We start from the raw sequence: 141,578 nt of genomic DNA, 5'->3' as shown, positions 1-141,578 counted from the left end.
CGGATTGTGCAATGCACCAGCAACATTTCAACGGTGTATGCAAGCAATTTTTTCTGACTTGATCGAGAAATGCATCGAAGTGTTCATGGATGATTTCTCCGTGTTCGGTCCGTCATTCCAACATTGCTTGAAGAATTTGGACACCGTACTGAAGCGGTGTGTTGAAACGAATCTGGTTCTTAATTGGGAGAAGTGTCATTTCATGGTGACCGAAGGTATTGTTCTTGGTCACAAAATCTCTTCCAAGGGTATTGAAGTGGATAAAGCAAAGGTGGAGGTCATTGAAAAGCTCCCTCCTCCGGTAAATGTCAAAGGAATCAGAAGTTTTCTAGGTCATGCCGGTTTCTACCGAAGATTCATCAAGGATTTCTCCAAAATTGCCAAACCATTAAGCAATTTACTTAACAAAGGTACGTCTTTTAAATTTGATGATGAATGTTTAATTGCTTTTGATGAATTGATAGAAAGATTGGTGACTGCACCCATAATCATAGCACCCGATTGGAAACTCGAATTTGAATTGATGTGTGATGCTAGTGATTATGCAGTTGGTGCAGTCCTTGGACAAAGAAAGAACAAAATCTTTCATGCTATACACTATGCAAGCAAAGTATTAAATGATGCACAAGTTAACTATGCAACAACCGAGAAAGAATTGCTTGCTATAGTGTATGCACTTGAGAAATTTCGTTCTTATTTAATTGGTTCAAAGATTGTTGTGTACACTGACCATGCAGCTATCAAGTATTTGATTACAAAAGCTGATTCTAAGCCGAGACTCATTCGGTGGATGCTCTTACTACAAGAGTTTGATCTTGAGATAAAAGATAAAAAGGGAACAGAAAACTTGGTAGCTGATCACTTATCAAGACTTGTAAACAATGAGGTGACCAAACATGAACGTGAGGTTCTTGAAGAATTCCCCGATGAAAAACTGCTTATGGTGCAAGAAAGGCCATGGTTTGCTGATATGGCTAATTTCAAAGCATCTGGATTAATACCGGATGATTTCAATTGGCACCAAAAGAAAAAGTTCCTCCGTGAAGCAAATCAATATGTTTGGGATGATCCTTATTTGTTTAAGATTGGAGCAGATAACCTGTTGAGGAGATGTGTTACCAAAGAGGAAGCCACAAGCATCATGTGGCATTGTCATAACTCACCATATGGAGGTCACTATAATGGAGAGAGAACAGCAGCAAAAATTTTGCAGTCAGGATTCTTTTGGCCGAGTTTGTTCAAAGACACTTATGAACATGCTCGGAGATGTGATAACTGTCAAAGAATTGGTGGAATTTCAAGGCGCAATGAAATGCCACTTCAAAACATGCATGTTGTTGAAGTATTTGATTGCTGGGGTATTGATTTCGTTGGCCCTTTTCCATCATCATTTTCAAATGAATACATTCTTGTGGCAGTAGATTATGTGTCTAAGTGGGTGGAAGCAATTGCGTCACCAAAAGCCGATGGCAAAACGGTGATAAAATTTCTAAAAAGAAACATTTTCACTCGTTTTGGAACTCCTCGTGTGCTTATCAGTGATGGAGGATCACATTTTTGCAATTCTCCACTAGCCAAAGCACTTGAGCATTATGGAGTCAAGCACAAAGTAGCATCACCATACCATCCTCAGACCAACGGACAAGCAGAAGTTTCGAATCGTGAAATAAAGAAAATTCTGGAAAAAACTGTATCCGCATCAAGAAAAGATTGGTCATTGAAGTTAGACGAGGCATTATGGGCATATCGAACTGCTTTCAAAGCACCAATAGGCCTTACGCCTTTTCAGATGGTATATGGTAAGGCATGTCATCTTCCGGTCGAACTTGAACATAAAGCCTATTGGGCTTTGAAATTTTTGAATTTTGATGAAAGCCAAGCCGGAGAGCAAAGAAAAGTTCAGCTTCAACAGTTGGATGAATTGAGATGTCAAGCTTATGAATCTTCTAAGCTGTACAAAGAGAAGGTCAAAAGCTATCATGATAAACGGCTTGTCAACAAAGAATTCAGGCCAGGCCAAATGGTTTTGCTTTTCAACTCAAGATTGAAGTTATTTCCGGGAAAGCTTAAATCCAAATGGTCCGGTCCTTTCAAAATCCGTGAAGTGAAACCATATGGTGCAGTTGTGTTGGAAGATCCAGCTACCAATGACACATGGACTGTGAATGGTCAAAGATTGAAGCTCTATTTTGGTGGTGAATTTGATCGTGGCACTACCAAAATCCCACTTTCCGATCCTTGAAGCTCCAAAAAGAACGTCGAGCTAATGACGTAAAACAAGCGCTTGTTGGGAGGCAACCCAATTTTGTAAGTATTTATGAGTTTTAGCATGCATTAAACACTTTTGTTATGAAGGAAGCAAGTTGGCCAGACACAGCAGGCTAATTATGCAGAAAATTTTTTTCTGGTGTGTGTTCGCTAAGCGAATAATCCATTCGCTAAGCGAACAGTGCGAAATCTGCAGTTTTTTTAATTAAGTGACAGCTGGCCATTTTTGGCCACCTCACATGCCACCTCACATCCCACTTCCACAAAATCAGAGGGGAGTACGAATCTCCCCCTTTTCAACCCTAATTCCACTTTTCTAACTCCCTCTTCTCACAAAATTCTCAAAACCACCATCTCCATCCTTCACCATCTCAAATCTAAGACAACACCCACTACCCCATTCATTTCTACTTTCAGTTTGTGCATCTCCATCACTCAGGTATGCAGAAGTTTAACTTCAATTTTCAATTTTTATCATTTTTGTTCATAGTGAAAGATGCATGATATTATGGGTAGAAAGATGCATAATTGTATAGATAGTTTGAAAATTTTGATGAAATTGTGGGTAGCCATGTATGTTCTTCAATGAATTAGGGTACACAAATTTAAATCTCTTCATGTTGAAATTCTTCTTGACAAAATTGTGAACAATTGTGAATAAATAAGTTGCTTTTGAATTTCTTTTGTGTAAATTTGTTCACACATGCTACAAATTTGTTTCAAGAAATTGAAATTTTAAACCCTAAATTTAAACTCTCTGTGTGTGTTTAGTTGTTGTCTGCTAAAGTGCATCTTGCAAAACCCTTGTGTTAATTGTTACTTCATAACCGGAAATTTAGACTTATGTGGTTTTTCGAAGTAATTTCAGGAATGGCACCAAAAAGACCCGCAGCTAGCACCGGAAAGAAGCAAAAGACTGGGGCAAGTTCATCGCACCCAGCCTTTGACCCCAGCAGGTTTCGTGGACCGGAGCAATTTGAGCGGTACCAAATACTTGAAAAGAAAAAGATTTGGAATGAAAGGAAATTCGAGATTTTTGAGCATGGCAGCTATGAGAGGTTTGCAACAATCATCAATGATAGGCGTTGGGGTAGAATTATTGACCCACCAAAATATTTCAATTCTACCTTTGTGAGAGAATTTTATGCAAATGCTTACCCATCTGAGGGTGAGCCATTCTCTTTTACCACTATGGTACGCGGAAAAACCATCCGTTTTGACCGCAATGCCATCAATGAGTATCTTGGCAACCCTTTCACCCTACCCGCCCATGAAACCTTGTGTGATTTTCAGAAGCAAAGAGCCCGCAAGACTTGAGACATTGACACCATGCGAAGAAAACTTCTTAGGCCTAACCATGACTTCGTATATGGCACAACCAACAGACCTTTGAGGGCCCTTCGAGATGATATGCGCACCTTCACCCTACTCCTTTTCCTACTTGTTTTATATAACATCCAACCTAATTCTCACACTTCTGATGCTGTCATGAATATACTTGGCCTCATTCATTACATAAATGAAGGCCTTGAAGTGGATTTGGCTGGTATCATCTCTGGTTGGATGAAAGAGATTACCTTGTGTGGCCACCCTGACAAAAACCTTAAGTCCACTGCTGTGCGATCCGACAGTCCTTTGGGTTTCCCGTGCTTAATTATGGGATTGTGTACAGCTAATAGGATACACATTCCTGAAATTGGACGTGAGGAGATTGGGAAGATTGATGATGATTATGTGGATCGGTACTGCAAACCGAAGAGGAGAAGAGCTGCACAACAACCACCACCACCCCCACCACCCCAGGCCTCCACCTCTGCTGTTCATGATCAGAATTTTTATAACCATTTTACTTATTTGTATGATCAGAATGATGCAGGGTATAGAGCCATGAGTGCAATGCAGCAATCTTTCTATAATCAGCACACCGGGCAGTCGGTGATGACACCACAAGATTTCGAAGCCTATGTTGCATGGCCTGAGGTCAGGCCTACTTTTCTCGGAGGGGGTAATGCAGCAGATGCTGAAGCTGCTAATGAAGGAGACAATGCAAGTGAAGGAGAAGCTGGTTCTGATGCATCTATGCAAGAAGGAGATGAAAGTGATGATGGCTCCGAATCTGGTTCGGAGGCCGGTTCTGAATCCGAGTGAAGAAAGCAAGGAGATGGCTGAAAAGCACGCCAAAATGAGTGAACTTTAAAAGCTTTCAGTCATTTAATGTTTAAGTTTTAGTAGTTTATCTTTTGTATTGACTATGTGGAACATGTGGAAGCATGAATGTGTGTCACTTGTTTTGTGTTTTGTTGTGAACATATGATGAATGTTTGAAGTTTAATGCATGATAATTAGTAATTTAATATAGTAGTATGATAGTCTAGTAATGTGAAATATTGTGAATAGCATTTTGAAGAACAAGCTCACATATGTTTGAAATCAAAAGATAGGTTTGTGATAAATCAATGTGTTGAGCATGATAGTCAATTTGTAGAGATATTTGTCAATCTTCTTTGATTAGTGTTCAAAATAGGCTTAGAAACTTAACATGTTTTTGAAATGTGTTACTTGTCCTAAGATGATTCTCACTATTTTTGTTGAACATGATTGAAACTTGTGTTATCCAATCTAGCCAGGTGAGAATGTGTGAACTTTCCATTGTTTACATAAATATGAGAGTGCCGGCAATTGTGTATGCTCATTTGATTTTAGCTTAATCTTGCTGTCACTAATGTGTTTGATGTTGTGGATATGATCAAGGCCTTGTTTCTTTTTGAGTGATAACCACTTAGCCAAATTTAACCTACCCTGTGAGATAGTGATCTTTTGTGTCCCCATTTGAGCCTTAAATTTTGAAAATTGTTTGTTTTATAAACCCTGAAACCAGAAGAAAAGAAAAACAACTACTCTACCCTTGTCTTAGGATAGGAGAGCAAGTGTATTTTTATAAGGGTTATATGATAAAGTTGGGGAGAAGTAGGTTGAAAAATAGATAAATAAATTGGTTGAAAAAAAAAAGTAGTGTTATGGTGATTGAAAAAGAAAAAAAAAAAAATGTATATATGTGAAAAAAATAAAAGAGTTGCTTGACACAATTGAAAGTCAAAAGGAAATGAGAAAAGAAAACAGAATTTTGTGAAAAGTGTCAAAACAAAAGAATCACCACAAATGGAAATAGGGGGAAGAAGAAAGGGAGTGAATGAATCATGAGATGAATTTTGCAGATTTTGTGCTCTCTTATCCTTGAGGCTTTTTGAATCCATAGAAAAACAATGAATTTTTGTAGCCCAGCCCCATTACAAGCTTGATGAAGTCCTTAGTGATCCACAACTGATAGCATGTTTTGTGATTTTGCTTGGATAAATGTTTGAATTGAATTGTTGCATGCACATTGCTTGGATTGAGTTAAACACTTACCCTTGAGAGAAATAATTGTGAGAAATTTGAGATAACACTTGAGTCTTGATTGTTTGATAAGAATGTTGAGAATTTTGCTTAGGCATAGGAATCATTTCATGATCATGCTTTATTTTCTTTGAATGATTTGAGAACTAGTCTTTGAGATGACATTGCTTTACTTGTGCTCTGAGATTTTGAAAACTTTGATTGATTACAAACCCACTCTTTTGAATGAATATTGAGCTTGTTAAAATACCTTTTGTTTGAGGACAAACAAAGTCCTAAGTTGGGGAGATTTGATAAGTGCTAAATATTGGTTAAAATGCATGTTTAAAAAGCACTTATTGAATACAAATCCTTGGAATATAAATCACTTTTGATGTAAATATAGTGTGTACTAAGAAATTGTGCAAGAATTATCAAATCCAACCATTTTGTTAGGTTCATGCTGATATGAGAGAAAAGAAACAAAATTTTGAAGCATTCGCTGCAGCGAGCATGCAGCGAACGAAGGCAGAGAGTTCATAGTACTTGGCGAACACCCAGCGAACCTGCAGCGAACAAACTCGCTACAGCGAAGCCACAGCGAACACAAAGCGAACGAAGGCAGGGAGTCCAAGGTACTTGGCGAACACCCAGCGAGCATGCAGCGAATAAGCTCGCTGCAGCGAACACCTAGCGAGCATAGGATGAGTCACAGCTAAATACACGTGTCAGCAAACCTCTTCAACTAAGCAACTTCTTCGCGTAGCGAACAAGGATTCGCGTAGCGAATAGGCTTTTTTCAGAAGTTTATAAATAGCATTTCAGATCATTTTGTAAAACATCAAGTTAGATAATATCAGATAGAAAAACACTATTTTCATAGATATATCCTGTTAGTGAGGCTTTGAAGGTGAATTCCACACAACTTGAGAAATCAAGCCCAATGGTTTTTCAATCCTTCTCATCTTCACTCTTTTGTAAGTTTATCATGGCTATTCATAGCTAAATCTCTTTTGTTGGGATTGGATGTAATTGAATTATGATCATGAATCTAGTTTAACCTTGCTATATGTGTTTTATTTATCAATCATTATTAGTGATGTCCTTGTTTTCATGCTTTTATTAAAAGATTTAAATGATATAGACATATGTTATTTGAATCAAAGATAGGATAATCACTTGTTAAAATTCAAAGTTTAGACATAGATTTTGAGATTTAATAGTCACTTAAAGTAGTAGAGCTTAATGCTATTTTATCGATTAATGATTCGAGACATCGGAAAGTTAATAGATACAATAGATTTCAAGACATATTCCGGACACGGATATGATCAACGAGTAATACGTGACGATATTGATTGGTAAATGAAATATATATATCAATAGTTAACTGATACATGTGAATGATTTGATGAAAACCAATTCCAACAACTTTTTATCTTAAAAGTTTATCACGCACTTTTATCGCAATTTTATGTTACGAAACCAAATCAACACAAACCCGCACTTAGAATCATGGAATTTGTGTATGTACAATTGATATCGCACTAGTCCCTGTGGATACGATATAACGAAAATACTTACTTTTGTATTTCATCAGTACTGTTGTCAACACCGCTATAAGGTATGTTTGGATTGGTGGTACAAAACGGAATGAAGCGAAATGAAACATAATGAAATGGAGTGGAACGAAGTAAAGATACAATTCCATTGTTTGAATATATTTTATAAATATTCATTCCATTGCATACACTCTAATTTGGAGGGGAAAGAAAATTAGAAGATTGAATGGTATGGGATGGAATGAGTTCCATTGTGTTTCATTCCACTCCATTCATTTTTTGCAAATCCAAACAATGTAACTTAGTTAGTTACCACTTCATTCCATTTCATTCCATCCTTTACCACTAATCCAAACATAGCCATAGAGATTGAGCATATTGAGATGGTTGTTATGGATTCAAAGGTAACCACTTAATTTTTCATATGCACTGCTGTTTTTTGTGTTTAAATGTTCATCTGCAATACTATATTCCTTTTTAAAATGTTCATATGTCATTTGCACTAATGATTTCCTTCTTTAAAGATTATTGATTCAAATGTAAACACTTAACTTTTCATCTGCACTACTATTTTCATATGCACTATGTTGTATCATCTCCACTAACTTACCACGTTCATTAGTGTTTCCTTATTTAGTTGTTCATTTGCGCTAATTTTATTTTTAAAATAATTTAGGATTAAATTATATTTTTATTTTTTACAAAAGGATTAAAATTGTTATGTACAAAAAAAAAAAACTAAAATTCTTAAATTAAAATTTATTATTACACGAATGAAAAAGCATAAAACACCGCCCTCAGATTTTGATAAAGACACCGCCCTTATTTGTAGTCCCTTTTTTCGGCCTTTACAAGATTTCTTCATTGACAAGTCATTCTTTTTCAAGTAAAAAAATACAACAAATAAATAAAGAAATTCCTCTAAAAAATAAATAAATAAAATAATAGCAATGATTAACCACAATAATAATAACCCAAACCCAATCACCGAAAAGAAAAAGTGCATAAATCCCCAAAGCCACGCCAAAATTCATTCTCTTTCTTCAAAATTCACAAACACCTTTCCCTTCATTGATCGCGTTATTCCTCGCAAATTCAAAGGAGGATCTCTCTTGCGTTTTCTCTAGGTAATTGATCGTCATCATCATCTACTTGATCTGTTTTTTCATCTCGCGTTTTCGATCTATTCATGTTTTACGTTTTGATTTTTAGCTGATTATGGATTTGGATCTGATTTTTGTTAGGTTTCCGCCATGGCTTCAAAGCGGATCTTGAAAGAACTCAAGGATTTGCAGAAGGATCCTCCAACTTCTTGCAGTGCTGGTATTTTTTATTTTTATTTTTTTTATATATTTTTACGTTTTTTTTCTTGTTACTTTGATTTTTTGTTGATAAAATAAAATATTAGGTGCTTGTTGTAATTATTTCAATTTTAAGTTTGGTTCTGATTAGTTACATATTGTAAATGCATGTTGAGAATTTTATGTCTTTCGTTTTTGTTTTTGATTGGTTGCAATTTGTTGTATGTATGTCATTTGTCTCACCGTTGTTTAATTTTTCTTCCTTGAAAAACTCGGTATCCGGCTCTGAGAAGGGGGATCAATCCTGCCGTCCACCCGTATAGATTGAACCAATACAGAAAGTGTTTTGTTTGGTTTTGTGATATTGCTGAAAATTTGATTTGTTGGACTTCTATTGGTTTTCATAGTTGGGGGTTTATGTGGGCTTTTGGATTATTTGTATAGTTCTGCTCGATTTCCATTTCATGTGTCTGAAGGTAGGTAGAATGCATATTCTGTAACATCTCTTTGTGCATGTATGAGTTATATTCATTTTTTTGTCATCTGATAGTGATATTGCCTAGATCATGCATTTGTTGTTGGTCCTGCTGTGTGTTTTATGACTAGATTATGCATAAATGGAAGTTGGAGTTGCTGTTGTTGGAACTAATTAATTGTTACCTTACCTGAATCGGAAAAATATTTGATCATTGATATTTTTAAGTGCTGAACATTCTTACTCTTAATTCTTCTTTTGGATTTTCTACAATATATTAATTGCGGCAACCGTGTAGCATGTTTTTGTGTTATTGGCCAAGGAGGATGAAACTATTTTATCAGATAATTAAGTCGCTTAAGAACGCCTTATTTATAAGCATCCAATAATACAATTATAGTCTTTGACAATATCAGTTAACTCTCCAATTTTCATTATCTTTCAATTACACTCCGTAATTTTCTCAGCAATATAAGCTCTAACAACTATAAAGCAGGGAAGTCGACAATAATATTAAATTTCTTTCATGAAATAAGAAACAAAATAAATCTTAAAAGCTGAAAATTCAAAACAATCAGGCGTAGCGACAATAACCTGAAAAGTGAAAAATAGAAAACGCAGTTGCTGAAAAAATCTGTAAAATAGACCCGATATATAATGGAGCATATTCAAGTCTTTTGTGGACCAGGTGAAGACGGGGAAAGGGACGGTGAAGGTGGCTCCGAGAATCGGAATATCATCCCTTAAGCCGTAATTGAAAATCCAATTGGTGTTTTTTAGAAACCCATTCTGCCAGTGTCCCTGAATATTTGGGATTTTAATGCACGAACAGTCAATTTTTTTTTCCTAGGAAAGGAACAGTCAGTGGGAGCTGCTTGCACTACTGGGAGTTCAGAAATGAAAGAAGGGGGTGAAAACGAAAGATAAAGGACAATAATTCTCGAGAGATTAGGTTTTGTTGTTTGTTAGTTTAATGGCAAAATTGCTAGGGAGATGGGATTGAAAGATGGGGGTGATGATGTTTTGGATTTGTGGATAGTAAACTGGACATGAATTTTCAATTGTTTCAGAAAATTGGATAACCCGCATTGTGGTTGAGGAGATACAGGGCAAATCATAATTTGGTAATAAATTATACAGATTCTTTTAACCTTAGGCCAAGTAACCGATTGTTTTGAACAGGCCTAACTGTCAGTATACTAATTGACAATGGGTAATTAATGGGATATTATGTATTAATGTGATATTTGGTACATCATCTGTGCTGGTACTCAGAAAAAAAGCTGTGCTTATATCTTGTTTTGACTTTGTTTTAAAACATTGCAGGTCCTGTTGCCGAAGATATGTTTCATTGGCAAGCAACAATTATGGGTCCTCCAGACAGTCCTTATACTGGAGGTGTTTTCCTAGTTACCATTCATTTTCCTCCAGATTATCCCTTTAAGCCGCCTAAGGTTTGTATGTTAACCGCATGTCTGTTTGTATATTGTCAATCTTAGCTTTCGTCAATTCATTGGTAGTTTATTTTAAAGAATGCTGCCGTGCTTTTCCCTTGTTTTATTGGATTGCTGTATCGTTTAAACATTCTTATCTCGACAGTGATTGAGATCTTATGCATGCCCAATTTTTTTTTTATTTCTTGAAAGGAAAGAGGTCATAAGTTCGCGGTTCTGTTGAAATTATAATTAGGAGTTAGGAATGTATTTTTTGTGTATGAACATATCTATATCTATGTAGCATGCAGACATGAGCACCATATAAGTATGTCTGATCTCTTGAGTCTTGACATCCTTATTCATGGTGATGGATCTTTCAGGTTGCATTCAGGACGAAGGTATTTCACCCAAACATTAATAGCAATGGAAGCATTTGCCTTGATATATTGAAGGAGCAGTGGAGCCCTGCTCTAACCATTTCCAAGGTTTGTTTATCAATTTCTTAGATAGTTAAATAAACCTTCAATCCTTAAAGCATGTTTCCTATTCTCCCAATGCAATCCATATCTAAACCAAGACGCGACTGTTCCATACACTCGATGACAAACGGTGTTTACTGAACAAGGGATTCATCCCAGTGTACTAGTCCCTATTTAATACATTTAATATTCTTTTGTCTTGAATCTTCATGTTTGAATGGTATCTCTTTGAGTGTCAAGCATGGTTATTGTTGTCCTGGAAGTTGAGAGAATAATGTGATTGGGTTGGATTACTCCCATACAAAATATGTTCCTAACTGTATGCTTCCTATTCTACCAATGTATATCCATTTTCCCCTATTCTTACTGTCAACTCAACATTATTTACTGAACAAGGGGCTCATCACAAAATATAATCCTTATTTAATAATTTTATGCTGTGATTTTTGAACTTATGTAAGTAGGTTTTACAGACGTCTAATTATGTTTTATCATCTTGCCACATTATAACGGTACTTCTTAAAATTTGTTTACACTGTGACAAGATAGAAAACCATGTAATACCTACTTTATAAACACTTAGGTTGTTAAACTCTACCTAGTTATTAATCTCTTGAAGTTTAGAGTTGGTTTTCATGAAGTTAGCGTCTAGTTTTAAACAGCACCCGTGCAAGGAGTTTCATAATACAATAACTAAAAAAAATCTTAAAGGATGTTCCTTAGTCTTGATGTCCACCAGTATCTACCGAATTGTGGAATTCACCGAAATGTATTTGTCCCTACTTTATAATTTATATGCAAAGAATCTTGAATGGCTGTTTTGCTTGAAGTTTGGCATAATGTTGTTTAGTAGAGAGTAGTCTTTGATGTTCAGTTGAGAGTTGAAGTTTGGCATAATGTTGTTCAGTAGAGAGAGAGTAGTCTTTGATGTTCCGTTGAGAGTCTTGATGTCCACCAGTATCCGCCGAACTCCGGGATTCACCAAAATCCACTTATCCCTACTAATGTAATTTTTATGGAAAGAATCTCGAATGACTGTTTTGCGCTAAGTTTGTCATAATGTTATTCAGTACAGAGTACACCAATAACTCTACACGTATCCTCCTGATATGTTGTGGAGTTAAATCTAATCATTATTTACATTATTTTTATTTCTTTGACATCTATAGGTGTTGCTCTCTATTTGTTCCTTGTTGACGGACCCAAATCCCGATGATCCTTTGGTTCCTGAAATTGCTCATATGTACAAGACAGATAGGAACAAATATGAGTCAACTGCAAGAAGCTGGACCCAGAAATATGCCATGGGCTAATATGGTATGTGTGAGGGAGAGCCACTTTTAAGTGTCTTGGCCTAACAGCCTTTGTATGAAAAATTGTCGTCTTCAATAGTTCAATTAAGGCCCCTCTAGTTGAGAATGAATTGGGGGAGCCATTTCTTATGTTGTTGCAAAGCTACTTCTAGAACAATGGAATGTAACCTAATTAAAAGTTTGTCCAATGTGTTAACCAATGTATTAACAGTATCATGATGCACCTAGATATTGTTTGGCTTGTTTACTATTAGCTTATATTTTGATTTTGATTAATAATTAATTAATTTGTAAGAAAAACATTAATTTTTGTTGTTTATCAATCCCTGTTCTATGCAATGACGCCAAAAACTTGTTGAACATGGCAAGTCTGCCAGTATCGTTCACATTAGATCAAATATAAGTTATCGTAGCTTAATCTAATCTATATCTTTTTCTTTAATCAATAACGCCAAAAATACCTTTTTCTTTAAGCTATATCCAAACTTCGAACTTAGATATATGTCTCACAATTCTGTCATCACACACTCATCTTTTTCTAATGGGTGGGATGAGTAGTTCAACTAGTTGAACTAGTTAATGGTTAACAGAGTTGGAGGTACAAAATTCAAGGTCTGACAAAGTGTAAACAACTAATGTAACAATTAATATACTAATAATTTGCAATTTGTTTTTAAAAAAACTCAACTCTTTCTATTGTATTTTTTTCATTCATTTGCCTTCGGAGCTACTGAAAAGATCGTCATAGTTTTGAGAGTCTCCACCTCCTTTACAATACCGTAATCCATCATATCCAACCTTAAAGTGGTTTGGTTAGTCTTATGTAGACCATCTCTTTTACCTAAGGATTGTGATGTGGCGGTTGAATAGAACAACAATCACTTATATTGTCTCATTTACTAGTTATACAAATAGATTTTTAACTTTTTTTTACTTATCCACATGACATAGAGAATAGAGTGGGTGTGCTTATACAAGGATGCGATCTAATAACAATATATTTCTCAAGTTAGGATCCTCTATATTTTTCAAAAAAATGAAAAACTCCATTAGAGAGACATACACATAAAAATTAAAAAACAGGTAGTGAGTTTCATTATCAAGTGAATTCCGTCATCATTTAATATTTTTAAAATAATTTAAACTTATTTGTGGCTATCTTTAAATAGAACTTTCTATTTCCATTGAAAAATAGAAAGAATCCTAATAGGTCATGAGTTCGATCTCAAACTCATTGTAAATCAAAAAAAAAAAATTAAAAAATTTACTTTTATATAAAAAAAATAATATACTTATTAATTTAAGAAATATTTGACCTATACTATTTCCAAATAAAATTTTATAAATTTTTAAACAATATCTTTAATAATTAATACTACATATTTTAGCATTTTTCTTGCTAAATTGGAAGTTTGGAACCTAGATTCAATGCATCAATCATCACAAAATAGAACAAAGAGCAAGAACCAATATTACCCTCGATTCGTTTCTTCTGTTCTGACCCCCTTCCGCGTGGACAAAACAAAAGTAAAAGATTCCTTCAATAACGAGTCATCGTTTGGAATCTAATTTAATCTAATCTAAATCTAAATAAATACAATTATCACAATCATTAACACCAATTAATAATATCTCATTCCCAAAATTTCAAAAAAGCACCAACACCATTTATTTATATCCAACAACTCCTTTTCATTCGTTCTTCAATTCCTTGCAAATTCAAAGGAGGATCTCTCTTGCGTTATCTCTAGGTAATCAATCATAATCATCATCATCATCTACGATTTTCTGTTTTCGATCTATTCGTTTTGATTTTTAAGCTGGTTTTTGTTTTCGATCTGTTTTTGTTAGGTTTTTGCTATGGCTTCAAAACGGATATTGAAAGAACTCAAGGATTTGCAGAAGGATCCTCCAACTTCGTGCAGTGCTGGTATATATATTTCTTTTTTTTATTTTATTTTTTTAATTTTGATTGATATTTTTATGTATATTTTTTTTGCTCTTTTTCAATTGGAATCATATATTTGCTGCTTATTTTTTGTTATTAGATCAATTTTAAGTTCGATTCAGGTGTGTTTATAGTTTGTGATTTGTTGATAAATTAAAATATTGTAACTTCATGTTGAGAATTTTATGTTTTTCGTTTTTGTTTGAGATTGTTAATTGTTTTAATTGGTTGTAGTAGATGTTATTTGAGATTGGTTTTACTTTCATCTTTGGATTCGGGCCTTTTCAGATAAACAACTTAATTTGCCACCTATAGCATATACGCTAGTTATGATAAGTGCTTATGTATAAGCCATTTTTACTATTAGAGATAAGATAAAATTATTTTTTCATATAAGCTGTTTTCACAAGCTATTTTGGAGAACTTATGAAAATAAGTTGAAAACAACATACGAACATGTTATAAGCTGCTTTCATAAGTTCTCTCAAGCAGTCTCACAGGTGCTTATGTCGGGAGATAAGCTCAAATAAGCTGATTCAAATAGTCCCTAGGACAGTGTTTGTTTTGTTCTGTGTGGGGGCGGTTATCGGATTCCACGATGTTGCTGAAGAGTGGATTTCTTTGACTTTTATATGTTTTCATAGATTGTTGTCGATTGTGTAGGCTTTTGATTATAGAAGTATCAACCTATATTCATCTCTTTTTACTTGGCAATGCTATTGCTTAAATTATGAATCTGTTGGTGCTGTTGTGTGTTATGTGACCAGATTCTGCAGAAATGGAAGTTGTAGTTGCTGTAGTTGTGTACTGATTGATGTTTTGAATTTACATATTGTATTTGGACTATGGTCCAGTCATTACCTGAATCAGGAAAATATTTAATCATGGATATTTTTCAGTGCCAAATATTCTTAAACTTATTTCCTATTGTGTATATAGCAATTGCAATTTTTTTTTAGAAGTGGCCATGTATGATGAAACTACTTTATCTGATAAGTTAATTTATCTGTATGCCAATTTACATGATGAGTAGTGGGATATTATGTAGCGCCATGTCATTTTAGGTACACTATTTGTGCTGGCATGAAGAACAATTTATGCTTATATTGTTGTTTTGACTTTGTTTCATACTCAATACATTGCAGGCCCGGTTGCTGAAGATATGTTTCATTGGCAAGCAACAATTATGGGTCCTTCAGACAGTCCGTATTCTGGAGGTGTTTTCCTAGTTTCTATTCATTTCCCTCCAGATTATCCCTTTAAGCCACCCAAGGTTTCTATTTCTATCCCATGTCTGTTTCTGTATTGTCGATTAAAGCTGTTTTCATTTCTTGCTAGTTTATTTTATAGAATACTGCTTTGCATTTTCCCTTATTATTTTGGATTGCTTCTTTGTCATTTAAGCATTCATTTATTGACAAATTCAGTATGAATGAACATATCTATGCATGGTGATTGATCTTTCAGGTTGCATTCAGGACGAAGGTATTTCACCCAAACATTAACAGCAATGGAAGTATTTGCCTTGATATATTGAAGGAGCAGTGGAGCCCTGCTCTAACCATTTCCAAGGTCTGTTTTATCAATTTATTAGATAGTGAAATAAACCTTCATTCCTTAAAGTATGTACCCTATTCTTCCAATACAATCCATATCTAAACCAAGCCGTGATTGTTCCGTACACTTGATGACAAATGGTGTTTACCAAACAAGGGATTCTTCGCAGTGTACTAGTCCCTATTTATTACATTCAATATTCTTTTTGCCTTGATATTTGAAGGGCATCTCTTTTTGCATGTCAAGGGATTCATCGCACCATACTAGTCCCTATTTATTACATCTAATATTCTTTTGAATGGCATCTCCTTATACATTTAATATGTATAATATGTAGTATAAGAATATATGCTTACTAATGCAATCCATTTTCCCCTATTCTTACTGTCAACATTATTTACTGAATAGGGGGGAATCGTCACAACATATAATCCCTATTTAATAATTTTATGCTGTGAATTTTGAACTTATGCAAGCAGGTTTTACACAGACGTCTAATTATATTTTGTCATCTTGCCACATTATATCGTTACTTCTTAAAATTAGTTTACACTGTGACAAGATAGAAAACCATGTAACACCTAATTTATAAACACCTGAAGTTGTTAAACTCTACCCTGTTATTAAACACTTGAAGTTTAGAGGATGGCTTTCATGAAGTTTGGCTAGTTTTACACAACACCGTGCAGGGAGTTTCATAATACAATAACTAAAAAAATTCTTAAAGGATCCCTACTTTATAATTGTGGAATTCATTGAAATCTACTTGTCCGTACTTTATAATCTATATGCAAAGAATCTTGAATGGCTGTTTTGCTTGAAGTTTGGCATGATATTGTTTAGTAGAGAGTAGTCTTTGATGTTCAGTTGAGAGTTGAAGTTTGGCATAATGTTGTTCAGTAAAGGGAGTAGTCTTTGATGTTCAGTTGAGAGTTGAAGTTTGGCATAACGTTCCTTAGTCTTGATGTTCACCAGTATCTTTCGAACTCTGGGATTGACCAAAATGCACTTATCCCTACTATGTAATTTTTATGCAACTAATCTTGAATGGCTGTTTTGCTTGAAGTTTGGCATCATGTTATTCAGTACAGAGTACAACAAAAACTTTTCATGTATCCTGATATAGTTGTGGAGTTGCATCTAATTATTATTTTTATTTCTTTGACATCTACAGGTGTTGCTCTCTATTTGTTCCTTGTTGACAGACCCAAATCCCGATGATCCTTTGGTTCCTGAAATTGCTCATATGTACAAGACAGATAGGAACAAATACGAGTCAACTGCAAGAAGCTGGACCCAGAAATATGCCATGGGCTAATATGGTATTTGTGAGGGAATGCCACTTTTATAGTGTCTTGGCCTAACAGCCTTTGTATGAAAAATTGTCTGTCTTCAATAGTTCAATTAAGGCCCCTCTAGTTGAGAATGAATTGGGGGAAACCATTTCTTATGTTGTTTGTATTGCAAAATGCAAAAGCTACTTCCAGAACAATGAAATGTAGCCTAATTAAAAATTTGTTCAATGTGTTAACCAATGTATTAAAACTTAAAAGTATCATGATTCACCTAGATATTGTTTGGCTTGGCTTATTTACTATCAGCTTTGGTTTTTGATTGATAATTAATTTGTAAGAAAAACATTCATTTTTATTGTTTATCAATCAATCCTTGTTCTATGCAATGGCGTGACAAACTTGTTGAACATGGGAAGTCTACCAGTATCATACAGATTAGATCAAATCTATAATTCATCCTAGCTTAATCTAAAGTTCTTAGCTCATCATGGCTGGAACTTTGCAAACGATTTGTTGACATTAACTATCATACCCATTTTATAAGACCTCATTTGATTAAATGTACTATTCATATGTTTTGTTTTGGCCGTATTTTTCTAAATGTATATAAATGTAAATATTATCATATAAGAACTTTTTTGATTTGTTTCGATGAATATTTTTACAATATCAAATTTCTATAATTTTTACTAATAGAGAATTGATATTATTCGCAATCAAAATTATGTATTGACATACGTACAGTTGTCAATGAGTTCTTATATTTTGGGACGGGGGAGTAACTTGGAACGAGTACTTTACATGCCAATTCAATGAATATGGATCCATTGTAGTCAAAAAAACTAGAATGGCGTGCACCATTTGAAAAAGGATTTACATATGCAGATTGAGATGGATGTTCTACGGTCAATCTCTTGTTATTATATTATTATTATTATTATTATTATTATTATTATTATTATTATTATTATTATTATTGACGGTGTCAACCTCTGGTTATTGTGTTCTTATTGGAGGAAATTTTATTTCTTGGAAAAGTAAAAAACAAATTGTTGTTGCTAGATCTAGTGCAGAAGTTGAATATTGAGCCATGGCTCTCAACTACATGTGAACTAATTTGGTTGAAATAACTTCTCGATGAGTTAAAGTTTCGAAAGTCTGAATCAATGTGTCTAATTTGTGATAATCAGATAGCTTTACATATTGCATCTAATCCAGTCTTCCATGAATGTACAAAGTATAGAGTTTAATAGTGAGAAAATTCTTTTAGGTCTTATAGTTACTTCCTTTTTGAACTTAAATCCTTTAGGGGTCCGAGGGGGTAAAGCTTTATGCACCATACATAAATACCCCAGATTGCTTAGTGCACCCCGCAAATTGCTTTGCGCCCCCCAGATTTCTAGTGCGCCCCCCAGTTTTTTTTTTTTAAATGATTAATTTTGATTAATTGAATTTTAGTTTATTGATTAAGGATAATTTTCAGAGTATTATGTATGGTTAAATGTTTTAGTAGTTAGTTTTAAACTAAAATCATTGCAAAACCATTTTGCCGTGGAATGGTTTCAGAGATATGTACACCAAAATCATTAGATGTACTTAATAGTTTTTATGTTAATTGTGATAAATTAAACCATAATTACAGTACATCTTTTAGTATGTAATTTTAAATTAGAATATGGCTATATAATCATCCAACACAATTAATTTAAAAATGGGTTCTTATAGTATGTACTTCAAAGGAACAAAAGTAATTATTTAATTGGAAATGGGGGGCGCGCTAGAAATCCGTGGGAGGAAAAAAAATTGGGGGGCGCACTAGGAAAAAAATGGGACGAAAAAAAACTGGGGGTGCGCAAGAAAATTTGGGGGGCGCGCTAAGCAATCTGGGCGGCACGTTAGACAATTTTCATTATTTATGCATGGTGGTGCATAAGGAAAAAACTTATGCACCATAACCACTCCCGATCCGAGTATAGCTTGATGCATATAATATATATGCACCAACTTGAGGGGGTTAACATCTGCAGGAATTTAAGATATATTTTGGTGAGAATATCTCTCTAAGATTAGGCTTGTTAGTTTATTCATCCCCATATTTAAAGGATTTGATTTATGTTAAATGTATTCACTTGCTTATAAATAACAATAGACCGATAGTATTTAAAGCGATTCAAACTATCTAACTTAGTTGTAGTAGATTGATTGTTGTGAATAAATTGTCATGTGATTGTTTGAGTAAGAAAAATAATTATAATAATATTATTTTATTACTTCACCTGGAACATTCAAAGTCGCAAGATTACAAGTTTGTATGTTGATGAGGAGTGTGGAATATACTCTATCTTTGTATTTCTAATTTAGTTGTATTTCACCCTTTTTGTTGTTCATTTAGTTCTTCTATCATTTATTCTCTCGTATATAAGGTATTGAACTATTTGAAGAATATGAATTTCTGGATCGATGGAGTTTTTGATCTAACAACAAGATTTAAATCTAATCCATATTAGTGTTGAACTTGGTAGGAAGGACCACGGTTCGATCGCTCGCAACTGTGATCGGGATGAGGCTAAAACCAGAACTGACCCGAATCAGATTAAACTAAATAGTTTTATTTTTTAATAGTTTGACGATTTTCAAACAAAAACCCACCGATTCTCAACCCTAATATCGAATACCAAATTAAAAATAAAATAAAAATGAACACAAAATAATACAATGAACAAGCACCGTATAATGCATTGGGTTCGTTTCTTCCGCGTGGACCTACGTAACGTTAGATTCCTTCAATAACGAGTCATTAAAAACAATTAATATTATCTCCCAATCACAAAATTTCTAAGCACCAACAACACCATTTATATTCAACAACTCGTTTTCTTTCTTTCTTCGATTCTTTGCAAATTCCTTGCAAATTCAAAAGGAGGATCTCTCTTGCGTTTTCTCCTGGTAACCAATCATATCTACGATTATCTGTTTTCGATCTATTTGTTTTGATTTTTAGCTGATTTTTGTTTTCGATCTGTTTTTGTTAGGTTTTTGCTATGGCTTCAAAGCGGATCTTGAAAGAACTCAAGGATTTGCAGAAGGATCCTCCAACTTCATGCAGTGCTGGTATACTTTTTTCATTTTTGTGTATATTTTTTGCGTTTTTTTTATAACTGGAATTGAATATTTGGTGGCTGTTTTTTGTTGCTGGATTCAATATAGTTTGTGATTTGTTGATAAATTACTTCATGTTGAGAATTTTATGTTTTTCGTTATTGATAAGTGCTTATGTATAAGCCATTTTTATAATTGATGATAAAATAAAATTATTTTTTTGTATAAGCTATAAGCTGTTTTCACAAGCTATCTTGGAGAACTTATGAAAATAAGTTGAAAAGAACTTGTGAACATAAGTTCTCTCAAAGTTTCATAGGTGCTTATGTCAGGAGATAAGCTCAAATAAGCTAGTTCAAATAGGCCCTAGGACAGTGTTTGTTTGGTTCCATGCGGGTGCAAAGTTATAGGATTCCACGATGTTGCTGAAGAATGGATTAATCGGACTTTGACATGTTTTAATAAAATTGGTGTCTATGTAGGCTTTTGATTATAGAAATATCAAGCTATATTCATCATTTCATCTCTTTTTACTTGCCTATGCTATTGCTTAAATTATGCATCTGTTGGTGCGGTTATGTGTTATGCATCTGTTTTAAATTTTTATATTATATCTGGACTGTGGTCTAGTCATTGCCTGAATCAGGAAAATATTTAATCATGTATATTTTTCACTTCAGTGCCAAATATTCTTAAACTTATTTCCTAATTTGTATAATAGCAATTACAATTTTTTTGTAGAAGTAGCTATGTATGATGAAACTACTTTTACAGATAAAGTTAATTTATCTGTATGCCAATTGACATGAATAGTAATGGGACATTATGTAGCGCCCTGTCATTTTAGATACAATATTTGTGGTGGCACGAAGAAAAATTTGTGCTTATATTCTTGTTTTGACTTTGTTTCATAATCAATACATTGCAGGCCCGGTTGCTGAAGATATGTTCCATTGGCAAGCAACAATTATGGGTCCTGCAGACAGTCCATATGCTGGAGGTGTTTTCCTAGTTACTATTCATTTCCCTCCCGATTATCCCTTTAAGCCACCCAAGGTTTGTATTTATATATCATGTCTGTTTCTGTATTGTCGATTATAACTGTATTCAATTCTTGCTAGTTTATTTTAAAGAATGCTGCTTTGCATTTTCCCTTATTTTGTTGGATTACTTCTTTGTCATTTAAGCATTCATTTATTGACAATAATTATGATCTTACACATTCAGTATGTATGAACTTATCTATGCATGGTGATTGGTCTTTCAGGTTGCGTTCAGGACGAAGGTATTTCACCCGAACATTAATAGCAATGGAAGCATTTGCCTTGATATATTGAAGGAGCAGTGGAGCCCTGCTCTTACCATTTCCAAGGTTTGTTTTATCAATTTATTAGGTAGTGAAATAAACGTTCATTTCTTAAATTGTGTTTCCTATTCTCCCAATACAATCCATATCTAAACCCAGATGTTATTGTTCCATGCACTTGATGACAAATGGTGTTTATCAAACAAGGGATTCATGGCAGTGTAGTAGTCCCTATTTATTACATTTAATATTCTTTTGTCTTGATGCTTGCTTGGCATCTCTTTATGCATGTCAAGGGCGCAGTGTACTAGTCTCTATTTATTACATCTAATATTCTATTGAATAGCATCTCTTTATACATTTAATATGTTCCTAAATGTATGCTTACCAATGCAATTGATTTTCCCCTATTCTTACTGTCAACATTATTTACTGAACAGGGGGCTCACCACAACATATAATCCCAATTTAATAATTTTATGCTATGAATTTTGAACTTATGTAAGCAGGTTTTACGCAGACATCTAATTAAATTTTATCATCTTGCCAAATTATAACGTTACTTCTTAAAATTTGTTTACACTGACAAAATAGAAAACAAATATAACACCTACTTTATAAACACTTGAATTTGTTAAACTCTACCTAGTTATTGAACTCTTGAAGTTTAGAGGTTGGTTTTCATGACGTTTGGCATAATATTTCTTACTATCATTCCTTAGTCTTGATATCCACCAGTATCTGCCGAACTGTGGGATTCACCAAAATGTACTTATCCCTACTTTGTAATTTATATGCAAAGAATCTCTAATGGCTGTTCTGCTTGAAGTTTGGGCATAATGTTGTGCAGTATAGAGTTCAGACTTATACTGAATGCAGTTAATATAAATCGCGTAACTTTTTCTGATATTTTTTATAATCGCCAATTAAAAGGAAATCTTTTTTCAATTTTTGTTATTTATAGCTATTCACATGTATCCTGATATGGTTGTGGAGTTACATTACATCTAATCATTATTTACATTGTTTATTATTTTGGTGACATCTATAGGTGTTACTCTCTATTTGTTCCTTGTTGACGGATCCAAATCCCGATGATCCTTTGGTTCCTGAAATTGCCCACATGTACAAGACAGATAGGAACAAATATGAGTCAACTGCAAGAAGCTGGACCCAGAAATATGCCATGGGCTAATATGGTATGTGTGAGGGAGAGCCACTTTTACTTAAAGTGTCTTGGCCTAACAGCCTTTGTACGAAAAATTGTCGTCTTCAATATTTCAATTAAGGCCCTTGGAGTTGAGAATGAATTTGGGGAACCATTTCTTATGTTTGTATTGCAAAATGCAAAAGCTACTTTTTGCACAATGAAATGTAGCCTAATTTAAAGTTTGTTCAATGTGTTAACCAATGTATTAACAGTACCATGATGCACCTAGATATTGTTTGGCTTGTTTACTATCATCTTATATTTGGTTTTTGATTGATAATTAATTTGTAAGAAAAACATTAATTTTTTAGTATCGTTTATCAATCAATCCCTGTTCTATGCAATGGCGTGAAAAACTTGTTGAACATGGGAAGTCTACCAGTATAGTACAGATTAGATCAAATCGAATTCTTCCTAGCTTAATCTAAAGTTCTTAGCTCATCATGGCTGGAACTTTGTAAAGGATTTGTTGACATAAACTATCATGACTCGGTACGAGTACTTTACATGCTGTGCTTTGAAAATTGGTCCACTGTAGTTAAAAAAATGTGTGCAGTTACAGTCAGAATGATGTGGACCGTTTGGTATCACAATAGGTGTGCTAGAATTTCGGCGATCTACCGTGATTTTTCAATAACTGCATAATGTAGCTTCTGTAAAATTACGGTGGATCATCGTGATTCTGATACATTTCCTATTATATTAAACATAAGCCTAGACATAGAAATCCAACAACTCAAATTGAGTGTCAAATGGATTTCGAGGATCCTGAAATAATTACTGTCAAAACATAAACCATACTCCTATATACACAATTGTTTATGTTGGAAAAAATGTGTCATTGTAACATTGCATCTTCCAAGGCAATTTAATTCGTTGTTGCAACAACTCGAATTGAGTATGCATTGACATTAGTGGGTCTTATATTTCTCCCTGACAGGACAAAGAAATAGGAAGGGATGGTTCTTTCATTGCATTGATAGAAGTCTAATCGGAAAAACTCTATAACTTTGAGAAGAGAATCGTTGGTTTGACCGAACTATGTGGGAAAATGGACCTTCTTTTCTTTCTTTGATTTTCAACAAGCATTTTTTGAAAGTAACAATTCTATTTATTATGTTTGGTTTAGGAAAACTTGCTTAGTCTACATATATTTCTAGTGGATGTTACATGTTAACTTAACCGACACATCATCATACAAGTGTATGTCAATCTTGGTCTCATTGCATTACTCAAGACTTAGCCCTGGAAGCAACCTTTGCTATTATTTTTTTATAAGCAACCTTTGTTAATGCATTGACAAACTCTATTTGCTTGTCCCAACAAAAACTCAACTTTATATAGTTTGTGTTGCTTGATAATAGTTGTCAAACTCTTGAATAATACTCCTCCGGTCCTTTTTATAAGCAACACTTAGGGCAAAAAATTTGGTTCTTTTTATAAGAAACTTTAATTAATTTTTAAATATTTTAAATGTTCAATTTCACTTATGCCCTTATTTATTATGAGAGAGAATTTAAAAATAAGTAAGATAGTTGAATAAAGAGTAATTACATAAGGGTATTGTTGGACATAAATTTGGTATTTATCAATTAAATATAATTGGTGGGTCCAATATTTATTTGAAGGTTATTGTTAAAATAAAACTTTCAAATGAAAATGTCGAAGTTCCTATCATGTCGAAACGGAAGAGAGTCTCGAAGGCTTTGGAAGGCGCGCTTGTGGTTGGTTTGTCAAGAACCTGTCGAAGTCGCAGAACGAGTCAAAGGGCAAGTTGGGCCAGGCCCAAAAGAAGCAACAACGGCCCAATAAATATTGGAGCTCGCTGAAGAAATGAGGATCGAAAGTGGAGAACGTGGGTCGACGTGGCAGATCGAAGAACGTCCAGATGATCAAGAAGCAGTTACCACTTTGTTTTAGAATTTATAGCAGTTTTTCATTCAGAACTGGGGTCACAAAATTTATACAAAACACTCTCTCTAAAATTCTAATTACTCAGCGATCGAACGAAAGGAATTGCGAGGAGAAATGTATGTTTTGTGAACCATCTTTATTTGTAATTGCTTTTCATTCAATGCAATTTACTTTTTAGCAATGTTCTTTAGTTTTCATTGATGTTTACTCTTGAAACTGCTGTTTCGAGGCGATTCGAAGTAGCTATTTCAATAACTGTTTGCAAAAGATTTTATTCTTGATTGTTTGTTTTCCTTGTAAACGAACAATCAAACATTTTCTTAAATAAACCAAACACAAAATTGTCCCGAGATTTACTAGTTGATCTCGCGAGTTTAAATACTTAACCTAGCGGTTGTTTATCAAATTTCCACGTAAACAAATTGGTACGCCCAGTGGGACTGGTTTTGTGTTTGTTTAAAATATTTTGTGTATTGTGGAATGAGAAACTTATTGTCTGTTTATAACTTTCGATAGGTTATGGTTAGAACTACTCAAAGATATAACTCTAGTAAAAATCAAAGTTCTAGTGCAATGAGTAGTGATGCAAGTTCTAGTGGTGGAGTCGATCCCCCCCACAGAGTATTAAATAAAAATAACTATGTTAAATGTGCTTCATTGGTCTGTGTGATTTTTTCAAAGTGTTTCTTATTTTTTTTGAACAGGTCAAAGTGTTCCTTATAAAAAGGACTGGAGGGAGTAATAGAACTTTGAACCCTGCAGTGTACGGAATTAACCTAATATGTAATAAAAAAAAATAATAATTGTAACATGAAAAATTAGTTCAAATTTATTGAAAAATAGGGTTAACATATTAGGATTCCTAGCTTTTATTACGATTGAACTACACACTCTAGTGGTTGAAAGACTTTATTGTAAGTAAGATATGCAAGTTCCATTATCATTATAGACAAATTTGTATTTTTTTAATAGGGTTAAATATGTTTTTGGTCCCTATAGTTTCACAAAATTTTCGTTTTAGTCCCTAAAGTTTCACAATTTTAATTTTTTTTCTTCTGCGGTCATGTTTAGTACATTATATGAATCTCTATTACAAAAGTTTAATTTTTTTTTTTTAACAAGAGATGAATTAAATATGATTTTTTTTTGTTTTTTCACATAAAAAATCATAAATAATTCATCTTATGTTAAAAAAATCTAAATTTTTATCGAAAATGTTCTTATAATATTATAAACATGAATATAAAAGATCATTCACATTGTGAAAGTATACAACATCTTACGCAAGGATAGTTTAGACTTATTCGGAACAATCGATTTTGTGATATTTTTATGGGTCCAATTATTTTTCAAAACTATTATTATATTCCCATATAAAAGAAATTAATATATTATCTCCCAATCACAAAATTTCAAAAAAGCACCAAATACCATTTATTTATATTCAACAACTCGTTTCCATTCGTTCTTCGATTCTTTTGCAAATTCAAAGGAGGATCTCGCTTGCGTTTTCTCTTGGTAATCAATCAATCATATCAACGATGATCTGTTTTCGATCTATTCATATATTTAGCTGTTTTTTGATTTCGATCTGATTTTGTTAGGTTTTTGCTATGGCTTCAAAGCGGATCTTGAAAGAACTCAAGGATTTGCAGAAGGATCCTCCAACTTCATGCAGTGCTGGTATATTTATTTTATTTTGATTGTTATTTTTTGTATATTTTTTGCTCTTTTTTAACTGGTATTGAATATTTGGTGCTTGTTTTTTTTGTTACTGCTTTCAATTTTAAGTTCGGTTTGGGTGTGTTTATAGTTTGTGATTTGATGATAAATTACAAGATTGTAACTTCATTTGAGAATTTTATGTTTTTGTTTGAGATTGCTTTTAATTTGTTGTAGTAGATGTTGTTTGAGATTGGTTTTACTTTCATTTGTGGATTAGGGGACTGTTTGGATAAGCAACATAATTTGCAGCATATCCTATGGATTGCATTCGTAGGTACTAGGTAGTGGGTGGTTTTTTTTTCTCGCTTTAGACTATCGGGCCAAGTATTGTACTTAATCCCGAGTTTTGGGTGTAGTACCATTTGTACTTTCTCCGTTGTATCTTTGCATTATATTTATATATATACAATATTCTCTTGCTGTTCAAAAGGAAAAACTTAATTTGCAGCATAAGTTCTTGTCATGATAAGAGCTATGTATAAGCAATTTTTTTTGTGTTAACCCTCGGGCTGGTAATCCAGAGTTCGGCCACGAGGTATGTAAAGTCTGGCCAAAAAAGAAAGTGTTTATGTATAACTTATAAGCTATTTCTATAACAAAAGATATAATATAATTATTTTTCGTATAAGTTATAAACTGTTTTTACAAACTATCTTGGAGAACTGATGAAGAATATGTCGTAAGTTGTTTTCATAAGTTTTCACAAATAGTCCCACCAATGCTTATATAAACTCAAACTGTCAAACAAATCCAAACAAGCTCTAGGATTTTGTTTGTTTGGTTTCATGCTGGCGCGAGGTTATAGGATTCCATAATGTTGCTGAAGAATATGGATTAAGTGGAATTTATATGTTTCCGTCGTTTAGTGTCTATTTAGGCTTTTTTGGATTATAGAAATATCAAGCAATATTCATCTCTTTTTACCTGACAATGTTATTGCTTAAATTATGCATCTGTTGTGCTTTTGTGTGTTTTGTGACCAGAAATTGCAGTTGCTGTTGTTGTGGACCGTGGTCCAGTTTTTGCCTGAATCAGGAAAATATTTGATCATGGATATTTTTCAGTGCCAAATATTCTTAAACTTATTTCCTATTTTGTAATTGACATAACTAGTTGTGGCAACTAGCAGTTATGTGCAATTTTTTTTGTATAAGTGGTTATGTACGATGAAACTACTTTATTGACTATGTTGCTTAAGATCACTTAATTTCGGATGAGTTAATTTATCTGTATACCAATTGACATGATGAGTAATAGGACATTATGCAGTACTTTGTCATTTTAGGTACACTATTTGTGCTGGCACGGAGAATAAAATCTGTGCTAATTTCTTGTTTTGATTTTGTTTCAAATTCAATACATTGCAGGTCCTGTTGCCGAAGATATGTTTCATTGGCAAGCAACAATTATGGGTCCTCCAGACAGCCCTTACTCTGGAGGTGTTTTCCTAGTTACTATTCATTTCCCTCCAGATTATCCCTTTAAGCCTCCCAAGGTTTGTATTTTCTATCTCATGTCCGTTCTCTATTGTTGACTATAGTTATTTTCAGTTCTTGCTAGTTCATTTTAAAAAAATGTTGCTTTGTATTTTCCCTTATTTTGTTGGATTGCTTCTTTGTCATTTAAGAATTCATTTATCGACAATGACCTGGATCTTACACATGCTCAATTTCGTTTCTTGAAATGGAAAAGGTCATAAGTGTGTTGTTAAGTTGAAAATTTTAGTTAGGACTATATTCATTCACAATGTATGAACGTGTGACAGTCATGAACTCAATATAACTACATATGTTCTCTTGCACATGCTTAATTGCTTATGCATGGTGATGGACCTTTCAGGTTGCATTCAGGACAAAGGTATTTCACCCAAACATTAATAGCAACGGAAGCATTTGCCTTGATATACTAAAGGAGCAGTGGAGCCCTGCTCTAACCATTTCCAAGGTTTGTTTATCGACTTGTCAGATAGTGAGACAAGCCTTCATTCCTCAAAATATGTTTCATATTCTTCCAATGTAATGCATTTTTGAGTTACTACTAAGATGTTATTGTTCCTTACTGGACTAGGAATTCATCACAATGTTTTGAACAATAACCTTGAAGGTTGTCCAGTTCCACAATACAACATCAAAAAATAATCCTTAAAGAATGTTCTGAAGTCTTAATGTTGGCATTGTTTACCGAACTGATGGATTCGCCTAATGCACCAAACCCTATTTTATATGGAAAGAATTATGAATGCATATTTGATGCAGTTTTTTTACATAGCTACAATGGTACCTGTATCAGGACCCGGTTATGGATTACATCTAATCGTTATTTACATTTTCATTATTTCTCTGACATCGATAGGTGTTGCTCTCTATCTGCTCCCTGTTGACAGACCCAAATCCCGATGATCCTTTGGTTCCTGAAATTGCTCACATGTACAAGACAGACAAGAACAAGTATGAATCAACTGCAAGAAGCTGGACCCAGAAATATGCCATGGGCTAACGATTAACCAAATGGTATGTGGAGGGAGAGCCATTTTTACTTAAAATGTCTAGGCCTAACAGCCTTTGTATGAAAAATTGTTGTCTTCAATTAAGGTCCCCTCCATTTAAGAATGAATTGGGGAAAATTTCTCATGTTGTTTGTATTATGCAAAAGGCAAAGTGCTACTTTCAAAACAACGAAATGTAACCCAATTAAAAGTTTGTTCAATGTGTTAACCTATGTATTAATAGTTTCATGATACACGTAAGAGATTGTTTGGCTTGTTTTATTATCAGCTTATATTTGTTTTAATAAATAATTAATTATTGTTAAGGAACACATTATTTAGTCAATTCAGACGTTGTGATCGAACTTTATTATGGATTTCTAAGCACATTTTCTGGTCATCTTATCTCTTCCTTATTCGAGCCCGGATTATGGAAGAAGGGCCCGAGACAAAAATATCACCAATTTTATTTTAAATTTTTTACGAGTTTATTAGAGAAACACAATAATCGACCAAGTTTTGTTTTTAACTTTCTTTGATACTAAAATCATACAAAAAAATTGGGCTTCGGCCTTCCATTTAATAAAAAAATTGTACGAAAAACACTTTGAAGTGAAAAATCATACAAAATTGATACCAGTTTTCTTGATAAAATATACACTATTGAAATTATAGGAAGCCTTTCACATTTCAACTTCTCAATAAACGATCAAGAACATTTAATGGAATAACAATAAAACTTACACAATTTATATAGATGAAATAGATAATTTATGGATATTGCTACCTACACTAGTTCCCAGTCATTTCCCCATCCTCCCCCTATCTTGAAATGCAATGAGATCAAGGCCCCTCTCCACATTTACAACACAAAAGGTGTCAAATTGGGTTATTGCAAATGATTACCAAAAAATGAGATCAATTCTGAGGTATAGTGAAAAACACTTTTTGGATCAAATTTTAAGGTTATATTCAAATATCTTGAAATACACCGATCGAAGCACGACGAGGGGGACCAGAAAACGCCTTTCGTTTTCCCCCCTTCGTCGGCCCTTGCCGCCTTCCTTAACAAGTCCTCGAGCCTTCTTCGCGTCGCCTTCTTCATAGAAGCTACTAGGGTCAGGTTGACCCCGAAGACCGAATTCTATGATAGAGAATATTGCTTTAATAAGAATTTGGCCATGAGAGACCAAGTATTGCAAAAGAAAGGGCCTGCTGATAGAGCTGGGCTGGGAGGCGAGACTAGTTAGCTTTCGATAAAATGCCACATTTTAAAAGTATGAATTCAGTAATCACAAAATGTTTTCTATATTTTTTGAAAATTCCATAAAGTATTGCTCCAACCTTTTACGGCGAGCTAATCAGGCCAAACTGACAAGACTATTATTGAGTTTAGAGGTTTTTTGGTTCGATTTGGGTCGATTTTGAGGTATAAAATCATCCGATCTAAATATAAAATTACTCACTATTTCGTTCGGTTTTGGATGACTATTTTTTTTCTTATATACAATCCAATTTTATGCAATTTAATTTGAATCGGTGATAAGTGATGTGTCTGAGATTCGAACCCTGACTCCTATACATATAATGTAATATCCTTACCAACTGAATTAAGTTCACGGACATAAAAGTGTATCTATCCACTAATATTATGGAAAATGAATAAGTGATGTGTCTGAGATTCGAACCCCGACTCCTATACATATAAGTGATGTGTCTAGAAATTTCACCTTAAAAGTGAATAAGTGATGTGTCTGAAATTCGAACCCCGACTTCTATACATATAATGTAATATCCTTACCAACTGAATTAAGTTAACGGAAATAAAAGTGTATCTATCGACTAATATTATGGAAAATGAAAATCTCAGTCAGGTATGAGTCTTAACTATCTCCACCTATCTTGAGCCAAAACAGTGAAGTCACATGAAACAAGCTTATATATTATGCTCATAAATCTTGTGGCACAGACCCACAAATACAATAGGTTGTGGTAGCTAGCCGTATAATATTAATAATATAATATAATTAAATACATGTGACATTCATTTGAAGAACCTAAAAATTAAATTTTCTGGGAACACATGAGCATGTGATGGACCATCATCCCATAATTAGGTCCATAATAAATAATATTTTTGTTTCAGTTTTCACTTGCAGGCATGAAGTGTGCAAGCATACTCCCCTTCTTGTGGCCATACCTATAGCTACTACATTCATGTCAATATGCATAATGTAATGTATACGTTAGGTGAGAATATATGTATGTGACTTAATGATCACAAAATAAATTAGTGAGAATAAGACATCTCCTCAAAAATTGGCAATTAGAAGAGACACTTGTCACTGTCCAGTATAACTTTCACCTTAATAAATTACTCTCTCCATTACTTTTTAAATGTCGTTTTAACATAAAATTCTCCAATCAAGGTAGTAGATTGTTATATTAATTTTTCAATTCTACTCATGTAATTCACCTTTTATTTTCTCTTTACAAATAAATTTAGTACATTTTTCATCTCTCCATTGAATTTTATGAAAATTGTGAAGTGAACTTGTTGAAAAAGTAAAGATATACTTTCTCTCTCCGTCCCTAATTATAGGAACCTTTTACAAATTTTTTTTGACCCTATAAGACTCTTTACAAAGTATTGTTCAAATTATAGATGACATTTTATAATCGTAATTAATAATTTAATTTTAAACTTAATATAATTTTTTATTTTTAATGTAGAAATTTAAGTATTACAAATATTACTTTAAACTAAATATAAAAATTAATACATTATTAATTAAAAATAATATATAAATCACACACAATTGATTTTTTTTCATTCTCACGAATTAAATACGACTAAAGTCATACGTTTCAATCATAAAATACCAACAACTATATGAACGATATTCACTAATATATTCCATCCGTTTCAAATTACTTGTCTTTTTAGAAAATTTTATTTTTTTTCAAATTACTTGTCTTTTTAATAATTTATATTATATTTTGTCTATTATACCCTCCTTATTTTAAATATTTTTATTGTATTTTTTTTATTGATACATAACATATTAAATTTATTGGAAAGAGAAAGTGTGTGCAAAAAAAAAATTGGTGAATTAAAAAGGAAAATAAGATGCAAAAATACACTTTCTTAATTTCTTATTTTTTTTTCTTCTAAAAAGTCAAGTAATTTGAAACGGATGGAGTATCTTGTAAAGAATACAGGTCTCTCTCTCTCTCTCTCTCTCTCTCTCTCTCTCTCTCTCATTTTTCATGTATTAAATATGACTGTTGTATTCATGAATATCATATGAGAATCGGCATTATCTATGATTGAAATGCAAAACTATTGTAAATTTTAACCATTGTTAACTTATTTATTTAATTAAACTCATATTACATTTGTTGCATTTATCAACCAAATAACACATTGTATTTATGCATTTGTACCCAAAAATAAAATAAAATTTAAGGTTCTATTATTTTATCAAAAACTCATTATTTAATGATATTACGAACTTTATTTATTTTTATTTGTTAGTTACAAGTTATAACATAAAATTTTGTTTATTTTTTTGAAAAAAGTGACTTTTTTATTTTTTTGTAATAGTCCGCGGGTTAACCGTTTAACCCGCGGGCTTACGCGGACCGAACTCGGACTTAATATTATAACTCGTTTATATTTGCTGACGGGCTTGTCCGCCCCGTTTAATATGCGGGCTTATGCGGGACGGGCTAGCCTGCATACCCAGCTCTAGACGTACGGTTAAATATATATATATATATATATATATATATATATATATATATATATATATATATATATATATATATATATATATATATATATATGTTAAACTCATACAACATAACACAAAATTAGAAAACTAACGATCACATTTAGCATTTAAAAAAAACAAGAAGCCTTCCCTCAAATTAATATGCCATTATTCAACCCTTGATCTCAAACTTTTAATTCCGCCAAAAGTAAATAAGATCTAGTGGTAAAGATTTGAGCACTTTAAATAGATGGTCAGAAATTTAATTTTTAACACTTACAAATAAAAAAAATAAAAAATTGATTGGAAGAAGATAATCCATCCTACATACCTTATAAGTTTACCGAGAATTCACCAATAAAATATGCAAAATTATATGTAACGAAACTACACCTTAAAAAAATTATGTCTTGCCACTAAAGGATGCAGCATAAACCAAAACAGACTTTCAAATAAAAAACGGCCAGAGCAGCCTCCCACCTTAGCATAATTAGTCCAACAACCAATCATTAGAAGACACGTAACGATGTCTATCCTAGCTGGATTTATGAGAGCCAGCTCAAAAGCATTATTTTTCTTTCTATATTTAACTAAAATGGTTTAAATTTAATTGGTCAACAAATTTCATGTCCTCGTGAGCTTAACTCAGTTGGTAGGACATTGCATTATATATGTGGAGGTCGGAGTTCAAATCTGAAACACCCTACTTATTCATCTTTAAGGTGAAATTTCTAACCACTAACTTATTTGACAAAAAAAAAATCATTTGTGAAAATATGAATTTGACTGTATGATTCTCTTGTGTGAAAAGTTTCTTGACCAAATTTTATTTTCACCGAACTATAAATTATCAGACCTCTTTTATTAAAAGCGGAAGATTAACGCAGGAAAATGTCTTATTAACTTATTTTGTAAAAAAAAAAGGTATTATTAATTAATTTATACATAATGCTTCTACAAAAAAAAAATTATACATAATAATCCTTGTATAGAACCAAACAGGTCGGCCTCTTTGTTTTATACACTGTTTTAGTTTTCCTGTTGGGTCCTTTCTCAGGGCCGGACTAGGCCCATAAGCTTATATTCCTGATTATTAAATAATTTTATTTAACAAAATTGACAAAATAAAAGCCAAAAAAATGTTACTAATTGTTGTCTTATACTTTCTTGAACAGCATAATATCTCTGGCTAAATTTGATTTTGTATGTTTCTACATAATGAATTTGCTTCAAAACAAATTAGTATAAGTTGTATTTAATTGCTTATTTGAATTGTTGTGTTAACTTTGCTAAGTGAGTTCCTTTGTTGTTGGAGCATTCATACAAATAATACAAATGAAAACAATTACTAAGATGTATTGTAAAGCCAATGCAGTCATATACATTACTTGAATTTCACTAATTATATTGTCTGGACAAAAGCTATAGCCATACCCTAATCATAAAATGAAAAGACAAAATTAAGATTACTTTGGACATAACCATCCACTCATTTTGGTTCCAATTATTATCTAACAATATACCTAATTTCCAAAGTTTATTTTGGCATCTAATAAGTTTTGTATCTATATAGGACCTAGGAAAATAACAAGCTATGATTTCCCTTAATTATGATTGTTCCTTGTCTGTTAAGGTGTATATGGTTTGTTAAATTAAAAAATGTGATAATTTACAATTATTTGTTTGTTAACTTATTTCCTTTTTCATGGAGAAACTAAAGTTTTTTTTTATCAGTAAACTAAAGTTTGATCATATAATGTAGAAAAAATGTTTTAACATAGTACCTTATGAAGGACAGATTCAAGTAAAATACATTGGGGGCAGCTAGCCCGGCATCTAACTTAGAACACAATAATTTTAAAATACAAAAATGCATAAATAGCAATATTATAATTTATAAATTGTGTATTTTAATTTTTAAGGAGTTTTTGGAAGGGATCTCTTTTTAGGGCATGTTTGGTTTGTTCCTTAAGTAAAATTGTTTATTATGGGTAAACTATATTTTTGGTCCTTTAAGTCAATTTTAGGTCTCACTTTAATTCATTAAGTTTTTCTTTTCTTTCATTTTAGTATCTTAAATTACAAACATTATACAATTTACTCCTTTAAATGTTTTTCATTTCAGTTTAGTCTCTTTAAGTTATGTATGTTGGAACTTTGATCATTTAATTTACAAAATTCAGACAATTTAATCCTCTTGATAGGGACAAAATTGTCTATTAATATTAACCTCATGTTGTAAAACTAGTTTTTTTAATTAACCATAACCTTTTGGTTTTTAATGGAATGAATTTCTGATAATTCAGAATTTAAGTTCAAAGTAGGTAAAATTCGACATAAAATTATTCCTATAAAAAACAATCAAATTCAAATTCTTCCAAACAATTTGCATCGTAATACTAGTCTATAGTTGCACAATTGCATAATTTTTTTGAAAAAGAAAAAAAAAGACGGAGAAGCGTGTTCCTCACGAGTGTTTGGCGCGTAAATTGTTTCTGTATTAGGAGTAACAACAATTAAACAGAAAGAAACCGAGAGAGTAGAACCCATTTGTAAATGGCGCCGAATTCTAGGTTGCCCGCCACGTTAGTTTCTATCTATAGCTAGCTAGCTTTAAAAAGTTAAATAAAAAAAATCCTAATGTTTCAAATACACAAAAAATAATTAAAACCTTTTACTCCCCCACCACGTGAGAGTAACATTGTTAAGATTAATTAAATTACATATTTTATCTACTGTTTTTTTTTTTATCAAATAGTTTGTTAACTAAAAATTTACCTCTTGAGGTGCGTTAAAATGTCTCACATTAGTTGCGAGATGACTAAGTATGTGTTTATAAAGTAAGGACAATTCTCATCTTACAAGTCGATTTTGTATGGTTGAGTTAAATCAAACTCTCAATTCTAAGATGATATCGTAGTCTCTCCACAATCTGTCTGCTATCAGGTTTTTGATAGCAATGGACTCATCCACTATTCATAGTTGTGCCCCAAGCACGATCGTATTGGGCGCGACATGATGTGTTAAGAAGTCTCATATCGGTTCTATGTTGGGGTACAAAGCACGCGTTTTGAAAAAACGGATAAACAAACTCGACTAGAATAGCAATGGACTCAAGTTCAAGTTCTTGTAGTAGAATGAATCGAGTGAAGCCCTTTGAAAAATGTTAATAAACAATTAGAAAAAAAAAATCCACTTGAGGTTGGTCTAGTGGTGTTGGCTTGGGTCCTTGGAGTATTCTTCTCTCAAGATAAATTTCGATTCCCCATGGTGCCAATTTCGGTGGACTAAATCCATACAAAGCAAAAAAAAAACTCTGACTTTAAATGGGGGCCGCAAATGAGTGGTGAGATTGGTCCCCTTGAATTAGTCGGTCCTAAGGCCAGATAACAAGTTTTCAAATAAAAAAAAAGTATTAATACTGTCTTGAAATTTTTATGCATGCAATTTTAGTGTCTCTTATTTTCCAAAATTTTAAAAAAACTATAATAATAATTTTAAATTTTAAAAATTGCTTAGTTATAGCTAAACTTTTGAATATCAAAATTACTACTAGTATTTATTTTGAGATGTATAAAAGAAATTTGAATTCATTTATTATCACAATTTTGTACTAGTATTTATAGGAAAACAATGCGTTTTTTTTTTTTTTTTTTATCAAAGAAATACAGTGTTTTGAAAACACCAAAATTTAAAATTTTATTATGTTGACTACACAATTTTTAAGAAAAACTTTCTAAACTTGAATTCTTAACAAATGTCTCTAGCACTATTTTGCATTTGGCTTATATTTTAAAAATAAGAATAATGTTAACGTATGCCCGATGACAAATATTAAAATAACTTAATATAGAAAATAAAGAAAATCCTTATTCACCAAGAAGCCATAAACATGGTTGCAAATGGCTGGCAAAATATGAATCGTTTCCATTTTGAGACTTTTAATCAAATTACTAAATTACCCTCACGCTCTATTAGACTTGAAGCCCAAGCTGCACAAAAATCTTCAAATTAACCAATGGTGGCAAATGGCTGGCACAAAATGAAACGCTTCCATTTTCAGACATTTAAGATCATCAACATTACTAAATTACCCTCATGCTCTAGTAAACAAACATGAAGCCCAAGTTGCACAAAAATCTTCAAATTTAACCAAAAGATACTTTTGATTAGTCAAAGCAAATTTTGACTGATTAATGCTAATAACCCGAGTATCTTTTGCTCACGTGATTATCACCTCGTTATTCGAGATTTATCACACACACGTTCACTCACGTCCGTTAGATTTTCTTAATTTTGAATTAGTAAAACATAAAGTCACTATTTATTTAAAACCAACTTGTTCAAATCGTCATTATGCGGCGCTTCGCATATTCATTTGTTACAATTAAATGGCTTCATTATTTTCTAAATAAATCTCATTAAAAGGAAACAAAATATTTTATGTGAATTGTACAACTAATAAGTTTTAAAAAAAGTTCTCATTTGTCAAAAAAAAAAAAAAAATTCTCATTAAAAAAATTCCTAAACGAGCTTTCCAATTTCGGCTGATTGATCCTATAAAAAAGCGATTTCGGTGTTTCGGTCTTCTCAACAACTTATAAACACTTGTTTCATTCTACTCATTCAACAACTTTTACTACATACACCCCCCCACCATAGAATCTACGCCTTTTTTTTGGGCTAAAATCTCTTCTCTTTGAATCTCTAGATTTTGTTCCTTTTATATAAAAAAATATATCACAAAGAAGTTTCAAAGAAAGTTTCTAGTGTTGTTATAGAATCATAATAATCACCGTCTCAAATTAATCACTTTAATCCTCTAGTGTTTTTGTGATTTTTTCAGCTTTTCTTCCTCTTACCTTACCATACCATAACCACCAACATCACCCCACGATGTTAAAAGCACTTTTGTTCACACTTTATTCTCTTATTTCTTTCTACCAATTCCATTTTCTCACATTTTAATACTATTTATTACATATTTACTACCTTCCCTTTTCATTTTCACCCCTTTTAATGTCTTTTTATTTTTTTCATTCCAAAAGTCTCTCACTCTTCAAAGTTCAATCTTCTCACTCAAGTTTCTCATTTATTATTCCAAAATAAAATAAAATCTCTTCCTATTTCTTTACCCAAAACACAAACACAAACACAGTTTCTCACAAAAAACACAAAGAATCATCATGGAACAACAACAACAACAACAGAGTATCCTATGTAAAACCACTGTCCACCACCAAACTTTTACTAAGAAATACACAAAACCAAACAAGAGAAATGACACTAATAGTAATCAAATCGAATTACCACGCGTGATTCGATTAACGGTTACTGATGCAGATGCTACTGATTCATCCAGTGATGAAGAAACACAGTGTTTGATTCCCCGTAGGAGAATCAAACACTATGTTAATCAGATTGATATTGAAACCGTTGTTGAGACAACGGTTTCTGGTAGTAAGAAAAGGTCTTCTAGAGAAACTAAATTGAAATCTTCTAGAAGACCGGAGAAGAAAGTTGCTGTTGCTGTTGCTGTTGCTAAAGATGAAAGAAAGTTCCGCGGTGTTCGGATGAGACCGTGGGGGAAATGGGCGGCTGAGATTAGAGATCCAGGGACTCGAGTTCGGTTATGGTTAGGAACATTCAACACTGCTGAAGAAGCTGCTATGGTTTATGATGCTGCAGCGATTAAATTTCGCGGCAAAGATGCTGTTACAAACTTCGGTATACCGGAGTTTGAAAATGCTGAAAAAATTGAAGTTGTTAAGGAGAAAACAAAAATCAATATTAATAATGTGAAGACGGAGATTTCTGTTTCCGGTGAAGATTCCGGCGATGAGTTTGTTAATTTATCTTCTCCGACGTCTGTTCTCCGGTTTAGACGAGAGGAAATGAATGAAAATGCAAAAAAACCGTTTAATGAAGATCACGAGTCTGTTGTTCAACCGGTTGAACCGTTTGGTGAATGTGAAGGTGAGACGAGGTTTTTCGAAGAAACTAATGAGTTTTTTCGACAAGAAATGGATGATGTGTTTAATTTTCCAACAACTTGTGAATATTTTTCAAGTATGTTTGATGAAACTCCTATGGAATTTTTTGATGAAACGACAGAGGTTTTGGTTAATGAGTGTCGTTTAAGTGATCATGTGGAATTTGATAAAACACACTCACGTTCTTCTTCATCATCAGAAGCTTTATGTGAAGGGGATGAAATTCTTGATGATATTTTGTTAGGATTAGAACCTCTTGTTGTGCTTTGAATGTTCATGATGATATCTCAATTTCAGAAGTCGTCGTTGACCTGTTGATTTTGATCAGCAGATTTTGATTCCGGTGACAAGAAAATCTCTAAATTTAATTAGGAGTTTATATTATCTATTTTGTTAAATATATTAACTTATCAAATTTTGTTTATTTAGTTAAGGAAGAGAGTTGAGTTAAGTTTTGTTTAATTTTATTATTTATATTTTGTTGCTTAATAATTTTGAGGTTTATGAGAATGTAATATATATTGTTCAAATATCAATGCAAGTCCTATCTTGGTGCTATTATCTCTTACGTATTGTAGATGTTTATAGAGCAAATGAAGCGGTTCATGTTTTTTTTGCAATGTATCTATTTATATTTGTACAATGAGTACAATGTTTCATACAGTTAACTTAACTGCAGTTCCTGAGTACATCAGAACTATTCGATCAAAATCAGACAGTTTTTATTGATAATCAGTTCTTAATTTTAATTCGATTATTAAATCATGGTAGTTTGATCATACAATCGACTGCAGTTAGTACATCAGAATTATCTGATCAAAATCAGACGGTTTTCATTTAAAGTCGGTTCTTAATTTTTATTTGATTATTAAATCACGATCGTTCGATCTTACATCGATGCAATGCAAATTCAAAATCACTAAAAATAAAAAACCTGAATCTGCCAACAAACTTACATCATCCATGTTGATAACATAAAATGACATATTGCATAAACCTACATATTTGCTTATATTTAAGTGTCTGAAATATCTATGTCTCCGGATATGTAGTATCGATGACACAAAAATTATTAATTGAATTTGCACTGAATCAAACTTAATCTTTTAACATGAAACAAATGAACACCGCACCAAAAGGTAACTATGGTTTGATTCTTATCGTTTTTATATTTGGAGTGTCTGAACTAAATTTTTTGTTATGTGTGTGAGAATATATTAATCAAAGTTATGAGAAATGGTGAAGGGTTGAGTCACCACTTGCAAGCGGTGATTGCGGTTGTTACCATTTGGTGGATGTGAATTCGAGAATCAAGGGTAGAAATTTTTTATTTCTAAGTATAGTACATTTTCTGAAAACTATACTAGTTTAATGTTTGTGATTCAGTGAACGTCGGTGTGAGTAAATGTTTGGAGTAAGTGGTTTTGGTTTAAGTAATAAGTACTATGTTTGTTGCCACGAAGAAAATTCTATATAGATATCGAAGAAATACAAGCTGCATGTGGAAAAAGATTTTAAAGTTTACATAGTTTTTGAGCTTTATATGTATATATTCGATTCTATTTGAGAAGAGTGTAACTTTACTTATCCTTCGTATTTTAAAAAAATTATATACATAATTTTGAAAATAGACTTTGTGAAAAAAAAATTGTGTTTTTGTCCAAAAATACACATTTGTACAATATAAAATTGTGTTATTTTTAGTTATAATGTATACTTTTAAAATGACTTTAGAGCGATAAAAAAGTTTCTCCTATTTGAAAATTTTGCTGCCAATATATAAGATCCTCTAGATACTATGGGTCATGAGGAGGGACTCTTGAGAGTGTTAAGGGACACTAAGGAAGCTTTTGGATGGATGATTCATGACACTAAAGAGTAAAGAGATTAATTAGTCCTTCCATAGGCACCCACTTATACTAAATTAGCTAAGTTATGTATCAAAATCACTTGTTTTGGCGGGCCAATTATATTGATAGTTAGTTTGTCAATCAATTTTTGACGTTATTTATCCCTCACAACTGCATTTTGGAGGGAACTGAAACTACTTGATGTCAGAACTCGCTCCGAACTCTGGACTTTTAGGGCCTCTTTCCCCTAGGAACCAGAAGGTGAAAATTTTTTTTGACGTTCTTTAATTATATCCATATGTTTAGGGAGTAAATGTCCTTAATGTATAATACACAAAATAGTATTACTATTGGAGATACTTTTAAGTGAGGGAACGCCAATTCAATTAATTAAGTACTCCCTCTATTGACCTAGTTGACCATTGAATGTACGTCAATGCACAATTTTGATCACTAATATCTTTAATTGTTTATTTGTAAAAATTATAAAAACTTGATATTTTGAAAATACTCATTAGAACAAATCAAACAATATCTCATATGATAATGTTTACATCTATATGTTAGTAAAATAATAAGGTCAAAACAAGATAAATGAAAATTATATTTAGTCAAAATAGGTAGGTCATATATATTAGTACGGAGGATGTATTATATTAGATATTTTTATGTACTCCATCAACTTAAGACTATTAACAATAGCTCTATCAATACTCATCATATTTTTTGACGACTTCACCCACTAATTTAATTCACCCTATATCTATTGATCTTTTGTGGTGTTTGAACTTTTCACCAAAATACTAATTGTTAGTACTTAAACTTGAGAAAAAAGTTTAACCCAAAAGACATAACATTGAAAATTTTCTTGTGGTCCAAGAATGTGAGACTCAAACAGCTATATATATTCTCAATTTGACATGTGATGAAATTTCAAACTACTGATTTTTATTACCATTTTTTTAGAGTAGCTTTTTATACCCTTTTTAACATAAACACATAACTTTACTTAGTAACAATAATAGGAAAAAAGAGGGAAATATGTGGTCACGGGTCAGAGAAATAAATCAAATAATAGGATTGTGGGACTATGATTTATGTGGTACTAACTGAGAGTGAAAGTGACCGAGTGAAGCTATTACTTACTCGTGTGCATACAAATGATTGCTTGGCTATTACTCCACATCACTTTAATTACACATGCATTAATATTACATATGCGATACTATAGTCTATAGTATATATTAGTAACGCATGGTAGGAGCGTAATGAAATTGAAAAGTGGAATATGTGATAAACAGGCCCATTGAATTATTATGTCGTAATTTGCAAGCAATATAAAGATCTTATTATATGTTTTAAAAGTGTATATGAATACAAATCCAATTACCATTATGATTGGTTAATTTCACGCCCTCTTTCACCTGAATCTCACAAAACATCTCTGTTCGTATATAATCTGATTATTCTCCATAATCCACTCATATCATAATTGTGTTTTCAAATAAATATATAAAAAAACTAATTTAAACTTATAATAGTAATTACTTGAGACACATATAATAAACTAATTTAAGGCATGGTATCTTTATTTACGTGGAAAAGAGAGAGAGAGAGAAGATCGGCTTAAGCCTGCAGCTATTGGTCCAACCAATTAACACTCCAACATCATTAATCCTAGGTTTCTTTTTCATTTTTCAACAAAGAAATCCTAGGTTTCTTTTGTTTGTTCTATGTAATGTAACCATCTATCTCTTCCTCGATTGCATGTAAGGCTTAACAATGACCGAAGGTGTGAAAACACAAGAAAGGGGGGTTGAATTGAGTTTTGGTAAGTTAAAATTTTTTCAACTTAGCACACAAGATTACAAAGTAAGTAAAGAGATAGAGAGAACAACACACAGAAAATTTATACTGGTTCCTCTCACAAAACGAGAGTAGTCCAGTCCCCTTACACTTTCAAGGGATTTCACTATAATCACACAAGATTACAAATGCTCAAGCACTTAGCAAGAGACTTCACCACAATGCTCAAGCACACAGCAAGAGACTTCTCAATCTTAAGAAATTAATAAAGTTTGTTGAGTGTAATACAATACTCTTAAAGAACCTTAATGATTAAATACAATGAGTACACAAAGACTTCAAAGTATTTTGAATAAGAATGAAATTCTAGGTTCAGAGGTTGAGAGCTTGTATTGAAAGATTGAAAGCTTGTTCGTGCGTGTGTTCTTTTTGTTGCAATCCACTTCTTCTAGTATTTATACTACTGAGAAAAAGAGTCGTTGCACAAGACCATTGATGAAGATAAGCTTTGTCTTCTTGCATCTGTCTTGATACAGTTTGGATGTTACTAAAACAGAGTAAGAGTTTTAGTAACTTTGACCTGGTGCAGAGAAGACTTTTCCTATTCAGCTAAGAAACCAGACAAGTCACGTTCTCCCTTATGGATAGACAAAATGTAAGAAGCTGTCATGATCAAGGTTGAAAGGTCATTTTCTTCATTGGTAAAAGAGTCGACCTTCAATTTTGAATCTTCACACAATCCAAGATAATCATCAGAGTTTGATTGGCTTCAGAGATAACAAGTTTTGAGGTCTTCAACCTCTGATACACATAACTTATGAAGTTTATATCCTCTGAGATATCAAGAACTTCTGAGAGTTCAACTTCTGGCTTAGCTTCAGAACTTGACTGTATGTTAGTTCTGCACACTTAAAATAAATTTTTAATATCTCCAATTGTACATTTAATACTTTGTTATCATCAAAACCTTAATGATTTTAGGGGGAACAATTTTTAAATCAATTTTATTCCAACAATGACATGACATTGAAAATTTGACATGCTTCTAGCTAGTAGTAATATCAATTTTTAAATTGAATTAATTAGTTAAAGTTGTTTTTTTTTAAGAATGAAAACTTTTGAAAAATATCAAATGCATGTTTGGTTTTTTAGTAAACTAATATTAAAAAAAATCGAGTAATATTAACCATTAAAAAAACACTTTAGAATTTTTTTTCTTAACGTTTATTTTAGGTTGTGATACACTCAATATTTTATCTTTATACAAAAATTTAATAATTTTTAAATTTTAACAACTCAAACAAAATTATGCTTAAAAGTATCATATGTTTTTCTTAACAACTCATCAATTTAGTCTATACATTTTATCAATAACTCTTCAATTTAGCTTATAAACTATATAAATGTATTTAATATTTTTAAACATTATGTAATTACCAATTTCTTTGTAAGGTTACTTGTTAGGTAATTATAAATGCATTTAATATTAGGTTAACATATTAGGATTTTTAATTTTAATCACAATTGAAGTACATGTTCTAGTGGTTGAAGTACATGATTAGGTTTAAGGTTAACTTATCGAAATAAGCTTAGAATATAAGAGATAAAACTACTCTTACTAATTTTAGATAAGAGATTAATGTAAAGAAAATTACTTTTTATAATAGAAGTCAAAGTCAAAGCAGTTGTGGGAGATCAAATTGTGGTTCCGATCCCTATTAAGTTCAACACCAATCACCACTAAACCAATTAGAATCAAACTCGAGAATATTTCTATGATTCTATTCCTTAACTCTTCAATCTCATTCTTAATCACCAAACCAACTTAATTCCTTTTTTTTGGTTAAAAAAAAAAATTTAACCAACTTAAATCCCAACTACTGGTAATGTGTATAATTTTGTTTTAGGGAAGTAATGTATAATTTACTTACGACTACCTATTAATATTAGGAAAATCATTCCCAATATTGTACGTATAAAGAAATAAATTAAGGGTGATGTTAACCGGTACTCCTGAGACACTGGTTAAAGAATCCAAAAAAAGAATATTTTAAGTTGAAAATAAAACTTTTTAAACTTTTGAGAAACTGACCGCACAAATTCCAATATCATATTATTATATTTGTTTCCTTAAACGGAATACTGTTTAACATTTTCCATAAATTAAATATTTGCTATAAAAATGATGTTTTACTTTTGAAACAGGAGTCAAAGTCAAAGCCCAACAGTTGGCCTCTCTGGATTGGGCCATCCCTAACTGCTTCTTTGGTCCATCTAAGTTGTTGCCAGCACCACTTTCAACAAAATCACAGCCGTCCATATTATGACTTTGTAAAATTGTGGATCCCACTAGACCCTTTCTTGATCCAACATTATCAATGCGGTCTCCACCTACTAATGCACGATTTGTGCAAAACTACTTCCAACTTGTTTGGTTTTAAACTCTATTTCCAAACAAATAGTATCCCCCTCAAACTCAAAGTAAGATTATGGGTTCAAAATTAGCCACGTGTCACTTCGTACGGAAACCGTGCAAGTCTAACACAATCCCATGTGGACCCACAAAATTAGAACCTTGGGTAACTACCGTTATTATTTGGGTATGACTCATGCATACTAGTAGATCACAAGTGTGCAAGATTGAAAGAGCATGTAAGATCTTATAATTTAGATGTGTTGTTGTAATTTTTTTTTTTAGATGAAAAATGTGTTGTTGTAATTTAAACTATAGTATTTAAATACAAAGATATAAATTTGTCAACCAAAAAAAAAAATATACAAAGATACCATTGTAAATTCAAATATTTTAATTGAAAATAAAATAGAATTGTCGGTTCTTTATATTTACTCCGGTCTTTAATATACAAAAAAGTTAACTTTTTAGATTCATTAAATGATTGATGTATTTGGACTAAAAAATAGACCAAATACATTTAACATTCTATGAATCTAGAAAATAATCTTTCCCTTATATTAATGACTACAGGGAGTAGTAAATATAGAAAAAATTGATCAAACTTCGTCAACAAAATCTTTGTTGTGACAAGTGCAAGGTGAATTAAGTGACACATTTACTTAAAAAAAAAAGGAGTTTGAACACTTTATAAGTGGAGTTATGGTCCTTTCCAATACATTTTTCCATCCAGTTAAATCCTAACCTCATATTTTAATATCATTATAATTTTAATTTTTTTATTTAGAAAATGGATGGTTGGATTGTGGACTGGATCTCCTGCAGTGGAAACTGCACTGGAGAGAACCTTGTCCCTTATAAGTGAAAAACCCATAAACTTAACGCTTTAATGTTTTTTTTTGAGTTAAAGTGTGGTGTCCAACTCACTTATAGACTAATTTTTAAGTTATAATCCCAAGTTATTCCCTCGTGATCCAATAGTCTTTTCTCCGACTTAAAACTTTAACTCTTTTTTAACATTTTATATATAAATTAAGAAATAATAAAAATCGATAAGTATAAGAAATCAAGGAATTCTAAGATAGAAGATACTACAATTAGCTCTCACATGCAAGTGGAATTTTCTATCTTACATTTCTTTACCACTTTCATAAAAAAGTATGAAAATTCAAAGGAGAAAAAGAAGTGTGGAAGAGTAGGGAAAGCACGTGAAATGCGTATGGTAAGCAAGTGTTGTCTGATAATTTTAAAATAAAGTGATTATCTACGTGGCAAACATGAGAGTGTGTCATCATACTAATTAGAAAACACGTGGCATGGTGGGGTTGATGATAACATTAATGAGTATCATGTGTTTTTGTTCAGAGCACAAAGAACAGTGTAACAAAGTTAAAAATGGACCCACAAAAGAGAGGGATAGTAGTTTGCTCCTATTTTCAATAGTCACCTACCGACAGGAGACAAGGGAGGAAGGAGGGTGTGTTGGCAAGAGCAGAGTGAGAGATTGCAAAGAGTCAAGAGAGTGTGTGAGTGAGTGTGAAGATTCATGTGCAATGTGAGATTTATTTTAATGGTGGTTTGGATTTTTTTATTCTTTGGTGTTATTTTGAATTTAAGTTGAGATACACTTACTAGATATTTTTAAGTAGGAAATAGGTGAGATCATTCCATATGGGTACCTGATGTAATCAATATGAGAGGCAGGCTAGACCAAACTTTGCTTTCAAATAGACAAGATTTGTTTATGGCTAACAAAAATACAATAAGATATGGCAAAATAGAGATGAAAGAGAGAAAAATAGAATATTTATATCATGAATTTGAATTGGGTTAAAGTTCATTCTCGTATTGGATTGGGTCGTCCTTATTTTTATACGACCATCACGTAGATTGACTCTAGACAAACATATAGAAGTAAGATTGATGCACTGTTTTGACCGTTAAATTAGGGTTTTAAGTAATTTAGCTACATATGTGATCCAACTCTAAGATGTCGAAAGCTAATTTTATTATTATAAAGTCTAACTTTTGGTCTAAAATAAGGTATACACTATTCAAAATGTTAAACCTAACACTCATCCAACCCCTACTTACTTGATTGTTGGAATATTTTCATCATACTCCTGTTATTTTTGGAGCTTGTCAATCAACAATTCACTTACAACGACCCTTATGAAGTTATGCGAATTCTCTCCGGAACTGGAAGACCATTTCGAGATCTTCGAACATATTCGAGGATTCAATGTAACTATTGTAACTTCGGCTAACACATATACCAAAGATCTCAAATTCAGAAAGATCATTATAGTTTTATAGGTCTTAATTATTTATAGGAGAATGTTAACTTGTGCCCTTAAGGCACATGTTAAGGAAGCAAAAATAGAAAATATTAAATGCTAATTTGTGCATTTTAACTTTTGAAGCATTAAATTTCTTGTATCATTAAATGTTGAATTTCTATTTTGGTATATCTTAACATGTGCCCTAAAGGCACATGTTAACAAGACCCTTATTTATATCGTAACAAGAGTTATACTTGTAAGACACAAATCCAAAACTTATAAAAGATATGAATTGTCTAAACTAGTAATGTGTCACTAGCATTCCACTACTATCGGTTAATTATTATTATTATTATTATTATTATTATTATTATTATTATTATTAATATTCATAGAATTTGTTCTCGAAAAGGTCAAGTTCGACATCAAAGTAGAAAGTGATGTTATTGGCCTATTAATACAAAGTCTATCACAATCTAGTCTATTCTCACCCTTTTGCAAGGCCAACACAAATTCTATCCACCAAAACGAATTGATGTTTCTTTTAATTTGTTGATTTGAAATAGTAACTAGTATGTTACAAAACCATTATATTAAAAAGGTACAAAATTACCATAAAGTATGATTTTTTTTTTTTTTTTATAACAATGAGGGTCTAAGTTCAAGAATAGAAAAATCACATCGAAATCAATCGAAGAGTAGTAATATGCTTATCAAAAAAAAAATCGAAGAGTAGTAATATCTATACCATCGGATACAAATAAATGCTTAATATGACTTGGGCAAACTTATAATATTTTAGTCCAACAAACATCCCATATTCACTAGTTAAAATATCCATATATTGATCGGTTTCTCGATAAGAATGAGAAACCCACACTTTACAATCCAACTCCATCAATCTTCAAATGTTCTTCACCAAAGAATGACTCACAAGATTTAATTCCACCAAAAAACTAAAGAATCAATATTTAATTCCACCGCTCGTTACCCATTGTGTCTAACATACTCTAATCCTCCACTCACTTTCCACAACTCGGCCACAAAATTACTGCAAACTATTAGATATTTTGTAGAAAATAGTTTTGGTGTTGTAGAAAATCACACAATTTTAATATTAACTATTGGATCAATTTATATCATAAGATGGTGATTTGACGGTTGCAACCTCTACCATTCAATAAAAGATCCAAAAATCACAATATAAAACATTGCGAAACTGTGTTATTTCACTACTGCAGTCAATCCAAATCCAGTAAACTTCGGTTAGCGAGCAGAAGGAATAATAATAGAGGATTGACTACAAAAAGTTGGACATCAAAGTTGGATTATTTCTATTTGTCCAAGAGTAATAATCTCTTTCATTCCAAAATGCTTAAAATGTGTTCTGTTTAAAAAAATAATAATCAAATGATGTGTGAGACATGCATCTAACGAGAAGTCAAAAGAAGTGTAGTTTTAGAGGTAGGTGAATATGAGAGTCTAGTTACATTTCAAAAAGATTGAATACAAAATATTTTAAGCAAAAATTTCTATACTTATTCCTTAATAAGTGTCCTAAAGACACTCTTTACTCTTTTCCTTATAGTATTAGTGTGTAGGAGTTTCATATACTATTGTTTTTTCTTGACCAGGACTTTCCTATTTTGATAGGATACTTTTTGCTGTTTACATTATAGTTACAAAAAAAGGCAGACACAAATTCTAAAGGCAAAGTGAACAACAAATGAAGATAATATTCCGACATTCCTTCTGTTAGGCTATTCCACCTTTGACATTTTTCTCCTATTGGGTAATCACTTTATTGGCAATTAGCTATTGCTATGCTCTTTTCAATTATAAAGAGGGTGTTTATGCTCGACTCTACTTAAAATTGAATCATACAAATCGGTTTATAAAGTGAGAATTGCATATGCTTATAAATTTATATTCAGACTATCTTACATTTGATGTCAAATTTCATGCTAAATTCTTTTACCAATTTCTGGAAGTATATTTACCTATACTATAAATTGTTGGAAAATTTGCAGTAGTTTTTTAATATGTACATCTGAACTCAAGTTAGGAACTGAATAAGGTTTTAACTTGTAAATGTTGGGGTCCAATATGGTGGATAATTAGTGAAAGGGGAAGCTAAATAAAAGTTTCTGAAAAATTGACATACAAAAACTAATTATACTCCCAGTAAAAGAAAAAAAAAAGCTAATCATAACTTATGAGCTGTCGTTTGGAAAACTTGTTTTAATGTTTCTTTTCAAAATATTCTTGAGAAATCTAAAGAAACTCTGGTGATTTTGTCCTATAATCCATGTGCTAAAGTTAATCACAGTTGTTCTGGCCCAAGAAAATGTAGTTGCCCTACCCCAAGTTTTTTAAAATACTCACGAGTTCTAAAAGTTGAACTAAATCGATAGTCGATGGCAGGTGGTCAAATAGTAGTCTTGGCTCTTCGACGATAACATTTTCTAATTTGCAGAGGTGTTGCATCTTATCCAGTGAATCGATTGTCTTGCTCTTATCTATAATGATGTTCTTTATTCATATTTTTATCATTAATCCTCTTGTCTTCTCGCAATTGTATTCTTGTCAAAAAAAATTCCCCAATAGTTCGTGGGTAAACAACTACATAGTCTATCATTGATTAACCATAAAGTTTTTATCGTTGTTCTTAATGATGATTAAAAATGATATGTTGATCAATGATGGACCGTTGGAACTTTTGAAAACATTATGATTGATCAAATAAACACTCTTGAGTTGCTTTCAAACTGCAACACAAATGAGATTTTCTCTGTGATGGGTGGAGAATGTTAACTGCTCTCATCTGCATCTAAATATCAAAAGCTAGGACTGCCTCATCTTTTATTCCTAGAGGGAGGATGCTAATGACAGACCCCAGTCAGAGAACACATTCCGAATTTATATGTGGATCTAGAACTATCATCAAGGTTAGAGAAAGTCTAATGGCCTATTTAGATGTTAAAAATAAACTATGATACACAATTAATTTTTTAAAATTGAATCCCAACTCAAATAATGATTCTGAATTAATTATCAAATATGTTGAAATAAGCCTCAGCAAAAACCTGACAGAGCAAGAAATGAAGGAGGATACGAAACAAGGTTTTGCTACCTGGTTGAGTTTTCTGAACTCTCAAAGAGCCTAAAAGAAACCTGCTACTTATCACTAGAACCCTCACTCCTTATAGATGAAGTGCTTGATTTGGCAGGCAACCATGCTCAAGAAAATCTGATTCCATAACCTCCCAACGATCCAATGACAGAAAACGGTCCCTAATATGTTCACGAGTGTATCTCAAAAAGAAGCTAAGTTAGAAAACTGCTGAGTAAGATCAAAGCTTAAGATACTCGTGGATTTTTAATGGGAAATACATGTGGGAGCCATGGTTATCCTTAAAAAAGGATTCGACGTGAAACCATAGTTAAAAGGCTTCAAGACAATAGCTAGACTCTATTAACAGTGACGTGGGCAATGCCAACCATAGTTATAATTCTTAAAGTTCACGATACAAATAAAATTAGTAAACACTAGTGGATGTTCACCTCCACAATATTGAACTCTGAATTCAATTAGAATTTGTACTCTAAACATAGCTAACATTGAAGTATTCAATTCTAAGACTCTATATCCCAAGTCTATTTGTCAAAAGGTATCAGATAGTTGTTCACTAAATACATGGCCTACATATGAGAATTAGGAAACCATTTGTTGGATTAAAGAGGGAACCACAGGCAACAACTACCAACTACCAATAGAGTAATGCATAATCAATTTCTTGAAAATTGACACCAAATATTTCCTTCATTGCAACAGTATTCTCACAAAAGATTCTACTAAGTGGGAAGCAAAATTAACAAGAAAAATCAAGGTAAAAGGAATTCTTACTTCGTAAACTAAACTAAAGCCCACAAAAAAAGGTGCAGGAATCCATCACAGATGACACTATCCAACTAAGTATAAGCAGCTGCACCATAAGTGGGAATCCGCAAACAGAACCTACGTCTTTGATCTCACAAATCACCAGATTGACTAAACCATATATCAAATGACACCATGTAGTGCAGACTTTCGGTGGCAACAAAAACCATATATCAAATGACACCAACTCCCTTTGGGCAAATTCACTAAAGTAGTTATGCCTCCTTTTGAGCCTATTCTCTACTCTCCTCAGAGTAGGTTTAAGCCCTCCTTTGTAACCAAGATAAAAAAAACAAAGGACCAAGAGCACAAAAAGGACGACAACAAATAAAAGAAAGAAAAAAATGAACACATCAGTGATAGACTGAAAGCAGAACCCTCATCATTCCACAACAATGATAGAGGTTTAGTCCTAACCTCTAGCCAGCAATACATCCAGATTACCGGAATGACCACTGGACGAAGAACCCTCCAATTGAGCTGTTCTTCTAATAGTTCTGTTGCCGTGAACTCTATTTTCTTCCCTAAATGGATTTTCATGATTAGTTACCTGATGCAATTGAAGCAAAGCAATCATACTGACGGCGACCAAAGCAGCATTGCCCACTATTCCGCCCATATGATCTAACCCAAGAGTTTTCTTCACAAAATTGAAACTTGAGACAAAAACATTGATGAGGATATTAGATCTCTTCCCTTTATCAGCTACAAAATTCTCAGCTGTACATTTTGGGTTTCCATAAACTTCAGGCGAAAGAAGGCAGCTAGCATCCTGTACATCTCCAACAAAAGCAAGGGCTTCTTCAATGACTTTATATTTTTTACCACGGTGTTCCGTCAGTCTCATTGCAAGGACAATTCTACTCTGTTCCAGACGTGCAATTGCAGCATCTCTCTCAACACGTTGTTGAGTCTGAATGGTCTGCATATGATGCAGAATGAAATTCGAATTTAGAATATTATATTAAAAAAACAAACAAGATTTCGCAATAACAATATCATGGTAAAACAATTAAGCATGCAATTAACTGATTGCTAAACCTTCTCATGTTCCACAAGACACTAGTGACTGGACGAAAAACAATGCCTGTGTGATACAAGTGATATGAGGGCTCCATTCTGACAAAGTATTAGGGTTACTTATGTGATATAAGTGATGTCAAACTTGTTTTGTTAGAAGTATTAATGGGTATATAAGAACATTTGGCATATTCAAATGTTAATCCTTTAAGATTGGTAATCTCATTGAGCAGGAATTGTACTACACGACTACTTGACTTCTATTATCAGTATAAATAGGATTATTAGGTACACAGCATAACCAGGATTGTCAGTTGCAATTGCGGCACAATAGCATTGTCATGGCATGGCTCCTAGAGGATACAATGCCCTCCATTGTGTCACAGTACACTATCGCAGGTGTTGCAGCCACTTTTGTGGTAACAACAGAGAAAATTGCAGCGTAATAGTGCAACCCAATGAGTACAAACTGAAATTCCAAATAAATAAAAACCCATTGAAATTAACCATATTCCAAATAAAAAGAAACCATTGAATGTTTGTGGAGGTATTTCATGGATTTCATAGGAAAATCACACCAGAAGTTCCATTGGTTTGCAAAAGATGTTTCTTTTATAGTTTCTCACTTCATGTCTGTTTCGGTTAACGGTCGACCGTCTACAGGGACCAACCATCAGCTGATGAGCATATAAGCTCTAATAATACTAAAAATGGAAAGCTTCATTTTGATGGTAAGTGTTACAGTCAGGTGCTATGTAGCATTAGTAGTCTTACTGGACTAAGCTTCATCTGGTTGTTTTACAATACTACTTGACATAGATTTATAGTATTTTTTGGAAGGATATAGATTTATAGTATACAGTATAAAAAAGAGCATTATGTAGGTTTTTGCAACATTGGCATATTTCTACCACATTTAACATGTGAAATATCACAGCTCCCACTTATCAGACAACCTTCCAATTTTCTCTATTGCTTAAAATTCAATGTTGAATTTCAGATCCAACAATATGGCACTGATGATAACAAGGAAGATTGCAAACATTTTGATTATCACAATTCATAAACTACTGCATATACTATTGAATCTGAACTGAGGTTAGAAAGGCAACCTAATCGGGTAAGGCCTAACTATCTCTGAACAATATATCACTCAGTGAACTGAAAAAAATTCATACAAAAAATATCTTTTAACATCAGTCTTCTGTTTGACAGTCAAATGTAACCTAAGTAGATCAGATTATTAACACGTTTTAAGATTTCATCCTTCTGTTTGTTTCTCCAGCCCACATGGTCACTCCCTGGGATCATATATTCATGTGCTAGTATTGTCCAACTCAACTAAACTGGTCTAAGTGTCTAACACATGTATGATACTCAAACAGAATATTTGAAATCAAAACTTACACCAATTCAACGAAAAAACTTCATTCTATTTTAAGAAGAAAAAAACAGTAAACAGTATAAAAGAATCAACTCTACATTTCACCCTATTAAATAATTGGTCTATCAACTCGAATTAAAAATGGTGAAGAAATCCTACACACAATTGTATTCTATTATTCTTTTTCCTCAAAGAGTAATTCGAACTAAATCTCAAGGTCCATAAAATATCTAGCGTTTGCCACAAAATTTGAGAAGCAAAGTAATAACTCAAATAATCCAAATTACAGTTAAAATGAGATGCATTATCAGTGTAAAACAGTTTCAAAACATCTAATTGTATTATCACATAAACCCACTAGATTGCCGTTTAATGTCAGTGTAAAACTAACAGTAAACCACCAAACTAGTCCCTGACCCTGTACAAAACACTCTCAAATAGGTCCTTGACTTTATGAATATTCCAAAAAGGTTCCCGCCTCTATCAAACTAATCTACATTAATTTTCCGAGTATCTTACAAAGTCAGGGACCAATTCAGTGGTTTACTCGTAAAACTAATCTACATTAAATTTAAAACCTAAACCCTAAAACTAGTTTACAGTACACTATAGTGCATCATTCATTTTCTCTTGAAATTAACATTCAATTTCATCAAAATTTCATAATAATTAAAATTATTACAATGCAACAAACATTCATTCCAAAAAAACAACGAAACAATTTCGCACCTAATTAGCAATAAACCAAACCCTAGAAAATAAAATTACGAACAAAACTAACGTAAAACCAATTAAACCATCTACATCAAGATTCAAACAACTAATAATTCTAAAAAAAAAAAAAAACTCACATGGAAAAACTCGAGCTGGTCTTCAAGATTTTCAAGCGCAGTTCTTATAGCATTAAGACTCTTGGCTTCATGAACAGCATCATCCACCTCTTCACATTGAGGACGAAAATCCTTCACAAAAACAAAACCGTTACCATCCGGTGTCGTTTCAGCAACAACAGTGTCGTTTTGATTATGCGAAGAATTCGTTAAAGTTTTAATAGAAGTGAGAAAATGAGATCGTGAAATAGAGTGAATAGCATCGCTTAATTTGTCATGTAAGTCCCAAATTTTCTCGAGAATCGCTTCTATTTCTTCCATTTGCATATTCCATTTCATTTCATCGAGAAAAGTGAATTTGAACGATGAAAGTGAAATGAAGAAGGTGAAATTTGGATTTGTTGTACAAGTTCAAAATAAAGTGTGTGATGAAGAACAAAAGGAAAAGGCTCGCGTATATACTTGAAGACAACGAAAAGAATTTGGGCCGAAACGTTGTCGTTTTATGCTTTGATTACCTAGTTTTAATGCGTATTTTTACTATTTTTTTAATGTAAAGTAGTTATGTAATCCAGATATACAGTTACTTTTTTTAAATTTAAATATAATATTTTCTGCGTCGTGACGACCATAACTATGAGTTCCTGGAGTGACTTCTTTCTCATTGTGATTTTTTTTCTTCTTGATTATAGTTTTAGGGAAATGCTAACAAGGATCTTTTTAAACATCTTAAATAATAAAATTTTATGAAAATGTGTGAACTAACATATTAAAAATTGAAATATTTTGTTTTTTGAATAATTTTTTTTAAAATGGTATGCGTAAAGAGTGTTCGGGACATTCATTAACAAGACTGACATTGTTTGGTAAGTACAATAAGCTAGCTTATAGCTTATTGGACTAACTTATAAGCTTGTTTGATAAAAATGTGAAGTGTTTGGTAACGAGCTTCTCTAACTAGCTTACAACTTTTTTTGAATGCTATTTCAAGTAGCGTATGAACTTATAGTTTATAGCTTTTTCATTTTATTCCATATTTACTCTTATTAGTTTTATTTATTTATTTTTTTAAAAAAATTATGTAATAACTACCCACTAACACTTACAAAAAAAAACTACCTACTAACCATGTACTTTTTATGTCATTTTGTACTTATAATAGCTAAATTTGTCAAACACTTTAATTTTAATCCACTAACTTTTCAGCTATAAGCTAGCTTATCAACTATCAGCTAGCTTATAGATTATTTTTACCAAACAGAGCGATAGTTTTAATCCATTTATTTTCAACCAATTATGAAAGTTGTTGTGGCAAATGTAAGTTAAGTCTCACATTGCTTAGAAAAGTGGAGGTTTAACATTGTATAAGCAAGAAGACCCATAAATCTAATACTTTAAGATTTTGGGTTAAAATATGATGTCTAACTTACTTGTGAAATTATTCTTAGAAACTCATGCGAATGATTCCTAATTGTCCCCTGATGACCCAATGTCTTACATTTCTATAGATCAAAACACATCTCCAGGAAAACTATGGTGCCTAGAGATCAAATCCAAGATTTCACATAAAATATACTCACAATTTGCCGAGTATAAATATATGAAATCAACACGCATTTTAAAATCATCTTTTAATATACACGAAGTCTTAACTTCGATCTTCATTGACAACATTGTAAATAAAAATAAAATAAAATCATCTCTTTAAATTTTGAAATTTATGGCGATATATATTCCCTCCGGCCTTATTTATAAGCAAAAGTCAAAAAAAATTTTGGCCTTAAATATAAGCAAAAGTTATCAAAATCAAGTTTATTTAATGATATTTTTTCAAAAGTATCCTCATTAATTGTATTACTTTTTAAATGATTGTAGAGTTCCAATGCAAATTTAAGGATATTTTAGGAATTGTAATAAAAATTTCAAGACAAAAAGGTAGCTTCTTATAATAAATGTGCAAATAGACATATTTTCTTATAAAAGAGGCCGGATGAAGTATAGAACAAATACAAACATTACAATAATAATTAAGTAGTAGTGCTAAGTTTCATTAAATAATAAACATTACAACAAATTATTTTTTTCTTTTTCTTTTCACGACTTATAACAAAATATAACTTTTGTTTCATTTTATCATAAACCAGCAAAACACATCAATGATGATGGCTCTATTATTTTTATTATTACATTCATATATTATAAAAATAAACATAGATGTTGCAACAAGTAATTGAATTCATGTATTCCTTTACATCTTCTCTGTTCTTGATTCTTGATGAGCCCCAGAAACCCTATCATTTGGTGTTGCAGTGAGTTCACTTTCTCTCCCATCCTCACCCGAAATCTCTTCCAACGATCGTCCCTTAGTTTCCGTGACCAAGAATGAGCAGAAGAATCCTAACAAATTAGTGAAGGCCAAAATCATCATTGCTTTTTTAATCTTCTTCGTGGTACCGTCCAATGTGTAGGACTGTATCCCAAATGCACCAACCATAGCCCCAGCCTTCCCTGCCGCCGCGCTGAGAGCATGACAGGTGGATCTCACCCGCGTTGGAAACAGCTCAGCCGGCAAGACAAATGTTGTACTATTAGGCCCAAAGTTCGCGAAGAAGAATGTTAGCCCATATAAAAGAGCGAATAGGTTCTTGTTTTCGTCTTTCAAATAATCATATTTGATACCAATAATAAACATAAAGAAAGACATCATGAAGAAACCAATGAGTTGGATCTTGTGTCGTCCCATTTTTTCAATGAAGAAAACAGTGAACCAATAACCGGGGAAAGTTCCAAACAAGGCGACAACAAACATGGCACGCGAGGTTTGAAAAACTTCATCAATAGCATTCATGGCGGTATCTTTATCAATTAGTCCCATTGCAGGGTAAATATCTTTTTGTGTTAAGTTCTGACTGTAGAAAGCAATATCTAATAAGAACCAACAACTCATAGTACCAATCAAATGACGGCCATGTCTGTCAAAAAACTCGCGCGAGCCAAGAGTGTAATTATTCGCGGCTTTAAATTCAGCCAACTTATCCTGCTCAGCTATAATTTCAATGTCTAAAACTCTTGCCATGTCTGCTGCAGCTTGTTTCGCGTTCCCTTCTACGATTGCAGTATAACGACCAGTTTCAGGCATTTTCATTCTCCAATAGTAAGTCATAGCAGCCGGAATAGCACCAATCATGAGAACTAATCGCCACAATAAATCACCTTCGGGTTGTGTTGACACAATTGGGTCTTTAGAGAAAATTGGAGCTTGGTAATATGCTTTGAAAACAGCTGAAAAGAGCATTGAAACCAACCCTGCGAAGATAATTCCCATGCCTTGCATCGCGAAAACAGCTGCTATGAATGCGCCACGCGTCCTTTTGTTGGCGTATTCTGACATGATAGTTGCAGATAAAGGGTAGTCTCCACCAATACCAAATCCAAGCAAGAACCTAAATCACAAAACAAATCTTCATATTAAACATTTAGTGTGTTGGGCCCATAACCCACATGTTCTTGGATCGAAACCAGACTCTAATACCATATTAACACTACAAGAAAACCACTTTTTGTTTGCGGCCAAAAGCAGCCAAGAAGCGTAAAAAACCGCCAACAAATTTCCAGTTCTTGGCGGCCAGCTCACGGCCAAATTCTGCCAACAAAATGCTCATCGGTAAATTTTTTGGCGGCCAAAACCGCCACAAGAATGAAACAGCTTCAACAACCACTTTTTGGCAGCCAAAACCACCAACAACTCATCGACCCAGCTGTATCACTTCCTGGCGCCCAAAACCGCCAACAAAGGAAGCCATACTTGTTGAGAACTAAAAAGCCCTCAACAAATTTTGTTAAGAAATTGTGTTTTTCTTGTAGTGTAATAATCAAAGGATTTCGTAGTTTCAAATCATATAATATGCATATAAAAGATAGATAACATAAGACTGTATAGTGTGTTTGGATGAGGAAATAGTGAGGTACCGTAATTTTTTGAGGGAATTCAAACTTTTCTTTGTAAATTACTATTGATCATATTTTAAAGTTTTGGTTTGGATAAAGTAATAAACATATAAATATAAAAATCGGAGCTTATTTATCGTTGAGTTAATTTTATAAGTTTCGAAACTTTTTTGATCCTTCACTAACCTGAAAAAACAAAGGGTTGTCATAACAGATTTTGGTGATGAACCAAAGGAAAGGCCGGAGCAAAGGGCACAAGCGACCATGAGAATAAGTGTGATGCCATAGACTTTTTTGCGTCCTAGTTTGTCTCCAAGGTAGCCAAAAAATAATTGGCCACAAAGTGTCCCGACTAGGGCCACACCGGTGACAAAGTTGTTAACTGTTGGTGGGAGCTTCCCCGGTTTGCCATTGCTTGGATCAAAGTAATATAGTCGTCCTAAGAGCTTTGAAACGGTTGTAATGCAAAAGAGATCGTAAGCATCGGTGAAGAATCCCATTCCTGCAATTACTATGGCTGTTACATGGTACCATTGTGTACGAGCTGAATCAAGAGCCTCAAGGACTTCTAATGCCATTTTTAAAGAACAAGACTCTCAAATCAATTTTTGTTGTTAATTTGGTTTAGTTGTTTATGTGTATGCTCTTATATATATATATTATTATAGCTATGCATTATTCATATGTTTTTGATAATGTAACATAGAACGTTTAGTCCTAAGTTAGCTTAGGAGATGTGAACAAGAAAAATTAGGAATATTGCTAGCTAATTTATATGGATATTCACCTTGTGTTGATCAATAAATTAGGATATTCTTATTGGGAATGTTAAAAAATGTTGAACTAGTTTTGTTTTGGTTACAGTTAGGTGTTAAAAGAGGGAGAGCTACGTGTTATTATTGTTTTGTTTTTTAGCTGCTTGATAACAAACAAATATTCAAATGCAATTCAAATGAGGTGAATGTGAAGACAATTTAGACTAACAACGTTAAGACCGAATACAACTATAAAGTATAAACGCTTCTCGTCAAAAAAAAAAAAAACCTATAAATATAAATATGAATTTAATTTGTATACATTAACTTTGTATATTCCAGTTAAAGTATCTATTCAGTTCGCATTTTAAATAGTGAGCTGTGTTTTTCTAGATTTTGCACCTTCTTGAATTCGAACTTTAGGTAACGAACTGTGTTAGATTTTGCGCTCCCTTCAATACTCGCTGGTTATGCAAGGGAATTATTTTTGAAAATCGAGAGTGTGCGGGAAAAAGGAAGGAGAGGTGAAAAGAAATAGCCCAACTTGGCAAAAGAAGCAAGCAATCCAAGCCCGCGTTTTGGGAAGAGATTTTCCTTCACCACCCTATTTATTTTCTCGTGGGCCCTATAAATTTACAAAAATATCCCTGTCCAAAGTTAAGTAGCAGACAGATACACCCCAAAAACACCCTACCAGATTTGTTTTTTATAACGTCCGCTACTTAAGTAGCGGATCATATTTTTTTATAAATTTCTCATTTTTATAACTCCCGCTACTTAAGTAGCGGAAGGGTTGCCATTAAAAAAAAAGTAGCGGAAGAGTAAATATGAAAACGTGTAGGGTGTTGGGTTTCAAGTGCGAGTGGTTAAGTCCCACATCGACTATATATAGGAAAAATGTTGGATTTATAAGAGAGGTGATCCATTAACCTAATGTCTTAAGGTCTTGGATGGAGATGTGGTCACCCTCTGTTGTGGTCCTGAAGTATTTATCCCGGTGTTTCTCCCAAACTCCCCCAGACTCCCCAACAAGTGGTATCAGAGCATAGAGAAAATAAAGGAACACAATCACAACACAAGAATATAACGTGGAAACTCCAAAATTGAAGAAAATAAAGGAACACAATCACAACACATAGACTACCATCAATCTTCCCACGACCCAGTCAGATATAGCCTAAAATGCTATTGACCGGTGCATCTAAAAAAAAGAACTTAGGTCTAATATATAGTCTTGGTTTCCTCTTTGCTTCACCACTCTAAGCGACGTGAGACTTCTCCAATAGCTATTTTTTAATCTCATTCTTTATTTAAGAAATCGGGCAATGTGGGACTTGACATTCAACCCCAACAATGAGCGCGTGAAAAATAGATAGGGTGGCAAAAAATCTCTTTTGGGAAAGCTAACTGTCCAACTTAGTATGTAAATAAGCTAATACACTATTCTTGTTATTGAATAATAAAAGACATTGATAAGAGAACAATGAAAAAAAAGAGTAAAATGGAAAACTTATTGATAATGAGATAATGAATATAAAGATTAGTCTAACAAATGAGAAGATCAATTAACTAATTAGTGTAGCTAATTGGTATAACCAACATTTACATCTAAAGAAGCTACTATATCATCAATATCGTCCAACATTTACTAGTTTTAAACTTCGTTCTAAAGCAAAGAAAAAATGAAATGAGCTTTGAACAATCAAGACAATTTATTATCACTAAATTATGTAGATGCTAGACACAAAAAATAAAGACAGGATCAATGGTAAATTTGGGGGCTGGGGAGAAAGATAAGTTCAACTGTGTTTTGGAGATACAGAGAGAGAGAGAGAGAGGGAAAAATGCAGAGTCTTCTTTGTATTAGATTTTATATTGGGTTTAATTCATATTGAACTCTATTTTTATTCTTTGTGAGACTTATGTTTTTTCAATACACTCATTCTCATACAATATTATTAGATTTGATGTGTCGATATAAACGGTGAATGACACGATCAATACATAAAAAGGGATGTAATGTAACATTATTTATAAACTCATTTCACGCTATATCATCTTTCACACCTTTTCCATCGAGATTTATGTTGTTGAAAATGAATTGTGAATTTTTCTTAAGAATGAGAACATAAATTAAAGTATATATGAGTGGGACAATTCTTGTTGCTATTGTTAGATTATGAAAGTTCAAAGAATTTAAATGGTGATATTGTAACCTAAAGAATCATCAACATTATGGAATTACGTATAGTAATTTGAACAAAGGCTAATTCATATTTAATTTAATTGAAATTTCAAATATTGTACCATCAATATAAGAAAGTACTAAGAATGTGGTTACGAGGGAATATCTCACTAAAAGTTGTTACTTAATTTCTGCTACAGAAATTAAATATCAACAAAATTGTTGGATATTTCGCACCAATAACAATAGTTAAAAAAAAACTAACAACGATGTAACAAACACTATAAATAGAACGAGACTATTCAAAGAATAATGGAAGTTATTCAAATTTGCAATAATAAAATTAAAACATCTTCCTTCCTCCTATTACATGTTACATGTCCTTGAAAGATCTGTATTAATCAGAATGAGTCCAATGTTGATGCCTTAATGAATGATGTAAGTGAGAAGCAAGGCCACCAACATTAGGACATATGCTACTGCTTGGTCAATTGATGTGCCTGCAAAATTTAAATGAAAAAAATTTGATTATTAGCCAATGCATTATGAAACCAAACAACATTGGTTAAAAAAAAAATCGAATCGAAAAAATCATGCAGTTCGATTGATGTTTTGTTTCATATAGTCTAGATCTACCATGTAGCGAAACACAATATCAAAGGAGAATATGAGAAATGTTTCAAATCGCACCGACACATCAATTTTTTTTATATTTTGAATAATTGCATCCAAACACAATTGGCGCGGCCTCAACAACAATCATATTATGGTCATTGAGACATCAAATACCAGATGTTGCAGCCTAAATCGCAATCACAAGCCTTCTTTAAATTTCTTGATATTGATATTATTATCAAGACAAAAAACATTCAATCATAATTTTATAATCGGTTCAACTCGCAAGGTTGATTCTCCAAAAAAAATAATCTAGATTTTCATCCATGAACCATATAATATGGTGATATCAACATAGAAGAATGAAGTTTATGAATTACTTGATAAACAATGTTAAAAATCAAAATGTTAATGAAAGCTTACCATCGCTTGTGGGAGCAGGTGCCGGAGCCATGGATTGCGAGCAAGCGATTGACATAAGAGATGCATAAATAAGACCAAGGAAAACGACCACCCTAGATGAAATTGCCATTTTTTTCTCAATAATTCTCCCTCCTTAATTTTTCTTCTCTCTTTTAATTTCGTTTCAAGATTTAAAAGAGAGAAAAAAAAAAGGAGAGAGAATAGAATCGGACTATGGGCGGGTGGTGAATACAAAGAGTTATTGTTCCTTTTATAAGAAGATTGAAAAGTTTCCTATGAGAGAGCCAGCAATGTTGAGATGTAAAATTAGAGGTGTAGCCGCACGTTTAGAGGGAAAGGGATTGCATTTTTTAGAATTTGATGAGTTGTTTGTGTGCTGTGTATCCTTGTAATGTATCATTGATTTGGAGTTGTAATTAGGACTGACAGATTGTATCCATGTCTAATAATTGATATAAATTAATTCATTCCATTTTTGTGTTTTAGAATAAGAGAATATTCGTAATGAAATGAATGTTTAGCATTGTATATGAATATAAATAATATAGATAGAATAAGTAAACTGGAAATATATTTACTTTTGATATCTGATATGATGGTCTAAAAAGATTTACTTTATCAATTATTGTAATGAGTTATTACTTTACATAGTAATTGATTGAATAGTCAGTTAATTAATTTTACCAAATGAAATTTGACATAATTAATTGAATTTGCCATTTTCTCAAAATATACTTGTAACAAAAATAAATTATGCACTACACCAAAAAAAATAATAAATAAATAAATTATGCACAAAAAAAAAATATAAAATAAATTTCTTCTATTTAAGGGTTAATCTCTTATTTATTTTTTTGTTTAGCAGTTTAGTGGCTAGATTCACTATAAGTATGGAAAAACGAAGAACTAGGTTTCGAACTCCAACCCATCCAATAATGTCTCTCGTAGCTACCAACTGAACTACCTTAATAGGACAAGGGTTAACCTCTTCTATTTGATGCTTTTGTGTGCACATTCATTGTAACAACATATCTATTGGAACATGATTCATAGTACTTCTCGCCTCGCCCCCCTAACAAGTTGACCAATGTATTAGTTTTTGGCTTCCATGGGGTTTGAATAAGTATAAAGATTTTTAGAAACTCACTTCTAATCGAGCACCAATTGAGTTACAACTAAATTCATAGTGAGTTTCAAAGAATATTTGAACTAATCCCCTAGTTACAAGGTTTGAATGCCACAAAAATAAAAAAACTCGCATATCAATCAATAGGTTACTCGGGGAGCAAGAAGTACTAAGAATAACAGTCCAATAGATCGGCTGTTACATTCATCGCAAGTAAATAATGCTAAGTAAATTACTCTTTTAATATTGGTCGGCTGTTACATTGTTTGCGAGTCAAAATGCCAACAAGCTATTAGAAGCTTCTCGGCTTCCTTCAACCATTAATTGGGCTTGTGTCAAGCTGGCCCAACACAATAATAAACCTAAGTTACGGATAGTGTCAAATGGTTCAGCCTGACCCAATCCAACGAGCAAATTACATAAATATGTCAGGTCGAGCTAGTGCTCTTGCCATTGTGCGGTAAATGTCAAACGCCCTACCGCACAATTATGGGCCAGCATGACCCATTGTGCCTTTGTCTATTTGCCTGGCTCACATAACAAAAATTGGTTCATTAGGCCTGGCCAAGTTTTTACAGCTCTAGATTTACCAAATAGAAAGGCATTAGGAAACATAAACATAAAGCACAAGACCAAAGGCTTAAGCTACATATTTCTTATTTCTAATGATAATAAATATAAATATAACGAACAATTTGCCACAGCAGACCAAATAATTTCAAAATACATGCAAACACGTAGTTCGATTGGTGAGTTGAGGATCTTTTGTGTCCTCAGCTCACCAATGAACTGCGTGTTTGGAGCATTATGCATATATGGAGGCAGCAAAATATATATGTACATGATTCCATTTCTAATGTGCTAATGTTTGCTAAAATTTATACACATGATTCCATTTCTAACATTCTGAAAAGGAACCTGTTTCTTTGCTAGTCAAGGGAAAAAATCATCCTCTTTGTTCTCGAAAATCTCAAATAGTTGTTTTGAGTAGTTAAAAGCAAGTGATTCGCAAACTTCAACTCCGTCGGGCATAAAATTTTGCAACTCCTCCACAGTCTTATTTATGCTACCATCAGGACTGCCATCAAGGAGGAACTCGGCCAATTTACTGCCTCTAAAATTGGAATTTCAACAAGAAAATATTAGAAAATTGACAGAAAATAAATGACCAAAGTAATATATGATCAATCATCAAATATTTTTCTGATTTTCTCTATATTCTGTGTTTTCAATTACACAACAACTTCAAAAAGTCATAAGACCTTTAAACAAAAGCTATTTAATAAACCATACGAGGAGTTTGGCTTTAAATTGCCAAAATTGCAGCTATGACATAAATGATTTTGAAGTGTCCGCAACAACATCATAACTAGTAACTACTAGTTTGACCACATCAACCACATTTTCACGTAATATAAAAGTTTGCAACATAACTGCAAGACAACAATTTTAAACCATTCTACCACCACATATACGAAAATCGTGCATTTTTTAAGCTTTCTTTATGTCCATAGAGTGCAATGGTGCACAAAGCTTAATGCAAAATATGTGTATATTTATTGTTCAAGTAAGACATTAAGAGAAACAGCAAGTAACTCCTTACATAAACAATTCAACATCACAGTTGAATATAACTCTAGTAATCAATAATTCAACATCCAAGTTTGACTAGTGTTTTAAAAAAAAACTGTATTATTTCGTGAGTTTCGTGATGTGGATGATTCGTGACACATAGCACTACTCAAAATAAAATACTAGTAATTATTAACAAGAAAGGTACCATTTGGGAGAAGACTGCTCCAAATAAAAACACAAGGTGCAAGATTCATATGGCATAAATACATCACAAGCATGAAACTTATTGCACCTTTTATGCCTACCTGTAAGCATCATGCGTGTTAAATCCACGCCCGTTGCGGCACACTGTTCCCTTGATCTCCTGTTCCTCCCCCGTTTGCTGTCGATAAAGAACGCAGACAGCCTTCATACACAACACTGGATCCTTTCCTAAATCTGCAAGCATTTCAGGCTCAGATTCCCACTTAATTTTCTGCTTTTTTTTCCTTTGAATTTTTGATAATAACTTATCATAGTCATCATCAGATAAATCCTGCAAATTGGAATCCTTGCTACGATCTTGTAAATCCTGTGAGTTATTCGAATCATCAGAGTCCACATTACCATTACATCTATCTTGTGACTTACTAGAGGCGACTTCACAATTAGATACATCAAAGTCATCATTAATAAAATCACTCAAGTTTCCTTCATCACTTTGTGATAAGTCCTCCATTGATTCATCATCACCATCATGAGCATCATTGTTTGTTGGAATTCTTTGCTGATAGTTGACCTTATCACCATTACTTTTGCTTACGCATTTTCTTAGAGGCTTAAGACGGCGCCTACGCGGCTTCTTCATCCTTATAACTTGACTAATTGGCATATCATCATCAACATCAGCATCAGCATCAACATCATCTGCTTCTTCATTAACAACATTTATTAACTCGTCAACACTGATTTCCTTAACAAGATTACTTTTAAGTGTACTAATTGGCAAATCATCATCAAAATCCTCACCGTCATCATTCTCAGACTCACTTATAACAACATTACGATTTGGCTTCCTTTTGGAAGTTACAACACATAAGAGATCTTCACCCAAATCAGAATTTCCCTCATTGTTTTCTGCATAATTGGAATCAAAATTCTTTCCCTTTTCTGCTGCAGAACATGTTGACAGAGAAATATTTCCACTACCTTTCCTATCAGATACATCTTGCAAATGAGAATCCTTGTTATTATCCTGTAAATTCTGCAAGCTACCAGAATTAGATTCAGCGTCGCTATTAGACTCATCTTGTGACTCATTGGACATGTCTTCACTATCAGATACATCAAAATCATCATCAACAATAAAATCACTCATGTTATCTTCCTCACTGTATGACAAATCCTCTTCTAATTCATCATCACCGTTTGTTGGAATACATTGCTGATATGTTTTATCACCCCGACTTTTACTTCCGATTTTTCTTAGCGTCTTTAGACGACGCCTTGGCATTCGAATGTCATCAGTGACCTTATCAGGCACTATTCTTTGCGTCTTTAGACGACGCCTTGGCATTCGAATGTCATCAGTGACCTTATCAGCCACTAAATTAGTAGTAGTTAGAGAGTTGCTCATATTATCATCATCATCACGATCACTTTCAGACTCGCTCATAACAACATTACAAGCCCGTTTTCTCTTGGTATTTGAAGTAAATAAGATATCTTGACAAACATCAAAATTTTCTTCATTGTTTCCGCCATGATTGCTATCCAAGTTCTTTCCTTTTTCTTCCTCAAAACATGTTGAAGGAGAATTGTTTCCGCTACCTTGCATATCTTGCAAAACGTTCGGATTGTTGTCCAAGTTCTTTACTTTTTCTTCTGATGTTGTAACAGAAATGTTTCCACTACCTCGCCTATTAAGTGGAACATTCTGAGAAATATCAGGTTCTTCGTCACTACCAATGATATCAATTACAACATTTACTGAACTAGATTTTGCACCAACGTTGTGAGAAATATCAGGTTCATCGTCGCTATCAATGATCTCAATTACATTCAAACAAGATTTTGCCATCTTTTTGCTGTGTGTGACTCTTCTCTTCACTCAGTTTCAAATTTCAAACTTTCTTACTTACCTGGTTGCATCATAGAATTTGACAATCCACCAATTTTATCAACTCAAATATTGAACTCATCATGTAAAAAAGTTGACTAAAAAGTAATTTACTACCAAAATTATAAATAAATAAATGAGAACTTAATATCTATATACACTGTCAGTGTAAAGACTTTTCTTTCTACACTATCAAATGTCGTCAGTCAATCAATCATAACCACCCACCGGATCACAGAAATGATAGGTGCGCCTCTTTTTATGACTTTTTAACTTATCTACAAGAATCACTCACACTAAGCCAAAGTAATTAATATCCGAAAAAGACATAGAAACAATTTTGGACATGATTATTATTGTAGCCCTAGTATGTGTTAACATTATCATCACTATGTAGTGTTTCCAATACTAGTATAGTAAATCCTAAAACATGATGAATAAAAGAAGATTCTATAAAAACGATTAAGAAATGTAATAATGTAAAATGAAATAAAAGGAGGAAGAAGAAGTTGTAGGGCATACCACAAAATGGAAGGAAGGTCATCTGATGTCCAAGATTGAAGAAAGAATTTATGAAACTGATAAGGACAGATCCCAACTAAGTAGGAGAAGAGGAAAAGAAAGGGAATAATGAAACTAAATTCAAAATTAAATTAAAATTTATAAGTTGGAAATAATAATATTATAATATTATAAGATAAAAGCATCTTCCAATAAGTCAACTAGACGGCTACCCGTGCGTTTCACGGGTTTGGCGGAGTATCATTTATTTACCAATCATGGATGTCACGAGCTAAGGAAGTTAGTCATAAGCATATGAAAATCAATTAGGGGAAGCATCATTTATATATCAATCATGGATGTTATGAGCCAATGAAGCTAGACAAAAGTTCAATTCCTAATTTTTTTGTTGATACTATCAATTCCTAAATTTTACTATCACATTCCACTCCACTCATTTGTTAAAGCATATGAACGTTAGGATGCTCTGAATATTTGATTGGAGGCTAATTGGGGAGTGGCATAATAAAACGAATCAATCAAAGAGCATAATTGTTACATCCAAAAGAGTAAACACACTTACAAACCAAATCATAATAAGTACAATACAAAAGCGAACCACCCTATTTTTGGATGACTCGGTCACATGGAATTTTATAGTTGAGCCTTCAAAGACCTGTGACATGGATAAAATTTAATTTTTACCCATTTTTTTTTGCGCAATTAATATGGTTCTAAAGGACAAATATCAATAGGTTAAAAAGTAAACTTCATCGAATAATGTCAATTCTTCGATCAAACAATAATCAAATGATTTTGATGGTCGAAGAGGCAAAGTAGATGCAGATGGAGTTAGTCAATTAAGTAGATTTTGAATTTCAATTATCAGCAGCTTAGAAAGAGATGCAGATGGAATTGTATAGTTTGGCAGATAAAAAAAAATTAAACCATAGAATAGTAATAGGCACCAAGAGTCTAAGTAGGTGCACTATTTAGGCGTCATTAACATAATTGTATAAGTTACAATTAGAATTTTTATATTTTCAAAGTAATTGAAATAATGGTGATAGATAAGTGCATGTTCTTGGATTGGTTGAAATAGGCATAGGATATCATGATACTTAGGTAGATAGGATTTGGATATTAAGTCACTCTAAGTCATTTGATTGGGTGGCCGTTCATGCATTGCAAGTAGGACGAGTAAATGAAGAAGTTTCCACTTGATGTATGATGCAACTTGATGGGGGAAAGGCCATGTTTCTAGTGAAATGGAAAATGTCTTTTAAGCTCTGTGCAAAAAAATAATGAACACATAAACCTCCATGTGAATATAGAGTGATTGACATATAGCATATAAAAGCTAGCAACTTTTACATCTATTAGATAACTTTCCATTGATTTCTTAATCGCTACATAAATAAGAAATCTCGATACGGATATGTATACATCTATAGCGAAAAATGTAAGATTATATTACCCAAAACCATTATTCACTGAGTGCGAACTACATGATGGCAGTCCGAGAGTTCACCTTAAGCAGAAAACATTTAAAAACTCTATACGCAGAGCGCATGAATTATAGATCTCTAAATCAGAATGATAAAAAAATTACGAACATATATTGATACTCGGAGGTCGGATGGAAAAAAATTTTGGAATCTCTCTCAATGGCCAGAATTACGAACATAATCGAGATTCGGAGATCGAATATGATTACATAAAGTTGGTCTTCAGCGGAGAAAAATTCAGTAGCTCTATACGCAGCGCACATAAATTACAAACATCTACAGAAGAAAGATACAAAAATTACGATTCTATGAAGCGCACATGAATTCATATCTAGATTTATACCCGAAGGACCTCAATCAATACCAGAAGATTTATAAATCGTACAATAAGGTAATATATCAAATTCTTAGATATTTATCGATGATTATACGAAGCGCAAATAAATTATAGAAATCTATATTAGAAAGATACAAAATCTATTGAAGATGGAATAGGATCACATTATATAAATACGAGGTAAAGATTATAAACATCTTATGTTATATTTAAAAGCTTAGGATTAACATAAGTAAAACTAAGCCAAACACCAAACCATATGTCGTAAACATTTCTAAGAACCAACCATCCTTGATCAAAGTACATGTCATTAGATTTTTTCATAACATGCACTTCGAACTCATTAGGATTAGGATCTCGAAGAATCACATATGTATCAATTAAGACCCCGAAATTGCGAACAAAGCATTGAGGGAGTCTAGCTAATGCCTGCAGTGAACAGGTAAAAAAACAATTTCACATAAATCAACTCCTCATGTACATTTAAAAAAGGATAAGAAAAATACACTCAATCATCAAGTGTGATACAAAATACACAAATCAAGAAACATGTACAATTCATGATACAAAATACACAAAACACGAAACATGTTTTCAGAGGTATCTATTAATATGTTAAATTCGTATGCATATATTGAGATAAGTTAACAACTGATAATTTTAAGAACACTCAATCAATGTAGGCAAAGTGATTAAATTAAGATAAAAGCATTCTTGCATCCATATCAACTCAAAAGCATCAAAATATATAAAATGTGATGCAGCCAGCACAAGAGAACATGAAGACACTCATGATACAAAATAAACAAATGAAGAAACATTATGTCAGAGCCATCTAATAATCTGCTAAATGTGCATGCATATATTGAGATGCATTAGCACCTGGTAATTTTAAGCACAATCACTGAATGTTGGCAAAGTGACTACATTCAGATAAAAGCACTCTTGCATCCATATCAACTCAAAAGCATCAACATATAAAAATCTGAATGTTGGCAAAGTGACTACATTAAGATAATAACATGTTGAATGTTGACAAATTGACAACATTAAGATACAACATCTCACAAGGCATGCATGCATACATAAATATGAATACATTGACATATCATCATAATGTAACAGATGCAAGAAGAGAACTACCTCTTATAACAGATGATCAAAACCTTCAAGCTGGATCAAAATCCATCATTTATCTGCAAAAAACACAATTTCATCAAATGTTAGAAAATAAATCATCAAATAATCTAGAAATATCAAATCTTACAATCTATATCTACCCTTTTCATTCTATAAACGTAAAAAGAGATTTTTAAAAGCTGAAACTATTTTACCAAACTCAAAAACATAATAATAAAGATTAGACATTTTAATATTTTATAGGAAAAATAAAAGTCTGCATAAAACATTGCACATCATATTTGCGCATGCGTGCACGTTCTTACTCTAGTCTCAGTTTTTCACTATTTTGCATACAAGATTTAGTAGTATTAGAGAAGAAAGCGGTATCATACCTAGAGAATCTCTCAGTAGTTAAGTCAGCTTGCTATTTCTGCAAACAAAGTAACATTGAATCATGTTAATACTCTGATGAATTTAGTTTTGATGCATTGTTGGTGTAAAAAAATTTACACTGTTAACTAATCACAAATTATCTTTTGTACGACTTTTATAATAGTTAGGCATAGATTTCTTAGAAGACAATAATTAAATATGACGAATCGACGCCAACAGAATACTTGCCTGTAAGGCACATGACACCTCTTTCTCTTCAAAGCTGCAAGGACATCAGCTAGAGCTGAAAGAGAGAGATTAATAGCTCGTCCTTCGTCAAGTGTTGGTCCTTTGGCCCCGGTTTTCAGCTACCGTTCACTGCCTCCAAGATCAACCATCCATAACTTACTTGTTTCGCTTTTGGCCTCCGAAGTATCCCTGCGTCTAAATATGTTTATCCTTGTCAAGCTATATATATATATATATATATATATATATATATATATATATATATATAAAGCTAAACAGATAATGTAACTATCAAGCTGAGAAAACCATGAAAATGTTTTGGAGTGCCTAATTAGAACTATGCTCACCAGTGTGACATGCTTGATGCCTCATTCACATTAGTCCATGAGGTTGATCCGGATCTTCTTCCTTTGTTGTACCGCCATTTGGCTTTAGCACAATCAGAAATCTGCACTTCTGAGAGACCCTCAATTTCAACCAATCCCTTTGGATCTGTTAGCAAGTTTATGAGTACAATTGACATGAGGAACCTGTTGTAATAACAAACAAACACATCTTAGTTAATCAATTAATTAAAAATATAATCCAAACCCTAAAGATAACCTCATATTAAAATAAAAACCATGCATGACAGTTATGAGAAGAAGGAACAATATCTTCATGTTTTTGGCCGGTGAAGATGTGAATACCAACAAAGCAACACGTAACATGTCCATATTTTCCAGATTTGAAGTTGAAACTTCAACTACCTGTGTCCAACACAAACAAACAAATCCCACAAAACATACATCATTAAAATCAAAGCTTTAACTTTGTTTTGCACAATGCAAGATCATCAATTAAGTCTATAAATTAACATATCTTAAAGGTAGGTCTACATAACAATAACATGTTTACTAATCTCTTTGAATAGTGAGTAGTGTAATCAAATCAACACAAAAACCACCGCTAGCAACTCTGGTTTATCCTAAATTCCACAACATATAGTCATTTCAATCATGCTAAGGGCTTGTTTAAATCATTAATTAGTAGAGTTATCCTAATTAATCCTAAAAATCCTAAGTTGACATGCATCATGAATTTGGGGAAAAGCTAATAAAGCTACTCTATTAAGTGAGAGTTTACTTAAAGGAACCCACCAGATTTAACAACAGTACGACGTTATTTCGCAAGCCTAAAACCATCCTTTTGTGCCGCTTGAGTACCCAAACCTGTAGTCCTCAAAACACCATTTTGACAGCTTCAGTACCTCAACTTCAAACGCGTCCCTAGACCTCATTTCCTAATCAAAAATTATGAAATTGGCGTCACAACGACCGGAATTGAGTTAGTTAACCACAGAAACAAACAGTATCTCAATCAGAGTTACGAGGAGTGAGAATTTGCCTTTTTAGTGGAGCCTTATCCTAGAACACGGGTTTAACCCAAACTTCTTCAAAAATCACCGATCAAAATTCCAAAGCTTGCATCTTGTACCCATGTTCATTGCTTCTGATATATTCCCAGAGAATCTCAATTCCATTAAACTCACATGCAATTTACCAAATGAGAAGAAGTGAAGAATGGTGTTTTGGGTTTTAACTTGAATAGAAGAAGGAAAAAAAGTTTACGGTTCTTACCTATAACTTCTCTGTAAAACTTGAACACCATCAGGATCTCACACATGCAATCAAGTTCATAATTGAGTTCTTAAAATGTGATGAACACAGCAAGAATTCAAAGGAAATCCATGGATGTTTGATATAAAATTACCCTTACCTTGGAGCTTGAGATGAGAGGAACCTATTTATGGAATTGCATGTTGATTTAAGATGAAAGTTTGGTGGTGTTTGGCTTTTTTTTTATAAAACATTAGCGTGCACAAACATCACATGATAACTATGACATCCCAACTATGTTGGCACCCCATAATCATCACCTATAATTTGCAGCACCCTAATAAATTTATTAAAAAGAAAGAAAAAAGAGACAAACTTGGGGGGACTAGACCAAAACCCAAGGAAATAGAAATACAAAGAACCTGCCACTGCCTCATTAAAAACTTTTCCTGGAAAACCCAAGGGATAAAACCAAGGATAAGGGAAAAAGAGTGCAATGGATTTAATGAAATCTAAAAGACGGAAGACCCATTAAATTACTAATATAATCTCCTCGAACACTAGGCGGAATATTATCCCACCAATAAAAACCATCAACATTGATGCCTAAAGCAGCCATTTTATCTGCACAATAGTTCCCTTCACGATAAATGTGAGTCACTCTAAAATGCATGGTTTTAGCCAACTCCAAGCAATTGAACCATCTATTACGGAGCTTCCAAGGGACAATGAGGGTGGTGTTTGGCTTGATGATGATGAACACGAGAGAGAGTGAGAGCACGAGAGAGAGAGAGAGTGAGAGAGAGAGATCGTACGAGAGAGAAAAGAGAGAAGAGAGAGAAAAAAACTTCACAAATGAAAAAATAAAATGGGAAAAGAGAAATATATATCCCACTAGGCCCAATGCATGTGTTCCATATAGCAGGCCATATGTAAGCTTCTGCTCCTCAACATGTGGTTTGCTAAGGCTATAGATGTCAATCAACCATTGGATAGAAATTGGCAGCACATTAGTGGACGAAATTGGCAAAGTGTCATTGGACAATATGCATGATTGTTGATCACCATGGCCAATTCAATTAGGGTTTAATTAGGGTTTCTATTTTGCACTTGCAAGTCCACCATCTTTTAGTATAATATGAATGAATATGATAAGAGTATATAAGAGAGTTTCATAAACTAATGATACATTATTTTTTTTTTATTATTGGAGTTCCATGACGTGACACATAGGGTATCAAAATTGATGATACCGGTACCTTATTTAAAGTACCAGTATCATCAATTTAATGTTATTATTAGCTTCCACATATATCAAAATATTACGGTTGACATTTAATGATCGGATCTTTTTCTTTTTTTACTATAGGAACATTTTATTTCTTTGTTGTCTTTTCATTTCATAAGTTTTCATTCAATTTCGTTTCTTCAACAACAGTGCAGAAAATATTTTATTCTATATATTACATAATTTTTATTTGTTTTGTTCTCAAATCATATTTTATTTGTTTTCTATCAAATGGATCATAATATGTATAATAATAAAAATTAATTATTATATTTTTCATTATATATTTCCCGTCATATTTATGCATTTTTCACAATTTTTTATTTATTTGTCATGTATTTCTCATTATATTTAATTAGTAATTTATTTATCTACGTATTTATTAAATTAACTAATTTTTATTTTTATTTAGACAAAATAAAAAAATAAATATAGAATATACCATTTGTTATTAATGTATGATACTAAAAAAGTGGTTCCACCATTAGAACAAAATATGTATGAGTTACATAAATATTACATGGTATTGTATGGACCACTTGTTAGTAATGTATGATACCCAAAGTGTCATTGTAGATGCTATGAAAAGAGAGTATTGGAGAAGTTATCGGTTACTACTTAGCAATATCCTTCGTGTAATTGGGTGTTTTCCAGTAGTATTTCTACAAAATTGTTGGATCCTAATTTGATACGCTCTTCTCTTCTCTTGTTTTCTGAATGCAAGTTTAAGGTTGAGTAATCAAGTTATCAGTTACGCACTTCTTCACTAAACAAGTGACCACGATATTAATGTTTGTCAAAAAAAAAAAAAAAGTGACCACGATATTAATGAAAATAAATTTGTACTGTATATTTATTTGGTCTATAAAGTCAACTTTTGTTCTAACTTTATTTTTGGTACATTAATCAACTTTTATAATTAAGGTTGAAGTAATGTAATTTATTTGTACCAAAGAAAGAAAAAAAAGAAGTAATGTAATTTATAGAAAATATTTGAACTATTATTATTTTTCTATATTTGAAGTTTAGATTTTAAGGATGTAAACAAAACAAGTTTAGATGTTTTTATAGATAAAGAGGTAACATCAATGAAACTTTCACGCCCTTCTCCTTTTCAGGTCTGGATTTATTATTAGAATTTTAGAGGCCTATACTCAACAACAAAAGCTAGCTTGAGAGTTGAGGTTTGCACTACACTTATAAAGGCTATCTTTACCATATCTCTAGCCAATGTGGGACTTCTAACACACCCCCTCACGTCCAGAACTGAACAAGCTGGAACGTGGGATCAACAACAACGGGTGGCCCAAATATGGGAGGTCTCCACAACAAACAACAAATGGATCTAGAACTAGGCTCTGATACCATATTAGAATTTTAGAGGCCTATACTCAACCACAAAAGCTAGCTTGAGAGTTGAGGTTTGCACTACACTTATAAAGGCTATCTTTACCATATCTCTAGCCAATGTGGGACTTCTAACATTTATCGTAAAGTTTTGGATTCGAACATAGATTAAAATGTGCAGTTTAACAATTTTGATATTTTCAATTGAGTTGCATTTAATGACAATAAATTATAATTGAAAAATGATAATATGTGTCTTAAGAGTATATGTTAAAGAAGTAAATAAAATATTATAGGAAATATACCCTTCGTTTAAACCCGACAACCAATCCCAACTTTATCAACAAATTGGACAATACCTACATTTTTTAGTATTTTTATTAGCAAGTTGTGATTGATTGTCATTGGAAATTGAAATAAGACATACTAGTATTCTTTAGGCGGGGTGGATTGTCTCAACCATTGTTGTTAAAATCGCATTTTAATGCGTAAACTCGTTTGATTTTACGTTTTTAGGTATGAAAAACATGTTAATTAGGATGTAAACTCATTTTATGGTAAACTAGGGAAACAAACGAGTTTACACCGAGTTAACTCGGTCAAACTCGCTGGAATCATGTAAACTCGTCACACGAGTTTACTTTGTGATTGCGAGTTTACCTTTAAAAGCTCATTTTCATTTTTTAGTCCAATTTTTTTTTTGTCTAACTGTCAAAATAAACAACTTTTCTCAGCTCCACTTTCAATGAATTTGATCTTTGGTTCTAATATTGAAAATTCTTTATCATATGGAAAAGAATTTGATGATTTTGGAGAAGAATACATCAATGAAGAATATACATCAAAGAATTTGAACTTTTGAAAACAGTAACTCTAGTTTTTTTTATACTTTATCTTTTTAACGATTTTAGAAACTTACGAACCTTCTTATCTAGATTGTTATTTGGACGTTTATATGATTTATTTGGATAATTGTATATTTTAATACAAGGTTATGTACATAATAATTTTAATATTATTTTAATTTTTGGTAAACTCGAACGATTTTACGAGTCGAGTTTACCTGTCGAGTTTACCTAGGCAAAACAAGTTGAGGTAAACATTCGATCCTGACAACCTTGGTCTCAGGTGACAATTCCACAAAAGAGAATAAAGTGTGGATCTCAACCTTTCAAGATACAAAAATAATGAATGGTGAGAATTACAATAGAGAAATTATAAGTATGCAAATTGTATGCTTTGTGCGATTAGTGATACCATTGATCCATTGTGTGTGTTTCGTTTTTTTAGTGGTGAATGGTGTAGGTTTGTTCAAGTGCAATGTCTATATAGGAAATAAATGACTATAGTTAATTTGTACCCAATTCGATAGGATTTTTGGTTGACAACCCACTTGGGTTAGTTTACTAGTGTTTGCTTAGGTTTTTGGAGTATGCTCCTTTCAAAGTCTCAGGTTCGATTCCCCCTAGTGCCAATTTCGGTGGGCTAAGTCCATATAAAAAAAACTCTGGCTTTAAGTGTGGCTTCCGTAAGTGGGCGGTGGGATTGATCCCCTTGAATTAGTCGGTCCTAAAGCTGAATACCAAGTTTTTTTTAAAAAAAAAGATTATTGGTTGACCTATTTTCCCATCACTATTAAGATATCTCATTCGGATTAACATAACGATTTTCCTTCTTCCGTTCCTTTATTTAGTCCAATGAACCCAGCTATTTTGCCTCTTATATATCCGTAGTTTAGATTAGTCGTTTCTAATTTTTAGTATAGTTTGGAGAGACAAAACATTAGAGGAAGACAAAGGAGATGACACTCAATGCAGTTGATAAATTGTGTAAACCATATAAGTAAAAGAGTAAACATTGAATTCATTTTCGTGAAAAATAGTTTGTTTTTTTGTTTTTTTGTAAACCAGGTATCTTCTGCTCGTAATTATAGTGACTAATTTTCAAGGCCGATCCTCACTATTTTATAGTCCCACAAGTTTTGTAGAATCCAAATGGATAACAAATTCTCTCCAAGAATTTTTAATTGTTGAATGTTCAAACTCAAGATCTAACTCGAACATATGACCTTGATTAAGTTAGAAAAGACACAGTTTATCTCATCTAAACGATCTTGAGTAAAATATTTATAATTAATAAAACTAAAATATTTATAATTTTGTACAAATGTATGGGGAAAATATATCGCACTTGTTTAGCCAAGTAGTAGAATTTTATATCTCGGAAATAATTTACTTTTGTGGTGGGGGTGTCTCCTTCAATTTGAACACACGACAACAATTTATCTCTTTCTCTCAGTGTCTCAAATTCAATCTTTGTGGACCTTTGCAACATGCAAGACCAAATTCATATGTACGTTTTAAAGGAAAAAGTTTCATTACTTTTATTCGTACTTCAGACCCGTGACCAAAAATTCAAGCACAAAAATCTTCGACCTCTATAATTTGCATATCAACAAAGTACACACTTGTCTAAATAAACACATGATGCTTTTAATTTTATTTTTTTTAATAAATTAGTAATATACTTGTGCATGGCACTGCATGCTTATGTAATGGAAACTGAAATTAAACAAAATAAACTCTACATTATTTTCATTCACTTAATTTTGACTAATTAAAAGTGTGATCCTCTAGGGAGAAGACAATTGTGGAGCCCAAACCCCCCAATCATGGCTCAAAAGAAGATTCCCTTGACCAAATAATACCAAATTAAGGGACCCAACTTGAAAGTACTTACATTTGGTTTACTTAACACATCTAGCTCAAACATCATTTCTACTATTAAGTAAAAAATTCAAATTAATTGAGTAACTATATGTTACATACTTACATGTTTAACAACCATTGACTAAATAAACAAAAGAATCTTAAGCAAGTGTTAACAACCATCACTAAATTACATATTTATAACAACTATAAATATAACAGTGAAAATTCAGACACCTTAAACAAGTGATCAGAGGTTTGATTTCTGACTCTTGCCTATATAGAAAACTTTGTTGGAAGAGAAAAATTCATTCTGTGTGCTGAATAAATTTTTCAACTAGGATTAATTACTTCGTGCATATAAATGATTATAGGAAAAAAAAATCTCAATCTAGAGAAGTTGGTGTCTCAATCACATGAGGAGTTGGAGTAGAACATTCTGACCTAAATTCAGATGAAGGTCTATTTCCACTATTACCCCTATGAATTTCCTCAACCATTGTCACAACTTCATCCATTTTTGGTCTATCATCTTGTAACCTCACAACACAAGCCATACCAATTTGTAACATCTCAACCATTTCTTCTATATTAGGATATCTCAATAATTCCAAATCAAACACTTCAGAAGTCCACTCTTCTCTAACCACAGAATTCACCCATCTAACCAAATGAACAACTTCCTCACCTCCATGTAAGGGAGATTTTCCAGTTAAAAGTTCAAGTAATAAGACACCGAAACTATAGACATCGGATGCATACGTTGCTTTTCGAGTTTCGGTTACTTCCGATGCAAGGTATCCTCTTGCTCTTGGTGATATTGGACTTATTATCATTGTTGCTAGACCAATGTCAGATATACAACCATATCCTTTAGAGTTGAGGAAGATGTTTGAAGCTTTTATGTTTCCATGGATTAGTTTTTCTTCATGGATGTGAGCAATGCCTCTTGCTACACCAATTGCTATTTTCAACCTACTTTCCCAATTTAAAGGAATCCTCTCTGCCCCTCTTTTGCCTGCATATATAGTGGTGCATGATTAAAATCGAGATTAAAATCGTGAATTGGAAGACACATTGTAAATAAAAAATGACATGCTCAAGTAAAAAATAAGCGACGTAACAAAAATTTTAAGCCGATATATCATATATGAAGCTCAATAATTCAATATTCGCAGTTGCGGGAGATTGAACCGTGATCCTCCCTACCAAGTCCAGCGCCAATCAGTAATCACCACTGGAACAACTAACGATTGGTAACATATTGAAGTATCTTTAATGTTTTTCAACGATAGTTATTAGATAGGAGAAAGTGTTAAAAACAGCGTACCATGTAACATTGCTGAGACACTGCCTTGTTCATAATAATCATAAACCATAAGTTTCTCCTCCTTTGAATAGTAATAAGCCCTTAATGAAACCACATTCTCATGCCTAATCCTTCCCACAATCTCCATCTGCTGTTCGAATTCGCGCTTCCCAACCATAACCTCCTTTAACCTCTTAACCGCGACCGTTGTTGCATCCTCTAAAGAAGCCTTATATACAGTACCAAATGTTCCTTTCCCAAGCACCTCAGCAGAAGCTCTCAACAAATCTTCTAAGTCAAATACAAGATTACAACCTTCAAAGAAAACGATTTTGTTTCGTTCTAGACTATCAGAAGCTTCTTTTTTCTCTGAAAAAACTTCTTTACTCTTCTGAGACTTAATAATTTGTCCATCTTTGCCGCGTTTCTCATAGTAACATACAATCAAGAAAACTCCTATGAATAAAAATCCTAACACCGAACCACCGATTATGATACCTAATAATGCCGGTTCTTTAAGTCCTTTATTTTTCTTCCTTTTTTTATGAACATTTGTAGGATAAGAAACATTTACATCAACATATGTAAGATTGTTACCTGAAAAAGACAAACTTGGAAATCTAGAAAGTGATTTAGGAACAAAACCACTAAGATTATTGTTTTCCAAATTAAGATCTTTGAGACTAGGAATATTAATATCAGGAATTTCACCAGAAAGAGTGTTATTAGCTAGAATCAAAGAACTAAGATGAGTCAAATTTGAAACTGATAAAGGGATGCTACCATTAAAACCATTGTTAGAAAAATCAACAAAAGTTAGATTCTTCCAAACAGAAAAATCTAATGGCAATGAACCATAAAACTTGTTAAATTGTATAGAAACAAAAGTCAAATTTTTCAGCTTATTGAAACTAGAAGGAAAAAAACCAGTTATAGTATTTGATGCAAGACTCAAATTTTGAAGTGCTGAGAGTCTACTAAGTGTGTTTGGTGGAATTGAACCATTCAATCCAACACTTTGTAGTTGAAGAGATATAACTCTTGATTGTTCTTTGTTGCAGATAACTCTATTCCATTTTTTGCATACAGAAGAATTCTTGTTCCAATTGAGATGTGTGGAATGGTTCATATTGTGAAGGAAATCAAGTAAAGCTTGTTTATCTGCTACTGGTTCAGCTTCAACAGAAAATAAGAACATTGCTCCAATCATGAAAGTTGTTGAATAAAGGAACAAAAGGGCCATTTTGTTTTTCATTTTTGTAGATTGAATAGAGAGATTTTGAAGTATATGTCTATATGATGTGTTTTCAATGCTGAAATAACAAAGAAAATTTGGTGAGAAGCATGTAATAGAATTATATTATGTACCTTATGTATGTAACTAGATATATTGGTGTTATTTTCTTAGCTTTTGACATTAAAGGATGAAAAAATAAACAGCTATTTAGTAAAGTGACTTTGTGGTCAAAATAAGCAGCACTTGTTTGGCATGGAAAATTGAAAATAAGCTTATTACTAGCTTTTTTCCTGTTCACCTACTTTTTGTTTGTTTCCCTAGGGAGAACAATCAAAAAGATGTATACCAAACTTTGAAACTTTATTAGAATAGAAGACTTGGCTCAAAAGCAAATAGATAAATAACTATGAAGAACATGTACAGACACGGACATCGAATACGATACGAACATTAACACGTCGACATCGATAATAATTTGAGAAAATGACATAATCCAGTGTAATCATAAGTGTCAGCATCGTGTTGATACTAAAATAAAAAAGAGAAGTGGATTGGACAATGATTTTGTACTCTGTTTAATTTAGAAATTGGTTATTGGACAAGATAAAACAAGTATTTTCAAGTAACAAGAGTTTGTATAAAAACTTCCCTTACTAAATCATAGGCCAATTTTTTGTCTAGAGTATAAACTATCAAAATTACAAAAATATCCTTATAAAACCATGAACTATAGTATAAACTTATTTCTTATGTGATCACTTAACATGAACTTGAAGAAAGATAGAAACCCTTTTCCTAGTCAATAACATCCAAAGGCTAAAGATAACTTTTGCCACAAGAATAGGAGGGGGCATGTGAAGTAACCACATCAATGAAGCAATAAGAAAAACATTAAAGCCTCTATACATAAGTTTTTCATGTGACAAACACAAAAACTTAAGGAGAACATTAACTAAGAACCTTAAATTTAAGCCATACCTTTGTTTCTTCTCCTTTTTCCTTTGTTTCTAGCTTTTATGGACAAAACTTTCTATGGTTGTGCTTATAAGGATTTGAGTGAGGAAAGAGAAGTGTAGATTGATAGACAACATTGAGAGGTTACCTCATGAGGTTTGTCTTGAGCTTGGTTACACATGCGTAGGTTCCCTATGTCCTACAACTACAATATAGAGTAGCCTGTAGTATAATTCATTTAATTATTTCATGTCAAAAAAATTAGTTTTGTTAATTTATTCTTCTTTGAATCAAGTGCTTTTTTGACATTAATTAGTGGGATTTCAATGCTTTAGATTTATTTAATTTGTGATAATCAAAATAGTACTAATACACTTCCAACCTAACATCACGAGAGTTGTTAGTGTGATGAATCACATATGCGGACTTCGAACACAACACTAATAAGTTACTGCATGCGAATGGTACTTTTTTATCTTTATCAACTTGATAGTGGTGAAGATTAAAAAAGTTTATAAACATAAGTCGGTAACAGATTTGGATTTACTGCTGTCAAATAATTACTTAGTTTTATGTTGTAATCAATCATGATCGTTGATTTGAGATCGAAATATTCAGATTTAAAATACAATTTTACTAAGTAAAACTATCTCAACCGCTAATTAGAGATCGGATATCTCAGATCAATTACAGATCAATCCCACTGTAATTGTGGAAAATCCAACTCCGTCGATAACTATATGATGCATAAGTATGGTACAATGGACATATTTGGTACGCATACTTCATCATTTTAGTAGTACTCATACTTGAAAGGTTTGCATTTGGTAATAAAGCAGCTGATTTATCTATTTGTTTAGATGTGTTAAACTCGAAGAGTAGTTGACTAAATTTGTGTTGGATTAGGAGAACATCAACATCATAAAATGTATGTTTGATGTATGCTTCACCGAAAGAAGGGGTTCAATATTGTTGTTATTAGGCACAATCCTGTAATTAGGCACCAATCGTATATATCTTTGCATTTTTCATAACCAATTGCGTCCGTTGATCTCAATTTTCACGTGTCCTTTCAAAACTTCTCTATCAGATCAAGATGGTTATAAAAAATTTAGTCAATACTTAATGATCATATGGATGTCTCAAATATTTTTAAAGAGAAGAATTTTATAATTTTTAATAAAAATAATATTTTTTATCAAGTCATAATATGTGTCACTCTTCTATAATTCAATAATATATTCTTTGATACCCAATTAGTAACAACAAATCAGATTAATATTTCATTTTGACTCATTTTAGTATGGTCATGCATTTTACAATCATACTTCATCAAGGAGTCTACAAATATTAATCCTGCCTTGTAGGATGGACAAATCGCATCAAGGTTTACTCATGTCCCTCTACATGACTCATGGAGTGTCTAGCTAACCGACTTTATAATTGTCTTGTTACGGTCACAGACAATGTTAAAAAAAATGGTAATTTTTTTGATGGTTGGAAATTATTTTGGCTTTGCCAGAAAACTTGGAGTCTTTGTTAGATAGCTTTCTTCTAGAATTCCGCCGTGGAAAAAAGATTGTATATAAGAGTGCTAACGGTTTGGCATGCGACTATTTGATTGATTTTTTTTTTTTGAACGGCGGCTATTTGATTGATTTGGCCAACAAGGAACAATTTGATCTCTTCATTTATCAGAAGAAATATTAAGAAAAAAATAAATTGATTTTTTATTCAAAAGAGGCTAATGTCGAAGAAGTGGTGAACTCAACATCAGCCTCTTTATTAAACTCTAGCAAAATTCATATAGAAGAAGTTTCTAAAAGCAGTTTGTTAAAGCAAAGAACACTATTGCACCTGTTAGTAATAGTATGTTACCATCTTTTGAAACAGTCGTGTAAATGGAATCTGAATTCAATAATATATTTGTTCTCGTTTGAGTGTTAAAATAACTCACATAAATTAAATATCAAAGACCAAAATAGAGTCTATACAATATGGATGACAATTTGACTCATATGCAGTGGGCACCCGCAAAAATACTAATAATGAGTAGGGTAAAAACCCGCATTTTGAGTATGAGGACGGGTATGAATAATTACCCGCAAAAATGAACGGGTATTGGTGTGGATACGGATACCTTAGTACCCACCCCACCTCATACCCACACAATATATATTAATTATTATATAATAACATATGTTTATCAATTTAAAAAAATACAACACCATTAAACTATTACATATTTTTAATAAAATGTTTATTTATAACATAATATAAATACAATGTGAATATTTCAACAAAGAAAAGAACTTTAACATGATGTTAATCAAATTTTTGTTTATAAATTTTATAAGTCAACATTAAATTCTTTAAATAAAAATTAATTATATTAAAACGATATAATATTTTATAATAGAACGATTTATATTTAGTAAAAATGTGGGTAACAGGTACGAGTATGGGTACTTAGGTACTCGATACTTAGGTACCCACAAGGTATGAGGACGGGTACAAAGATTATTACCCACGCGAGTATGAGGATGAATACGAGTATTTTTTTCAAACTGCGTAGTATTCTATCCATACCTTATCCATTGTCATCCCTACTATATATAAACTCATCCTCATTGTCAAAGAAATATCTTATTATTAAAATATGATAGGATGGCCGGAACATTTTTTATTGACAATTATATATTGTTTATACATTCATTTGTAAACTGCTTCTCCCACCAAAACATCTAATGCCACACTATAAAATATGTTATCATATAACAACCAACCAGCAATCCTATATAGGCAGGGATTTCTTGCTAAATTGAAGGTGCCTTAACCTTTAGAATCACATTAATACTTCAAAAAGTCAACTAGCATAAATTGATGCTTAAAATAAAATTATGATAAGAACGTTCTAGAATCACAGTTACAGTTTTAAATAACATTAATACTTCACATATACAGTACAGTTTTAGAATCACATAATGGCATGGCAAGACTCTAAATTAGCCTAGTTAATGATATTTTATGGGCTTTAGGTAAAACGTGAGAAAATAATTTATTTTTTTAACATAATATACTTTAATAGCATAAATATAATAATGCAAAAATAGAAAGTGATTGTCATTAGTATTAGATAACTCAAAAAAAAACCTCCAATAAATATAATAATATTAAACCTTACTGAATAGAAGAAAATATAATAAACTACAAAAGTACAAATCTAATAACATCTGAAAATTGACGGTTTTGTATAGAAATTAATTAAAGGTATAGTAAGATGACACACTTAGTTGGTAGAGACGTTGCTTATAATATGTAGGGCTGAGGTGTAGACGGTCCAAAGAAAATTTTGAACACTTTAAGGGGGATGTGATGCATAATAAGGAGGGATGCGGCGAATTTGTTGGGTTTGAGTTACCTGTGGGCCTGGCATTCTAAGTAAGCTGCATCGCACCAATACTTACCTGGAAAAGTAAATGAGATTTTCTCACACCTCTCACACTTATGTTTTCTGCTTTGCTAGTTTAATTTGTTTAGTTTTTGTTATTAAATGACTGCATAGTCTTTCGTCGGCTACTAATATTGCATCTATTGGTGTTGTTTAGTCACCAAAGTTGGGAGTGGTATGGTTATATTCGATTAGTCATAATGATCTTATGCATGTTCTTTGATGGTGGCGATTAAAATCATTATACTAAACGACAAGAGACTTTTTGAAACCTATTAAAATCATCTTGATTAATCAAAATGGATTTGCCCATTTTTATTTCTTCCCCAAGAGGAAGTGGGAGAGGTTGTTATGGGAGTTTCATCTACCTTAGATTTGCTATAGGGGGTTGCCCCAAAAGTGGTCTTTTTACCCAGGCACTATGACTAATCAATTTTTTTTATTTCTTTCAAATGTATTTTTTTTTTAATTTATATTATAATATTTATTGTCGAATGTAATGAATTACAATGTAATATGTAATAATATTTCTGTTACGTCTTATAATGTTTCATTCTTGTCTGTTTTTGCTTCTTTTTTTTTTTCTTTTTTTTTCTGTCAAATGACCATCCGCTACATAAGTAGTAGATGAAAAAAAAAAACGTAAAATTTCACACGAGGCTTCTGAGGGGACGTGGGATCTAAACCGTTACCTAAATTCATAAAGTGGGTGAGAAAATGGGTAGACTGACAAAAGAAAATCTCAATTTGATGCATTTATTTTGTTTGCTAAAATGACACTTCATTTTAATGGGAAAAAGATGATACTTCATTCTTATTTTCTGATTTGCATGTCATTTTTGTTAATTATATATATTGTTTATTTCGAGTTTGAGAATAGAAATAGAGAATATGAGAGCTTTGTATTTTCTTTTTACATGTGTCTTTACATTAAAACATAAGTCTTATTTATAAGATGTAAATAAGCAAGTGAACGATCAAAGATAATTATGCTTCATTAAAATCTTATTGGAAAAAAAAATTCAAGGGAAAAAGATCAGTCAAGGAAAAAGAGTATAACATACAACTCTCTCTAAGACGACAAACACCAATTTTTTGTATCAGTTGTTAAAAATTCTACTTAGAAGAGACGTTATAAAAATGTCTGCTAAATTATCACATGAACAAATTTGAAAAAAATACAATTTCTTCGTTAGCAATTGCTGCTCGGGATGAATATTAAGTTTGGAGCTTAATTTTTTGCTTATTTGCTTCAAAGAAAAGGTAGTTTTGTTTATTTTATTTTTCAGTCTCCAAGTATTATATGAATTTTATGATTGAGATTTTTTTTCTGCAAATTGATATATAAGAAATGTAGAATTGTGGAAGAAGATATGCAGCTCCATGTATCAACTATACTAGTAGGAATTAAATGCATTGTAGGAACTTGCTATAAATGAATTCGACCCTAAAAGTCAAATAACAATATTGAGCATAAATAGCTCAATATTAAATAAATAAATAAATAAATAAATGTACTAAAACATATTGAATAAATTAAATAAAGGGTAAAAAAAATCAAAGCAGTAACACATTTGGCCTTTAAAAAAAAGTGATTTTTTAAACTAGCTATGCATCCATGATATCCATCAAAGAATAGTAACAAAATTCCATTCAATCCCCTTTCTAATCAGCATGAACCTACTCCCACTAGACTTACCTTTTTCTTTTCTATAAATATAAGTTTCAACATTAAAAAGACATCAAATTGATTAATTAGAGAAATTATTGAACAAGTCTGTCAATGGAGTTTGAGGTGAAATCGAAATGAAATTTGAAAGGTTTTGCATGACGAAACTATTCTCCAAATTTCTATTTTCATATAGATCAGGCCGGCTCAAGTTGTTAATGAACCTAGCCATGTTCTGATCTAATAACGGTGATGCTTGTGAGAAAATTCCGTGAAACAAACTTGTATTTTCATCACCACTATTCTCATCATTTTGATGTTGTTTTTTCATCTCTTGATTAGGTTCTCTAACCTTCTCTATTGCGGCACATGATGCAACGGTCAGCTTTGTCGTCTCACAACTAGTATTAATGTCGTTTAAAGAATTATTCGACGTTGATGCCATATTCGACGAGGAATTGGAAGAACCGGTGAGACGTTGAACAAGGCTCATGAATTCATTTGGCGTAGTATGGATTATCTTCGGAGATACGGTGTAGATGATAACCGGCTGACGAATTTGGGCTTGTGGGGCTAATGGTGGTTTCTTGATCTTATGAGAGTTTTTGTTTATCCTTAGAGGTGTAGGGCGAGGACCTTGTAGTTGAAGTTCTCTTTTTTGTGAACTTCCATCATCAATATTGTTAGGAAAGTTCATGTTGCTAATGAAGAAGATATATTGAATGAATTTGAATTGTGAACAAATATTGTGGGAAAATATATGTAATATGATGATGAGAATGAGAATATAACTTTATGTTGTGAATTGTGATTTATATATTGACATGAAATTGAAATATGTACGGAGAAGTGGTCAATATAGTAAATAGGAATTATTTTAATGCAACATACATTGGTAAAACATGGCTCCTATACTACGGTAAATTATATTAATAGTTGGTGGTCTGAATTTGTCTATGCATTAATTTTCTCTTCTTTTTTTTAAGTAGGACAATGTCATAGCTATGTATATATGATGTAACGTATGATGGAGGAGTTGGCTGCTGGATTTTGGATATATTAATTACTAGATAAAATGAGTTGACAAAGTTATGCCTATGTGGCATGGGGGCTATTTGATTGTGTCCTTATGCATGAAATTTACTTGAGTTGGTTTTCTTATATTTTACTAGGTAACGTTTATGGTATCCCATATGTTTTTGTGAAAAAAGCTTGGCTCCTGTTATTGCTTGGAAAAAAATCTAATACCTCTGTTTGATGTCGATTCATCCATACTTCCATTTTAGAGGGAGATTGACTGCTTGTCGGGCTGGTAGCTGTATGAGCGGTAAAGTCCACGTACGGCTCCGTGAGAAAGGCGGTGGACATAAATGGCTTTGTTGTACCTCACTCTCGTCTTCAATGGGGTATGCTCTTTCTTTTTTTTTGAGAGAGAGTATGCCGGATAGGATAATATTTTGATCAGGATGCACTGCAGTAATCAAATAAATAATAAGTAGTAGATTCAAACCATCTATTTTAAATTGGTCGGTTTAAATTAAATCCGAATAAAATTAGTACAAACTAATTAATCTTAATTATTAATATTGAATTTAGTCAAAAATATAATATTAATATTGAACTAGACAATATTAAATTAGACGGTTCTGATTAAATACAGCATGAAAACTGCGTCAATATTTATATGAAATCCTATTGCTATAATGTTTCCATGATAAAAAAATATATGCCATCATTGAAATAATGGTTTAAATAATTGATGGCTTAGATGTTTTATTTTCTTTTTTAAGCATGCATATAGTTTTAATATATGCATGCTAATTCCGAGTATTATCGGTTGACATGATCCCTTCAAGTCTATACTTAATTAACATGCATGATAGTTCCGAGTATTATTAAAACTAAAAAGAATAATACAAACAACTTAGGAGTACTGGGGCAAAATATAAAGAAGGGTCATGCTAACCGGTGCCCCCGGGGCACTGGTTAAGGAAACCAAAATTAGAAAGTTTTGAAAAGAAAATAACACTTTTTAAACTTTCAAGAAGTTGACTGCACAAATTCCAATGCCAAATTACTATTTTTACATCCTTAACTAGTGCCCCGGGGGCACTGTTTAGCATTTTCCTATAAAGAATAATAAATAGTGTTTTTAGGGCACTTATTAAACATACTAAAAAAAAATGGTGGTATTATAAATTAAAAACATTTTTCCGAAAATAAATAAAGTATTTTCGTTTGTGTAATTTGAAACTCCTCTTCTTCAGTTGTAAAAGTGAATGCATGTAGAAACTTTGTGATTTCAAGTTGAAAGTTTCAATGGACTAAGCCAGACCACTTTCTTCAGTGCAGGGTCAAAGGAGAGACTCCAGCAAAGAAAAGACTCTCTACTTACTCTCTCCTGACTCAGTTTAGTGCAACAAAGTCACTTCTAGTTATTTGTTAATTTATTTTACTCCCTTTTTTTTGTTGAAATAAATTCCATTTGCACCAATCAACTTGAGTTTAACTTGATCCAGGACTCAATTTATTTTTGGCGTAAATCAGATTAAGGTATTTTCTGTATGTAACTGCAGAGACTAATTCCTCAAACGTTGTGAAATTCAAATGTACAACAAACTCTCCTTAAGATTTTTAATGTTGTTGCATGTCCAAGCCAAAAAATAATGTTGTAAAATAGGGGGCGAAGGAAAAAGAAAAGTTACAAAAATATTAGATTTTATAAGGTTCGCTATCTAGAATGCGAGTTATTTTTTCCTCAATTTTTACTATTTACTTGTGTTGCGAAAGTGTTAGTATTGGAAAGTCGGGAGGTGCGTGCGAGACTCTGGAGGTGCAAAAAGAAAGAATCGTTTCAAAACATCTTGAGATTTGATAAAAAATTTGTGTTCAAATCTTGTTGGCCTAAACCAAAATTTATGTATGAAAATGGGATTTTTTTCCCAAAATATACCCCTACCCCCCTCTTATTTCCCGTAATACCCCCCTCTCAAAATTATTTCCCGTAATACACCTCTCAAGAGACAAAATCTGAGGACGCAGCAGGGGGAAAGGGTAGCGCCATTTTGAATGGCTCCATTGCCTTTGGGTAGCGCCATTCTGAATGGCTCCATTGACCAAGGCTAATTTTTTTTGTCTTTTTCCTGTCGGGTCTGCATGCGCATGGGAGGGAGAGAATAACCGGGATACTAAGCATTTTCTAAATTTTCATTGAAACGTTGAGTTCCCGGTGATTCAAATGGTTGGTCGTCGAAAATGAAAATGCTCACTAACTAATGGGAGTGTTTGACTAATTATCAATATTCTAACGATAAAGTTAGACTCAAATCCAAAATTTTAAAAGGTATCAAAGTGTGTTGAAGATTTGTGTGATCGATCACCTTCTATCTAAGCACTAAGGTCATACTCCAAATGTAAATGTACATGCGTGTGAAAATGTGTGTTAAGAGATTGTTTCATAGCTTAGCAATCGGGTTTTATTGAAAAATATCCAATCCCAAGATAAAAAATATATGTTGCCTTATAAAAATTATAAAGAGAGACACATTTCATCTTACAAGCTAATTTTATAATGTTGAATTAGACACACATTAAAATTCTAAAATGGTATAAAAAAATATTCAAAATCAGTTGGACCACTTACTACAAGACCACCGCTATCAGACCTATCGAGTCACGCTATAAATGTATGATAGTGGACATGTTGGGTGTGTATTAAGAATTCCCGCCTAAATTAAGTGACCTATTAATTTTATAGGATTGAGTTATTCTCTATTCAAATTATAAAATTAACAATAACATGGTAAACTTCCGATTTTCTTGGGAAAAAAGAGTTTGGATAAGTACAAAAGTTTTCCATGGACAAAATTAAGAGTGGCATGTCTTACCCCATTTGCATAGTAAAGAGAACAACATATAACTTCTTAATGCCAATTTTAATACGTATGACTTCATTCATGATGTGCTAAGAAATGTGAACTCTAAAATTACATCAACATGGCAAAATGATTCCTCCTATATTCTTTTAGACATGTCAATTTCAATATGGGACCTACATATGTTTTATTTACTAAGATAATGTTTAGAAAAACATTATAAGAATAAATTATAACTAAAAGGTCAAATATATAGGTCACCATCTATAGTTTAGAGGGAGGAATTGACAAAGCACAAAGTTATCACATACCAAAAAAATTAATGAAATAAAATAAAGAGTTTAAGCATAAGAAGCTTGATAAGAGAATCGTAGAATAATAATTAATTAATAGTTGAGGTTGCAAGACTTGCTCATTAAAGAAGAAACTAGATAAATTTGAAGATGGAAATATCCATATGCTAGTGGTATTTATATAGAAAGAGTATAGTTGTGGAGAAAGAAGAAATTAATTAGGAAGTGAAATATGAAGAGTGGTAAGAGAGAAATGGAGAAGAAATCAGAAATAAGTTGTGTCATTGAAGAGCTTTCTATGGTGATAATAGTTAAACCTTGTGGAGAAAATCATGAAGTTGCTCATATTCCAATTAAGCCTTTTCTCTCTATATGTTATTTGATTCTACAAATTCTTGGTAGGTTTTCTTACTTCAAATCTTTAATTATGTTTATGCTCAAAGTTTGATGTGAGTTATAACATTAATATTGATATTGATACATTGTTATTGTGTTGTAGATAAAATTGGGCCAACAATGGCTGTTTTGAGACAAGATGTGTTCCAAAATATCAAGGTACAAAGAATACAATTCAGCTTATTACTTAATTATATTTTACTATTTTTAGGCTCTAACTTTATTTTAGGTGAGACTTGAATTTCTCTCTCCTATTCAAGTTGTAAAACTCACCACATTAAATACGGGTAATTAGTGATATCTAAACATATTAGTAATATCTAAACAACATTTGTTTTTGACAAAATCTCTCCAACATTTTAAGCTTCCTATTTATTACCTTATTTTTTATTTTTTATTGATAGACGAAATGACAAAACCATTAAAAACTCACATACACAAAGTAGAGAGACCGGGATTCAAACTCCGGTCATGAGGCCCGACCTAGCAATTTCAGCATTTCTGCCATTTAAGCTAGGATTTATATACTTTATTAATAACTCTTTTTTGTTACCATGATATTGATACGAGGTTTCCACCATTGTTAGCGATAAATAATCTCTGTCGGGAAAATTGTGGGGCATACAAAGTGGGTTCTTCCCTCCCAACCAAATTTTTTCCATACGCATGAGTCATGAATCGAACTCTTACCACATGCTTAAGGGGATCAAAACATTTACCACTTGGACCAATTCATCGTTAATTATACCTCAAATCATTATTAATGTGTAATTTGTAATTCTAATTAGTAGTAGTTTACATGATAGGAAATTATACAATTTAATTAATGAACATTAAGATATTAATTATTTTCATATTAATTCATTGACAAAATCTTAAATTATAATATGGAATGGATGAAATATTAACAAATAACGACCCAATTAAGGGAACCTTTCTGTTTGGTGGATAATTAAGGGAACCTTTCTATTATATTATGAGCTTGATTGTATTAAACCGATTAGTTAAGTTATATAGTATTGATGATTGGTCAACTACCAATGATTATGTTGTATATTATTTGTTCAAAAATAATAATTTGTGTATTAAATTAATTCCTTTTGTTCGCAGAGATTGGAACTGATGCATGAATCAAATCCAACAATGATTTCAAATAATTTGGTTGAAATATTAAAATTAGAAGCAACAGAAGGCAATGCAAAGAAGGGGTCTAGCTGCAGTAAAGCCTTTGTTTGGCTCACAAGGTGAAAATAATACTACTTGGGTGTAATATAACCCTTCAATAATCTTTAATCCGTCACATATATTAAATATCATACTATTAATAAAAGATTTTTTTTTTTAAAAAAAAGGTGTCATCTTATGTTTTAAATGAAATATTAATTATTTTTTAATATTTCAATTATACTCTAAAATTATACTAATCACATTTTAGTTTATTATATTCAGTAATCATGATTTCTCACATATTCACCTAAATGGATAAAATTTCTAGTTAATAGGATACTTGAGCAATAAAAAAATGTTATACTTATACTGCGTTATAATGTGAGTTCTTACTCACATCAACTATGAATAAGTTGCATGAAAAATATATGTGAGAGATGACTCATATTTTTAATGTCTAATAAATATTTTAAGTGAAGATGTTCAAACCTATTTGTGTCGTTGTTCCAATAATTATATAGTCTACTCATGTTACTTTTTAACAAAAAAAATTATAAAATTTTTAGACTTTTTATTTTTTACAATTTATAGTTTTAATTAAAATAAATATTCAATGAGACATATAGGCTATATAGTACTACAATAGATAAAATTACGCTTATAAAAAAAAATTTATTTTAATTTTAGTTATTATTCTGCAGGACCTTGGATTTCACCTCGTCATTGTTACAAATATTATCAAAAGATCCAGATAAGAAAATGGACAAAATAGTTGAAGAATCTTATGATGTAACATTAAAACCGTGGCATGGATGGATTTCATCAACTGCATCAAGGGTAATAACCATGTTTTCTTCATTATATATATTTTTTTCCTCCATATTTTCAATCACTTTTATGCTATTACATGGATTTTGCATCCTAATTAATGTACATGCATGTTTCTGTTCATATTCATGATCTCTTCACTAGAATAATATAGCAACAACAATTAGAGAATGAAAATTATGACAAATGTCACTAAATATAGAAATTAAACAATAAACTTTAGTCCACAAATCCTAGTTCAACTGGCAGAAATGTCGAAATTGCTAATGTTGGATGTCAGGACCAGGGTTGGAACCCCGGTCACTCCACTTTGTGTGTGTAAGTTTTCAATGACTTTACAAAACTTTAAAAAATAATTATCATTTTTTTAAAAGTTCTCATTCGTTTCTTACAAATTCTTAACATAGTGAGAATATGAAAATAATCTAAATTTGTTTCAAATGACAAGATTTTTTAGTAGTTTATCTTAAAAATCATTTTTTATATAACCAACTTTTTTTAAATGATTTTTAGTTTTGGTAAACAAACACTAAGCAACTTATATTTTTAATTAAACTCTATAAAAATTAATCTCTAAATTATTAAATATCAATGTCACTTTTTTATGATCCGTAACAATCGGCTCCATAATTGGCATTGCATGCAGGTGGCTCTAAAATTAGTTCCAGAAAATAAAACATTCATCAATCTCCTTAAGACTGAAGATGAAGACGGTGAAATGTTGAACCATAAAATGCAGATATTGGGTTCTCTGCTTGTGCCTTTTCTTGAAGATATTCACTGTATTTTAGTAAGCTTGATTTCATCTTCCTAATATAATCAATTGGTCATAAAATTAAATTCCTTATATTACAAATTTTATCTTATATTGTGTATATCTATCTATTTTGCAGAGATTGTATAACTTGGACAAGCTGAAATCAACATGAAGTTAATATAAAAGTCATACTTCTTACGGTTCTTATTATAAAAAAAAATTAAATTTATAGAATATTTGATGAATTTAGTGTATAATATGAACCAAATTCATCAAATATTCTGTAAACTTAAAAACTGAATATTTTCTTATAATAAGAATCATGGGAAGTAATATAGTAATAATTCGATTTGTGTATTTTAGCTTCCTTCTTTCGGTATTTTTCTTTTTCATTGAAATTCGGTTATTGCTTCTTTCAGTCGATTTCATGTAAATGCAGTGTAAATATCGTGTATGTATACTAAAAGGTTTGAACTTTGAAACGAACATCAATTTTTTTTTCTTATATAGGAGTATATGCTTTGGGCTTCAAAAGTTTATGTTTTAATTTTATTTGCTAAAGAGTGTCCTGGAGTATTTTTAAGTATCTTAAATGGTAAATTTTTGTAATTTTTTATAAAAATATATCAAGTCAACACATTAGAAACTAAAATATTTTACTCTATAAAACAGCGAGTGCAGCCTAGTGGTTACTGGCCGGTGTTAATGTGTCTTTTGGATCCTAAGGTCGTGAGGTCTATTCTCTCTCTGTAACCCCAATTTTTAAATGAAATGCTTAAAAAATATCTTGAAAACACCGATTAATAAAAGCCTTTTTTAAAAGAAGTTAAAACAACAAAGATTAGAAGAACCAAACTCCAAACTCCAAACTCCAAACTCTAACTCTACAAATTTTAGTCCTCTGTTTTAAAATGTCTAACTTTCCCCATACGTTAAAAAAAAAAAAACTTTCCCCATTTTAATCAAGATTGGACTGTGTTTGATATATTTGTTGTTCTTGATTATAATTCCCTCTTATTTGTTTCCACATAATATTAAGTGCGTCGCATTATAAAAAATATATACACCAATTCTACTTGATAAGATTGTTACAATTTCGATTTTAAACTTAAAAATTATAGATTTTATGTTTCTAGGTCAATAATTTGAGTATAATCTTTTTTGGGTAAAATTGTAGGCTAGAAAACGTTGAAATCGTATAAAATTATAGGTTTTAACTCTTTGAGACGATTTTACATTTTTTTTTTGTAAATTTTAAAAAGTCCAATTTTTTATTTGGCCCATTTATTCTCCCTCACTTTTCTCTATCAATTTGAAGATGGAATAATTGCTTTTTTTAACTTTAAAAACTTATGAAATATGAACCTTTTTTTTCTTGGATAATTATGTTACTCTGATGATTTGGCGGGTAATTTGTGTAGTTTGATCCAAGTTTATGAATATTATAATAAATTTTATACACAATAGAATAAATTTATAAAAAAAATAAAGAAAGAAAAACTACAATAATACAAAATAGTACCAAATTCAAATTGGGAGTTGGGATTATCGACTACTCTATGGATATGTTAGAAAATTCAAAGTTTCGTCTTCATGAGCATAGCTCAGTTCGTAAGAATATTGCATGTAATATGCAGGAATCATGGTTCATATTGGATTGTATAAGTCAAACTGTCTTCATGTTCGCTTAGCGAGTAAGTGGCGGCTAAGCGAGACAGGGTCGTGTTTTCTAGCTAGGCGCGCTCATGTGTGGATAAGCTAAGCGAGCTTAGCAGTTTTTGAGTTTATTATAGAAGTTGGTTTCTGTTATGTGACAACTGTATAGTTAGTTTGTTAGTGAGGTTAAGAGGTGGTTAGTTTACTTGTTTTACAAGTTTCTTCTTATTGTGTTGTAACTTTCACCTATAAAATGTGCTTTTGTGATTAATAAAAGTTGGTTTAATTACATTTTTGGTCTCCCTATTTTACAGGATCCACAATTTTGGCCCCCCTATTTTAAAATCAAACATTCTTGCTCTCAAAAAATAATTATAAATTAATTAAAAATGAAGCAAAATATTTAATGTAAAGTGTCAAATAAAAAAATTGTTCAGATAAAGAGGTATGTCTTTTTTTTATAATAGCAAAATTTTATTAATAAACTCAACCAAAGCATAAGATATGCCAAGGATAGAAAAAGAAAACAATATACAAATAAGAGAGCCCCTAAAAACACCTGAAAACGACCCCAAACAGATTCCAAAAACCCCAACACAGTAGCCCAAACAAAGCAAAACACGGGGAAAACACACAAACCCTCAATTTCGTGCAAAACAGACAAGAAACATAGCAGTCATCAAACTAGAAGCAACCCCAAAACCACCGAAAATCACCTTTGAAAACAACTTCCCGGGTCCCAAGACCATTCATAGAAGAGGCAAGGAGATATTTTCAATCTTTCAACACTCCAACGCCAAGACAACACCTTGATCTCCTCAACAATTTCCAAAGGTTCTTTGATGACATTGTTGAATATTTTATTGTTCCGAGCATTCCAAATACACCATAAAATTACATGCCGCACCAAAACCACCCCCAACCACCTAAAGATCACATGCCTAAAAATTGTTTAGATGAAGAGATATGTCTAACATGTTGTCCGACGGAAATAATAATCCAAAAATATATTGAGATTTTTTTTTTGTGGATACAATACATATTAAGTTTTTGAAAGAGTAAAATAAACTAAAAATAAACATAGTTATGTTATATGAACATTTTTTTATGCACAAAAATACAACATTCATATTATATTTTTTTCTATGCATGCTTTCCCAAACATACAAAAGATATTAAAAATATTCAAACAATGAAATGGAAAATTTATTTTATTCCACTTCATTCTATTTCACTCGGTCACTTCACTCTATTCCGCGAATTTAGGTTCCTCCATTTTATTTTTTTTTTCATTTGTTCTCCATTTAGAAAAAGATAAACACAATTGAAAATTAGTGAGACTATTGAAAATGAATCCCACTAATTTTTACTTTGTGTCTAAGAAGAACAAATTAAAGAAGAATAAATGGAGAGAACTTAAACTCATATTCCGTTCCGCTTCATTCCATTATATTTCATCGATACATATAATATAAAGTTATCAAATTTGGTCTCTAATGACTAGGAAACAAGATCCCTTCCTCTGAATTTGGATCTGTTGTCTTCCCAACACTTCATTCCATGTAACTTCTCTTTCACAAACCATGATCCAAAGATTCCACAATAATTAATAATGAACCCTTTTCCATCTCAATCCACCAAATCCTTCTACGCATACCCAAGATCCGAAATCGACTTAGAAACCGGAATCCCCATCATAATCAACCGAACCAGAAAACCCAAAAAAACACCATTTTTTCACATTTTCAAAATGATAAAAAAACTCCATCACTTTTTCAAAATTCATCCTTTAATAGCTTTATTACTCTTATCTTTCTCATTTGTTGTAACCCTTTTCGTTTTTCTATCTTATAATAAAACCCAATTAACCGGGTACTCGAAAACCGATTCGGGTTTTGATGATTACCCTTTTTTAAAGCTTAAGAATTTGGTAATGGTTGCTGGTCATTCGATTTATACGAGTAGTGATTGTGGGAAGATTGAGAAAGAGGATTCTTGGTATTTGGAATCTTATCAGAAGAATCCTGGTCAAGCTAAAACTTTTGTGAAGCATATTGAAGAAGGGGTTGAGATTGTTGATAGAGATGAGGATGCTTTGCTTTTGTTTAGTGGTGGTGAGACGAGGAAAGATGCTGGGCCGCGGAGTGAGGCGCAGAGTTATTGGGCTGTTGCTGATTATAAAGGATGGTTTGGTGAGTTTTTGTTGAGCTCTTATAATGATTGTTGTAGCATTGGTAGTAGTAACTAGTAAGTTCTCAAAGTTTCATTATTTGTTAGTGGTTGCTTTTTCGACAAGGTTTTAAATTTAAGTTGCAGTCGCGGTTATGGTTTTGAATGTAGGTTGTGTTGCTGTCCTAGATATACTAGTAGAGTAGAGAATATTGTTGATATGGTTGTGATTGCAATTGTGTTGTAGTCACTGAGATATACAAAACCATGATGTTGTGAGTACATTTGTGATAGGGGACCGTTTTTAAAATCTAGTTGTGGTCTGTGGAATTTGAGAAAACTGCCATTGTTCTGTAGTATGCTATTTAATACAAAGTGTTGTCAAATAGCGGCTGCAGCGGCACTATAGCACTGTGGTGTAGTGGAATTTAAACAAACCACTATTTTCTGCAATATGATATTGACAACTTTGTTTGAAGTTTTTTTGAAGAAGCAACTTTGTTTGAAGTTACTTTGCGATCATTGATATAGTGGAAAACTGCAGACGAATGCAGATAATTTACCACTGTAATTGTGGTTGCTATTTTGTTATATAGACTCTGATAATCTTGACTTGTGGACTGCAATTTAAAACTATAGTTTTGGATATGAAATAGTGAGTGAATGAAATAATATACATTGAAGTAATTATAATTCTATTGATTGGATATTCTTATTATAGGATAATAAAAGAAATGGTTTTTCGGTTATTAAATGTGTGAAGCTTTGTTACAATAGTCTCTGAATGTATTAAAATTACTAAAACGTACATAAATGTGTCTTTTGTTGTGGCATTGGAGGTAGGCGCTGGACCGTGTGTTTCAGTTGTTAAATATGTGAAGCGTTTTCGCAATAGGCTCAGAATGTATTAAAACTACTAAAAAATGCGTCTTTGGTTAATCGTTTGGGTCCTAGAATCTGTTGTTAGTTAGTTTTTTATTTATTTTTTATAAGCCTGTTTTTAGTTAGTTAGTTAGTTAGTTAGTTAGTTAGTTTGGTTTCTGAATGTGTCTTGGTCCATAAAATTAATAACAAAAGACAGGGATTTTTTTGTGGTTTTGTTACATTTAGGAATTAAAATAATTGTTCACTCAGAGTTTATTTGGTAGATATAAAGGTTGTTTTTTCGGTAAGGTTGTAAATTGGTGTTGCAGATAAGGTTTTAATTGTAGGTTGTGTTGCAATGTGGTTGCAGAGTTATAAAAAAAAACCATGATGTTGTAGGTACATTTGCGAGAGGATTCCATTTTAAAATCTGACTGCGGTTATGTTGCGATAATTGATATATTGTTGAAATTGCTGACAAATGCGGTTAATTCATCACTAAATGTGGTAGTTATTAGTTAGTTTGATTCTCGAATATGTCTTGTGTTAGTCAATTTGATCTAGAAAATTACTAATGAAAGACACACAGGGATGTTTTTGTAATTTCGATACATTCAGGGACTATAATGACAAAACTTTCACATTTAGGAATCAAAATGTTTGTTTACTGAAATTTTGTTAGAAATAAATGTTTTCTCGATAAGGTTTTAGGTTGCGGGCACAGTTAAGGTTTTAAACGTAGGTTATGTTGTCAGCTTTGATACAGCAGAGAATATGGCTGATGTGGTTGTTTTTGCAATAGTATTGTGGTTGCAGATATATAAAAAGCCATGATGTTGTAGGTACATTTGCTATAAGGGACCTTTTTGAAATTTGGTTGTGGTTATGTTGTGATAATGAAGATAATTTGCCACTGTAATTGTGGTTGTAGAGATTCTAAAGTTATTGACTTGTGGCGCAATCTAAAACTATGGTTTTGGATTTCAAATAGTTAGTGAATGAAATGAAATAGATATTTGATTGATTGTACTATTATATTTAAAATATGCTTGATATAGCAACTTCAGGAATGTAGTTTATTACTGTCTAGTGTATCATGCACTTTCAGTCATTCCTTAAAAAAAAATGCAGTTTCAAACATGGAAAAAAGAATTTCAAACATGGTATAAATCAGGTAACCAATTGTGCTCGTATTTAGATGTATTTCTGCAATCGTTACGGTCTTGTTGCTTTGCAGCCACCTCTTAGAAGAATTATGTTTCATATTTTCATGTTATGCATTTTTTTTACATGTTTTACAGCTCACTAATCAGTGCACAAATAGAATTAGTGCATTAATTAGGAATGTAAATTTAAAAAAAGAAAAAAGAAAGCAACTTCAATTCCAATATTTTTATCTTAATTCTCCATTTACGTCCAACTGCGGTGATTCAAAACCATGCAGAGACAGGGACTTCGTTATTATACAACAGAACTGTTTTTTTGGCCTTAGTCATGATTTATCGATACAACATTCAGGGACCTGAGTTTCATAGTAAAATTCCTCTTCTAATCTTTAACTTCTCAAATGTTTCCTAAATTTTTTAGCTCGACGAGTCTCCGTTGCATCGTTTATCTTTGTTTTCTCAGGGGTTATCTGATATGGATAACTTGAAAGTGTTTCACCTTTAATTTATCTGCATATGCTTTCCACATAAACTGCTATTGTAGAAACATTCTCATTTCCTTGGGTTGTCTGTGTAGGTAAGGAAGAAAGTGTAAAATGGAGAGCACTTACGGAGGAACATGCTCGGGACAGCTTTGAAAATCTTCTATTTAGTGTCTGTCGATTCCGAGAGCTTACCGGCACCTATCCTCAAAATATTACTGTATGTAAGCCTTACTTCTGCGAGTTCTGAAGCATTCTGTTCCTTTCTAAAAACATGTCATTATATTTGTGGAACTGGCAAAGTAAATTAAAAGGAAGAATAAAAATATATTAAAATTGGTGGCCATACTTTTGTTCCATCTCGATAACAAATAGACAACTACACCAAGGGGACTTTTAACTTAATTTAAAGTTTAAAAAATGCCCTTTATCTTTTTTTCGTGTCAAGTTGGTCCTTTTTGTTTAAAAACGTCAACAATGTTGCACTGAACTTCATTTCTCATCTATATATGTTACCAAAAGTCTTACTTAACCATTCAAAAAGGTAAATTACATATTCAATTCATCAAGAGAACATCAAAGTTAACGTGATCTTTTTATCTAAGATTGTGATCTGTTGTTGTCAATTAGAGTCGAATTTTGGTGTTGAGTGATGAAACATTTTTATAGCATATTATTCAATGATCATGTACACAAATTGGTAACAAGAATGGACTAAAAATGAAAATTGGGTCAACGATGTAAATATTTTTTATGATAAAGGAGGGGTTATTATTTTTTATGATCGTTCCACTTTTTGCCTACTCTAAATGTTAAGCATGCAAAATTGCCGAAAAGCAAGGAGGGATTATTAGAGAGTTATATTTAATAGGGAAGAAACATGCCGCAGTTCACATTCTTCTCATTTGCGATATGATTTAGAGAAGTATTTTCTCCCACTAATTGACATTATGTCAGAAGATTTATAGAAGTTGTTGGACTTGCATTCACAATTAGACTTTCTGTTTTGAGGATCATTTTCTGTCCAAGTTTCATGATTCAATGCAAATATAATTTGAATGATGATTTGCATTGTTTTTTCAGTTGCATCATGTGTTTATTCTGATTTGCTAAATCTGGGAATCAGGTTGTAAGTTATGATTTCAAGGAAGACAGATTTGCAAATCTACATCGATCTGCGATTGGCTTTCCGGAGTCAAGGTTCTTCTATGCTGGCACGCCTGCTACATCGAATTCAAAAGAAGCTGCTTTAAAAGGCGAGGAATTGGTGAGAACACAATTCTCTAGAGATCCATATGGATGTCGAGGTTCACTCTATCATAAGAAACTAAAGCGCGACCCTTTTCACCGGTCGATTCCATATCCTAATGGATGTCCAGAAATTGAATCTTTGTTCAGATATTGTGGGCCAACTCCATATCCTGGTGCACTTCCGTGGGCGTAGTTACGGTGGTTCATGAAATTATACAAGTGTAAACTTACAATGTAGAGATATTAGATACAGTGCAACAACTTGATGTTGCATGAATTTGTTGATACACTATATGAAGATTAAATTTGTTGTTAAGGTGCTGATAAATTGTGTAGAGGAATTATGAAACTGTTGTTGCATTTTGGTTAGAAAAAGTCTAGCAAAGTTTTTGAACGGTGGATTTATTAAAATTCTTGGGGTTCTCAACATGACAGTTCAATATGAAATCTTGTAAAGAGCTGTATTTTTTTAGAACACTGTTATTCGTACCGTTAAACAGTGTCTAGTCTGTCAAGGAACTTGCTGAGTACATAAGGTGAGTTCTCCCCTCCAATCGGGTTTTCTACATGCACAAGAGTCGGAAATCAATCGTCTCACGACTTGTTTTAGGTATCCGGGTCTCTTGTCACTCGGATCAACCAGTGTTACAAATATTATGATCACGATCATTTGTGGCCAGGCTATATATTTCCACATTTGGATTCATTTTCATAGATTATTGACTCGTATAGGAGATAATGGCAGTTATTTATATTGCATTCTGATCTGATTTTATGTAATTGTATTGATAAACAAGCCCCTAAATTATGTATTTTATTAAACACATCAGTCTTTTAAACTTTCATTTGTTGATTCTGGTCATTACACGTATGAAACAGTAAATTTTATTTTCGTGGAATTTATACTTTCTTATCTGCCTTTGTTGTTTTTGAACATAAAATTTAGGTAGAAGTACGTTTGCGCTCTTTAAGTTTGTTTTGTATTAAACTGATTTTTAACATTTCATTTGCATTGGTAGTTTTTATAATGTTACTTTGAAAGACGATTCTTTGTATTTGGAATCTTATCAGAAGAAATCCTGATCAAGCTGCTATGTTTTATTGAGGAAGGGATTGAGATTGTTGATAGAGATCACTGATGAGGATGGTTTGCTTTTGTTTAGTGGTGGTGAAATGAGGAAAGACGCTGGTCTGTGCAGTGAAAACTTGAATGATTGTTTTGTAAAACTGACTTGTAAAAATATATTTTTGGCTTAAATATCTCAAAACTTGTTTTTAGGTTACGTTTGGCCGGATTTCTTTTTTGCTTGTAAGTTATTTTTAACCGTAAGTTAAAAAATAAAGCCACTAGGTTTGGTCTGTGAATATATGTCTTGACACGAATATTGTTGTTTTGATGATTAACAAAAGAAGTCCGAAAATGACAATGATGCAAAAAACATAAAAGAGGGTCAAGTTTTTCAAGACTTGAGTTATAGACTTATTGAGTTATAATTCATATATTTTTAAGATCCTTATGTGAGTAGTAAAAATAGCTCTCGTGAAAATATTTTTGCATGAAATATCATAATTTAATTTGGAAATTGCATTTTTTTTTCGACATACAAAATGATTTTAATAATTAGCATGGTTTGACTTGTTTCATGCGTATATTTCATTTGAAATAAAATCAGCATTCCATGATTTTACTTATTGGGTGGGTTTGATTCGCTAAAAAATAAGGGACTGGACAGGACAACTCCTGCTGTAAGTTTGATTTTAAAACTGTTCCTGGTACTGGACAAGGGCCAAGGGACAGGACAAAACTTGAAATTCTTGTCCCCCGAACCACGGGTCAACTTTTTGTCCTCAGCACAAGTTGTCTAAAATACCAAAATAACCTTTTGTCCACCAAACAACACAACATGTATTGTTATGTCCAGTATTTATATTTTGCAGATCAAACGGACCCATTGAAACATTGCCTAATTAAGGTTTGTTCAAAAAAGCCATTCATTTTGTTTCCGTTATGAGTGGCAACGGCTATTTTAATCAAAGCCAGCTATTTTATTTCTAAGGCACATTATTCTCATGTCCTATTTATATATGGGTCTCTTGTCACTTGAATCAGCCAGTGTTTGTTTTAGGTATCTGGGTCTCTTATGACTCTTGTGATCACAATCATTTGTGGCCAGGCTTTATATTTCCACATTTGGATTCATTTTCATAGATTATGGACTCGTATAGGAGATAATGACAGTTATTTATATTGTATTTTGATCTGATTTTATGTAATTGTATTGGTAAACAAGCCACTAAAATTAAATATATGAAGCATTGTTTGTCGCAATAGGTTATTCTATACCAGCGCACCTACATTTAATGCAAAAATAACTGCAGTAAACCATCTGATTTGATATCAATGGCCGATATTCAACAATGTCCCAAGCTGAAAATCAGTCATTCATACTTAAATCAGATGGCTATTGCAGAAAATCCCGTTTGCAAAACCATTCTGAATTCATTTTTTTAATCAGTTTGATACAAGGACCAAAACAAGTGACACTATCTTGCGCACACAATTGAACTTGATTTGGCAGCTAAACCCAATTTTCTTAATCTGTTACATTTAATTTTAACTGAAAACATTTTATTCTAACAAAAAATAAAAAACATTAACAAAATTAAAAATTTTATGAAGCACTAAATAAATATGAAATATTGAAAGAAAAAAAAATTGTATGTAGATTGAAAATAGAACCATCAGAAACCAAATTTCATCCCCAGAAGCTATAAAGCTATACGGTCCGCATCATGGTTGAGGTTATAAAACCCCGCATCATTTGGTTCTAAAAATTCAACAACATAAGAAAATAAATTCATTAATTAAATAAAAAATATTCAACAGAAGATTTATGATAGCGAAAATATAAAGGGCTCAGAAAAAAATAATGGGTTTGAGAAAATTATCAGCACTGAAAATCAGAGTGGTGCATGATCTCTATCATCACGGCCCATAAAATTAATGCATAAAATGAAATAATTATGAAATTATGAAAGAAAAAAATGAAGGTTGTGAAAGAAAAACAAAATTATTGTGAGATTGAAAAAACTGAAAAGAAGACAATGAAAGGAGAAGGGTTGTGGCGTTGCTTTTATAATGGAAAGGGTAAAGAAACCCTAATTTGTTTTATTGGGCCGGTCCATGTTTGGTCCAATACGACGGCCCAGTTCTACCTTAGTTAAATCCGAGTGGGATTTCTTAGTAAAAAATAAATAAATTTTAAGTTTAAGTCCTTATAAAATTTTGAGTTTTCAAGTATAACCCCTAAAAAAATGTATTCATCTTTTTGTCTCTATTTGTATTTTATAAGGAAACAATGATTTACTCATTTTTGAATACTTAATTGGGACACACATGTATATATCACTTATTTATAATTTTTTTAGTAATAAGCACTCAATTTCTTAAATTCAGCATCTCTTTTTTTGTTTACAATCAGCTGAGGATCGAACCCAAAACCTATAACATACTATCCAAACCCCTCACCACTAGACCAAACCTAGTGGCTTAAATTCAGCACCTCTTAAACAGTTCTAATATAAACATTCAATTCCTCCAATTCACTGCCTCGTAAAAAGTTCTAAACTGGTCTCACTAATAACAATCTCTCCAATAACTCTACATTATTTTAAATAGGTTCCACAAAAATTATATAGGTATCATGTCTTATTGTAGAAAGAATACATATAGGTACTCATTTGTATTTTGCTCAAATGGTGGTACCTATTAGGTACTCATACTTGAAAATAAGTATTCACCATTGAAAATGGTCTAAGAATCAATTTGTATAACGTGGTGAAAACTAATTATTATATGAGTCATGTTAAACAATGACCCCGGACATTTGTTAAGCAAACTAAAAAAAGAAATCAAAAAATAAAGTTAATGTTAGAGAGATAACTTTATATTTTTAATGTATTAAATACACAAGTTTCAAAGTAAAATTTCCATATTAATATGCTGGCCCGGAAGATTGAATAGATCAAATAGATCTTACTGGTACTTCTTCTTACTAGTACAAGTACAACAATATTTCTACTGACTGGTCAGCGAGAATTATAACCGCTTCAACTCCACCAAGTCATGATGGTTGTTTCCACCACTCTCCGCCACACTCATTCTTAATCCAATCCATCTCAACCTTCTTCTCCTTTCTTCAACCCTTTCAATTCACTCTCTCTTTTCCATTCCAATCAAACTTTTTTCTCGCATTTTCTTTCTGCATTGACTTCGCATTTCGTTCTATTAGAATTTGGCTTGACCTGAATCCAATATGAGGGGTCCTACCCCGAACACCGTTGAGCCACGTCACCGATTATCAACTTCATTCAGGTTGATTATATTCAATTTTTGATCCAAAATGATAAATATGAATAAACCTGATTTGTATTTTGGTTTGTTTATTTAGATTTTATCTTACTTGAAATTCCTTTATATTTCATAACTTGGTTTATCTTAGCTACTTAATTTCATGTTTATTGTTGCATATATGCTGAGTATGATTCATAGTTACTGATAAATGTGCGCTCTAGCGCATAGTAGAGTGAGTGGAGTTGAAAGTATTTAAACTTTGGATTGTATATTATGTAAACCTAAGTATTGTACAATCGAAAAACTAAACTACATCGGTCACTCTGTTGTCGAGACCTAGGCACAATTGGCTGAACTCTGTGATCAATTGTTTGTATCTTTTTGTGCTTTATAATATTTGTTTACTTTAGAGTAGGATTTGTTGTTCTATTATTTATGTAATTGTTTTGATTTTTGTGTTTCGAGCGAATTCCTTATTAGATATGAGAGCTAGTTTAGGAGTTTTAGTTATAGAGAATCTTAAAATCGTTTTTAGCAATTTGAGATGCTAAATGGTTGTCATTGTCGGTCTTGTTTTATTTGAATAATTTTCACTATATAATTTTGTATGGAAACTAATGCTATTAGTGTTAATTCGTATTTGGAATTTGGCACTTTGTAGTAAGTGGAAATCAACTAACTTTCATCTTTGAAGGAGGTTGTTTGATTGGATGAATCATGAGATTGATCCGAATAGTAAGAATAAGCATGGAAAATACAAAATTTTAGTTCTAAATAGTGAGAATAAGTTGTTTGGTTGGATGAATCATGAGATTGATCTGAATTGTAAGAACAAGCGTGGAAAATACAAACTTTTAGTTCTAAATAGTGCTAGGATGCAAGATCAAAGCTGTTAAATAGATTCATAGAGGTTTTGTATCTTGTTATATCAAGGATTTTGAATTGAATTAGATCCAATTATATACATTTGAAGAACTGTTTAGAAGAGTGGCTTTATAAGGGGATATGGGCATTTTGTCTAATTATTTGGCGTTCTGTTTTCTGTTTTAGTATCCATGTTATTATTATTTTTTGATAGACAAATTTTAGTATATTAGTTGTAATGTAACCCTTAGCTCAAATCAGTTTGAATTCCAGTTCTTTAACTCCAGTAATCCTTAGCTCAAATCAGTTGAGATACCCAATCCTTAGCTCAAACCATGTTATTATCGAGTAAAAATAAAGAAATTTTCTGTCCTTATATAGATTCTTATCGTCTTAAAGCTTACTTTGCACCTGTTTCCTTTGTTGCTACTTGGACTCTCTCATAGATATAAAGTATTGACTTTTTTCCTTCTCTATTGGATGCAGTGAAGATACTACCAAGAGAAGGTCTCAGAAAAATAAGGACTTTAAAGATGTTGAGAAAGCATCACATGTTCCGTTCCTAGAAAGGAGTATAAATTGCAGGCCGAATTGGAAATTTGTTTTGGTTATTATTATCTTGGGAACCTTGCTTACCATTTTCCACCCTCCAGCTGTTTATAATACTGATCATATATCACGGTATGCCTAAATTTGATGGATGGAACATTCGTTTTCTTTTCTAAATTTGGTCTTTTATTTAAAATGTAGTTTGCTCACGTATTCTTTCTCATATATCATCCATCCCCTTTAAGCACGGAGCATTAATTTACAGTTGTTAGAATGTATCTGTCTGCTTACTTGCAAATACAATTCTTCAAAGCATGCATCCCTTGTTAGATTATGTGTTGTCTCCTCACTTTGTAATACAATGACAGCAGTGTTGTAAAATACTGGCGATAGCATAGCGGAATATGAACAAATCACAGTTGTTCTGCGATAAGCTATTTAGTACACAGTATTTTCAAACCGAGGCTATAGTTAGCTATAGCTCTGTAGCATAACAAATTTGAAGAAACCACTATTTTCTGCGATATGCGATTGACAACCCTAAAAGACAATTGATTTCTCCAAATAGTAAAGAGTGATTTTTATTTGCGTACTTATATTTGCATCTTATTATGGAGATTTTATTTTTTGGACTGCAGGACAACATTTGTGAACAACTTGAATGGAGAGCTCGATGGAACTGATCCCCGTTATGCGTCATTTCTAAACATCGACTGGAACCAAATAACTAATGTTCTTGAAAATTTGAAGGATAAGGACACATATCAGGGTGTTGGCGTATTAAACTTCAATGATAGTGAGATTGACCACTGGAAGCAGCTAGTACCAGAATCAGAGCATGTAGTCCTTCACCTGAACTATGCTTCCAGTAACATTACATGGGAGGACTTATATCCAGAATGGATCGATGAAGAAGAAGAATATGAGTTTCCTATGTGTCCAACACTACCTAGGATTCAGGCACCAGGAAAACCACGGCTTGATCTTATTGCTGTTAAGCTTCCCTGCGATAAGTCAGGGCGCTGGTCAAGAGATGTAGCTCGTTTCCACCTGCAGATTGAAGCAGCAAGACTTGCTGCCACTTCCAAAGGGTTTCGCCCAGTGCGTGTGCTTTTTGTAACTGACTGTTTCCCAATTCCAAATCTCTTTACTTGCAAGGATGTTATACAGCGTGACGGAAATGCCTGGCTTTACGAACCCGACCTGCATAAACTCAGAGAGAAGCTGCAGTTACCAATTGGTTCATGTGAACTATCAGTTCCTCTGAAGGCTAAAGGTAGGCTCCAATAAACTTGTATTTCTATGTTGTGTTTACTTTGTGCCCTATTCTTTTAGCACTTCTCATTGCGAAGCTTGATGTTTTGAAAAAATGCGGCGGATGTGACCGCAATTGCAATTGGGATGCCGTTACGGAGATCTCTAAAACCTTTTGCAACCGCAATTTACAACTATGCCTTGAGTAATACTCTTTTCAATGTTAATGAACACCAGATATACTAATCAGGGTGTCTATTAAGTCCCTGATCTTATTATTGAAGAAAAAAAAGTATTATTGGCAAGTATTTTCCCAATTCTCAAAGGTGTTGCTAAATGAGAGAATGACCAGTGAAGGGTATTCATTCAAGAGATCAGGACTCTACCTCCCAAATATCTAAAAATCTTAAAAGCCGCACACTTTCCCTTTCCAATTATTATTTATTTACACCGCACACCCCATGTCGCTAACTAACTACCTCAACTAACTGATTACCTTATAATATCTCAACAGGTTTAGTGCCTAATGTCAAGCATGAAATTTAAAATGAATTGAATCCCATTGTCTGGTATATTTATTTAAGCATAATAGTCATGTCTTAGGTTAGTACATTATAATCTTGATGTATTCCAAAAAGCCAATATGGCTTTTGGGAGTGTATTATTGCATTTCCTTTGAAGTTCCAATATGCATGAAGTTAACTAGATATATTGATCAGAGACTTCTTACCTTCAACAGAAAATTTTCACTCTGAAAGGGCACACCGAGAAGCTTATGCAACTATACTGCACTCTGCACATATATATGTTTGTGGAGCCATCACTGCAGCTCAAAGTATTCGAATGTCTGGTTCAACACGCGATCTTGTAATTCTTGTTGATGAAACAATCACTGATTATCATAGGGAGGGCTTGGCAGCAGCTGGATGGAAGATCCACACGATTAAAAGAATCAGGAATCCGAAAGCAGAACCGGAGGCATATAACGAGTGGAACTACAGCAAGTTCCGTCTCTGGCAGTTAACAGATTATGACAAAATCATTTTTATTGACGCCGACCTTCTTATACTCAGAAATATCGATTTCCTTTTTGAAATGCCTGAAATATCAGCCATAGGAAACAATGCTACACTGTTCAACTCAGGTGTTATGGTGGTTGAGCCGTCAAATTGTACATTTCAACTCCTTATGGATCACATCAATGAGATTGTGTCATACAACGGTGGGGACCAGGGTTATCTAAATGAAATTTTCACCTGGTGGCATCGGATTCCAAAACACATGAACTACTTGAAGCACTTCTGGGAAGGTGATGAGGAAGAGAAGAAGGCAACAAAAACTCGTCTCTTTGGAGCTGATCCACCGATCCTTTATGTCATCCACTATCTAGGTAATAAGCCATGGCTTTGTTTCCGAGATTATGACTGCAACTGGAACGTGGACATTCTTCAGGAATTTGCAAGCAATGTAGCTCATGCAAGGTGGTGGAAGGTTCATGACGCCATGCCAGAAAATTTGCAGAAGTTCTGTTTACTTAGATCGAAGCAGAAGGCGGCATTAGAGTGGGATCGTAGACAAGCCCAGAAAGGAAACTACAGTGATGGTCACTGGAAAATTAAGATAAAAGACCCGCGTTTGAAAACATGTTTCGAGGATTTCTGCTTCTGGGAGAGTATGTTATGGCATTGGGGTGAAAAGAATTGGACAGATAATTCTACTGTTAACAATTTACCACCTGCTGTCAAAACCAAATCTCTATCTTCTTTATGAGTTTACTTCTCTTTATACTTCACACACATATTCACATGTTTGCACAATGTGATTTCTCTGGTTAGTGCAAAATATGATTGCTAAATTGTATTTGGGCAAATTTTATGGACAGCTCATTATTATAGTTTTTCAGAGGTTTATATCTTATAGACATGCACAATTATGAGTACAGTTTCTGATTATATTATTGTTTTGTAACTAATCAATGAGTTTTGTAAGATTTGATATTCATAAGTGTGAATATAGTGCGTTAGTATTGTGACCTTTTTTCTTTGTAAGACCCATGTTTTTTCATTACACTTAAACTTTTAGAAAAATATATTTCTGGACAGCAAAGTTTAAGTGTGCTAAAAACAATTGCAGAAGAGTCAACCTTGAACATGTATCGGCAACATACTACTCCCTCTCTCTCTGTTTTTTTTTTAAGCAATCTTGCCAAAAGGAAAGCTATCTCTAGGACAATACAGAGTTTTAAAGTAAATAAAATGATCATACAATTAATCTTCTTCCTCTCCCTCGTTCTCGGCAATGTTGAAGTACCTCAACTCAGGGACACTCCTATCTTTGTTTGAAGCAATCACTCTGAGCCAGTTTCTTACATTGTGTTTCTTCAAGTATTTCTTTGTCAAATACTTCAAATATCTCTTGGAAAAGTTACTGTCAGAGGTAACAGTGATCTTGGCTTGTCCCTAGTAACGGTGACGGAATCACCGAGAGCACCGGCTTTGCCACCGACCTTAATCCTCTCTTGAAGAAACTTCTCAAGAGAAGCAATGTCCATGATCTTGTCTTCCACTGGTTTAGCACAGTCAATGGTGAAGGTTGCACCCTTCTTCTTTCCCTTAGCTCCGGCAACACCACCGCGACTCATTTTTCCTTCTCTTATGTGAATCTCGTTCGAGAGAACCAGCGGTGAGAATAGAGATGAAAGCAGGTTGACATACTACTCCCTCTTCCGTGTCCAAATAGTATGTGTGTGCCTATGTGAAAGAAATAAAAACTGTATGTGCCTATGCAAGTTTTATTGGAGTCAATATTAACAAATTTCATGTCAATATTTTATCAAAATCAGACTTGTTATACCCAAGATACACAGTTTTCCAACGTCACATACAGCAAAGATCCTACCAAATTTTCAAATAATAATAAAAAACAGATCAGCAAGCATTATAAAGCAAAATAAGCTAAGTCTAAAAAATAAGAACAAGCAATACAAGTAAAATAAGCTAAGGAAGTCCAATGAGAAGTGTTTTCTACTACAAACAACCCTTGAGAAACTTTGCAAGAAAGTACCAACATATTTTTGCTTATAAATAAATCAAGTCAATAGTACACTAATTCCACACAACATATTCCAAACAAACAACTTTTAGAAACATCATTAATCGTACTAAAGAACCAAGATGGCCTCAATTCAACCCAACTTCTACTTTCCACACCCCCTCAACCCACCACCTTCCCACCCCTTCTATCCTCCACCATCACCTTTCCACCCTCCACCACCTCATTCCTTTCCTTCTCCGCCGCCACATGGACACCCTCCACCAGCTCTGCCACCATCACATCTATTTTCTCCTCCACCACCACATGTCCACCCCCCACCACCTCTGCCACCATCTCATCCATTTTCTCCTCCACCACCACATGTCCACCCCCCACCATCTCCACATCATCCCATTGCTCCTCCTCGACCGCCACACGTCCTCCCATCACCACCACCATTTCCACCCTCTCCCACTCCATACCACCCGACAGTCATTGTCATTGTGATCATCGGATTTGGTGGCTTTGCCTTACTTTCCATGCTTGCTTTCGCGTTATTTTGTTGTGTTCAGAAGAGGAAGAAGAAAAAGACACAAGAAACCGATATTGTTCATATCGATGAACATAAAAAGGTTACGGAAACAATTGTTCCTGGTCCTTTTGGAAAACCACCAACCGTGGTGATTACGGTCGAAGATGATGTTCATATTGATGAAGTAATTAAGAAGAATGAAGAAGTTGATCATGGTTTACATGCTGAACCATCAAAAGTTGAATCAAATGAAGACAATATTTCTAGTAGCAATGAAGTGGCAACTACCTCTTCTCCTGGTCGTGAACATCATCATGAGAACAAGTCTTAATGGGAAATGTTGTGTGTATATTCCCAGAGATATTATATACATGGACTCCAAACAAGGATCCTATTTCATCTAAATTTATTTCATTGAATAAATAACCTCAATTTGTTTTTGTTTGTTCATTTCGGTTTAATTATAAATTAACCCTTCGTTTATTAAATCTCCTTCTGACAAAGTAAATATAATTTGAATTTAAATATACCCATCCAGTTCAGGATGTCCCCGATTATTTGGAGCTGATATATGGGAATAATAAAAACGAGTCGTAATAAAAAAATGAAAAAAAAAATCCTCGATTTAAATTAAATTAACATCAATATTTTTTTTAGACGAACAAATTAACATCAATATTAACATAATGAGAATATGAAATTAAAATGTGAATGTATTAATAAGATAAAAAAAAATGAATAACTTTTTTTTAATAAATAATAGAGTAATTCACATATTAAATAAATCTATTATTTATTATTTTTAATAAATAATAGAGTAACATCAATATTAATTCACATATTACATTACGACGTTTTTCATAAAACTAAAACATGCATTTTAATATAATATTGACATGACTATGATTAATTGACAATTTAGTGTTATGTGGCATGAAAAAATAGTATTATGCCAGGTCACTATGCCACATCATCTCTAACTTAAATGAGAAAGTGGCATCATCGTCTAAAGTAATGAAAATCTTTGACCAAAATATATTAAAAAAAAAAGAAAGAAGAGAAATTTTAAATTATAGGAATAAAATCTTTAAAAAAATAAATAAATATTCAAATGATTAAAATTAAAATGGGAACATATTAATAAACCAAAAAACATAAATGGACAATATTTCTTTTAAATAATTAATAGAATAATACACATGTTATGTTTTTATTGGATCACCACTCATCACTACAAACCACGTGGCAGTGAGACATTTTTCCTAGAAATAAAATATGTCTATATAAACATGTTTTACATTCATAAGTAACACTATCACTTCAATTTTGAAGAAAATTGTGAATATATATCAACACCTTCAATGGCTCCAATTGAAGTGGGAAATGTGATTCCAAATGGCACCTTAGCCTACCTAGACGACTCAAGCAATATTCAATATGTTTCAATTCATTCCTTTGCTGCCAACAAAAAGGTCATCATCTTAGGTGTTCCTGGTGCTTTCACCCCCTTTTGTATCTCTGGCCATGTCCCTAGCTTCATTGAGATATCAGAAGTATTGCAAGCAAAGGGTGTTGATGAAATCATATGTATCAGTGTCAATGATCCATTTGTGATGAATGCATGGAACAAAACATTTCCAGAGAATAACCATGTCAAATTTCTTGCTGATGGTTCCGCCGCATATGCTCGTGCTCTTGGGTTGGAGATTGATCTCTCGGAGTTTGGCCTCGGCATTCGCTCTAAGAGGTTTTGTCTTCTTGTTGAAGACCTTAAGGTGAAGGTTGCAAAAGTTGAAGGTGGAGCACAATTCACCATCTCTAGTGCTCAAAAGATCATAAAAGCGCTTTGAAATGTGTTGTAACATTTTATGTTTGTATACTTTAGAATAAGGACATGATATGATATGATACATATTATATTATGGAGAAATAAAATTACTACTTTCATTTGAATAAAATAAATGTTATGTTATTCTAGCATAAAATGTTGACCGTTTTAAGTTAAGAAATAAATATTAAATCAACAAAATAAAATTTAAATAAAAAATGTTCAAATTATATAATTGGTGAAACAATTTTGAATTTTAAAAAGTTGCATCATTGAAATATATTGTTTAAAAAAGATGCGGTAGGATAGGCATTCTTTAGAACGAGATAATTTAAGTTAATATATTTTTCCCTTATTTATTAAAAACTTTTTAATCTTAATATGACTTAAATTAGTCTATATGAAAGAAATTGCAAAACCCAATTTAGTTTTGACTTTTGAGGTTACCATAGGTATGAAGTTTTGTGACTAATCTCCATCGGGGAACCTGTAAATCACATAAGCGGCTAACTGAACTTAATTTCCATGCACACGAGCGGCTAAAAATTGAACCATTGACCACTTACTTAATAGACCCAAGATCCTTATTACTTGGATCAACTCATTGGTAAAAAAGAAGAGCAACTTTTGAATACGTCGAATTAGCGAAGATGTATTCCCTTTGATATTGCACTTGTTTGTGACCATGTTTAAGAGAGCCTTTGAGAATAGTACTATTTATACATTCCATGATCAATATTATGCCGTTTCATTTAAAATAAGACAATTAAAGCAAGTAAATTATTCTTTGTAAAAAAAAAAAAACAAGTTATTGTTTTCAAGTAATTAATGAGTTCTTCATGAAATAAATTGAGATCGATTCCCAATAAAAATAATATTTGTCAAAATTTTACTGTTACCTCGCGGTCGAACTCTATTATCATATCTGCACTCCTCCTAAACCATATACATAAGGATAATTTATGTATATGGTAATTTTTGAAAGCTTTCAAGTACTTTCAACTATAAAATAGTTTAACAAACATTAAAATTGCACCAATAACTAAAACTAATCAGAACTTCTTTTTTCTTTCTTCTAGCCATTGCTTTTGTTATCCTCAGGGTCCAAGAATATTCGTCATCAAAAAAATAAATTTGTTTCTTTTGTTACATAGAATATGAATCAGATGTAAGTTTTTATAATATTATTTTTATGTTTTATAGGGATTAATATGTTGTTATAGGGAAGATTAATAAATTTTTATGATTTATAGTGTGACAAAATTAGAAGCAAATTTTTGTTTTTTTAATAAAATCAACGCAAAATTGAAACTAAGAGAAGACAAACATAATACAAACATTATATTTTTATATAGAAAGAAGAATGAAAACATACTCTTTAGTAAATAAAGACATTGTTAAATGTTGAAAATGACATAAGGAACGAAATTCACGTATGCTTATTTTTTTCCTATGACATAAGGAGTAATATTTATATATATACCATAATTTGAACGTCTTAATTGTCACCTTTATTATTTTACTTTTAAAATATATTATCCGTAAGTTTTAATAACTCTGTGAGCTATGAAAAGATTTAAAGCGAGTAAAAAAAATTGCACCAAAAATATATAGTCAGAAAAATGGAAAAGGTGAAGTTCCCTGCAAAAAATAGAGGCTAACGAAGATCCTAAATCCATTTTTTATTTTCGATTTATTAAATTCACCTTAAAAAAATTAAGTCGAGGTTACATGAAAAAACTAAGAATAAAAACAAAAAAAAAATGATAAATGCCGGTATATTTTTTTTCAAAAAAAAATATTAATAATGAGAGTCAAAAAACAGAAATAATAAATGAGAGTCAAAAAAGAAATTCATACCTGAAAAATAAAATTCAGTAATAATAAAAAGTAAAATAATCTTTTACCAAAAAAAGTGAAAAGATCTAAAAATAAATATTAATATAAATGTTTTGTCAAAAAAAAAAATATTAAATGTTGAAGAAATGTGCTGGCAATTACATCCACAGAATCACTATAACATGTACTATCATTCTCCAATAGTTCTTTCCTTTCCTTTCCACCAAAACCACAGCACCCCCTGTTTTACAAATCCCCCTTTTTTTACTATGACTCAAAACATGGTCTTCCCAATGCCACATAATATATAGTCAATGACATTTATACCCTTTTTTCTTTCTATCAATAATTTTCCAAAAACTATGTTAACATTAATTTCTCAACCAATTACACCCAACCCATATAAGCAAAATTCATGAAAATTTTACAAATTTCCACCCTCTCACATCTAATCATATCAATAAATCATTATATTAATAAAAAAATAAAATGGCATTTCTGTAAATTATTAAAAATACAAGGGTAATTATTATTCCAATTTCCTACAAATATATCTCACACAAACATCATTATTTTCATATGTACAATACAACATAGTATACACTATCATAAGCTAGTATCAAAATCAAAACCAAAACAATGCATATTGAAACATGTCACTACATTAAGACACTTCCATCAACATGGAACATTCCAAAAAACCACCGAATACATCGCCACCTATTACCACCACCAAGATCCACTATCATTGCCACACCACCACCGTCGCTAAAACTATCCAAAACACACACAATGCCACCAGAAAAACTTGAAATTTTCAAATCATTAGAAAATTGGGCATCTGAATCTGTTTTACCATTGCTTAAGCCTGTGGAACAATGCTGGCAGCCACAGAATTTTCTCCCGGATCCTTCGTTGAAATTCGATGAATTTACTGATCAGGTGAAGGCCCTTCGTGATCGTACAAAGGATCTTCCTGATGAGTATTTTGTTGTGTTGGTTGGTGATATGGTGACGGAAGACGCACTTCCGACATATCAGAGTATGATTAATGGTCTTGATGGTGTTGGTGATGAGATTGGTTCGAGTCCAAGTCCGTGGGCTATTTGGACACGGGCTTGGACTGCTGAAGAAAATAGACATGGAGATTTGCTTAGGAGTTATTTGTATCTTTCTGGTCGGGTTGATATGGAGAAGATTGAGAAAACTGTTCAGTACCTCATTGGTGCTGGCATGGTGAGATTTTTTTCCCTATTTTCCTTAATTGTACATTTTAAGGTAATGTAGGATGATTAAAAAAAATGATTAGATAAATTGTTTTCTACGGTAAGATTTAATTCATATTATACATACTCTAGCAATAATGATTTTTTTATCCTCTCAAATTAATCGTAATTGTTTCATGATTAAAAATGTTTGCCTGATTTTAATTTACTAACAGTATGAAACTTTTTATATTGATAGTGCTAGAAATTAAACTCTAATGAAGTATAATGATAAAAGAAAATAAAAATATTCATATATTAATTAAAGTGGTTGGTAGTTGTAGGAATATTTTAGGTGGATTTATATTTAAATAAATGTAAGTGTTATATTTTTTGACACATCAATGTAAGTATTATTAAAAAAGATTGCATTGGTTCTTGTCAAAAAAAAAACACATTGTATTGGTATTCTAAGTTAATTAAAAAATTGAGACTTAAAATTATTTTAAAAATTGCACTCTTCAATAATGTCTTTTAGTAGTTACCAACTTAGCTACTCTTACCGTACTTTGTGTGTTGTATTTAATTTGGATCCTTATGATTTTTGTCCTCTTGCAATGTCATTTTCTATTGGTATCAATTGTCATATCATCATATTATATAAAAATAAATGTATGATGGGGAAATGTTGTTTACATATCTATCTAAATAGAATCCTCTGTTTTTGTTTGATCACAAGTCATTTGATCATAGAGAATCATCTGTTTGTACAAAAAACTATCATTTTTTAGGTTCACTTTTTCACTATGTTACATGAATGAGGTGATATATTAATTTTTTTTAAGAGTAACATTTTATATATTTCACAATAAATTTGATCAATTGGTTTGCAGATTTTTTCTTCTTTTTTTTTTTAATTTCTAAAATGGATTTATTCTAAGTTGAAAATAATGTCACATTGTATTTTGTTTGCATTGGACAGGACCCAGGGACAGAAAACAACCCATACTTGGGATTTGTATACACATCATTCCAAGAGCGAGCGACATTTGTATCACATGGTAACACGGCTCGCTTAGCGAAAGAAGGTGGTGATCCCGTGCTTGCACGCATATGCGGTACCATTGCGGCAGATGAAAAGCGTCATGAGAATGCATACTCAAAAATCGTGGAGAAGCTTCTAGAAGTGGACCCTAATGGAGCAATGCTAGCCATTGGTGATATGATGGAGAAAAAAATCACAATGCCAGCACACCTTATGTACGATGGACAAGACCCTAAGCTATTTGAGCACTTTGCGGCCGTTGCGCAGCGTACCGGAGTGTACACGGCCAATGATTATGCTGATATCTTGGAGTTTTTAATCGAACGGTGGAGATTGGAGAAGCTGGAAGGACTAACGAGCGAGGGGAAAAAGGCGCAGGATTTCGTGTGTGGGCTAGCGCTGAGGATTAGGAGGCTGCAAGAGCGTGCTGATGCACGCGCTCGTAAGATGAAACCACATGGGGTTAAGTTTAGTTGGATTTTCAATAATGAGGTTATTTTGTAAGTTTTTTTTCTTATTAGTTGAGACTTTAGATTTTCACAACAACTTATCTTAATACAAAACAAGGGACTTTGGGAAGTATTGAATATGGTGCTACAAGAATGAACAATATGTTATATTACTTTTTTGTGTGGATGAAAAATAGGTGGGACTTATGATAGTTAAAATAGCCTATAATGTATGGAATTTTTTAAAACAAATAATGATATGTCATCAGCATGTTTTGGTCCTGATGATGTATGCATGTGGGAATATCAACATTTTGAACAAAGACAGATTCTCTCCCCATCTCCTAGTGTTCTTTTCTACCTCAAAACACGCAGAAAAATTTGAAAAACGTTTTTTGAATTTTCCTGTATGTTTTGGGTTAGAAAAAAAACATGGGTTGGGAAGAGAAAAATTCTTGAATAACAACGAAAACAGCCTAACAAAGTGTAGAAATTGGGCCCTGTAGCCCACTCTAAAAAAGAAGGAAATGTAAAATGGTCCTGAGTTAATTCTCAAGAAATTTTCTACCTCCAAAGATATTTTACATCAAAGAAGTTGCATTGAAACACTACAACATCAAGAATGGTTGATCTCAGACTCTTTGATGATAATTTTCACATCAAGAATCTTGGCCAGATTAAGCGTTTTTTGGGGCTGGAGGTGCTCATTGTACTACGATTTGTCCTTATGTCCGCGTAAATACTGCCTCGAGTTACTTTCTTATGTTGGTTTGACAACTTGCAAACCGGTCAACATCCCTCATGACTATGCATGTCGCCTCAAATCGGATGATTGTCCTCCCATCGATGATGTTGCTACTTATCGCAGCTTAGTTAAACGTCTTTTATGCTTAACCACGACCTAGACATTAGTTTTGCTACTAAAAGTCAGTTTATATCAAAACCTTTTATGAATCATCATCGTGCTTCGTTACCTTAAGGTCTATCCTGAGTGTGGTCTATTATTTATTCCCTTCTTGTCGTTACATCACTTGGTATTGTTTCTTCCTCGTCTATGTTCATATTCTGAAGCTGAATATCGAAATTTGGCTTCAACAACTCATGAGTTTCAACGGCTTACTTATTTGCTCTTGATAATACTACTCATATTTCCCACTTCAAGGTTTCAATTAATAATGAGGCCTCTGTTTCAAATATATGATCTCATTGAAGACAAAAAAATCTTCACCTTAGCGTGCCATAAACATTGTTATTATTGCGAAAGATAACATTATAAAAATGAAATCGAAAATCATACTAATTTACTACTTTTTGCGAAATTGTTATTTTTCAAAACCAACATTTTCCTAAAAAACAATGATATATTTAAAATTTATTAATCAGTTTTTGTGTCATCTAGTCACAGCCTTGTCTTACATGCACAAGTTTACAACCCTTTTGGCTTTTGAAATGTTGCCTTTAGACACAAGTCATTTTCTTTGCTAGTAGTGTCTATAATAATGAAAAACCATCTTATATAATGGTGGTCGGTGATGACATAATTATGGGGAATTTAGAATCTACTTTGATGAATTACAACATGGTTTAGTTTACATGTTATCATAGTTTGGAATTTGGATAATACTTACTTTTTTCAATACATTGATTCTTCTTTCAAGTTGTACTTTTTTCCTAGTCTTCACAAGCCAAGAAATATGTAGTAAATGAGAGTTATTGGCAAGGAAACTAACATGCCAAAGATAACCCTGCAAACCAAAAGAAGAGCACTTTTTTTAATCTATTTATATATGGATCATCTACAAGGAAATTAAATATGCTTAATCAATATATAGTACCATTAGCTTAGCTTAATTTATGAATCACCATAAATGTAGCCTCTATGTGATGTAGTCAGCCTTGCAAAAATGCATCTATTAGTACTTTTTTTTATACTAACTTTCTAGTTCTCAGGGGAAGGGGTCCCGATAATTCAGAGTTCGGCTACGAGGTAAATAAAGTCTGGCCAAGAATTGTTTCTATTAAAAATCAAACTCAGGTTCTCCCAAACGATTCGTTTGGTTAATTAGAACAATGTTTTTAGCATAGAAAACTAGTGTATGCTAATAATGATTACTTGCAAATAACTGGTAAATGAGGGTACAATTTTGCTAGAAGATTGCAGTGAAAAGGCAAATTAGTGGCCATTTTGAAACATCATTATATGCATAATTATTATGCTTGTCCAAATTATAAATGTCTGGTTGTTATATACAATTAATAATCGGTTTGATAGATTACAAGTATCCAAGCTAGGGATGCATAATAATTGATCAACTTATTAAGTGGGGTTCATAATAAGTAGATTAGTATCACAATAACTAGGAATAAGCTAATTATGACGATAAGAAATGTGACTTATATGCTCAATTAAAATTTTGAATTAAGATATAGTGTCAATGTCTCTTGATGGTGCTTCTCATGTCCGTTGTTACTCTCGATACTTCCCTCCGGATTATAACCGAACACTGATAAGTTATGTTATGAAGCATCCTAATTTATATTTCTTTGGCACAGTATTATATATTAAATGTAATTTAGTAAAACTTTCATTTCAATTATAAATTTTAGAAATTAACTTACCCTGTGCTTAAAATATCAGGATGCAGCCCATATTCTCTTGCAAATACAAATGGCACTATCCCTTGTGGAAGAGCAGCCTGAGAAGCAATATCAATTGAAGTCAAACTTAATTAAGTACCAACATATATACAACAATTTTATCTATGTCTAATATTTTCCCTTTATAAACAATTATCACAGAGGAAGCATACACACATTGTTCTGACATATTAGATATAAGTTCCATGTGCTGCATGTGTACATTCAGATATGAATTCATCATGGTCACGAGGTAGCCCGGTTGGTAAGTTAAGGGAGATTGAAAGAGTTATAAGGAAGAGTTTCCCAGCATTGTTTCAAATTTCGGTCCACATCAGCAAATGCGGCCGTAATATTGTTCATGCAGTAGTCTCTACAACCGCATTGCACTGCATTGCAGTGTGGATCACATGTACGACTGTAATGTAACTGCATCAGAAGATTTCAAACATGTTCGTTTAAGTCTTCTCATAAAATATTAAAATTCCAGAACCGCAAACCCTAAATACTATATTTAAGCACCTTTCAATCAGTATTTACGGAGCAAACTGAGACTCTATTGTGGGCCACTAAAAAAAAGACTATACTGTGGATAAATAGTGTAGTGGGACGGTGGTGCCACTTAGTATAGTTTGTGAAAATTAAAAAGCATTTCACTCGCAACAGCCGCAATGCGCGTCGCAGCAACTGCAATGACCGCAATCATAACGACTTCAACCGTATCCGCAATTTAAAACCATGATCCTGAGTTCGATCCTAGAAACTATCATAACCACTAACTTTACTAATATTTGCCTATAAAGAAAAGAAAGATATGAATTCATGCCACAAATATGGATAACACAAGTACCTGTACAATGGCAGTATGCAGTTTTTTCCCTCTCAATCCAATGGCAATGGATGATAATGACATTACAAGAGGACCACATAGGAATCTGATGCCCATTCCCATTGCTGCTCTTTTAGTACCACAGGCAATAATATGAGGCTGAAGTGCCATGAAAAGCCCTGCATAATTAACTTCCAGTGAGTATCTATTGCTGTATAGATTGATATAGTAACCATTTTTGTACTCATCTTAACAGTAAATATAGCAAAATAATTATTTCGATCTCACATTTTTCCATTTTCAATCTAACAATATATCATTATCATGTGCTAGCAAGACATAACATTTATTTTCTTGGGTTGCCTCAAACACCTGAGTACATAACAATGCATGTGTTTTTTTTTTCACCTGTTCCTGTCTTCTTTCACATTGCTACATTAAGGGTGAGTTTGATTGATATGCTAAAAAATAGAAACCGGTTATGAGACCGGACAAAATAAGTAGTAAGGAACATGACAAAAACAAGAAATTTTATCTCTCGCTGTATAATTTTTTGTCCATAGTACAATTATAGAAAAACGAAAAATATCTATTTTATTTTTTAATATAAAAAATATTATCTCTCTATCTCTTTTGGTATAATTTTGTCGTGTCATGTACTATCTTGTTATGTCCTGTACTATTATGTCTGGTATTTGCTGTTTTGCAAATCAAACGTGCAGTTCAATTTGTGGATTTGTATTTTAATGTATAACATTCATATTCATATATTGAAGAAACACCATGTGTGCAAGTGGGTGGGTGTTAAATGATTAATAAATCTTTATATTTGTAGTATATGTATAGTTATGTAGTTATGTTACCTAAGCTAAACATTGCCATCCCAAGACCTGCATCAGATATGATTTTGATAGATGATTTGATCAAACTAGGCATTTCTATATTCCATCTGCAAATTCAAATCATAAAATGTGTATGAAAATGTGCAAACTGCAAAATATAGCCTAAAACTATATATGAAAAAATCTTTTTACAAATAAATATTTAGGATATGACAAAATAGTTATCACATGGTCATTGGTACAACAATCAGTAAATCAAAACCGTTTGTTAAAAATCAATGGCTCACCATCGTATCTTTATTAAGCGGTTTCGACTTACTGATTGTGGTAATTGACTAGTGATTGGTGTAGTTATATTGTTATTTTCTTTATAGCACTGATATTTCATATTAAAAGCGTGTTAATTTTGTGTCTGACACCATATGTATCTGACACAACACTGAAACATATATTCAATTAATCACTTTTTCTTTTAAACTATTAGTAGTTTCTACGGATCAGTGTCCTGTCTGATATTCATATATCTGCTTAGTACTTATATTTCAGAATATCACTTACTTGAAGGAGATTAGGGACCAGAGAAGTCCTAATAGACTAGAATATGTATTAGGATTACGAGAAAGTTTTCTTCCAACTACAATAAGTATAAGCCTTAACATTACAAAGGCATATGGCATTTTCTGGTTACTCTCAATTTCATTTTTAGGGTCCACAGCTTCCTCTGCCATTGAGACTTTGAGGCTGTCTCTGAAGCTAATTTCCCTATCTATCATATAATAGCAAAAACATTACAAAAGATGTTAATCAATGAGTTAAGAAACAAATAAAAGACAAAAGATAGTGCTAGTAAATTAAGCTCACATTTCTCAACCACTTACATAATTAATTGATTGTGAATTAATGATGAAAGGAGACTTGGGTAACAAATATTGAAAAAAAATAGTATCAATAATTTGGTGTTATGACTTGGAAGTCAAATAATATGCACTATTAATATTTTCGGGGAAATAGATTTCTTGATGTAACTGGATCACACAATTTAAACCATCACTGTTAGATCTAAATTAATAGCAAAAATCGTTTAAAACTGATTTTATTATTGAGTAATTTGAATCATTTGATCTCAAATTAACAATCGAGATAAATTTTCTATTTTCACCGCAAAATAGGAAATCAGAAATCATATATTACCTTGACCATAACTACACACGTGCTCTCTACCAAATGATGGCTACTATCAATTAAATCTTAGACTAAGTAAAGTAACAAATTTATATAAAACTTAATGTTTCAACATTGCTTCTATCACTTACTATTTTCTTAACTTTTTAATTAGGTGAATGTTTTTTATATTCTAAGAAGATGGCGTGGGGGTGGGAGGGACCACTTGTCTAGTGTTCTGCAGTATCTATAGATTCAAAAAATCAATTATAAAGCCATCTTTTATGAAAGAAATTATGATGCTATCTTATTAAATCATTTTGCAGTGTTTACATGTATGTATATTCATTTCTCACGTGCAATTGTGTTATGATGAAACATATATAGAAATGATAATTATTATTTCCTCAGTTAAAGTCCATGCCGCAATCGGTCAGATGAGATGGTAAAATATCTCTTCTAATTTAACCAGAGATTTTAGGTTTGAATTCAGTCATGATAATGTAGCAGTGTTAAATCTCTTAAGAGAGAGTTTTGCTATTCATTGTGCAACTAGCTCAATAAACTAGTCTCTACACTTGCATGTATCAATATAAGAAAAATCCATGCTACAATTCATAAGATCATCAAAGGTGTAATGGTTTAGTTTTAGGTTCAAATTCAGAAATTACTAAACGTGGTGAAGAAATGATAGCAATGAATGGATGAGAATAGGACAAAGACATAGGCAATGGTCGGGGACAAAAGGTACACCCTATACCTGAAAGGCCGCATGGGCATGCGCTACAGAACAAACACATATACTGTGTTATTGCCAAAACACTGCCATTCGGATACTCCCTGGAAAAACTACAGTAATTCAAACTGATGACGTACTTCACCATTTGGGGTCGGGCGCGGGGCTGTGTTTGGTTTTGGAGAGAAAAAGAAAAGGAGATGATCCAAATCTCAAGTATTTTGGTCTATAAGACCGAACCCAACTCATACTACGCAGCGATATAGCCGAGTGAGTATATAAATTATGTTTGCGTGTGGTCAAGTGGTCGAGTTAAGGGCTGATTTATTATGATGTTAGGATGGCTAAATGAATATGTGAAGTAGTCTTAACGTAATCTTATGGAGTACCGTACTTGTTAAAAAAATTTATATCGATTGCGAGATGACTTAAATATGTGTTTATTAATAAGAGGTAATTTTCACTTTACAAACATGTTATGTAAGTTTGAGTTAGACTCAACTCTCGATTTTAAAAATACTATATATTATGTTTAGATTCTTAAGAGTAGTAGTATTATGTTTAGATTGACTTTGGCATCCCCTCAACCAGGGTTGACCATGATCAACACAGCCTCAAAACAAAAGTAGGGGGTTTCAAATTTTGAATTTGTTTAAAATTTCTAAAATATTTGTTGACAATTGACAGTGCTAACTTTATTACTTAATAACTATTCAAAATTTTATGAAATTTACATTATTTTAAATTTGAAGTGACACATAATAAAACGAATGAAGAGCTCTACCAAAAAAAAAAAAAAAAAAAAAAAACGAATGAAGAGGAGGAAATGTTTTATTCATATGCCACTCTTACTAGTACATGACAACATTTATTCACGTGACAATTGAAATAATTTAATGGATCCATCTTTTCGATTTTATTTGGTAGGCTTTATTCCTTTCTTGACTTTTTTTAAAAATATTATACAGATCTACATGGACCTATTTGTAAATAATTCCACAAACTTTATACACAATAATCTTCAATAATTTTTGGTTTTCGCTTTAAGTTTGTCTCTGCACATTAGAAAAACTGTTTGGAAAAACACAAATGAAAAAATTTAAAATGTATAATAATTTAATTAGTCACATTATTTAATACTATTTTATCTTTTTTTTCAATTAATATTTTCAAATTTTTGTGTGTAATTAAATGAAAATTATTTAGAATTGCGTCCAACTATGTATACCTTGAAAAACAGCTAGATCTCGTTTAATTCGTAAAAAACAATTATAACAATACAAGACAAAACAACATAGAGATTCAGGTTATTTATCTAACAACCAACGATTGAATGTAAAATAAAAGTTAATTTTTCACATGCAAACAAAAATAACTTTTACTCTTGTGTATTTTTGTTAGCATGCTGGACCACACCATATTCATTCACTATATTGTCCTAAGGAACATAATAACAAACACGTACCTGACATAGTAATGTCCTTGCATCCTTGTCTCTCTTCATCCCACCATTTCTCCGGTGACTCCCAAACCACCCTCCCTCGATCCACCACCGGCGAATCCCCCCTTAAACCCCTCCTTCCACCCACCGGCGACCTCCCCAACATCGGTGTACCAATCACATCCATTTCATTAACATTAGACCTCCGAGGTGTTGGCTGCAACGAATAAGCATCGGTCGAGGCATAACCGGAGAGACGTGGACTGGCATTGTCGAGAAAATTCATCGGTGTGTTGATGGAGAAAATGTCGGCATTGGAAAGATTAGAGAGTCTTGTAGGTGTAATGGTGTTGGTTATTGATGAGGTTGATCCTGGTGGTGCTGAGGAAATTGATCGTCGAATTCGAACTTTGATTCGTCCGTTTTCATCAGTTTCTGATTGGGTTGTCAGCGGCGCGTCATGGCCATAGAGGGAAATTACGTCGCTGTCGAGTTCAAATTTTTCTATGGAGGCTGCTGTGGTTCCTGGGAATGAGTTTTTGATCAAGAGTTTGGCTGCTCTGTATTCTAATAGGAAGAGAAGTAGAGTATACCTGAACCCAAAATTAAATAATTTAAACAATTAGATGTAAAATAAAAATACAATATACAATCATTACATGTTAAAAATATATTTTGACCAGAATAATTAATTAAGATAAATGATAATATGCATTTTCGATATAATTATTTTTTATAACAATTTTTTCCATAAATTAATTTTATATTGACATCCGATGAGTTTAATATTTTATTGTTATTTGAAAATGCAGTTATGAAATTAACTTAATTAGTACGAGTAATCAACCTGTCATTTCTTGTTTTAAGAAATTTAGAAAAAAAAAAGATTTATTTTAAAGAGAAAAACTTATTAAATAACAGGTAATTTTTTAATCTATCTCTTGATCTATAAGGTGTTAATTCGGTGTTTGACCTTGTAATCTCAAGCAGTGGAATTTAAATTTTTTAAAAAGTATTGTAAAAGGGTCATTTGTATCACGTTGATAATAATATTTCCATTCTTTAATTTAAAAAAGTCATTTGTTTCATAAATTAGTAGAAGAACATGGTTGAATAAAACTTTAAAGCATTGGTATGAGAATTTTTTTAAAAAAAATTCTTCAATTTTTATGGACATTTTACATTTCAATATTTTTCATTTTGTACAATGGTATACATCTCTAAAAATGTTTTGAAAAACATGTTCTTACTTTTAATCAATTGTTGGGAATTTATGTCATTTCTCTCTTCATTTTCATAAATTAAAGAAAATGTATATATATATATATATATATATATATATATATATATATATATATATATATATATATATATATATTTGTATAATAGAATTTTACTAAAATAAGTTATGTTTCAATTACAAACTTGAGAAAGAAATAAACAAACAAGTAATTTCAATCAATCCATTTATTTGTCCTCTAGTACAAACATATATTATTGTATAGAAGTTTGTTGGGAATTCGTTCGGGATAACAAAAGTTTGATTCTTGAGATAAACAATTCTTAGAAATTTTATTTACTGTGTAGTCGAATTCAGAATTATCAGAACGCTTTTTCTCTGAAAACGATAAGATTAACACACACAAAAAATTAAAGAAATTAAATATCACTAGCTAATATTACATACCATATGATGCATTGAAGGACAACTAGTTGCACCATGAGACTTTGAGTGAAATCACCATACATAGCTTGAAGTAAAGGGATACCCATAACAAGGGTATTAGGCAAAGTAGCAACTGAGAACAAAGTTATAACCCAATCCAATGAGCCTTTAGTAAAGAAAATAGCCCAAATGGAAAGTAAAAAGAGAACAATAAGCTTAGAAATTGTATCAGCTAAGATGAATTTAATGTCCATTTGATAAGGATTATTGAGAGAAATGAAATGAAAAGATAGAACTGGAACAGCAAAAACTGCCACAAATCTGTTTATGCCTGAACATTGATCTGAAGTGAACATTTTGCAACACTTTACTGAACCGTAAGCAACTAACATTGCAAAATATAATGGTACCATTGAACACATCACGTTGTATAAATCTTGTCCTGTCACCATCTTTTGATTGAAAATAGATAATTATGTGTGGGGGGAGAGGGAGGGAGATGTGTATATTTATAAGATTTTTTGTTTATTGTAATGTTTTGCTATGGTTAGGAAAATGAAGGGTAGGGGAGAATGGATATATATATATGGGGGTTACAGGACATTCAAGGACTTTTTTGCCCTTTGAAAATTCTTAAATTTACTTTTGTGGTATTATGCTTAGTGTTAGTGGTATTTGCGGTTGTTATTGTTTGTTAATAACGTTTAATGATTGTCATTTATAACACGTTTCGGTGTGGCAAAAGTCAGTTGGAAATACTAAATAGTAAAGTGACTAATATGGGAGGAAATATCGAACACAAAGCATAAGACACGTGAAATCGACTTGTATTGCTTGCAACAAGTCTCATTGTTAAGTTGTGCTATTTAAATATTTGTCATTGATAAATATAAAATTACATTGAGTAAATGAAGGTAAGAAAAATACAAGCAACGGTTTGAGTTGTGTTTTTGGCATTTTGAAAATATTTTGACTAAATTGCTTTTTCTATTCTCTAATTTTTACACAAACTTACGATTTTGATTCACTAACTTTCATAATAGCACTTTTAGCCCCATAAATTAGTCCATTTTGTAAAATGTTGGTCCTCATTAATTTTGATCAAGTAAATGCATATGTGGCAAGTGACTAACACGTCATGTTTGCATGTCTTGCCACATATGCTGACGTAGCATGCGAGTCAGTCATTGTCCACGTGGCAGAACATGTTAACGTTGCATGTGAGTCACTTGTCATATATGCAATGACTTGGTCAAAATTAGTGGGGGGTCAATCTTTTACGAAAGGGGCTAAAGTTAGGGGGTCGAAAGTGTTATTATGAAAGGTAGGGAATAAAATCGCAAGTTTATAAAAGTTAGGGGTCCTGTTGTAAACAAAGGGGATTGCTTTCTCATTAATCATTCCAATCATACAAGCTCTCTATATATAGAGAGATACACATACACAAGCCTAACAACTTGGCCCAATGTCAAGGCAAGCCCACTAGCGCGCGCGCCACTAAGGCCTGCTATACAATGCCTTGGCCTGCTATACAAATGCCTTGGCTTGCAAGCTATGTGACTCTAACATACACTCCCCTAAACTGAACATCCCATACAGTTTACATCAAACAAAAATGCAAAAGACAATGCTAAACAAACTGAAAGAACCACAGGACTTAAGCCAAACTGTGAACATCACAAAGTCCAAGCCTTTCTCTGAATCTGCAAAATGACTCAAGCTTCAAAGCCTTGGTCATAATGTCTGCTATCTGATCTTGAGTGCTGCAATGAATGAGCTTCACCACTCCATCCTTGGTCAAGTCTCTCAGAAAATAGAACCTCACATCAATGTGTTTAGATCTGCCATGTAACACTGGATTCATAGAAAGCTTGATGGAGGAGCTATTGTCACAATGTATAACAGTACAACCTTGCTGTTGATTCAATTGCTCAAGAATTCTTCTTAGCCAAATTCCTTGACAGGCACAAGCAGTGGCTGCCACAAATTCTGCTTCAGTAGTTGACAATGTAACAATAGCTTGCTTTTTTGATGACCATGATATAGGGCTTGAGCCAAGCATAAAGACATACCCAGATGTACTTTTCCTATCATCAAAGTCTCCTGCATAATCACTATCAGACCATCCTTGTAACTTCAAATCATCACCCCTTTTGTACAAAATGCCAAGACTCAGTGTCCCTTTCAGATATCTCATCACTCTTTTTGCAGCCATCAAATGAGCTTCCTTAGGCTTTTCCATGTATCTTGCAATTAAGCAGACTGAGAAAGTGAGGTCAGGCCTAGTAGCTAACAAATACATCAGACAACCAATGATCTGCCTGTAGTTTGTAGCATCAACAATAGATCCATCTTGATCCCTAGTCAACTTGTTACCAGGCACTATAGGGCTGTTCACACTATTACATTGTGCCATGTTAAACCTCATCAAAAGATCTCTTGCATACTTTTGCTGATAGATAAAAATTCCATGATCAGTTTGCATGACTTCCACTCCAAGAAAAAACCTCATCCTTCCTAAGTTTGTCATAGAGAACTTTCTTTCCATAGAATGTTTAAATTCTTCAAACATTAGGGCACTACTCCCAGTGTAAATCAAGTCATCTACATATATGCTCACAATTAGCATATTTCCCTTTCCATCAAATTTCATAAACAATGTATGTTCATGAGGACATTTCTCAAACTTTTCTTCTGCAAAATAGGATTCTATCTTGCTGTACCAAGCCCTTGGTGCTTGTTTAAGACCATACAATGCCTTTTTAAGTTTATACACCTTACCATCTTGCTTATCATAACCTGGAGGTTGATCAACAAACACATTTTCAACTAACTCTCCATGCAAAAAGGCACTTTTCACATCAAGTTGGTACACAGGCCAACCTTTTGAAGCTGCAACAGCAAGTATTGTTCTAATAGTATCCCATCTAGCAACAGGAGCAAATACCTCATTAAAGTCAATTCCATATTGCTGAGTATACCCTTTGGCCACTAACCTGGCTTTAAGCTTCTCAACCTCTCCATGTTCATTATACTTTGTCTTGTAGACCCATTTCACACCAATTTTCTTAACTCCTTTTGGAAGATCTACCAGCTCCCAAGTATTGTTTTTCTCAATGGACTCAATTTCTTGATCCATAGCTTGTTTCCAGCCCTCAACTTTAGCTGCTTCATCATAAGAAATTGGATCTTCATTATTGCAAAAAGCAGCTAAATTCTGCAATTCCTCTTGACTGTTTAAATCTGTGACATAGTCTCTAGTCCAACCAGGTGGCTTTCTGGTTCTTGGAGGTAATGAAGTCTCATCTGCTTCAGTACTACTATTGTCATCATGATCATCATGATCATTTTCCTCATCAGCATGATTTCCATTGTTCACTGAACTAGTTGGCTCATCTTCTCCAACCATTGGTTCAGTTACTTCAAGATCAATGCTTTGATAGTCTTCTACTATCTTTCTTTTGTTCTTATCTTCCCAATTCCATCCTAGATTCTCATCAAACACAACATCTCTACTGATGATAATCCTTTTTTGAATGGGATCATAGAGTTTATAGGCTTTTGACTCTTCACTCACACCCAAAAGAACACACTTGATTCCTTTTGCATCTAATTTCTTTCTTTTAACATCAGGTACATGCACATACCCTATACAACCAAACACTCTAAAGAATGAAACAGAAGGTTTTGTACCTCTCCAAGCTTGCTCAGGTGTCATGTTCTTCACAGACAAGGTAGGACTTCTGTTGATCACATAAGTAGCCCAAACTACTGCTTCTGGCCAAAACCTCTTAGGGACATTTCTTCCATTCAGCATACTCCTGACTACATTCATTAATGTCCTATTCTTCCTCTCAGATACACCATTCTGTTGAGGAGTATAGGCTGCAGTCAATTGCCTTTTTATGCCATACTCACTGCAAAAATCATTAAAAGTATCAGAAAGGAATTCTCCACCTCTGTCTGTTCTAAGACACTTAATTGACTGATTTGACTCATTTTCAACTAATGCCTTGAACCTTTTAAACACAGCAAGAGCACTTGATTTCTCTTTTAAAGGATAGGTCCATGTTTTCCTGCTGTAATCATCTGTAAAGGTAATGAAGTATCTACAACCTCCATTAGATGTGGGTGTGATGGGACCACATATATCTGAATGAATCAATTCAAGCTTTTTAGTGGCTCTCCATGATGATGTTTTAGGGATTGAATCCCTGTGTTGCTTGCTGATTACACAATCACTGCACAACTCTTGACTTTCTTGCAGCAGGGGCAATCCATTGACCATATCCTTCTTTGCAAGTGTGTGTAGACCTTTGAAACTCAAATGGCCATACCTGTGATGCCAAAGAGAACCCTCACTCTCATGAGTTGTCTTTAAGCAGCTTGGAGTGATAACTGGACAAAGTAGAATGTACATTCTATTGACTGTCATGGGAGTTGACACAATCAGGCCTCTTTCTTCATGAAATATCTTGCAAGTATCTTTGTTAAAAACAATTGTGAGATTCTTTTGTTGTAGCTGCCCTATGCTTAACAAATTGTTTCTCAGATTTGGTAAATAGTATACATCAGTGATGACACTAACTTTGCCTTGCAAGCTTATCTTCACACTTCCCTTACCCATTACAGACATTGTGGAATTATCACCAAGCTTAACAGTCTCACGAAATGTATCATCATAGTCAAATAACCATTCTTTGGTGCCAATCATATGATTGCTACAGCCAGAGTCTAAAAACCAAACCTGATTAGTGTTGACATGTGATTGATCTTGAGCCATCATTAACATTTCTTCATGCTCATCAAATTCAGCAAAATTTGCATTTTCCTCCCAAGTTGGACACTCATTCTGATAGTGGCCAAGCTTATGACATCTATAGCATTCTACAAATTCTTTTGAGGTATTTGCAGCTGATCTACCACCTCTCCCACGCCCTCTTGAGCTGGTACGACCCCTACCCCTAGAATTTGCAGATCCTCTTCCAAGATTGGAATTAGACACCTTCAGAGCTTGCTCTTCCTCTTTTACTTTGTGAATCTTCATTCTTCCCTCATGAACAAGTAAACTACTCTGGAGTTCATCTATGGACATGGTGGTCACATCATGTGATTCCTCAATTGAGCATACAACATACTCAAATTTGGAAGTCATTGATCGCAAGATTTTCTCAACAATGTTGCCATCAGTCAATCTTTCACCATGTGATGTCATTTTGTTGGCAATAGCAAGAGTTCTTGCAAAGAAATCTGTGACAGATTCATCTTCTTTCATGCAAAGAATTTCAAAATCACGCCTCAATGATTGCAATTGAGCACGTTTCACCTTATTAGAACCTTGATACTTTCTTCTCATAGATTCCCAAATGTCTCTAGAAGTGCCTCGTACAAGAATGGTTTCAAGGATGGAGCGATCAATAGATTGAAAGAGGTAGTTCTTTACCTTCAGATCTTTCAATTTACTTTCCTCAGCAGCTTTGATTTGATCTTGTGTAGCATTTGCAGGAGCTACCACAACTCCATTCTCAATCAAACTCCAATATTCTTTCGAACGCAGTAGATTTTCCATCAATTCAGCCCAATGATCATAGAATCCGTCGAATTTAGGAATGGAAGGAGGCATAAACGAAGGGTGATCCGCCATGGATGAAGCTTAGAGAGCAAGAAACGAAGAAAGAACGAGGAAGAAGAGTAACAGAAACGGTTGCACCGTTGTAACAAACTGTAACAAACTTTCTAACAAACAAGTCTTAGTGAAAGGCTCGTTGATACCAAAGTAGAATCTATGAGAAGAAAGTATCAAGGTTCTAATAAGGTGAAACGTGCTCAATTGCAATCATTGAGGCGTGATTTTGAAATTCTTTGCATGAAAGAAGATGAATCTGTCACAGATTTCTTTGCAAGAACTCTTGCTATTGCCAACAAAATGACATCACATGGTGAAAGATTGACTGATGGCAACATTGTTGAGAAAATCTTGCGATCAATGACTTCCAAATTTGAGTATGTTGTATGCTCAATTGAGGAATCACATGATGTGACCACCATGTCCATAGATGAACTCCAGAGTAGTTTACTTGTTCATGAGGGAAGAATGAAGATTCACAAAGTAAAAGAGGAAGAGCAAGCTCTGAAGGTGTCTAATTCCAATCTTGGAAGAGGATCTGCAAATTCTAGGGGTAGGGGTCGTACCAGCTCAAGAGGGCGTGGGAGAGGTGGTAGATCAGCTGCAAATACCTCAAAAGAATTTGTAGAATGCTATAGATGTCATAAGCTTGGCCACTATCAGAATGAGTGTCCAACTTGGGAGGAAAATGCAAATTTTGCTGAATTTGATGAGCATGAAGAAATGTTAATGATGGCTCAAGATCAATCACATGTCAACACTAATCAGGTTTGGTTTTTAGACTCTGGCTGTAGCAATCATATGATTGGCACCAAAGAATGGTTATTTGACTATGATGATACATTTCGTGAGACTGTTAAGCTTGGTGATAATTCCACAATGTCTGTAATGGGTAAGGGAAGTGTGAAGATAAGCTTGCAAGGCAAAGTTAGTGTCATCACTGATGTATACTATTTACCAAATCTGAGAAACAATTTGTTAAGCATAGGGCAGCTACAACAAAAGAATCTCACAATTGTTTTTAACAAAGATACTTGCAAGATATTTCATGAAGAAAGAGGCCTGATTGTGTCAACTCCCATGACAGTCAATAGAATGTACATTCTACTTTGTCCAGTTATCACTCCAAGCTGCTTAAAGACAACTCATGAGAGTGAGGGTTCTCTTTGGCATCACAGGTATGGCCATTTGAGTTTCAAAGGTCTACACACACTTGCAAAGAAGGATATGGTCAATGGATTGCCCCTGCTGCAAGAAAGTCAAGAGTTGTGCAGTGATTGTGTAATCAGCAAGCAACACAGGGATTCAATCCCTAAAACATCATCATGGAGAGCCACTGAAAAGCTTGAATTGATTCATTCAGATATATGTGGTCCCATCACACCCACATCTAATGGAGGTTGTAGATACTTCATTACCTTTACAGATGATTACAGCAGGAAAACATGGACCTATCCTTTAAAAGAGAAATCAAGTGCTCTTGCTGTGTTTAAAAGGTTCAAGGCATTAGTTGAAAATGAGTCAAATCAGTCAATTAAGTGTCTTAGAACAGACAGAGGTGGAGAATTCCTTTCTGATACTTTTAATGATTTTTGCAGTGAGTATGGCATAAAAAGGCAATTGACTGCAGCCTATACTCCTCAACAGAATGGTGTATCTGAGAGGAAGAATAGGACATTAATGAATGTAGTCAGGAGTATGCTGAATGGAAGAAATGTCCCTAAGAGGTTTTGGCCAGAAGCAGTAGTTTGGGCTACTTATGTGATCAACAGAAGTCCTACCTTGTCTGTGAAGAACATGACACCTGAGCAAGCTTGGAGAGGTACAAAACCTTCTGTTTCATTCTTTAGAGTGTTTGGTTGTATAGGGTATGTGCATGTACCTGATGTTAAAAGAAAGAAATTAGATGCAAAAGGAATCAAGTGTGTTCTTTTGGGTGTGAGTGAAGAGTCAAAAGCCTATAAACTCTATGATCCCATTCAAAAAAGGATTATCATCAGTAGAGATGTTGTGTTTGATGAGAATCTAGGATGGAATTGGGAAGATAAGAACAAAAGAAAGATAGTAGAAGACTATCAAAGCATTGATCTTGAAGTAACTGAACCAATGGTTGGAGAAGATGAGCCAACTAGTTCAGTGAACAATGGAAATCATGCTGATGAGGAAAATGATCATGATGATCATGATGACAATAGTAGTACTGAAGCAGATGAGACTTCATTACCTCCAAGAACCAGAAAGCCACCTGGTTGGACTAGAGACTATGTCACAGATTTAAACAGTCAAGAGGAATTGCAGAATTTAGCTGCTTTTTGCAATAATGAAGATCCAATTTCTTATGATGAAGCAGCTAAAGTTGAGGGCTGGAAACAAGCTATGGATCAAGAAATTGAGTCCATTGAGAAAAACAATACTTGGGAGCTGGTAGATCTTCCAAAAGGAGTTAAGAAAATTGGTGTGAAATGGGTCTACAAGACAAAGTATAATGAACATGGAGAGGTTGAGAAGCTTAAAGCCAGGTTAGTGGCCAAAGGGTATACTCAGCAATATGGAATTGACTTTAATGAGGTATTTGCTCCTGTTGCTAGATGGGATACTATTAGAACAATACTTGCTGTTGCAGCTTCAAAAGGTTGGCCTGTGTACCAACTTGATGTGAAAAGTGCCTTTTTGCATGGAGAGTTAGTTGAAAATGTGTTTGTTGATCAACCTCCAGGTTATGATAAGCAAGATGGTAAGGTGTATAAACTTAAAAAGGCATTGTATGGTCTTAAACAAGCACCAAGGGCTTGGTACAGCAAGATAGAATCCTATTTTGCAGAAGAAAAGTTTGAGAAATGTCCTCATGAACATACATTGTTTATGAAATTTGATGGAAAGGGAAATATGCTAATTGTGAGCATATATGTAGATGACTTGATTTACACTGGGAGTAGTGCCCTAATGTTTGAAGAATTTAAACATTCTATGGAAAGAAAGTTCTCTATGACAAACTTAGGAAGGATGAGGTTTTTTCTTGGAGTGGAAGTCATGCAAACTGATCATGGAATTTTTATCTATCAGCAAAAGTATGCAAGAGATCTTTTGATGAGGTTTAACATGGCACAATGTAATAGTGTGAACAGCCCTATAGTGCCTGGTAACAAGTTGACTAGGGATCAAGATGGATCTATTGTTGATGCTACAAACTACAGGCAGATCATTGGTTGTCTGATGTATTTGTTAGCTACTAGGCCTGACCTCACTTTCTCAGTCTGCTTAATTGCAAGATACATGGAAAAGCCTAAGGAAGCTCATTTGATGGCTGCAAAAAGAGTGATGAGATATCTGAAAGGGACACTGAGTCTTGGCATTTTGTACAAAAGGGGTGATGATTTGAAGTTACAAGGATGGTCTGATAGTGATTATGCAGGAGACTTTGATGATAGGAAAAGTACATCTGGGTATGTCTTTATGCTTGGCTCAAGCCCTATATCATGGTCATCAAAAAAGCAAGCTATTGTTACATTGTCAACTACTGAAGCAGAATTTGTGGCAGCCACTGCTTGTGCCTGTCAAGGAATTTGGCTAAGAAGAATTCTTGAGCAATTGAATCAACAGCAAGGTTGTACTGTTATACATTGTGACAATAGCTCCTCCATCAAGCTTTCTATGAATCCAGTGTTACATGGCAGATCTAAACACATTGATGTGAGGTTCTATTTTCTGAGAGACTTGACCAAGGATGGAGTGGTGAAGCTCATTCATTGCAGCACTCAAGATCAGATAGCAGACATTATGACCAAGGCTTTGAAGCTTGAGTCATTTTGCAGATTCAGAGAAAGGCTTGGACTTTGTGATGTTCACAGTTTGGCTTAAGTCCTGTGGTTCTTTCAGTTTGTTTAGCATTGTCTTTTGCATTTTTGTTTGATGTAAACTGTATGGGATGTTCAGTTTAGGGGAGTGTATGTTAGAGTCACATAGCTTGCAAGCCAAGGCATTTGTATAGCAGGCCAAGGCATTGTATAGCAGGCCTTAGTGGCGCGCGCGCTAGTGGGCTTGCCTTGACATTGGGCCAAGTTGTTAGGCTTGTGTATGTGTATCTCTCTATATATAGAGAGCTTGTATGATTGGAATGATTAATGAGAAAGCAAGCCCACTAGCGCGCGCCACTAAGGCCTGCTATACAATGCCTTGGCCTGCTATACAAATGCCTTGGCTTGCAAGCTATGTGACTCTAACAGGTCCAAAGTGCAATTTAGTCAAATATTTTTTTAACACGAGTTTAGAAGGTTATTTGGTACGAAAAGTTAAAAAATAAGATACAAAGTGAAAATAAATAAGAAATTGATCACACAAAAGGAGAAGAGAAGCAAGGAGATATGAACACAAAAAATATGATAACTATATTTTATTAATTCCTTTTCAAACCATTGTTACATGAATGCTAATAAAGATTAATAAAATCATAAAGGAACTAAGTCCTTCTAATAGCTTCCTTGATTAATTCAGATAAAAATGCAACTTCTTCACCCAGAGTCTTAATCTTCAGGTTAGCTTCATTCGCAGATTTCTCCAAATTATTCATCTTCATAAACATCTTTTCCATGAATTGTTGGAGATTTACGTGTAAAGACTCTAATGATTTTTCCAAATCATCATAGTTGTTTTCAATGACACTCTGTTGTTTGTTATTCTCGTTTGAATGACTGCCAGAGTTTTTCATTTTTGCAATTTAAGAGAAAAGGAGAGGAAATTGTTTAGACTGGAATGATTATAATAAGCGAAACCATAATCCCTTTAAATAAAAAATAATCCATACTGAATTATTTCAATATTAAGAAATGTAATGATTAGAGAAAACGAAACGTTGCTTCAGAATGTGAATTTTACAATATTAAAAGGAAATATAATTTTTTAAAAATATTTTAATAAATTTACTAAAAATGATTTTACATTTTTTTAGAGATATTAGTCAAACCCTTAATTATTTTGACTAAAAAGTTGATAATATGAACAAAATAATAGTCATAAAATAATTTTAGTAAAAACTATCATAATTATAAAGTTATTTACATTTTAACTTTTATATCAACCATATTAGCCAAACTCTTAATTATGATGACTAGTGATTTAAAATATTAGTCAAATAATTATTAGTCAAACCCATATTAGTTTTGACTATTATTTTAGAGGTCCATATTAGTCAAACCCTTCTTGGATATATTTTTCAAAGCAGAGTAATTTAAATCATTAATTCGTTCATACCCATATTCAACTTTCGTTAAAAGTTGAGGATAAGAGGTGTGTCTAAATCATTTCATTTATCCTATATATGTAATTTACTTGTTAGTTATTGCTATCTCTTTTTTCAAAAATATTATGCTCTTTTAAAAATATTTTTGCTAACATAATTTTTTTTCAAACAAAATAGATCATAAAAAATTGTTTTCTTTTTATTGTTATAATTTGTTTTGAGCTATAGTTGCATCGATCAATTTAGATTAAAAAAAGACCTTACCAAAAAAAAATAGATTAAAAAATATGTCCGGGTCGCAAAGTTCAATTAAATAGATGCTAATAATTAGTTTTTCATTATTGATTCAAATATGACCAAATTATAAGTTGACATAATGTAAATCTTAGACTTGCACACATAAACATAATTTCATGCCAACTTGCTCTTTATCTAGTAAAAGCAACAACCAAATTTTATGTTAATTGCATGGATATTTATTGGAGGACTGCTTGATTAAATTGTGTTATCTTAAAAGTATATTTTGCTTGAGTAAATAAAAGGATCTCTTGGTGGATTTTTTAACAATAATACCATTGATTAATGTCTTAATTAATAAATCTGTGCAGGAAACATGACAATGAAGAAAAGAAATTCAGCTAGAGGCATCTTCATCGAAGATTTGCTATATGAAATTTTAATTACAATTTTCATTAAGTTCAACCGAAATTACAATTTGCTATATGAAATTTTAATTACAATTTACAATAGACAAGAATAAATTAATACACCGAGTTTTGTTTTGGAATAGATCGTAAAGTTTTAGAATTTTTAATAAGAAATATAAGTTTCTTGGTTCGTATGTTTTTTTCAAATTGTTCCTTATAAAAAGGACTGGAGGGAGTATATTCTGATACAAAAATAAAGGTTTAATTAGTTTAATGGTTCCTTAAAGACATTTTAGGTTTTACAATGGTCCTTAAAGAAAGAAAAATGTATGTTTTCGTCCCTTAACTATATGACCGTTAGTCACAATGGTCCTCTCCGTTATATACGACACCTTTGTTTTGTAGTTCCGTTTTTCTCGGTCTCTGTTTGTCTTGTCAGAGACCGGTTATTAATAATAATATATTTATCGTTCAAAAAAAAGTCCTCTCCATTAGCTTTTAACACCAAATGTATTAGGTGGACCAACATTATATGTGGTTCACCATAGATAGTCCACCATATATCTCAATAAATATACAATTATTAATGGTATATAGTTCATGAATTTATCTATGTATGTTGGTTCATGAACGAATTAGCATTTGACTTTGTTTTATATAGTTCATGAATTAGTAGTGACAAGAAACTAGTAACCAGATGCAAGGACTACATTGTCAACATTTTGACTTTGTTTTATATAGTTCATGAATTTACCTATGTATGTTGGTTCATGAACGAATTAGCATTTGTACTCTACTCTACAACTTCCAAATATATCATAAACATTAAAGAGAAGCACCAATATCTCATTGAAGATTTTCAATAGAATTTTAGTATAATCTACCAATTAAGGAATTCCATACTTGAACCCATGTCAATATCACAGTGAAGTTCAATAATTTGAGCCAACCATAATTGGTTGTTGTTCAATGCAAAGAAGTACGTCCTAATCCTAATAACCTTTGTATAATGAAATTGGCAAAACTATCACTCACTCGTTCACTGAGCTGGAAATGTAAGACACAACAACTGTTATATATGTCGTCCGGTTTTCCGCCACAACGGTGGTATCCATTCTCGCGAGCAGCAGCTGAAAATGGTGAAATCCAGTTCTTGTCAAGTGCCCGCTGTTGAGCCAATGTTGCTATCTTCTGAGCAGTTACATGTGGTTTTAATCCATCTATATCATTGCACATACAACCAGTGCAGTTATATCATTAGGTCAAGGTGATTAGGTGAAGTTATAGCCTATATATTCCTAATCTTGAAGTGAAGAACACCACTACCTCCATTGAAATCCTTACAATGAAAGAATCACATATTGAAAAGAAAAAAAAGACAATGTCAAGTTTATCTTCACTTTGGTCGTTTTAGTCACTCAACGTTCATCTTTTTCGTCATTTTAGTCGCTCAGCGTTCTTCTTTCTTTTTTGTCTAGTTTACCTTCATTTTGGTCCCTGGCTACGTGGCATAAGTTTTTAAAAGTCAAATGACATGTCATGGTCAACATAGTCAACAAAGTCTCCACTCTCCACCTCAACAACAATAAACGGTTTAGTGACAAAACTTAACGTTAAGGACTAGTATGACTAACAGAAGTTAAATTCAGAGACTTTAAAATGTTTTTTGATAGATTATCATGATAACGAGTGACACTTTAAGTGACTAAAATGGTTGTTCACTCATTAAATATATGGATCAATCTAACAGTTTAATAAAATCCGACACTTTTTAAAAATCCTCATAATCTCAATGACTTATTTGATAATGTCATATCAAATATTACAATTTTAATCTGCTAACTTATCTTCTATAAACTATAAGCTAATATATCCACCATAATTTATAAGCTCGTCAAATATACGCTAGTTATCCGCTATTGTTTTTTCAAAGAGCTTTATAATATATGATTAAGAGGCCGTTTGTTATAGCTTATTTTAGAAGAAAAAAAAATCACTTTTTTTATAAAAATAATCACTTTTAATTGTTTTGCATCTGTTTGTTACAGATTTTTATAATAATCAGAAGCTAAAAATAATCAGAAAACAGCTAAAAATGAGAAGCTACTAAGAGTAGCTTATAAAATAATAGATTTTTTTTAGAGGAGAGAGAAAATAAACGTTAAAAGAAGAAAGTTATTTATAATTAAAAAAATCATTTTTATAAGTTCTATCCAAACAAACTAAAGATTATTTTATTTAAAAAAAGTGATTTTTACTATGATAAACAAACACAAAGCAAAATTCAACTTTTCTAAAAATCTCTAAAAACTAATCTCTAAATTATTTTACATCAAAATCACTATTTTTTTAAGGACCAAACTTATGTACAGTTTCATATACACAGTTCTTACTGTGCTAGATACATGAGGGAAGTTATTTTTATTTAAAAACAATTTTCTTTTTCTTTTTTTAATTAAAAAATATAAATAACTACCTTTTTGT

General features: G+C 32.6%; 18 protein-coding genes, 3 long non-coding RNA genes, 1 other non-coding gene and 1 pseudogene across 29 annotated transcripts; 11 read left to right on the top strand and 12 right to left on the bottom strand.

Annotated features, from left to right (window-relative positions):
• Positions 1–8,190: 8,190 nt before the first annotated feature.
• Positions 8,191–12,467, top strand: LOC123902597 (SUMO-conjugating enzyme UBC9-like). The gene is made up of 5 exons (XM_045952364.1): positions 8,191–8,332; positions 8,450–8,528; positions 10,308–10,435; positions 10,798–10,902; positions 12,066–12,467. Exons 2-5 carry the CDS (start codon positions 8,459–8,461, stop codon positions 12,207–12,209), a joined length of 447 nt encoding a protein of 148 aa, XP_045808320.1. The 5' UTR covers positions 8,191–8,332; positions 8,450–8,458; the 3' UTR covers positions 12,210–12,467.
• On the top strand, positions 8,223–22,904 carry LOC123902598 (ubiquitin-conjugating enzyme E2 10). Of its 2 annotated transcripts, none has more exons than XM_045952366.1 (5): positions 8,223–8,332; positions 20,042–20,120; positions 21,037–21,164; positions 21,376–21,480; positions 22,466–22,904. In XM_045952366.1, the coding sequence occupies exons 2-5, from the start codon at positions 20,051–20,053 to the stop codon at positions 22,607–22,609; spliced, it is 447 nt and encodes a 148-aa protein (XP_045808322.1). In that variant the 5' UTR covers positions 8,223–8,332; positions 20,042–20,050; the 3' UTR covers positions 22,610–22,904. The 2 variants fall into 2 exon arrangements, with proteins under 2 accessions (XP_045808322.1, XP_045808321.1); XM_045952365.1 differs by lacking the exon at positions 8,223–8,332 and adding an exon at positions 19,713–19,955.
• On the top strand, positions 13,645–17,283 carry LOC123902599 (SUMO-conjugating enzyme UBC9-like). Its single transcript, XM_045952367.1, has 5 exons — positions 13,645–13,960; positions 14,061–14,139; positions 15,303–15,430; positions 15,625–15,729; positions 16,889–17,283. The coding sequence occupies exons 2-5, from the start codon at positions 14,070–14,072 to the stop codon at positions 17,030–17,032; spliced, it is 447 nt and encodes a 148-aa protein (XP_045808323.1). The 5' UTR covers positions 13,645–13,960; positions 14,061–14,069; the 3' UTR covers positions 17,033–17,283.
• A 2,905-nt stretch (positions 22,905–25,809) lies between the features above and the next one.
• LOC123902600 (SUMO-conjugating enzyme UBC9) lies at positions 25,810–29,030 on the top strand. The gene is made up of 5 exons (XM_045952368.1): positions 25,810–26,056; positions 26,143–26,221; positions 27,631–27,758; positions 28,103–28,207; positions 28,616–29,030. Exons 2-5 carry the CDS (start codon positions 26,152–26,154, stop codon positions 28,757–28,759), a joined length of 447 nt encoding a protein of 148 aa, XP_045808324.1. The 5' UTR covers positions 25,810–26,056; positions 26,143–26,151; the 3' UTR covers positions 28,760–29,030.
• An 8,111-nt stretch (positions 29,031–37,141) lies between these two features.
• On the top strand, positions 37,142–39,072 carry LOC123883896 (pathogenesis-related genes transcriptional activator PTI6-like). The gene has a single exon (XM_045932853.1). It carries the CDS (start codon positions 37,711–37,713, stop codon positions 38,785–38,787), a length of 1,077 nt encoding a protein of 358 aa, XP_045788809.1. The 5' UTR covers positions 37,142–37,710; the 3' UTR covers positions 38,788–39,072.
• Positions 39,073–50,636: 11,564 nt separating this feature from the next.
• LOC123901806 (plastid division protein PDV1) lies at positions 50,637–54,514 on the bottom strand. The gene is made up of 2 exons (XM_045951702.1): positions 54,064–54,514; positions 50,637–51,730 (listed from the first exon to the last, which is right to left on the bottom strand). The coding sequence occupies exons 1-2, from the start codon at positions 54,379–54,381 to the stop codon at positions 51,221–51,223; spliced, it is 828 nt and encodes a 275-aa protein (XP_045807658.1). The 5' UTR covers positions 54,382–54,514; the 3' UTR covers positions 50,637–51,220.
• Positions 54,515–56,290: 1,776 nt separating this feature from the next.
• LOC123901790 (low affinity inorganic phosphate transporter 4) lies at positions 56,291–58,568 on the bottom strand. Its single transcript, XM_045951701.1, has 2 exons — positions 58,177–58,568; positions 56,291–57,485 (listed from the first exon to the last, which is right to left on the bottom strand). The coding sequence occupies exons 1-2, from the start codon at positions 58,566–58,568 to the stop codon at positions 56,291–56,293; spliced, it is 1,587 nt and encodes a 528-aa protein (XP_045807657.1).
• A 2,431-nt stretch (positions 58,569–60,999) lies between these two features.
• On the bottom strand, positions 61,000–62,280 carry LOC123885302 (arabinogalactan protein 41). Its single transcript, XM_045934584.1, has 2 exons — positions 61,969–62,280; positions 61,000–61,430 (listed from the first exon to the last, which is right to left on the bottom strand). Exons 1-2 carry the CDS (start codon positions 62,075–62,077, stop codon positions 61,357–61,359), a joined length of 183 nt encoding a protein of 60 aa, XP_045790540.1. The 5' UTR covers positions 62,078–62,280; the 3' UTR covers positions 61,000–61,356.
• A 1,289-nt stretch (positions 62,281–63,569) lies between these two features.
• Positions 63,570–67,422, bottom strand: LOC123902642 (myb-like protein D). 3 transcript variants are annotated; one of them, XM_045952417.1, is made up of 3 exons: positions 67,290–67,398; positions 64,975–66,789; positions 63,570–64,202 (listed from the first exon to the last, which is right to left on the bottom strand). In XM_045952417.1, exons 2-3 carry the CDS (start codon positions 66,726–66,728, stop codon positions 64,028–64,030), a joined length of 1,929 nt encoding a protein of 642 aa, XP_045808373.1. In that variant the 5' UTR covers positions 66,729–66,789; positions 67,290–67,398; the 3' UTR covers positions 63,570–64,027. The 3 variants fall into 3 exon arrangements, with proteins under 3 accessions (XP_045808373.1, XP_045808372.1, XP_045808371.1); XM_045952415.1 differs by having other exon boundaries at positions 63,574–64,208; positions 67,290–67,422; XM_045952416.1 differs by having other exon boundaries at positions 63,573–64,208; positions 64,975–67,292.
• A 1,814-nt stretch (positions 67,423–69,236) lies between these two features.
• On the bottom strand, positions 69,237–70,671 carry LOC123902559. The gene is made up of 3 exons (XR_006807664.1): positions 70,628–70,671; positions 70,257–70,309; positions 69,237–69,542 (listed from the first exon to the last, which is right to left on the bottom strand). It is a non-coding gene; the product is annotated as an uncharacterized LOC123902559 (long non-coding RNA).
• A 191-nt stretch (positions 70,672–70,862) lies between these two features.
• On the bottom strand, positions 70,863–72,138 carry LOC123902557. 4 transcript variants are annotated; one of them, XR_006807660.1, is made up of 4 exons: positions 71,996–72,138; positions 71,460–71,605; positions 71,204–71,348; positions 70,863–71,051 (listed from the first exon to the last, which is right to left on the bottom strand). It is a non-coding gene; the product is annotated as an uncharacterized LOC123902557 (long non-coding RNA). The 4 variants fall into 4 exon arrangements; XR_006807659.1 differs by having other exon boundaries at positions 71,204–71,386; positions 71,479–71,605; XR_006807662.1 differs by having other exon boundaries at positions 71,204–71,386; positions 71,546–71,605.
• Positions 72,139–72,242: 104 nt separating this feature from the next.
• LOC123902558 lies at positions 72,243–72,690 on the bottom strand. Its single transcript, XR_006807663.1, has 3 exons — positions 72,615–72,690; positions 72,476–72,486; positions 72,243–72,347 (listed from the first exon to the last, which is right to left on the bottom strand). It is a non-coding gene; the product is annotated as an uncharacterized LOC123902558 (long non-coding RNA).
• A 5,204-nt stretch (positions 72,691–77,894) lies between these two features.
• On the bottom strand, positions 77,895–81,704 carry LOC123902327 (probable inactive receptor kinase At4g23740). 2 transcript variants are annotated; one of them, XM_045952017.1, is made up of 3 exons: positions 81,322–81,704; positions 79,128–80,419; positions 77,895–78,815 (listed from the first exon to the last, which is right to left on the bottom strand). In XM_045952017.1, exons 2-3 carry the CDS (start codon positions 80,359–80,361, stop codon positions 78,184–78,186), a joined length of 1,866 nt encoding a protein of 621 aa, XP_045807973.1. In that variant the 5' UTR covers positions 80,362–80,419; positions 81,322–81,704; the 3' UTR covers positions 77,895–78,183. The 2 variants fall into 2 exon arrangements, with proteins under 2 accessions (XP_045807973.1, XP_045807974.1); XM_045952018.1 differs by having other exon boundaries at positions 79,128–81,692.
• A 4,671-nt stretch (positions 81,705–86,375) lies between these two features.
• On the bottom strand, positions 86,376–87,244 carry LOC123898604 (nuclear speckle RNA-binding protein B-like). Its single transcript, XM_045949602.1, has one exon. It carries the CDS (start codon positions 87,112–87,114, stop codon positions 86,500–86,502), a length of 615 nt encoding a protein of 204 aa, XP_045805558.1. The 5' UTR covers positions 87,115–87,244; the 3' UTR covers positions 86,376–86,499.
• A 3,353-nt stretch (positions 87,245–90,597) lies between these two features.
• Positions 90,598–94,267, top strand: LOC123920813 (glycolipid transfer protein 2-like). Its single transcript, XM_045973135.1, has 6 exons — positions 90,598–90,983; positions 91,085–91,140; positions 92,092–92,225; positions 92,850–92,985; positions 93,623–93,766; positions 93,870–94,267. Exons 1-6 carry the CDS (start codon positions 90,818–90,820, stop codon positions 93,903–93,905), a joined length of 672 nt encoding a protein of 223 aa, XP_045829091.1. The 5' UTR covers positions 90,598–90,817; the 3' UTR covers positions 93,906–94,267.
• A 2,524-nt stretch (positions 94,268–96,791) lies between these two features.
• On the top strand, positions 96,792–101,796 carry LOC123920806 (uncharacterized protein C57A10.07). Its single transcript, XM_045973130.1, has 3 exons — positions 96,792–97,581; positions 100,166–100,290; positions 101,197–101,796. The coding sequence occupies exons 1-3, from the start codon at positions 97,002–97,004 to the stop codon at positions 101,512–101,514; spliced, it is 1,023 nt and encodes a 340-aa protein (XP_045829086.1). The 5' UTR covers positions 96,792–97,001; the 3' UTR covers positions 101,515–101,796.
• A 2,438-nt stretch (positions 101,797–104,234) lies between these two features.
• Positions 104,235–104,316, bottom strand: LOC123903396. Its single transcript, XR_006807972.1, has one exon. It is a non-coding gene; the product is annotated as a small nucleolar RNA Z221/R21b (small nucleolar RNA).
• A 1,027-nt stretch (positions 104,317–105,343) lies between these two features.
• LOC123920788 (putative UDP-glucuronate:xylan alpha-glucuronosyltransferase 3) lies at positions 105,344–110,376 on the top strand. The gene is made up of 4 exons (XM_045973111.1): positions 105,344–105,696; positions 107,026–107,220; positions 107,727–108,364; positions 109,082–110,376. Exons 1-4 carry the CDS (start codon positions 105,638–105,640, stop codon positions 110,110–110,112), a joined length of 1,923 nt encoding a protein of 640 aa, XP_045829067.1. The 5' UTR covers positions 105,344–105,637; the 3' UTR covers positions 110,113–110,376.
• Positions 110,377–110,593: 217 nt separating this feature from the next.
• On the bottom strand, positions 110,594–111,039 carry LOC123920796 (annotated as a pseudogene).
• Positions 111,040–111,460: 421 nt separating this feature from the next.
• Positions 111,461–112,395, top strand: LOC123920781 (protein TRACHEARY ELEMENT DIFFERENTIATION-RELATED 7-like). Its single transcript, XM_045973100.1, has one exon. It carries the CDS (start codon positions 111,516–111,518, stop codon positions 112,236–112,238), a length of 723 nt encoding a protein of 240 aa, XP_045829056.1. The 5' UTR covers positions 111,461–111,515; the 3' UTR covers positions 112,239–112,395.
• An 864-nt stretch (positions 112,396–113,259) lies between these two features.
• Positions 113,260–113,757, top strand: LOC123920771 (peroxiredoxin-2B-like). The gene has a single exon (XM_045973089.1). It carries the CDS (start codon positions 113,269–113,271, stop codon positions 113,755–113,757), a length of 489 nt encoding a protein of 162 aa, XP_045829045.1. The 5' UTR covers positions 113,260–113,268.
• Positions 113,758–114,885: 1,128 nt separating this feature from the next.
• LOC123920762 (stearoyl-[acyl-carrier-protein] 9-desaturase 6, chloroplastic-like) lies at positions 114,886–118,403 on the top strand. Its single transcript, XM_045973079.1, has 2 exons — positions 114,886–116,810; positions 117,762–118,403. The coding sequence occupies exons 1-2, from the start codon at positions 116,214–116,216 to the stop codon at positions 118,326–118,328; spliced, it is 1,164 nt and encodes a 387-aa protein (XP_045829035.1). The 5' UTR covers positions 114,886–116,213; the 3' UTR covers positions 118,329–118,403.
• Positions 118,404–119,614: 1,211 nt separating this feature from the next.
• On the bottom strand, positions 119,615–128,134 carry LOC123920758 (auxin efflux carrier component 6). Its single transcript, XM_045973069.1, has 7 exons — positions 127,607–128,134; positions 125,944–126,512; positions 123,140–123,347; positions 122,603–122,688; positions 121,761–121,918; positions 120,893–120,969; positions 119,615–120,018 (listed from the first exon to the last, which is right to left on the bottom strand). The coding sequence occupies exons 1-7, from the start codon at positions 128,035–128,037 to the stop codon at positions 119,952–119,954; spliced, it is 1,596 nt and encodes a 531-aa protein (XP_045829025.1). The 5' UTR covers positions 128,038–128,134; the 3' UTR covers positions 119,615–119,951.
• Between the last annotated feature and the right edge of the window lie 13,444 nt (positions 128,135–141,578).

This window comes from Trifolium pratense, linkage group LG1 (assembly GCF_020283565.1).
Source record: "Trifolium pratense cultivar HEN17-A07 linkage group LG1, ARS_RC_1.1, whole genome shotgun sequence".
Classification (NCBI taxonomy): domain Eukaryota; kingdom Viridiplantae; phylum Streptophyta; class Magnoliopsida; order Fabales; family Fabaceae; genus Trifolium; species Trifolium pratense.
Note: the sequence above shows the minus strand (reverse complement) of the source record. Positions and strands in the feature narration are given on the sequence as shown.

Excerpts from the sequence above, each read along its gene's own strand:
- LOC123902597 (XM_045952364.1), top strand. The coding sequence starts at position 8,459 with ATGGCTTCAAAGCGGATCTTGAAAGAACTCAAGGATTTGCAGAAGGAT. Across the intron at positions 8,529-10,307 it reads TCCAACTTCTTGCAGTGCTG|GTCCTGTTGCCGAAGATATG; the intron begins GTATTTTTTATT and ends AAAACATTGCAG. Across the intron at positions 10,436-10,797 it reads ATCCCTTTAAGCCGCCTAAG|GTTGCATTCAGGACGAAGGT; the intron begins GTTTGTATGTTA and ends TGGATCTTTCAG.
- LOC123902599 (XM_045952367.1), top strand. The coding sequence starts at position 14,070 with ATGGCTTCAAAACGGATATTGAAAGAACTCAAGGATTTGCAGAAGGAT. Across the intron at positions 14,140-15,302 it reads TCCAACTTCGTGCAGTGCTG|GCCCGGTTGCTGAAGATATG; the intron begins GTATATATATTT and ends AATACATTGCAG. Across the intron at positions 15,431-15,624 it reads ATCCCTTTAAGCCACCCAAG|GTTGCATTCAGGACGAAGGT; the intron begins GTTTCTATTTCT and ends TTGATCTTTCAG.
- LOC123902598 (XM_045952366.1), top strand. The coding sequence starts at position 20,051 with ATGGCTTCAAAGCGGATCTTGAAAGAACTCAAGGATTTGCAGAAGGAT. Across the intron at positions 21,165-21,375 it reads ATCCCTTTAAGCCACCCAAG|GTTGCGTTCAGGACGAAGGT; the intron begins GTTTGTATTTAT and ends TTGGTCTTTCAG. Across the intron at positions 21,481-22,465 it reads CTGCTCTTACCATTTCCAAG|GTGTTACTCTCTATTTGTTC; the intron begins GTTTGTTTTATC and ends TGACATCTATAG.
- LOC123902600 (XM_045952368.1), top strand. The coding sequence starts at position 26,152 with ATGGCTTCAAAGCGGATCTTGAAAGAACTCAAGGATTTGCAGAAGGAT. Across the intron at positions 26,222-27,630 it reads TCCAACTTCATGCAGTGCTG|GTCCTGTTGCCGAAGATATG; the intron begins GTATATTTATTT and ends AATACATTGCAG. Across the intron at positions 28,208-28,615 it reads CTGCTCTAACCATTTCCAAG|GTGTTGCTCTCTATCTGCTC; the intron begins GTTTGTTTATCG and ends TGACATCGATAG.
- LOC123883896 (XM_045932853.1), top strand. The coding sequence starts at position 37,711 with ATGGAACAACAACAACAACAACAGAGTATCCTATGTAAAACCACTGTC.
- LOC123901806 (XM_045951702.1), bottom strand. The coding sequence starts at position 54,381 with ATGAAATGGAATATGCAAATGGAAGAAATAGAAGCGATTCTCGAGAAA. Across the intron at positions 51,731-54,063 it reads ACCAGCTCGAGTTTTTCCAT|ACCATTCAGACTCAACAACG; the intron begins GTGAGTTTTTTT and ends CATCATATGCAG.
- LOC123901790 (XM_045951701.1), bottom strand. The coding sequence starts at position 58,568 with ATGGCATTAGAAGTCCTTGAGGCTCTTGATTCAGCTCGTACACAATGG. Across the intron at positions 57,486-58,176 it reads ACAACCCTTTGTTTTTTCAG|GTTCTTGCTTGGATTTGGTA; the intron begins GTTAGTGAAGGA and ends TTTGTGATTTAG.
- LOC123885302 (XM_045934584.1), bottom strand. The coding sequence starts at position 62,077 with ATGGCAATTTCATCTAGGGTGGTCGTTTTCCTTGGTCTTATTTATGCA. Across the intron at positions 61,431-61,968 it reads ACCTGCTCCCACAAGCGATG|GCACATCAATTGACCAAGCA; the intron begins GTAAGCTTTCAT and ends TAAATTTTGCAG.
- LOC123902642 (XM_045952415.1), bottom strand. The coding sequence starts at position 66,728 with ATGGCAAAATCTTGTTTGAATGTAATTGAGATCATTGATAGCGACGAT. Across the intron at positions 64,209-64,974 it reads AACACGCATGATGCTTACAG|AGGCAGTAAATTGGCCGAGT; the intron begins GTAGGCATAAAA and ends TTCCAATTTTAG.
- LOC123902327 (XM_045952017.1), bottom strand. The coding sequence starts at position 80,361 with ATGAAAAACAAAATGGCCCTTTTGTTCCTTTATTCAACAACTTTCATG. Across the intron at positions 78,816-79,127 it reads TGTCTCAGCAATGTTACATG|GCAAAAGAGGGGCAGAGAGG; the intron begins GTACGCTGTTTT and ends CTATATATGCAG.
- LOC123898604 (XM_045949602.1), bottom strand. The coding sequence starts at position 87,114 with ATGAACTTTCCTAACAATATTGATGATGGAAGTTCACAAAAAAGAGAA.
- LOC123920813 (XM_045973135.1), top strand. The coding sequence starts at position 90,818 with ATGAAGAGTGGTAAGAGAGAAATGGAGAAGAAATCAGAAATAAGTTGT. Across the intron at positions 91,141-92,091 it reads ATGTGTTCCAAAATATCAAG|AGATTGGAACTGATGCATGA; the intron begins GTACAAAGAATA and ends TTTTGTTCGCAG. Across the intron at positions 92,226-92,849 it reads GCCTTTGTTTGGCTCACAAG|GACCTTGGATTTCACCTCGT; the intron begins GTGAAAATAATA and ends ATTATTCTGCAG.
- LOC123920806 (XM_045973130.1), top strand. The coding sequence starts at position 97,002 with ATGAACCCTTTTCCATCTCAATCCACCAAATCCTTCTACGCATACCCA. Across the intron at positions 97,582-100,165 it reads TGATTATAAAGGATGGTTTG|GTAAGGAAGAAAGTGTAAAA; the intron begins GTGAGTTTTTGT and ends TTGTCTGTGTAG. Across the intron at positions 100,291-101,196 it reads CCTATCCTCAAAATATTACT|GTTGTAAGTTATGATTTCAA; the intron begins GTATGTAAGCCT and ends TCTGGGAATCAG.
- LOC123920788 (XM_045973111.1), top strand. The coding sequence starts at position 105,638 with ATGAGGGGTCCTACCCCGAACACCGTTGAGCCACGTCACCGATTATCA. Across the intron at positions 107,221-107,726 it reads AATACTGATCATATATCACG|GACAACATTTGTGAACAACT; the intron begins GTATGCCTAAAT and ends TTTGGACTGCAG. Across the intron at positions 108,365-109,081 it reads AGTTCCTCTGAAGGCTAAAG|AAAATTTTCACTCTGAAAGG; the intron begins GTAGGCTCCAAT and ends TACCTTCAACAG.
- LOC123920781 (XM_045973100.1), top strand. The coding sequence starts at position 111,516 with ATGGCCTCAATTCAACCCAACTTCTACTTTCCACACCCCCTCAACCCA.
- LOC123920771 (XM_045973089.1), top strand. The coding sequence starts at position 113,269 with ATGGCTCCAATTGAAGTGGGAAATGTGATTCCAAATGGCACCTTAGCC.
- LOC123920762 (XM_045973079.1), top strand. The coding sequence starts at position 116,214 with ATGCATATTGAAACATGTCACTACATTAAGACACTTCCATCAACATGG. Across the intron at positions 116,811-117,761 it reads ACCTCATTGGTGCTGGCATG|GACCCAGGGACAGAAAACAA; the intron begins GTGAGATTTTTT and ends TGCATTGGACAG.
- LOC123920758 (XM_045973069.1), bottom strand. The coding sequence starts at position 128,037 with ATGGTGACAGGACAAGATTTATACAACGTGATGTGTTCAATGGTACCA. Across the intron at positions 121,919-122,602 it reads GATGGCAATGTTTAGCTTAG|GGCTTTTCATGGCACTTCAG; the intron begins GTAACATAACTA and ends TTAATTATGCAG. Across the intron at positions 120,970-121,760 it reads TGCATACTGCCATTGTACAG|GCTGCTCTTCCACAAGGGAT; the intron begins GTACTTGTGTTA and ends ATTGCTTCTCAG.